General features: G+C 41.3%; 1 protein-coding gene across 2 annotated transcripts; it reads left to right on the top strand.

Moving 5' to 3' along the window:
* The first annotated feature begins 26002 nt into the window (after positions 1 to 26002).
* Positions 26003 to 142445, top strand: STAG2 (STAG2 cohesin complex component). Of its 2 annotated transcripts, XM_075184367.1 has the most exons (36): positions 26003 to 26223; positions 65657 to 65791; positions 66208 to 66264; positions 66515 to 66571; positions 68050 to 68128; positions 68251 to 68397; positions 69128 to 69224; positions 72492 to 72568; positions 73686 to 73890; positions 74093 to 74244; positions 75971 to 76044; positions 76794 to 76917; positions 81789 to 81887; positions 81983 to 82062; positions 82574 to 82681; positions 82919 to 83030; positions 84282 to 84399; positions 93680 to 93783; positions 93961 to 94053; positions 108057 to 108146; positions 108772 to 108975; positions 109662 to 109732; positions 111767 to 111854; positions 111945 to 112025; positions 112107 to 112199; positions 112438 to 112612; positions 116174 to 116313; positions 116598 to 116699; positions 117134 to 117282; positions 129214 to 129342; positions 129536 to 129741; positions 129822 to 130011; positions 130101 to 130214; positions 132372 to 132498; positions 139569 to 139646; positions 140642 to 142445. In XM_075184367.1, exons 2-36 carry the CDS (start codon positions 65748 to 65750, stop codon positions 140663 to 140665), a joined length of 3888 nt encoding a protein of 1295 aa, XP_075040468.1. In that variant the 5' UTR covers positions 26003 to 26223; positions 65657 to 65747; the 3' UTR covers positions 140666 to 142445. The 2 variants fall into 2 exon arrangements, with proteins under 2 accessions (XP_075040468.1, XP_075040469.1); XM_075184368.1 differs by lacking the exon at positions 66208 to 66264.
* Positions 142446 to 144179: the final 1734 nt, after the last annotated feature.

Below are 144179 nucleotides of genomic sequence, written 5' to 3'. Positions count from 1 at the left end.
TGAAGGTGACTCAGCGGAGAGTCACCTGTGTGTCCAAAACACCCCCAAAATACATGTGGAGGAACCTGTAGCCGGTCCAAGTGAGACCCTTGCAAGGTGAAGGTCTGAGAGACTCAGGGGCCTCAATTACTGTTCTGAGTATCTTATTGATGCTGCTGCAGTATTGCAGGATCGCACTGCCAAAGTTACCGTGACAGATAGACTAGAGAAAGAAGTGCCTGTAGCAAGGGTGTATCTAGACTGGGGAGATGGCCAGGAATTGCGAGATGTTGCCGTTATGGATGGCCTCCCAACTGATGTGATTTTCGGCAACGATGTTGGGGGTGGAATTGTGACTGCATTTCTCAACTCTATTACCCGAAGCCAAGCTGCTAAGCTACAGTCTTCAAGTCTACACCTGTACAACCCAGCCCAGAGGAAAAGACCACAGTTGCTAGAAAACAGCCATCACCAACAACCACAGCTTCAGCCAGGCCAGAGGAAAAGTCCACATCTGCTATTTCTTCAGCCAGCCCTTTGCCTCTGGGCAGAGGATGTTGTCCCTTGCCAATCTGATATTGTGGGGGTGCCTGGTGATGCTCCTGTCCCTAGCAGTATGCCAGCACCGGCAGTGAGTATAGCTGACCACAGTGACACCCCTTTGACTGACCCTAGTCACCCAAACATAGACCCCCCTGCAGCGTATCCTGACTTAGACTATAGTGAGGGCTGCATGGAAGATTTCAGGGCAGCGCAGCCCTCTGATCCCTCACTAGAAGGCATGAGACGCCAAGCTGGCGGCAACCTTCCAGTGGTGGAGGTGGGGAGTGTGACCTGGCGTAAAGGGTTGCTATACCGTGTAGCTAGGAAGTTAGATTGGGATAGAGCAGTCTGGAACAAGTTCAACTGGTGGTACCATGGGGCTTTCGCATGCAACTAATGTCAGTTACCCATGAAATCCCTATGGCGGGACACCTGGGCAGAGATCGAACACTGAAGCCCCTGACACAGAACTTTTTCTGGCCTGGAATGTCAGAGGAAGTCTGGGCCTACTGTAAGTCCTGTGATGTGTGTCAGCGTCTCGGGCGCCCCAGTGTTCGTGCTCCTCTCAGGTCCTTGCCAATAATTGCGGAACCTTTTCAGCGAGTGGCTGTGGACATAGTAGGTCCCCTGCCTGTGCCCATGTCTGATACCTACCCCTTTCCCTGTATTAACGCTTTTTTAGATGAGTTGGACAGAGCTCGGGGTTATCAATTATCCATTTTCAGTAAGATTTGGGTAAATAATCTGGAGCAAATAGGGCTGGTGTTAGGGTAGAGTGGGTGGGCATGTTTTACTGTTAGGGCAGAGAAGTGCCAGATTGGGATGTCAGAGGTACAGTACCTGGGTGATCGTGTGGGGGGAGGAAGGGTTAAGTCTGAACCAGATAAGGTAGAGACAACCTGAGACTGGCCACAGCCCACAACCCCATTACATGTGCTGGCATTAACAACTTCAGGGGACTACAGACGTTCTGTCCCAGATTTTAGCACTGTAGCGAAGTCCCTGACAGATCTCACTAAGAATAAACTCCCCAAAGTAGCTGACTGGACACCCGCTTGTGAGCTGACATTTCAGTCGTTAATGGAAGCCCTGGTTCGTGCTCCAGTACTGTTGGCGCCCAATTATGACAAGGACTTTATTGTGCAAACTGATGCGTCACAGTATGGACTGGGAGCAGTACTTAGCCAGGTGGGGCCAGATGTGCAGTACCGGGAGTTGGGGTATGCCACAATTGAGAAGGAATGTTTGGCCATTGTTTGGGCAGTGAAAAAACTTCAACCTTATTTGTATGGACAACATTTTACTATGGTGACTGATCATAAACCTTTAAAGTGGCTACAACACACCTCAGGGGAAAATGGCCGTTTGTTGCACTGGAGCCTTGCACTTCAAATTTATGACTTTGACATAATTCACAGGCAAGGAAAGGCTCACAGCAATGGCAGGAGAGGCGTATTCGGAATACGTCCCTCCTAGCGCAGCAGGGGCGTATTCGGAATAACAAAAGGGGACTGTGGCAAAGGAAGCCCAGCCAATTCCCAGCAACAACAGAAAGGGTGGCATAGGCAGTCCATCCTGTCACAGTTTTGTTACAATAAATGAATTGTTTTACTTTCTAACTGCACTTGCGTGAGTGAATAAGAACCTTAAAAGGTACTGGGTAGGCTTTCCTGGCTTAGGAAGGCACCCGTGGGTGGCCAGCCAGAGTGAAGTGAGTAGAATTGGGACAGATACACCCGGTGTCTTCACATCTACCGACTACATTTACCTATAACCATCCTTTCTTCCCATTTATCCATCTAACTACCATCACTGTTTATAGACTCCCATTTCTAATACCTGTATTGCTATTTCTCTATTCATTCTTATCTTTATCCACTCCTAATTCACCATCCCATTTCTCCTTTTCCAAAATCCTACCCCCCTTTCCCTCATCCTTCTACCTATATGGTATCATCATCCTGTACCACTAATTATATCACTCATATTGCCTTTTTCATACTCCCCTCAAATAATATCCTATGCCTGGCCCTTAAGTATACATTAGCTCCATCTTATCCTAACTAGGTGTCTGGGCCATATCCCTAATCCCCAAGACATATTCCCTCCAAATATTATAATGGTGAAAACCATCTGTTACTCACTATATCTATCCTTGCCTGCTGTCCCACCCCATATTCACCTAAACTGTCCACACACCCTTCTGTGCCCATTGCCTCTCACAAATCCCCATGTCACGAACGCCCAGCCTGTCCCAGATACAGCTGTTCGGCGCCACCTTAGTCACTTAGCAATTAATACACCTTTTCTGCCACCACAAAGGATTTATTATGGTGTCCTTACATTCACCAAAAACACTTATTATTGTTTCACACTTAAATCACATACACATGTAGCATGAGCCTCCCTGGGCTTCATAAACTCACAAAGAATCATGGAGAACACACTAGATTAAATTTGTTTAATCTGAAAAATGTTTCCAGGGCTTAGTTACAAAAAAGTTAATGACAAGACATACAATAAATTGCACAAGTAAGTTTTAGAAAATAAAATAGGAAATAAAAGGTCACTACTTACTAGTTAAGACTTGGGGCTAGATTTACTAAACTGCGGGTTTTAAAAAAAATGGATATGTTGCCTATAGCAACCAATCAGATTCTAGCTGTCATTTATTGAGTGAATTCTACAAAATGACAGCTAGAATCTGATCGGTTGCCATAGGTAACATATCCACTTTTTCAAACCGGTAGTTTAGTAAATATACCCCTTGGTGTGTTATGGAACACAATTGAGAAATATGTGACATTTCAGTCTTTGTAGACCCCCTCATGAAAATGCACGTTATTGTCTAAAGCAGAAGATTTTAAACCTTTTTCCACATAGTTCTCACCCCCCATCTTTGGAGTTTAGCTGTCAATAAGGACAGATTGATCTCCCAAATGTCACAGGTCTTTCAAAGTGAACAAGGGATGTCCTGAGATCGGGAATGTTCACAGAACGTTGAGTTTTCACCTCTGCTCATTCTGCCTGGCTAGATGGTTTACAGCTTTGGGGCTTCAAACTCCTCAGAGATGCCTATTTCTCCCTGGTCTGGCTAATTTCAACAGATTATTGACACCTGCAGTTGAGACTCATATCATCTAGCAAAGCATATGTTGGGATTACATTACAAGGTTACATACAATATACATTGTCATACATGAATTCAAAAGAAAATAACAATCAGTGATTAGATATACTACATAATCGTCACACCCCATTGTTCTTACTCACACCCTATCCACACCACCTTCCCAGACACTCTCAACTCTCACCCATCTATCCATCCCACTGCCCTACTAACATGTACTATCTGGGTATATCCCTCTACTTCCACAGAATTAGAACTCCTTACACCTACCCCTACCTGTACATCTCTATATAGACACAAAACACTTCAAAATACACACAAAAAAAACCACTCCACCACCCACTCGCACCTAACACCCCCATCCAAACCTTCTCAGCACTTACTTTCCCATCTCCCCTACCGTTCATCAATACCATCACCCTACCTTCCTGCCAGAACACACTATCAAGCAAACACACCCTTTCTACCCACATTCTCCTTACCCACCCTTGTCCCACATAACACCAAACCCTAAGCTCCCCCTCTCTCTCTTCATTACTCAACCTTCCTTCACCACAGACCCTAGTAACCTACATCGAACCATTACCCTTTCCCTCACTCATCTCACTACCTAATTATTCCCCTAGCTCGAGGACCAAAGAAAAACTCAGTTTCCAAGAACCTTGACCCAACAACAATAAAAATACAAGGACAACTGTGAAACCACACCACAGCTGCCCCCTACAGCCTGCACTGTGTCACGATCTGCCTGCAGCATACTGCTTTGCCTGGTAGCTCCTAACCTGGACTATCAGACTTTGCTATTTGTGTTAATTTTATGTGTTAGCAGCAGTACCTCTGATCACCAGAGGTGCTGCTATTGTGCCTGTTCCTAGTTCCTTAGGAGTTACACTGCCTCACTCATTATCCCATGCACCTGGGTGTGTTCCATTTATACCTGTCTCTCCCAGCATTCAGGGCTGGTTATTGTTGTTACACCCTGTGGATTCTTCCTCCTGCTTTGCTCCTGTGATTATGCTGCATTAGGATCTCAACATTCATTCTGCTGACCTGTTGTCCCATCCTGTTGTTCCTTTCCTCTGCTGTGCTTATGGTTTCATGCTGCCTGGATCTCTCCATATTACCACTTACCTTCATCAGCCTTCTACCCGGTATTTATTTCTGCATGTTCCTGTATATTCAGTATTCAGCAATAAACTTCGTGTTTTCACTTCATTCCTGGCTCCTGAGCTGCACTTTGTAATTGAACCGTGACTGTATAACCAGCCCTGAATGCTGGGAGAGACAGGCATAAATGGAACACACCCAAGTGCATGGGATAATGAGTGAGGAAGTGTAACTCCTAAGGAACTAGGAACAGGCACAATAGCAGTGTCACTCACCGGACCGTGAGTGCCTCTTCCCGGACATTTAGGAACCGTGGTCGTCCTCCATCCTGAGGGTCTGCGCATGCGCAGCCCTTTCCTATACTTCAGTGTATGTCCCTTTAACTCAATTGGCAGATCAGGCAACACTCCCTATATTAAGCACCTGTGGTCAACACCACGTTGCCTGATCTTGGAGTCTCATTCCCCATGAGCCTCTGAAGGTGTTCCTGTGTTTCCTCGTGTATTCAGCGCTGCTGATTCCTGTGGTTTCCAAACCACTTCTACCTCTGTGGTTTCCAAACCACTTCTACTACTGTGGTTCCCATACCACTTCTACCATCAACTGTATCATCCGCTGCCTCCGTGCACTACAGTCTCCTATACCACTTCAACGCTATTATATTCCATAGTGACTGTTTGCTGATTCCTATCCGCTGCCTCCGTGCACTACAGTCTTCTATACCACTTCAACGCTATTATATTCCATTGTGACTGTGAGCTGATTCCTATCCGCTGCCTCCGTGCACTACAGCCTTCTATACCACTTCAACGCTATTATATTCCATTGTGACTGTTTGCTGATTCCTATCCGCTGCCTCCGTGCACTACAGTCTCCTATACCACTTCAACGCTATTATATTCCATAGTGACTGTTTGCTGATTCCTATCCGCTGCCTCCGTGCACTACAGCCTTCTCTCCTTATCCACTCACCTGTTCATCATCAAGTCTGTGAGCTGATTCCTAGCCGCTGCCTCCGTGCTCTGCAGTCTCCAGCTTGCAACTCGCCTGTGTTCATCATCGTGACTGTGAGCTGATTCCATCCGCTGCCTCCGTTCACTACAGCCTCCAGCTGGCAACTCGCCTGTGTTCATCATCGTGACTGTGAGCTGATTCCTATCCGCTGCCTCCGTGCACTACAGCCTCCAGCTGGCAACTCGCCTGTGTTCATCATCGTGACTGTGAGCTGATTCCTATCCGCTGCCTCCGTGCACTACAGTCTCCAGCTGGCAACTCGCCTGTGTTCATCATCGTGACTACTAGCTGATTCCATCCGCTGCTTCTGTGCACGTCAGCCTCATCTCATCTCTCCCGTGGGTCCGCAGAGTCCTGCTGCCGCTGCCAGCGCTATCGTCCATCTACTGCTGATCCGCTCTCCATGCCTTCCTGTTTCCCGCTGGTCTCTACCCTCCTGTCAGCATTGGATTCGTATCTCATCAGCTACTCCTCTGCTAGATCCTCTCCATCCTCCTGGGTGCTCCATGAGTCCAGTTCCATGTGTTACTGATTCCTGTGGATTCGTGTCCCTGTTGGTCTACTTACCTGTGCGCTGCACCTACTAGACCCCTGCCTCTTACATCCAGGGACTTCTCATCCTGTCGGCCTCCTGCCGCCCAGGTATCACTGCACTCCTATCTGACTGCCTTCTGAACCACGGTATGCATACTTCTCATTGACTGTGCTGGTGTATTGCATATGTTGCTGGACTGTGTTGGTTCTCCTCTGGAGTCTGCAATCCGCTGAGTCTTTTGCCATCATTGACTGTGTTACCTTGTGCTGGATTACTTCAGAGACTTCCTACATTTGCAGACCTGTTCAGTCATTTATATATATTGTGCATATTACTGTGGATCGTGTTTAATGTGCCCGTGTACATCCTGTGTTGCAGTCTCTCCCCGTACACCTCCTCACATATATTTTCAGTGGTACAACTTGCTGAAGGCAGACCACTGATTCCTGTTCCGGTATCACCTGTTCCATTCCTCTCACATAGCAGTGGTACAACTTGCTACCGCAGACCACTGACTTCCCGGATACCTCCACTTGGATTCCATTCCTTCACTCAGACAGCGGTACCACTTGCTATCCGCAGACCGCTGACTCTCATCACCTCCTCGTTTCTGTTGGACATTCCTCCTCACTATAGCAGTGGTACAACTTGCTAACGCAGACCACTGACTACCTCCACTTGCCCTTGTCCATACAGTTCCTCGTGTATTATTACCTCCATATTACCAGTGCTGCTAGTCATAGACTTTCCTGAGCATCTCATCATCTACTATTGCCTGTTCCGTGATCACCCTGCTACCAGAGTACACTATTACCATCTACATTGCTCTGGTAAGCTTACCACCTGGTGATCCCTGGGTAAAGACTCCTAGTGCCCGTGACAGTAAGATCAGGCCATGACAGACCCAGATACGGAACCTACCGCCAAAGAGATGCTGCAGCATCTGGTCAGCCGTGTGGAGCAACAGGATGCCCGCCAACAGCTGTTACTTCAGTGTTATCAGTCATTAACCTCCCAAGGAACATCTGGACAGACTGTGACAGCTACTCCTGAGGCTTCTGTGCTTTCCTCCGTTTCCCCAGTGCCATCCCAGGTGTCTACAGCTTCCACGCTTCACCTGCCTACTCCGTCAAAGTACGATGGAGACCCCAAAACTTGTAGGGGTTTCCTTAACCAATGTTCAGTCCATTTTGAGCTCCAACCTCAAAATTTTTCTACCCATCGTTTCAGAGTGGCCTATCTTATCTCTTTGTTTTCAGGACAAGCCCTGGCTTGGGCCTCCCCTCTGTGGGAGAGAAATGATCCTATATTGCAAGATAGTGCCAAATTCATTTCTACATTTCGAAGTGTGTTCGATGAACCAGGTCGTGTGACCTCCGCTGCTTCCAGCATCCTCCGCCTACGACAAGGACCTCATACAGTAGGCCAGTACGTCATTCAATTTAGGATCTTAGCCTCTGAACTTCAGTGGAACACTGAAGCCCTAGTTGCCGCCTTCTGGCAGGGGCTCTCCGATAAAATTAAAGATGCACTGACTACTCAAGAGCTTCCTTCGTCACTTGAAGATTTGATCTCTCTTTGCCATCGTGTTCATATGAGATTTCGTGAAAGGGAGGCTGAGAAAACAACTTCTGCTAAAGCACCTCTTCGTTCTAACCCTCAATTTCGTCCAGTTTCACCCTCTGTGATTCCCATGGAGATAGGACGTTCCAAATTATCTTCCGAGGAGAGAAAACGAAGAGTAAAGAATAGACTCTGTATCTATTGTGCTGATTCCACTCATATTCTCAGCTCCTGCCCTAAGAGATCGGGAAATGCCAGGCCCTAACTAGTTCTGGAGAGGTGAAGTTAGGGTCCCTGGAGTCCTCTCCATCTTCCATGAAATCTAAAGTCTGCGCTTTTGATGTTACGATTTCCTCTGCTACCAAAACCTTTGAGTCACAGGCATTAATTGATTCCGGAGCAGCAGGAAATTTTATTTCCAAATCATTAGTAAATCAATGGTCTCTACCAGTGATTACCTTAAAAACACCCATTACTGTGACGGCTATAGATGGATCACGTCTCATCAACGGTCTCATCACTCAGAGTACGTCTCCAGTAACACTTCAGATTGGTGCCCTGCATCATGAAGTAATATCGTTTTTAATCCTTCCTGTTACGACAAGTCCGATTGTCTTAGGCCTTCCATGGCTTCAGTGTCACTCTCCCCAGATTGACTGGCGCACCCCTCAAGTCACGTCTTGGGGGCCTGAATGTCACCATCGTTGCCTTTCCCAAGTTATTCCTCTCAAAGTACAGCAATCTTCCATCTCATCTACCTCACCGGGACTCCCTCCTCAATATGCTTCATTTACCGATGTGTTTGATAAAGCTCAGTCTGAACGCCTTCCTCCTCATCGTTCTTGGGATTGTCCGATCGACCTTCTACCTGGCAAGACTCCCCCCAGGGGCCGGGTCTATCCACTCTCGTTACCTGAGACTCAAGCTACATCTGAGTATATACAGGAGAACCTCCAGCGTGGGTTTATTCGACCTTCCACCTCTTCCGCTGGAGCTGGGTTCTTCTTCGTCAAAAAGAAGGATGGATCATTACGCCCTTGCATAGATTTTCGTGGACTCAATGCCATTACTATCAAGAATCGGTATCCCATTCCGCTGATCACTGAGCTATTCGATCGCATCAAGGGAGCCCGTATTTTTACTAAGTTGGATCTTCGTGGTGCCTACAATTTAATCAGAATCCGTTCCGGTGACGAATGGAAGACAGCGTTTAACACCAGAGACGGGCATTACGAATATCTGGTAATGCCTTTCGGGCTGTGTAATGCCCCCGCTGTTTTTCAAGGCTTCATCAATGAGATCTTTCGGGACTTATTATATGTATGTGTCGTCGTCTACCTGGACGACATATTGATCTTTTCCCAGGACCTGCCTTCTCACCACCAACATGTGGCAGAAGTCCTCTCCAGGCTACGAAAAAATTCATTGTTCTGTAAATTAGAAAAATGTTCATTCGAATTGCCCCAGATTCCATTCTTGGGGTATATAGTTTCCGGAGTTGGCCTGAAGATGGATCCAGACAAGGTGAATGCTGTACTACATTGGCCCCAGCCAACTACTCTTCGTGCTATTCAGCGTTTTTTAGGTTTTGCCAATTACTATAGACGCTTCATTCAAGACTTTTCTTCCATTGCATCTCCTATTGTGGCCCTGACTCGAAAAGGGGCTAATCCTAAGCAATGGTCGCCTGAGGCTCTTCAAGCCTTTCAAACACTCAAAGAGTCCTTCTCTTCGGCTCCAATCCTTCGACAGCCTGATGTGACACTCCCCTTCTTTCTAGAAGTAGATGCCTCTAATGTGGGCTTGGGAGCTATTCTCTCCCAACGCTCTGAACGGCAAAAATTCCATCCTTGTGCCTTCTATTCTCGGGGTCTTCTGCCCGCAGAGAAGAATTATACTATCGGGGACAAGGAGTTACTGGCTATCAAAGCTGCATTAGAGGAGTGGAGATACCTATTGGAAGGAGCTCGCCATCCGGTGACGATCTTCACGGATCATAAGAACTTGTCATATCTTCAGTCTGCCCAATGCTTGAACCCTCGCCAAGCAAGATGGTCTCTTTTCTTTTCCCGTTTCGAATTAATAATAACCTTCAAACCAGCTGCCAAGAACAAAAAAGCTGACGCTTTATCTAGAGCTTTTGTGACGTCCTCTGATATAGAAGAGGTTTCCAACCATACCATTCTAGACCCCAAATGTATCTCACTGGCTGCTTCATCCACCAAAACGCTACCATTTGGGAAGACTCTCGTGCCTCCTACTCTAAGGAGGAAAATCCTTTCGTGGTTTCATGCCTCTCGTTTTTCTGGACACGCCGGTGAACACAAGACCTTTGAGATGCTCTCTCGAAGTTACTGGTGGCCTTCAATGAGGAGAGACGTCAAAGAGTTCATTGCTTCCTGTGAATTATGTTCCCAATTCAAATCTTCCCGCAGAACTCCAGCAGGGTTGCTGCGACCACTACCCATTCCGTCCAAGCCGTGGACCCATATTAGTATGGATTTCGTTACTGACTTACCACCTAGTAAGAATCATAACACTATTTGGGTGGTGGTGGACAGATTTTCGAAGATGGCTCATTTCGTCCCTCTGTCTGGTTTGCCTTCCTCGTCTATCCTGGCTGAACATTTCATTAAAGAGATCTTCCGCATCCATGGATGTCCGTCTGAGATTGTGTCAGATAGAGGAGTACAATTCGTTTCCAGATTCTGGCGAGCCCTTTGTAAAACCTTGGGCATACGATTAGCACTCTCATCTTCTTACCATCCGCAATCTAACGGACAGACTGAGCGTGTCAATCAAGATCTTGAGACTTTTATAAGGATGTTCTCTTCAGCCAATCAAGACAACTGGGTAGAGTTGCTTCCTTGGGCCGAATTCGCCCATAACAACATGTACCATGAGTCATCATCCAAAACTCCATTTTTTGTGGTCTACGGTCACCATCCGTCTTTTCCGGAATTTCCTGCCCTCCCGCCCACCCAAGTTCCAGCGGTGGAGACGGCCTGTCAGACCTTTAAAAATATCTGGTCGCAGGTCAAAACCTGTTTGAGGAAAACATCTATCAAATATAAATCTTTCGCAGATAAGAAGAGGCGGGCTATTCCACCACTAAAAATTGGAGATCGTGTCTGGTTATCTACTAAAAACATTCGTTTGAAGGTCCCATCTATGAAATTCGCCCCTCGTTTTATTGGTCCATATAGGATCATTCAAGTAATCAATCCAGTATGTGTGAAACTTCTTCTTCCTAAGAATCTTCGGATTTCTAATGCCTTCCATGTGTCCTTACTCAAGCCTCTTATTATCAACCGTTTTTCAAAACCTCCCTCAGCTCCGCAGCCAGTTCAAGTTCATCAGGAGGAGGAGTTTGAAATTACTGAGGTACTAGACGCAAAAATTTCGCGAGGAGTACTCCGTTTCCTCGTTCATTGGAAGGGCTTTAGTCCTGAGGAGCGCTCTTGGATCAAAGCTGAAGATCTTAATGCTCCTGCCCTTTTGAAGAAGTTTTATTCCAAAAATCCGGACAAGCCCGGTTCCAGGCGTTCTGTGCCCACCTTTAAAAGGGGGGGTACTGTCACTCACCGGACCGTGAGTGCCTCTTCCCGGACATTTAGGAACCGTGGTCGTTCTCCATCCTGAGGGTCTGCGCATGCGCAGCCCTTTCCTATACTTCAGTGTATGTCCCTTTAACTCAATTGGCAGATCAGGCAACACTCCCTATATTAAGCACCTGTGGTCAACACCACGTTGCCTGATCTTGGAGTCTCATTCCCCTTGAGCCTCTGAAGGTGTTCCTGTGTTTCCTCGTGTATTCAGCGCTGCTGATTCCTGTGGTTTCCAAACCACTTCTACCTCTGTGGTTTCCAAACCACTTCTACTACTGTGGTTCCCATACCACTTCTACCATCAACTGTATCATCCGCTGCCTCCGTGCACTACAGTCTCCTATACCACTTCAACGCTATTATATTCCATAGTGACTGTTTGCTGATTCCTATCCGCTGCCTCCGTGCACTACAGTCTTCTATACCACTTCAACGCTATTATATTCCATTGTGACTGTGAGCTGATTCCTATCCGCTGCCTCCGTGCACTACAGCCTTCTATACCACTTCAACGCTATTATATTCCATTGTGACTGTTTGCTGATTCCTATCCGCTGCCTCCGTGCACTACAGTCTCCTATACCACTTCAACGCTATTATATTCCATAGTGACTGTTTGCTGATTCCTATCCGCTGCCTCCGTGCACTACAGCCTTCTCTCCTTATCCACTCACCTGTTCATCATCAAGTCTGTGAGCTGATTCCTAGCCGCTGCCTCCGTGCTCTGCAGTCTCCAGCTTGCAACTCGCCTGTGTTCATCATCGTGACTGTGAGCTGATTCCATCCGCTGCCTCCGTTCACTACAGCCTCCAGCTGGCAACTCGCCTGTGTTCATCATCGTGACTGTGAGCTGATTCCTATCCGCTGCCTCCGTGCACTACAGCCTCCAGCTGGCAACTCGCCTGTGTTCATCATCGTGACTGTGAGCTGATTCCTATCCGCTGCCTCCGTGCACTACAGTCTCCAGCTGGCAACTCGCCTGTGTTCATCATCGTGACTACTAGCTGATTCCATCCGCTGCTTCTGTGCACGTCAGCCTCATCTCATCTCTCCCGTGGGTCCGCAGAGTCCTGCTGCCGCTGCCAGCGCTATCGTCCATCTACTGCTGATCCGCTCTCCATGCCTTCCTGTTTCCCGCTGGTCTCTACCCTCCTGTCAGCATTGGATTCGTATCTCATCAGCTACTCCTCTGCTAGATCCTCTCCATCCTCCTGGGTGCTCCATGAGTCCAGTTCCATGTGTTACTGATTCCTGTGGATTCGTGTCCCTGTTGGTCTACTTACCTGTGCGCTGCACCTACTAGACCCCTGCCTCTTACATCCAGGGACTTCTCATCCTGTCGGCCTCCTGCCGCCCAGGTATCACTGCACTCCTATCTGACTGCCTTCTGAACCACGGTATGCATACTTCTCATTGACTGTGCTGGTGTATTGCATATGTTGCTGGACTGTGTTGGTTCTCCTCTGGAGTCTGCAATCCGCTGAGTCTTTTGCCATCATTGACTGTGTTACCTTGTGCTGGATTACTTCAGAGACTTCCTACATTTGCAGACCTGTTCAGTCATTTATATATATTGTGCATATTACTGTGGATCGTGTTTAATGTGCCCGTGTACATCCTGTGTTGCAGTCTCTCCCCGTACACCTCCTCACATATATTTTCAGTGGTACAACTTGCTGAAGGCAGACCACTGATTCCTGTTCCGGTATCACCTGTTCCATTCCTCTCACATAGCAGTGGTACAACTTGCTACCGCAGACCACTGACTTCCCGGATACCTCCACTTGGATTCCATTCCTTCACTCAGACAGCGGTACCACTTGCTATCCGCAGACCGCTGACTCTCATCACCTCCTCGTTTCTGTTGGACATTCCTCCTCACTATAGCAGTGGTACAACTTGCTAACGCAGACCACTGACTACCTCCACTTGCCCTTGTCCATACAGTTCCTCGTGTATTATTACCTCCATATTACCAGTGCTGCTAGTCATAGACTTTCCTGAGCATCTCATCATCTACTATTGCCTGTTCCGTGATCACCCTGCTACCAGAGTACACTATTACCATCTACATTGCTCTGGTAAGCTTACCACCTGGTGATCCCTGGGTAAAGACTCCTAGTGCCCGTGACAGTAAGATCAGGCCATGACAGACCCAGATACGGAACCTACCGCCAAAGAGATGCTGCAGCATCTGGTCAGCCGTGTGGAGCAACAGGATGCCCGCCAACAGCTGTTACTTCAGTGTTATCAGTCATTAACCTCCCAAGGAACATCTGGACAGACTGTGACAGCTACTCCTGAGGCTTCTGTGCTTTCCTCCGTTTCCCCAGTGCCATCCCAGGTGTCTACAGCTTCCACGCTTCACCTGCCTACTCCGTCAAAGTACGATGGAGACCCCAAAACTTGTAGGGGTTTCCTTAACCAATGTTCAGTCCATTTTGAGCTCCAACCTCAAAATTTTTCTACCCATCGTTCCAGAGTGGCCTATCTTATCTCTTTGTTTTCAGGACAAGCCCTGGCTTGGGCCTCCCCTCTGTGGGAGAGAAATGATCCTATATTGCAAGATAGTGCCAAATTCATTTCTACATTTCAAAGTGTGTTCGATGAACCAGGTCGTGTGACCTCCGCTGCTTCCAGCATCCTCCGCCTACGACAAGGACCTCATACAGTAGGCCAGTACGTCATTCAATTTAGGATCTTAGCCTCTGAACTTCAGTGGAACACTGAAGCCCTAGTTGCCGCCTTCTGGCAGGGGCTCTCCGATAAAATTAAAGATGCACTGACTACTCAAGAGCTTCCTTCGTCACTTGAAGATTTGATCTCTCTTTGCCATCGTGTTGATATGAGATTTCGTGAAAGGGAGGCTGAGAAAACAACTTCTGCTAAAGCACCTCTTCGTTCTAACCCTCAATTTCGTCCAGTTTCACCCTCTGTGATTCCCATGGAGATAGGACGTTCCAAATTATCTTCCGAGGAGAGAAAACGAAGAGTAAAGAATAGACTCTGTATCTATTGTGCTGATTCCACTCATATTCTCAGCTCCTGCCCTAAGAGATCGGGAAATGCCAGGCCCTAACTAGTTCTGGAGAGGTGAAGTTAGGGTCCCTGGAGTCCTCTCCATCTTCCATGAAATCTAAAGTCTGCGCTTTTGATGTTACGATTTCCTCTGCTACCAAAACCTTTGAGTCACAGGCATTAATTGATTCCGGAGCAGCAGGAAATTTTATTTCCAAATCATTAGTAAATCAATGGTCTCTACCAGTGATTACCTTAAAAACACCCATTACTGTGACGGCTATAGATGGATCACGTCTCATCAACGGTCTCATCACTCAGAGTACGTCTCCAGTAACACTTCACATTGGTGCCCTGCATCATGAAGTAATATCGTTTTTAATCCTTCCTGTTACGACAAGTCCGATTGTCTTAGGCCTTCCATGGCTTCAGTGTCACTCTCCCCAGATTGACTGGCGCACCCCTCAAGTCACGTCTTGGGGGCCTGAATGTCACCATCGTTGCCTTTCCCAAGTTATTCCTCTCAAAGTACAGCAATCTTCCATCTCATCTACCTCACCGGGACTCCCTCCTCAATATGCTTCATTTACCGATGTGTTTGATAAAGCTCAGTCTGAACGCCTTCCTCCTCATCGTTCTTGGGATTGTCCGATCGACCTTCTACCTGGCAAGACTCCCCCCAGGGGCCGGGTCTATCCACTCTCGTTACCTGAGACTCAAGCTACATCTGAGTATATACAGGAGAACCTCCAGCGTGGGTTTATTCGACCTTCCACCTCTTCCGCTGGAGCTGGGTTCTTCTTCGTCAAAAAGAAGGATGGATCATTACGCCCTTGCATAGATTTTCGTGGACTCAATGCCATTACTATCAAGAATCGGTATCCCATTCCGCTGATCACTGAGCTATTCGATCGCATCAAGGGAGCCCGTATTTTTACTAAGTTGGATCTTCGTGGTGCCTACAATTTAATCAGAATCCGTTCCGGTGACGAATGGAAGACAGCGTTTAACACCAGAGACGGGCATTACGAATATCTGGTAATGCCTTTCGGGCTGTGTAATGCCCCCGCTGTTTTTCAAGGCTTCATCAATGAGATCTTTCGGGACTTATTATATGTATGTGTCGTCGTCTACCTGGACGACATATTGATCTTTTCCCAGGACCTGCCTTCTCACCACCAACATGTGGCAGAAGTCCTCTCCAGGCTACGAAAAAATTCATTGTTCTGTAAATTAGAAAAATGTTCATTCGAATTGCCCCAGATTCCATTCTTGGGGTATATAGTTTCCGGAGTTGGCCTGAAGATGGATCCAGACAAGGTGAATGCTGTACTACATTGGCCCCAGCCAACTACTCTTCGTGCTATTCAGCGTTTTTTAGGTTTTGCCAATTACTATAGACGCTTCATTCAAGACTTTTCTTCCATTGCATCTCCTATTGTGGCCCTGACTCGAAAAGGGGCTAATCCTAAGCAATGGTCGCCTGAGGCTCTTCAAGCCTTTCAAACACTCAAAGAGTCCTTCTCTTCGGCTCCAATCCTTCGACAGCCTGATGTGACACTCCCCTTCTTTCTAGAAGTAGATGCCTCTAATGTGGGCTTGGGAGCTATTCTCTCCCAACGCTCTGAACGGCAAAAATTCCATCCTTGTGCCTTCTATTCTCGGGGTCTTCTGCCCGCAGAGAAGAATTATACTATCGGGGACAAGGAGTTACTGGCTATCAAAGCTGCATTAGAGGAGTGGAGATACCTATTGGAAGGAGCTCGCCATCCGGTGACGATCTTCACGGATCATAAGAACTTGTCATATCTTCAGTCTGCCCAATGCTTGAACCCTCGCCAAGCAAGATGGTCTCTTTTCTTTTCCCGTTTCGAATTAATAATAACCTTCAAACCAGCTGCCAAGAACAAAAAAGCTGACGCTTTATCTAGAGCTTTTGTGACGTCCTCTGATATAGAAGAGGTTTCCAACCATACCATTCTAGACCCCAAATGTATCTCACTGGCTGCTTCATCCACCAAAACGCTACCATTTGGGAAGACTCTCGTGCCTCCTACTCTAAGGAGGAAAATCCTTTCGTGGTTTCATGCCTCTCGTTTTTCTGGACACGCCGGTGAACACAAGACCTTTGAGATGCTCTCTCGAAGTTACTGGTGGCCTTCAATGAGGAGAGACGTCAAAGAGTTCATTGCTTCCTGTGAATTATGTTCCCAATTCAAATCTTCCCGCAGAACTCCAGCAGGGTTGCTGCGACCACTACCCATTCCGTCCAAGCCGTGGACCCATATTAGTATGGATTTCGTTACTGACTTACCACCTAGTAAGAATCATAACACTATTTGGGTGGTGGTGGACAGATTTTCGAAGATGGCTCATTTCGTCCCTCTGTCTGGTTTGCCTTCCTCGTCTATCCTGGCTGAACATTTCATTAAAGAGATCTTCCGCATCCATGGATGTCCGTCTGAGATTGTGTCAGATAGAGGAGTACAATTCGTTTCCAGATTCTGGCGAGCCCTTTGTAAAACCTTGGGCATACGATTAGCACTCTCATCTTCTTACCATCCGCAATCTAACGGACAGACTGAGCGTGTCAATCAAGATCTTGAGACTTTTATAAGGATGTTCTCTTCAGCCAATCAAGACAACTGGGTAGAGTTGCTTCCTTGGGCCGAATTCGCCCATAACAACATGTACCATGAGTCATCATCCAAAACTCCATTTTTTGTGGTCTACGGTCACCATCCGTCTTTTCCGGAATTTCCTGCCCTCCCGCCCACCCAAGTTCCAGCGGTGGAGACGGCCTGTCTGACCTTTAAAAATATCTGGTCGCAGGTCAAAACCTGTTTGAGGAAAACATCTATCAAATATAAATCTTTCGCAGATAAGAAGAGGCGGGCTATTCCACCACTAAAAATTGGAGATCGTGTCTGGTTATCTACTAAAAACATTCGTTTGAAGGTCCCATCTATGAAATTCGCCCCTCGTTTTATTGGTCCATATAGGATCATTCAAGTAATCAATCCAGTATGTGTGAAACTTCTTCTTCCTAAGAATCTTCGGATTTCTAATGCCTTCCATGTGTCCTTACTCAAGCCTCTTATTATCAACCGTTTTTCAAAACCTCCCTCAGCTCCGCAGCCAGTTCAAGTTCATCAGGAGGAGGAGTTTGAAATTACTGAGGTACTAGACGCAAAAATTTCGCGAGGAGTACTCCGTTTCCTCGTTCATTGGAAGGGCTTTGGTCCTGAGGAGCGCTCTTGGATCAAAGCTGAAGATCTTAATGCTCCTGCCCTTTTGAAGAAGTTTTATTCCAAAAATCCGGACAAGCCCGGTTCCAGGCGTTCTGTGCCCACCTTTAAAAGGGGGGGTACTGTCACTCACCGGACCGTGAGTGCCTCTTCCCGGACATTTAGGAACCGTGGTCGTTCTCCATCCTGAGGGTCTGCGCATGCGCAGCCCTTTCCTATACTTCAGTGTATGTCCCTTTAACTCAATTGGCAGATCAGGCAACACTCCCTATATTAAGCACCTGTGGTCAACACCACGTTGCCTGATCTTGGAGTCTCATTCCCCATGAGCCTCTGAAGGTGTTCCTGTGTTTCCTCGTGTATTCAGCGCTGCTGATTCCTGTGGTTTCCAAACCACTTCTACCTCTGTGGTTTCCAAACCACTTCTACTACTGTGGTTCCCATACCACTTCTACCATCAACTGTATCATCCGCTGCCTCCGTGCACTACAGTCTCCTATACCACTTCAACGCTATTATATTCCATAGTGACTGTTTGCTGATTCCTATCCGCTGCCTCCGTGCACTACAGTCTTCTATACCACTTCAACGCTATTATATTCCATTGTGACTGTGAGCTGATTCCTATCCGCTGCCTCCGTGCACTACAGCCTTCTATACCACTTCAACGCTATTATATTCCATTGTGACTGTTTGCTGATTCCTATCCGCTGCCTCCGTGCACTACAGTCTCCTATACCACTTCAACGCTATTATATTCCATAGTGACTGTTTGCTGATTCCTATCCGCTGCCTCCGTGCACTACAGCCTTCTCTCCTTATCCACTCACCTGTTCATCATCAAGTCTGTGAGCTGATTCCTAGCCGCTGCCTCCGTGCTCTGCAGTCTCCAGCTTGCAACTCGCCTGTGTTCATCATCGTGACTGTGAGCTGATTCCATCCGCTGCCTCCGTTCACTACAGCCTCCAGCTGGCAACTCGCCTGTGTTCATCATCGTGACTGTGAGCTGATTCCTATCCGCTGCCTCCGTGCACTACAGCCTCCAGCTGGCAACTCGCCTGTGTTCATCATCGTGACTGTGAGCTGATTCCTATCCGCTGCCTCCGTGCACTACAGTCTCCAGCTGGCAACTCGCCTGTGTTCATCATCGTGACTACTAGCTGATTCCATCCGCTGCTTCTGTGCACGTCAGCCTCATCTCATCTCTCCCGTGGGTCCGCAGAGTCCTGCTGCCGCTGCCAGCGCTATCGTCCATCTACTGCTGATCCGCTCTCCATGCCTTCCTGTTTCCCGCTGGTCTCTACCCTCCTGTCAGCATTGGATTCGTATCTCATCAGCTACTCCTCTGCTAGATCCTCTCCATCCTCCTGGGTGCTCCATGAGTCCAGTTCCATGTGTTACTGATTCCTGTGGATTCGTGTCCCTGTTGGTCTACTTACCTGTGCGCTGCACCTACTAGACCCCTGCCTCTTACATCCAGGGACTTCTCATCCTGTCGGCCTCCTGCCACCCAGGTATCACTGCACTCCTATCTGACTGCCTTCTGAACCACGGTATGCATACTTCTCATTGACTGTGCTGGTGTATTGCATATGTTGCTGGACTGTGTTGGTTCTCCTCTGGAGTCTGCAATCCGCTGAGTCTTTTGCCATCATTGACTGTGTTACCTTGTGCTGGATTACTTCAGAGACTTCCTACATTTGCAGACCTGTTCAGTCATTTATATATATTGTGCATATTACTGTGGATCGTGTTTAATGTGCCCGTGTACATCTTGTGTTGCAGTCTCTCCCCGTACACCTCCTCACATATATTTTCAGTGGTACAACTTGCTGAAGGCAGACCACTGATTCCTGTTCCGGTATCACCTGTTCCATTCCTCTCACATAGCAGTGGTACAACTTGCTACCGCAGACCACTGACTTCCCGGATACCTCCACTTGGATTCCATTCCTTCACTCAGACAGCGGTACCACTTGCTATCCGCAGACCGCTGACTCTCATCACCTCCTCGTTTCTGTTGGACATTCCTCCTCACTATAGCAGTGGTACAACTTGCTAACGCAGACCACTGACTACCTCCACTTGCCCTTGTCCATACAGTTCCTCGTGTATTATTACCTCCATATTACCAGTGCTGCTAGTCATAGACTTTCCTGAGCATCTCATCATCTACTATTGCCTGTTCCGTGATCACCCTGCTACCAGAGTACACTATTACCATCTACATTGCTCTGGTAAGCTTACCACCTGGTGATCCCTGGGTAAAGACTCCTAGTGCCCGTGACAAGCAGCACCTCTGGTGATCAGAGGTACTGCTGCTAACACATAAAATTAACACAAATAGCAAAGTATGATAGTCCAGGTTAGGAGCTGCCAGGCAAAGCAGTATGCTGCAGGCAGATCGTGACACACTGCAGGACTATGCAAAGATAAATAGAAAGAAACTCGGTAGAAAAAGGTCACAATTCCAAATCCAAAAACAGTGGTCCGACTTAAAAAACAAAGAGCAAAGAAGGCTATTGAGAATCTGAAAGAACATTAAAAAAGTGAGTATTAAAAATAGTTGTTAGAAAATTATTAGCACTAGTTAGTAAACGGTTAATAATAACGGTAACAATAACGTTTAGTATGATTAGTAATAGTTTGACATCCATTTAAAGAAAGAAGAATGCACGATGACGTGTGTTGCATAGCTATACGAAAAGTTAAAATGGAAGATGCTGTAACGACTATAAAACAAGAAATCACAGAGATAGGAATTGGAGAAATAAAAGCAAACCTAAAGTGATTAAAAATTGATAAAAATTTTAGGAAAACGTAAGGTGTACCCTGTTCGATATATTAAAAAATGGCATCTATATTTCAGTTGGTATGGGCCGAACTGGCCATCTGGCAATTCTGGCATTTGCCAGAAGGGCCGAATTCCATATGGGCCGGTCTGCCTGTCCACCCTGCACTGAAGCACCGGCAATCAAGCTGTGTTTTTTTTTTTCATTCATCGTCATGGCCGCGCGATGACGTCACCCGTCGCCGCATAGAAGCTAGGGAGGAGCAGTTCCAGCAGCGCAGTTTCATTCACATGGTGACGCACTTGTAATAACAGCAGCCAGCCAGCAAGCAAGCAAGCAAGCAGGTAATTCATTAATTGACAAAATACATTAATATTACCTGGCGCTAAATGAAGGGACTAAATGCCAAAAAAGAGAGGGCACAAATAAATAATGTATAATTGTAAACATCTGAGTTAAAATATTAACACCCAAAATGTAAAAAAACATAAGACACACAATAATAAAAGTTAATATTGTCTGCAGACAAAAGTGAAAAATGAAAAATAAGAATCAACAAATCAGTCCAGAAAAAATATATATGTAAATGGATGCATATAGCATTCTCAAGAAAAAGCAACCAATGAATAAATATTCCGGAATATGAATGGCAATTGTGGCCATGAGTGGCAATTGGAATAAATATATAGAGGTGTTTTCCTATATTTGAAGAGGTCTGCGGTGTTTCATGTTCAGGAATATTTATTCAATGGTTGCTTTTTTTGAGAATGCTTAATGCTGTATGCATCCATTTACATATATATTTTTCTGGACTGATTTTTTTATTCTTATTTTTCATTTTCCACTTTTGTCTGCAGACAATATTAACTTTTATTATTGTGTGTGTCTAAGTTTTTTTACATTTTGTGTTTATGTAAAAAATTAGCGTCCCTAATTCCCCCAATCAGCTTCTTTCTGTGAGACCAAGGTTGAGAAACCTGGGTCACACCGTTCACACGGAAGGCGACCCGGGACTGACACGGGAATAACCCTGCAAAAGTCCCAGGTCATCAGAACCGGGATTTTGTACTGACCCCCTTTCATACTGAGCCACAACCCGGGTCGTCAGAGGTTGCCCCAGCAAAAAACCCGAGTTTTATTGCCAGTGAGAATGGGGTAGTAGAGACATCATTAATTTAAATATACACGGCCAGATAGGAGTGGCTGTTTGAGGAACTATGGGCAGTTGGCATAGTTGCCAATTCCGCTTATAACAAGCGGAATTGGGCTTGTTTTTTTCCCAAGTTGCGGGTTTCAATTGCTGGTCGCGGGTTGCGGGTTTTTGTGCTTTACTATACACGTGTGTCAGAACCTTAATTTTTATGCCTTTCCAACTATTTCCTCCATTCCACTTCATCCTCCTTCCTAAAAGGAAACTTCCTGTGTCAATCCCGCAAACACCCGCCTCCCCCTAATGGCTGAAGGTCATGTGAGAAGAGACGGGTTGGGCAATTTACTAAGGCAGATTTTGATTGGCTGCTGTGTTGTCAGTTAGTGGCTCACCAGGAAGACGGATCTGCAACAACCTGCTGAAATAAGTGCTGCAATTATAGCAGGTAACACTGCAATATAACACCCTCCCCTCCCATTCAGTAAATGGTGATGTCATATGACTGCTTTCAGAGCCCTACATTATACTGTTATATCATGGGGCTGTGTGGTAATAGACATTCCACTATCCTTGCATACATTATACTCAGTTCACATATGTTGTGGATCTGGCCTTTTTTACTTGCCGGGGCAATGCTGTGGTGTAATTATGGTTAATAAGAAACTGTGTGCTTGGGGATGATTATTGAACCTGCAGCCACATCGGTTTCCCCCGTTTCAAAAGGGTAATTTACTGCATTTGCTTCTTTTGCCATAGCAGTGTAGAAATCTGTCCTCTTGTGTTTATAAAGGTTTTCTAAATGGAGAATCAGTGTAGAAATTAGTGTTATAGAAAAGTCTGTCCCCTGTAAGTTAGTTTTTTGGGGGGCTTTTTCAGATTGGTTTGGGCTTGTTTTTCACTAAACGTTGCTTGTTTTTCATTTCAGAGTTGGCAACCCTGGCAGTTGGTCGAGCAATTAGTCGTGATTTTGTACACACTGCAGGATTGGAATGATGTTGGAACGAGATTTATAGTTCTGCGGAACAATCAAATGAAACAACGATAGTTTGGAATGAGTTTCGTTCATCGTTTAAGTATACACACTTGTGATATATTTGTCAGAACGGTCGTTTATCGCTCGATTGACCCAATAGTCGGCTGAAAAACCTGTAGTCTGTACCCAGCCTTAGCCATAAACCTAAAACAGCAGGGCAATTTGAATTATCAGTGGTGTGTACTTAGCTGCAATGTGTGCAGATTTGCAGAAATATACATGTTGGATTAAAATGCAGGTATAGGATCTTTCAACGAAAAAACACGTTATCCCAAATCTGTGGTTTCTTTTTACATAAATTTCACTTTAACTTAGCAATGACATGTACAGCCAGGAAATGTAAATGGTAATGTTTTTGGAGGACATTCTTGAAATCAGCAAAAAATTGTCATGATTTTAATATAGGTTAAAGTACTGTTTTTATTTTCCCTTTTTGTATTTTACCCAAAATTAAATATTTAATTTTAAGTGGCGTTATTCTTTAATTTACAGAAATGGTCATAAATAATCAAAATGGAAATAATTCCACCAGAATTATTATTAATATTCATTAATCCAGCTATATTATGTTTTATTCTCCTGGTAAAACAAGTATTGCCAGTTCTGGGACTGACCTCATAGATGAGGAATTCAATTGTAAAAAAAAAAATCAGCGCAAGGTGGGTCTGGAACAGGTGCAGTTTTTTTTTGTTTTTTTTTTCAGAAATAACGCTTATTTTTGCTCGCTCCCCATAGAGATTGAGCACAAATTAGGTTTTTTTACCGCAGTAACTGTACAAATGTACAGCCACGATGTTCTGAGGCATCACTGCCAAATAAATCTGCTTCTATGTGGATAAGTAACACTATGGGGCATATTCAATTGTTGGCGAAAACACCAAAAATCTTGCACTTTGCGCACTATTACCGTTATTACGGTACTAGTGCGCGTAAAAACCGATCTCGCTGGATTTCAGCGCGCAGCTCCCTGAGCCGCGAGCTGAAACTCAGCTATTACCGTAATAACGGTTATAATTTTAACGCAGCGGGATATTTAAAGAATTGAATATGCCCCTTTGCGGCTCATCCGTACTTGGTAATTATAGTAAAACAATTTGATAAAAAACATGTCAGTTGCTTGCTTAATATGGCAAGTTTTTTTACTTTGTTCTGAAATCAAACATTTGGAAACCCAATTTAGAAATCATGCGTTTAGCCCTGCATCTTAATGTCTCCCAAGACTACTCTGGAAACTTACATATTTGATTGTGGTTCTAAGATTTTATTAAGATAAACCATGCTTTATTATATTTTTTCATGTGTGAATATACATTTTTGTGTAAAATGACTTTGCAAAACATGTTATTAGTAGCTAATTTAAGTTGCCTTCTTGGGGAGATCTGCACTGCTGATAGATGAAAAGTGTTGGTCGAGTATAAAAATTTAATCTAAGTGCAAAGATTTATTTTCCTCAACAAATGTTATCACGTGATTTGCGTGTGTTGTTCACCCCCCCAATCTTACTTCTCCCTAATGTAGTCTTGCTAGTCACACTTTTTTTTAATTAAGTATTTTCAAAACATATATATTAGCAAATCCATAAACACAGGCGTGGCTGGAAACATGTCATATGTTTATTTTCCCCACAGCAGGCTCACTACCTGGTTGTGCAGCCCTTCTTCCTGTTTACAGTCCCTCCCTCTCCAGAGTTGCACGTAGGCAACAGGAGCAGCCGCCATGGTGGCCACTGAATAAACACATACGCCATTAGCCTGGCAGCTTAACCAGCAGCCCACAGCTGCGAGATGTGGCCCTGCCGCCATATATTGTATACTGTAATAACAGCAGCGCGCTACAGAGACCCGCCGGCCACTTGTTTTATGGTCTTTAGTGTTTATAAGTCTTCCCCCGCCTGGCACACACATCCCGGCCTCCTAGAGAGAGGACGGGGATGGCGCATGTGTGCGGGCGGCTCTGCCCCCATCTTCCTCACCAAACCGTGTTTCCGCTTAACCCCTTCACTGACAGCGGCTGCGTGTGACACGATTATGGAAACTGGTTGTATAATGGATAATAATCCGTTGACCAACTTGTTGCAGTATTGTGTGATGGGCCGAGCGGGGAGCTGCTCTCACAACATAGAATATTGGCTGCTCTTTTATGGGGAGCGTAGCTGCTGCCTCCTACCCGGGATCCAGCTGAGCTCTTCAATGGCTCCCTTTACAGACAAAAGGACTGAACAATAAGGCTCCACTTAACAAAATACAGAACAATTACTAATACCTTGTATTACAAGATTACCCACTTGCATGTAATCATTCACACCTGTCCCTATGGAGTTTAGATTTTTGGACAATATTGTATTTGGGGAAAGTAAACACTAATAGCTTTGCAATAACAAATATATACCAAAAACAAAAATACTACATAGCTCCATTTAAGATAGATGTTTAGCATGTTATTTACAAGGAAATGAATCCATGCTGGGATTAGTAGTTCCACATATATTCATACATATTATACACCAAATGCAAATATAGACATAGGTTATATTAAATGAAAAAGGAATCAGGTGCAAGCTATTTAACCATATGTATTTAGCTATAATACGAGCATACATGTTTTAATACCATATCTCATTTTACTACAAATCTGCTTTTATCATATCATCATATACCCATATATTGTATGCTTGCGAGCAGGGTTCTCTTACCTCTCTGTCTGTATGTATTACCCAGTATTGTTTTATTAATGTTTGTTCCCAATTGTAAAGCGTTACGAATTTGCTGGTGCTATATAAATAAATGATGATGATCATCCTACACACGAGTGTCATAATAAACATACAGTTGACAAATTATGTTTTACTAATGACATAGTATAGCAATAAAGCAAGTTTACAGAACTCGCTTTACACTATTCTATTTATTGTTAAATAACATGATTCTAAAGAAACAAGCAACAAACATGCCCATAGTTTACAATTTTGGAATGATGCACAAAATACGGATGTTATGAAAAAGGAATAAACAAACAGCTTTATCTGCTTTTAAGTATCCCTGGTCATAAGCAGCTTCAAGTTTCTAATAGCGAATACAATGTTAGGTTGATCCATAGCTCCAGAATATTATCCCATGCTCGTCCATTGGCAAAGTCACACTTTACAAAGAGGCTACTGAAACTTTTCCTCTTCATTCTGGCAACGCTGGGGTTAAACCGCTTAAACTAGAGGTCTTAGCGGAAGGTGGCGCTGTGTCCCAGCAAGAGTTAGCCGTCGCCGTGTGACCGCCAGGTGGCGCCTGCGCGCCTCATTCGACTTCGAGCTGCCGAGGAGCGAACAACTCGAGCCGACCCTGAGCCGTCTCCAAACCGCTTCTTATTTATTTTACGACCTCGGATCTGGGATTGGGCTTTACCGTGTACTTGCCTCCCGCCTAACAGCGTCACCAAGAGCCTTTACTGGGATTACCAGCAGCCGGCGGGACGAGGCCCTCCTCCGGGAGGCGCGCTGTGTGGGAGCCGTGGTAAGTTATAAAATGGCGGACACGTTGGTGGAAGTTTTCTCCGTGCGGCCTTGTCGGTCGGGGACTGAGTTGTTGCGAGTGTTCCCTGCGCTCCCTTCTCCCTCTGAGCAGGGATACGGGGGCAAGATGGTGTCTGGGCCTCAGCAAGAGAGCAGCGGTGGCGGGTGGGGGAGGCGGAGAGAGCGGGGGAGGAGAAGGGGGAGTGAGGAGGACGCGGCCTCTTCCTCCTGGGCTTTGCCCGGTTTCCCGCTGTCCGTGCACCCAGACAGCCCTCGCTCTCCCTCCGGGGTGTTCTGGGAGCCCATGACCTCCAGGGCGGCTGTCATGTTGTATATGATGTGTGTAGTGAGTGTTATAAGTGTTATCGGGACTCACGTAGTGTTACCCCGGGGTCTCCATGCCCCCAGCCCTGCCCGTCTCCGGCGCTGCCCGGGGTGTACACTGTGACCCTGATTTTGGCGCCAGGGCAGAGACTGAGCTGAACCAGTTAACTCTCCTCCATGAGTCTCTGTACTCACTAGTTCCCCCATAAGAACTGCATCCTATTAGCTGGTAGTGGGGGAGACAACGTCACATACTGGTTGTCAGCTTCTATGTGGAATACTGTCCCTGCCAGGGGTCTGTTGGAGTAAACAAGGTGCACTTTTATATAGGTCATAGAGCAAAGGCTAACCTGGAGGTAATGCAGAAGCAGTGAGAAGTAGACTGGGTGGAACTAAACACCTTTACCTTGTCTGATCCCTGAGTTTGTAGTGTGTGCTATATTTGGGTTGCATTGTACGTTGTCCCAGGAGTATGAGTGAGCTAGGAGTATGAGTGAGCCAGGCTTGGAGCCTTACTCTGCTGACAGGTCCCCTCACTACAAAAGATAATGTGTATGATGTACACACGTGTTGAGTATGGCCATCATCCATGCAACGTCAGGTTTCTCCATTGCCCCAGATATTCTAGGATGTAATATTTAAAAGCCGGTCACCCGTGTGCAGATTGTTTAGCGGAAATGGTTAAATAGAATCGTCCATGTAAAAGCGCATGTAGTGGTTATCATGTCTGCTTCGTGAACTTGTCATATTCTGAGCTATCAGATGGTAATATTTTGCTAAATGCTTCACAATTGTAACTATTGTTTGCTAACATGAAAAGTGTATTTATCATTGGCTCTGTGGGACACTTCAGAATGTTGATTCTTTTTAATCTTTGGAGTGTTACTTACATTGAGCTCGACTTAAATCTTTGTACAGTAAGGTCTGTTTGGTGTTGTAGATCTTCCAAAGTTCTCTCCAGCCTCCTCCCCCTTATTGGTGTCATGGGGTGCAAACCTCCTTGGTAACTCCCTTCCTGATCAGCCGCACCTTGGTGTTTACGGTCTGTAGAAGGTTCCCTCCCCATTCCTCCCTTTTGTTGTACATGTTGCCAATCGCCCAATAAACTTGAATTAAACCATAAATCATGAATATAACACTCAAATTATTATTATTTTTATATGAATTTGTTTATTGTGCCGTTCTCTAGTTGGTCCTGCTTGCAGATAGCTTTCTGTTTCCTTTTGTGTTCGTGTGTATAAATACACAAATGGTTACATGTTTATCCAAGTGTATGTTGGTATTCTAGAGGCAATTGACACAGCCCATGTTAGTATATTTATAGCTTTCATATTTTGATTGATCTTGGTTATGAATATAATTACACAGCTCCCTCCCATTCACTCTGTTGTGTTACTTGCAGCTGACCAATGTTGTCAGAGGGAGGGGGAGATCGGGTAACCTAACTGCGTCACACCACCATCAGGGCCTTCAGGGATAGTCTGCTCGGTCTCTTCCACCCTCCTTTTCTGTTGCTTCTCATTTGCTGACCGTGTGGGGTGGGTGTGATTACAAGTTGTAAACCTGTGCTGCTTCCAGTTACTGACTTGCTTTGGTCTACTGAAGCAATGCATGTTTGCTTGCTGAGTTAACACATTCGTTTTTTTACAAGTAGTTCTAAATGCAGTGAGTAATACATGACTAAGTGAAATATTGCAGGGAACATATTTATTGAAACGAACATGTTGCATACAGCTAACATTTTGTATATGAGATTGAAGGAAAAAGTTACATTTTTTTTTTCACTCATGTGGAAGTTGGGAATAGACACAATTTTCATAAAATGCAAGCCACAACATCACATTGTGCATTTTTTTAACCTATATTCATTGCTTAGTTTGTATGTGGCTTTTCCTGTCAAGCACTCTGATCTATTTTTACACTGCTGCCCTGGAAATATCCCAGGATTTGAACCCTGGGAATAATCCTGCAAAACTCCCCCGGGTCTTATTACCTGGTCATGAGACCCGGGTAGATGCAGGGTCACTCGATCACACTGAGCCATGACCCAGGTCGTCTGGGCTTGCCCCGGCAATATCCCAGGTTTTTAGGTCAGTGTGAACGTGGTGTGAGCTTAGTGTTGAGCACAAGGTAATACTAGGAGCCAAAATATTTCAGCTGTGGTAGCATATGTGCATAAGCAGAATCCCTGTTATTCCATAAAAATAGTACACCTAATCACTTCTCAGTTAGTGCTGCTCACCTTTTGAAAGGATATCATCCACCTCCTTGACCTATATGTTTTTGTAGTATAATTTATCTTGCCCCATCACCTATATGGTGTTGTAGTTGAATCCCTATTATCCTGTAAAACATTCTCAAATCCATATAAATAGAGAATACTAAATATATATTCTAGTATGGTTACTGGCTTAGTACTGTGTAGACTATACAGTCTACAAGATGTAAAAAATGATGACCTAAACCTGTCCCATCGTGTGTATATGTGTGTGTAATATATAATATATATATATATATATATATATATATATATATATATATATATATAATTACATACATACATACAGCCTATGCTTTCCTATTTTCCAGTTTATTTATAATGGAAGATGGTTGTGGATAGTGCAACTGCTACATTCTGTGATTGTTCTGATGCAGTGAATACATCATATACTGACAAAAGCACAGTAACAAAAATGTTGGGGGAAAATGTACTTTACCGGTCCATTTTAGCTATTTCAGAAAATAAAAAATAAAAATTTTGTCCCAGCTTACCCCAGTGATTTTTTTTGGCACATGATTTTGTGTAATTTAATATTGTACAGATGATGTGTTAACCCTATGTGTGATTTGTTTCACTGTAGGGAGATGGACTGTTCAGTTTACTGCAATTTAATGTTTAGGAGTCCAGCTACAAGTGATTAGTCACATCAATTCACATGAATGGAAATGTGGAAAGTCCAATGAAATCACACTAAGTAACACAAGCATAATTGAAAACAACATAAACAAAAGGCCGAAGTACGGTCTCATTGTATTAGTGAACTGGAGTGCCTTCTATCTATATACTAAGAGGACATTTTTTATATATAATATTTCCAACTTAATAACCATTGGAATTCCTATTGGGCAAAATAAGCCTTTATTGTAAGGATCACATATAGGCGAAATATTAAAAACAAAAAGCGATGAAAAGTATAGAGAAGATAAATTAAAAACTAAATGTCGCCTAAAGGCTTATTTTGCCCAATAATAGGAATCCCAATGGTTTTTAAGTTGGAAATATTATATATATATATATATATATATATATATATATATATATAAAAATACCTTTTATTGTATTAGTAAACTGTAGTGCCTTCTATCTATATACTGAGACCGTACTTCAGCCTTTTTGTTTATGTGTTTGACTTTATATTGGAAGGGCACCCCCTCTGGGCTTTTTCTAATATATGATTGTGCCACAATGAGGCTAGTTCTAATCCTAGTGCAGTAACTATCTCTTTTTGTTTGTATAATTGAAAACAGCCCAAGACCAAGAAAAGGAAAATATTTGTGACTAATTTGCATACTATGTTTTCATATGAAATTGTTATGTACAATTTAATAGCTTACCGAACCACATGGGCAATGTAGAGCAAACTTGAGATTTAAAAGATTGGGTGCATTACGTAAGGGAATGATACATAAGGACACCTTAAACATACCAGCAATATCTATACCTGTGAATATCTTGTTAAACGATCAAACAATCAAGATAATAGCTGCAGTGACTTGTAATAACTGTGCAGCCAAAATAGTGAACAGACACTCACAGATTGTATTGTGCAAACACGAGTTCCAATACCACAATGACAGTATACTAAGATGACAACTATATCAGTATATATCTATATACTATTAATGAATTCTAAAGTGTCACACATATATTGTCAACCAAAAGGATCAAAAATTGATGGATGAGATTGTAAAGTTCAAACTTTAAGATGTATCTTTGAGGCAGATATAGTGATTTGATGTCATGAATCACAAACTGTGTGGAAACATATCCTTCATGTGGCTTCTTGCTCCTCAGCCCCTTCATTAAGCATAACCTATGCAGGATGATATATGAAAGGGGAAGAGAGAGAAGGGTACAATAGTGTGATGCCGTTTGAACAATTTTATTAGAATTGGTTTAAAATCAATCGCACTCACATTTTTTCTCTGACTTCAGACACACCCTGTCATTCTGCTGTGGGAAAACACTTCCAAACCATACAATCACTAGACTCTTGAGATTTAAAAGATCGGCCACATATTGTGTTTAAACCTGGCGCTTTATGTTTGTCAAAACCCCCTGATGAAGTCACTAGGAGTGATGAAATGCGTTGGGCCAGTCAACTCACAGAACAGTATCGCTGCAACCTCTCCTGAATGCGGACGAGAGACACAGCAGCTCGGCCGTGCTGTAAGCTGCACGCCAGCTCCGCTTCATGCAACACAGTTTCAGTGAACTCCGGTAGAAAGGGACAGCCAAAGAGACCAATGATCGATAATTTCTTTAAAAATGTTAGTGTGATTGATTTTAATCCAGTTCTAATAAAATTGTTCAAACATCATTACATCATTGATTACATCAATTGACTATTTATGCCTCAAAGATACATCCTGAAGTTTGAACTTTACAATCTAATCCATCAATTTTTGATAATTTTGATTGACAATATATGTGTGACACTTTATAATTCATTAATAGTATATAGACATATACTGATATAGTTGTCATCTTAGTATACTGTCATTGTGGTATTGGAACTCGTGTTTGCACAATACAATCTGTGAGTGTCTGTCCACTATTTTGGCCGCACAGTTATTACAGGTCACTGCAGATATTATCTTGATTGTTTGATCGTTTAACAAGATATTCATGGGTATAGATATTGTTGGTATGTTTATGGTGTCCTAATGCATCATTCCCTTCCCTAATGCGCCAATCTTTTAAATCTCAAGTTTGCTCTACATTTGTTGGATGGAGACTATCGGGTGTCTCTAAAGCTAGGTACACACTACACCAGGCCTGTCCAACCTGCGGCCCTCCAGATGTTGTGAAACTACAAGTTCCAGCATGCCCTTCCAGCTATCAACAGGTTGTCTACTGGCAAAGCATGCTGGGGCTTGTAGTTTCACAACACCTGGAGGGCCGCAGGTTGGACAGGCCTGCACTACACAGTTTTCGTCCAATAATCGGCTCAATCAGCCGACATACGATCGCTTGTTCAAAAGTCCGGTCAGAGTGTGCAGTGACACAATAGTCGAAAGTCTGCCCAAATGGACGATTGTCGCCTCATTTGGTTGGTCGTACCGTTTAATATTTTCGTTCCAATCTCGTTTCCGTTGTGTAGTGTGTATAAACTTGCGACCGATCCACAACAGTGAGTACGAAATTGCAATCATTGCTCACGACAACATGGCTGTAAAAAGTCGCTAAAGGGACGTCCACTCTTCCCTTTATCGTCCTAAACAAGGCTAGTGTGTATGCAGTCCATGGACCGTATGTAAAATCGCTTGGCATAAAAAGTTGGTGGAAATTTCTGTAGTGTGTACCTAGCTCAAGAAAGGTTTGTGGCAGCATCCAACCCCTTTTGCCAACCTTGGGGAAGCGCTGGCTGACTGATTACTGTTGTCATAATTTCAATACATAAAACAGTGGTAATCAAATGACTTTCAGAGCTTGTATTGGCTCTTTATAATTATATCTGCAAATAACAAATGTTATGTATTGTGGTGTTTTGTTGCTGCAAGTTAAACTAAAAATATAAAGCAAAAAGAAAGGCCTTTCACTCCTGGCCCTTAAGCTAAGCTACACAAGCAATCTTTTAGCTGTGATGCATGTCATTACTTTGAAACTTCTTCTGTAACATGGAGTCTTATGGTGTTAACTACGCTTATGCCTGACACTTGCTTTACTTTGCAGCAGTCCATTTGTCACTGTTTGCATCTAGAGCTGGCTTATGAGATTGTTCACAAATGAATACAATCACCAAGAAATAGACAATAGAGGGGAAGCTGAGAACATTTCCAGTTGACAATGAAGTTGGTCTTCATGTTGAATTTTGTCTCCATTGACCTTAAAGGGAGATACAATTTGTTGCACTGTGGATTAGGAAGTGGTTGATAATTAAAAGAAAGTTAGAAGCAAATAAACACTTGGTTCTACAAGCAGTTGCAACAGATGAGATTTGTTGCATAAGATACTAGCAGCACAACACATAGCTATATGCTGTAATCTTAATGTTCTTGGATGCTTTCCAAATTGGGGAAGGCATGGGGGGTAGGGGTGTAAGAGTCCAGGTTTTTTTTCAAAGTCACTTGGTATGTGTCCTGCCATCTCCGGCACACAAGATTAAAAACAATGTGTGTGCTTGTTTTAAACTAAAAAAATAACTTATTATTTGGGGCATACAGGAAAAAAAAAAGCAAATCAAATCTGTTCTACATTTTGTTCTGACTCACATGTTACAGTCTCTTAAAGCTGGTGGTACTGTGCTGTATGACATACACATACAGTGTAGGTGTTAAGAGAAAAAAAAGATGATCTATGATTATAGGGAAAAATCTTTGTTCCAGGCCAGTGACTAGGAGTGTGATAAGGATAATGTTTTTAGTAGGTCTAAAATAGTTTGGGTCACCCTTCTCTACAGCTATTAATTTCTTTCTGGTTTAGTTCAACTTACATCTTGGTATTGGTCTTAATGTGTCATCCCATATAATTAATTATTGCAGATCTCTGCGGAACATTCTCATATTATCACAATATGACACCACTAGGTTGCTCACTTATCAGTGCATCCACATTTAATGAAGACCACAACCAGATTGAAACTGAATTGCACAGATTTTAGCAGTTGGTATTTAAAAAAAAAAATTCCATTCACTATCTCCATCTGTTCATTTTTCTCGATGAACTATGTGTTGGCATTTGGTTTCACCCCTCTGGAAGGGGCAAATTGAAGTAAATGAGTTCAGTAATCACTAGACACCTGCAGGTCACTTGCTGAAGAGAACACACCCACTTCCGGAGAGAGGTAGGCTGTGTTTGGAGTCCGTTGTTGATTGATATTCCATTCTTTACCCGATCCTCCCAGAATTCAGTAAATTGAGTCAGCCTGCAATTCTACATCTGGATTCTCATTTGAGTTAATTGTCAGCTCCTGCAGAATAGGCTATTTTTTAAGAGTAATTATTCTTTTTCTTTTTCTTTGTTATATGTATTTTAAGGGAGCCATGCAAGGTTCCTCTTCATGTAGGTCTCACTTGACAGCAATTCCAGTCAGGCGAGTTTCAGTACTTTTTTTTTTTTTTTTTATAATCTCCTAGAGACTACACTTTAGCGCTGTTATTTTTTTTTGTCCTGATTGTTATATGTATATACCATTTACAACCCCCCTTCCGCCACCAATCTATTTTATTTTTTTTTTTTTTTATTAAACTTTCAGTAAAGCATAATGTAACAATGACACTACAAGTGTACTGATAACAAAAAGTGAAACATATGTGAAATCCCATGCAACAATGAAGCTAACTAACAAGTGAGTCATAATACTAGTGGTAGGAAATTTTGGTTTGCTGCACCATTCTGAAACATCAGGGGTCCAACAACCCAGGAAAAGGCAGGTCATAGGGTCATCTTCCCGTACAATTACATTTTGTGACTGGGGGTCAGTCAGGTTAAAAAATAATTATGTAGCCTTTCCTACTCCTTTATTCTGGCTCATCATCATTGCTGTGAGCTTGTCATGGCTGATAGATGCCCTACTTACTATATAGACCCTCCCCTGCATGGTTATCTGACAAAAATGACTAACCCGCTGTATCTGATTGCAGTCGTTCTAGAAGTCTGAAGTAGCCGTAAGTAGAATTTTGGGAGTCATGAGCAAAGAATGTTGGTATATTAATTTGGAAATACCCATCAGCATTTTATTTTTTAAAGATCTCCATTGGCATAGTCAAATAGCTTCTCCGTCAAACTGATCCTTTGTTTGCACTAATACTTAAGCAATATATGGGAAGAAAACTTAAAGGCTCCTTAACTGGCATTCTTGCTACATATGGTGTGGGGTGGCAAGCTGGCAGCTCTTTCTATTACATCATGAAATTCAGTGAAAAACTTGGCCTGGATGGAGTAAAAATATAAGAGTTTCTTTACCACAGTATATCTAGATAGTTATAAATTCAAAATTATTATTTTAATTATTGACACTCCCAGCATTTGCTCACACAGGCATCCTTGTTGACATGGAAAGGATAAACAAGACCTTGGCTTAACACGCCAATTGTGTAAAATATTATGTATTTTAAGAAAAGTCACATTAAAAAAAACTTTATTTTTCCAGAAAGTTTTTAGGATAAATGTCCAATTTGGGCAGTGATCCTTATGCTCGACTTGTGTGTTGCTGTATTTAAGCTCAGACATAAGCAGATGTGTCCAACTTGGCCAAAGACGTGAGTGGGCAGATCACGCAGATAATCATGTGGTGGTCGTGATTGAATGACTGGATCACCAGGGGCCCAGTTAGTATTGTACGCCAATGATTGCGTTTTGATCTAGGTTACTGGTTGTTTCTGACCTGTGCATGGAATATTGTGTTAGCAAATTTCACTAAAGTTAGACTGACTAATTGAGTACATTTTAAAAGTGGATTTCACCAAGACTTGGTATCTGAGCAATGTTATGTGCTACTTATAGACACTGTTCATAGTAATACCTTATGAATAAAGCAGGGAAAAAATAACATGACTGTGACAGGATGGACGCCCTATGCCACTCTGTCTGTTGCTGGGAACCGGCTGGGCTTACTTTGCCCTCCTGTGGTAGTAGGAGGAGCCGGCTGCCACCACTGGGCTCCTTTATGGCGCCCAGAACCACGTTCCTTCTGGGTAACTGTCACTGCTAGTGTACTCCTGTGCTGGTACACTTGGGCTGGTACCCCTGACCGCTTACTATGGATCAGGGTGCTGTAGATTGATCCCCCTGACCTATCACACTGGCCAGCTGCTGGGTAGCATACTGGAGAGCTGGGTCCAACCTCAGAAACGGCTGGAGAACAGATTAGATTTAGGGTCTAATGTGCAGGTCACAGGATTGCAGCAATATTGAAGAAGTTGTCAAGCAGGGTCTTTAAGCAAAGAGTGATGTTTTATTTCGCTCAGGTGTCCTGACAAGGACCGATCCACTGATTAAAGGTATCAGTGGTCAGGTCAGATGGAACATGAGTGATACATTTCAGTGTACAAGACAGTGCTTTTTATATTGATTTGGACACAGGCTATTTTTAGAATTAGGATGCAATGAGTTTACACAAACATGGATTTACATGCATTGCAAAGCTAACAATATTTACGCTCATCTGTGATATCTTAAAGCCTTGCTGTGATATCCTGCATCTTACAGTGGACAGCAAGTCTAATTATATCTTCCTATAACCCTCACACATCAAAAGGTCTAATTAGCATGAGATTAGCATTAGTCATTTTTTCCAACATTTGCAGAATACACATTTCTTCCAAAGAAAATAATTCCCTAGGAAAAGTTGTAAACCACAAACAAGACCTTTTCTTACACAATATATACAAAAGGCTTTCAAAACAAATGCTTATTATAGTATATCACCCCTCTGTCCACAAGCTGCCAGAAAGAGAAGGGCCCAGCCTACTCTCTGTCTGGGGCGAGAGACTTATCTTTAAATCTCCAGCCCAAACTGACTTCCAGGGACCATGCCCCGGGGCAGCAGTCCGTATCCTGTCACTAGTTGAAGCTATTGGAGCTCCAACTAGGAACTTCGCTTCCTGGGACCCCCAGGGGGCGCTGCACCTCCTGGACCCATTTAGTTCCAGGACGCTCATTGATAAGTCCCTCTGGAGGCCACTGAAGCTGGTGGCTGCCGGAGGGTGAAGGGGAACCAGGGCTGCCTCTGCAGCCCCAGTACAGGCTAAGTACTTTTTATTATACACATATACATAATCACTTTATTACATTTAAATTACACATTTATACATTTAATACATATAGTTACACTCCCGGTGCCTATTGCCGGGAGTAACTCCTGCAGCGCCTACACACACACTTCCCCACTTTTAACTTTAATATACATTTAGGTGCCGGGGTTTAACCCCTAACATACTGCAGCGCCATATCTCAAGCATTTTTATTTACATTAAAAAACATTTTAATACATATATGGTTCAGGCGGCGCTTAGGCCGGTGATTTAACCCTTCCGATGCCGGGTATTAACCCTCCCGGCGCCAGGGTCCATTTCAAGATGGCCGTCACACTTGTGCGACGGCAGGTATTCGGGGACCCGGCCACACTCATTGTTTTGTAAACCGTTCCACCAAATCCTATCTTCCTGTCCTTCTGATACATACTAATGTGGGTCTAAAAAAACAGTACTTTGTCATACAGTGCAATGTGAATTTTATGTATTCAAAGAAATGTATTTGGTTATTTTCTGATATGAGAAAAGCAAAGCGGTTTTGATTTATGACTTCAATATATATATAAAACAGGTGATCTAAATTACATTTCTGGAATGTAATACATTATTATTTGCTTTTGTGTAAGAGTTTGCAGTTATGTTGCAACTGTACACATTTGTTTCTGTATAGTTTATGAACTCATGCATACAAACCTCACTTCCACACAAGCAGATTTCTTGGACTTCTCCGCGAGAATCAAATCACAGGTTCGCCTGCTGCATCTGATAAGTTTCAACTTGTAAAGTCTTTTTCAAGTGTGCCATAGCAACATCTGACTAAAAAGGTCTAAAAACAGTGAGCACCAAACTTTGTGAAAACCAATACTTGTGTCATTTCTTAAAATTTTTGGCCATGACTGTACTTTGTTCTTTTTATGGTTTCATGTATGTACTGAAAATTGATACAAACAAAGCTCTTTTGGAGATTTGACATTAGCGATCAGTGATATATCCCTATGTATATTTAAAGGAAGAATTTATGAGGAACAGGTGATTCTGTCATACAGACTTTTTTCATTTTAACACAAATGGAGCGTAAAAACCCAATTTATGCCTTTACATTTATTAGTCCATTTGCATTTCCATTAAAAGTCTGAATATGCAGAACTTTATTAGAGATCAATTTGCTCCATTGGAAGTTTTGTTTTACTTAGACAAGAAATACATGTAAACAAGATGTGAAGTAGTTGTCTACCACCACCCCAATGGCAATTCTGTTAGTTTATTTGCAGGGCAAACACCATTGCTCCATGTGTCCCACTCGTGTTTATCCCTACTACCGCTTCTTACCTTGTATTCAAGCAGTGCTTTGGGACAGGGATGGCGTTGCACACCATGCTGTGTTCAAAATACTCTGTTGACAACATCATGCTGCCTGTGTTCAGTCGTTCAATAACCAGTAGTAGTAACAAGGTGTGTGATACCAGAGACAACTCCTCCTCTGTCTGCTGCTGGCATATGATGTATGAAATGGTCGGTGAGGTGGAACAGTTCATTACAGGAGAGGGGGTTTAGGGAAAATTAAATCACATAATAGGCTGGTGGGAAATAAAACAGGAGGGGAAGATTGAAGGTGTACAGTGAATTACAAGGAAGGGTGACATTGGAGAGGAATGAGTTATACCTGCCTAATATTGTGTAGGTTACCTTGTGCTGCCAAAACAGCTCTGACCCATAGAGGTATGGACTCCACAAGAGCTCTGAAAGTGTCCTGTGGTGTCTGGCACCAAGATGTTAGCAGCAGATCCTTTTAGGTTCTGTAAGTTGCAAGTTGGGGGCCTTCATGTCTCAGACTTCCCACACCGGATTGAGATCTGGGAATTTGTAGGCATTTGGAGGATTCCCCCCCCATGTTCCTCAACCGTTCTTGATCAAGTTTTGCAGTGTGGCAGCGCAAGTTATCCTGCTGAAACAGACAACTGCCATCAGTGAATATCAATGCCATGAATGGGTGTACTTGGTCTGCAACAAAGTTTCAGTAAGTTGTACGTGTCAAAGTAATCTCCCAGCACTCTGACCGGTCTGCAGCCTCGCAGCAAGCTTAGATGCACTGTGTGTTCTGGTGCATTTCATAGCCAGCAACTTGTGATACAGTAGCTCTTCTGTGGGACTAGACCAGACAGGCTAGCTTTCTCTCCCCACTTGCATCAATGAGCCTTAGGCACCCCTGACCCTGTCGCCAGTTCACCTGTTGTCCTATCTTGGACCATTTTTGGTAGGTACTAACCACTGCATCCCATAAACCCTGCACACAAGTCCTGCCAGTTTGTAGATGCTCTGACCCAGTCGTCTAGCTATCACAATTTGTCACTCAGATCCTTACTCTTGTTCAATTTTCCTGCTTCCAACACATCAAGTTCAAGAATTGACTATTCACATACTGCTTAAAATATCGTACCTCTTGACAGGTGCCATTGTACCGAAATAATCAATTTTATTTACTTCACTTGACTGTGGCTTTAATGTTGTGGCTGGTCTGTGTATATGTTATGGCTAATGTCAGATGCAGTTGAAATGATCGGACTACTATCAACAAACCTGAAACTTTTGTTTACTGCTTGAAGTTTGTAATTAATGGTTCTGAAAGATCATCATCATTTATATAGCGCTAGCAGACTCCGTAGCACTTTACAATTGGGAACAAACAGTAATTAAACAATAGTCATACATACAGAGAGGTAAGAGTTTACATATGGGGCAATGGTTTGATACACAAGGGTAAGTGCTACATCATTGAATATTTGTCCAGCTAGAATGCAAAGGTTGCAAAGTATTGAGTCGGCTGTAGGCTCAGTCAAACAACTATGTTGGTCAGAGGGTTGTGTCTTGTGTTATCTGTGTAGAGGGTGGTAATAGGGTTTACCTAGGTAGATTAAGAGGGTGGCAGAGGAATACTATAAGCTTGTCTGAAGAGGTGGGTTTTCAGAGAACGCTTGAAGGTTAAAAGACTAGTGGAAAGTCTTGTGGTGAGAGGGAGGGAATTCCATAAAGTGGATGTAGTCCGAAAAAAGTCCTGTAACCGAGAATGGGAGGAAGTGATGGGAGTGGAAGAGACGCAGATCTTGTGCAGAACGGAGGTGTGGAGTTGGGAGATCTTTTAAGACAAGTGAGGAGATTTATGTCGGTGCAATTTTGTTGATGGCTTTGTATGTTAATAGAAGAATTATATATTGGATTAGTTGAAAAACAGGCAACCAATGTAGAGACCAACAGAGTGACTCAGCAGACGGAAAAAGATTTGCAAGGAAAATCAATCTAGCCGCTGCGTGCAAAATGGATTGTAGGGGCTTGAGTCTGATTTTAGGAAGACCATTAAGGAGGGAATTACAATAGTCAATGTGGGAGATGAGTGCATTAATTATAGTTTTTGCAGTGTCTTGTGTGAGATATGTACGTATTATGGAAATGTTTTTTAGATGTATGCAGCATGATGTAAATATAGAGTTGATGTGGGGAACAAAGGATACATGCGAGTCAAGGATTAGCTTGCGGGGTGTGATTTATGGTCATGTCAACAGAAATAGAAATGTTAGGCAGGAATTTACTATTAGTTGGGTGGGAATATTATTAATTCTGTTTTTGAAAGATTGAGCTTTGAGTTGGCGAGAGGACATTCAAGATGAAATGGCAGAAAGACAGTCCGTAACGCGAGACAACACAGATGGTGAGGAATCAGGAGAGAAATTCAAAGGAGCTTATTAGTTTTCCAAGAGAAGTGGTATAGATAGAGAATAACAGAGGACCTAGGACTGAGCCTTGTGGTACTTCAACTGATAAAGAAAGCGGAGTGGAGGTTGTTCCAGAGAAATTAAAACTAAAAGAGCAATTTAGATGGGATGAAAACCAGGATAGGCCAGTGCCTTGAAGATGGAAATACAAATCATAAAACGTTGCCTGTTTTATCTAGAATTGCTATATCTTATAACATTGTATTAATTGGAAGAGTGTGTTTGATGTTTTTATGTAAACCTATTAAAAATACTATGCAATGTAGCCATTAAGCTCAAACAAGCTGAGCCTGAGCAAACCGACATGAACATGGTGAAAGTTGTTTGCTTTGCTTGAATTTCACTCTAATTTTCATTCTATTCTAAAGTTCAATAATATTTGCGTGTATGTATGCATGAGATAGACCTATATTTACCTAATATATGAGAAAGATAAACACTCCATAAAAATATAAAGTTTACGGTTTCATTCAAATACCAGACAATTGCTTGGGAGATTGAAATGTAAACCTGCCTGACATAACTAGGAGGCCACCAAAAAATGTTCATGTTATATGGAAATTACTGCTGCACATAAACCCAATTACCTAAATTCATATATTCACTGTACACTGTTACATATGGGTTATGGTGAAATGACAAATTTGCGTTCTAATTTTGCTTGTGACTGTTTTATTTTTCTGTCTCGAGATAGGAAATGAGTGTAATACCAGTGGTCTAGCTTTATATTAGCAGCTTAAAACATAGTGGCTTTCTAGTGAGTGTTGCCTATAAGATAAAAAAATAGGGTGGGGCAAATATGTGGGCAAGGTTAACATGTCGACTATAGTAATACATCCTTGTGTATGGTGTAAGAGAGGGATATACTCTTCCTGCAAAAGGCAAACTGCTCATAGCCGGTACCATCACTTAAAACCTAATTAGCATAAGCTGGCTGAAGAAACTTGGGGCATTGTAGTTCAGGATGACGCCCCAAGGTCAGCTAGCGAGGATCATGTTTTCTTATGTGTAGAAGCTATGGGTGAGATCTATCAAAGTTTTTTTTAATTTATTTTTAAATTTATTTTTTTACATTTTATGTTAGCAATTTACATGGTGAACTGTAGTTTGCTTGGTTGCCATTCCTCTTTGCAGACACAGAAATTGATTTCTGCATTGTAAAGCGTAGAGCAGGGGTAATCTTAGGCATATTTGGAAAATCGCTGTGGAAGTATCCAAAAAGTGGCATGTTTTGTATCGGACACATTTTCTATTCATTTAAATAAGCAACAGTTTTTGAATGGGTGCAGAAAGCCCATCGAAATGAATGTGGTCTGTGCTCTGTTAGGTATATATTAATAAATAATATAAAACAAACAAGATTAAATACTATTCTGGAACTACAAGTCCTGGCAGCCAGAGTCGTCTTGGACATGCTAGGCGCAGTGTTTCCCAACTCCAGTCCCTTGGGGACCCCTAACAGTGCGGATTTTCCAGGTCACAAGTGAAATAATTAGGACCACCTGTGGATCTTTCAAAATGTGTCAGTTAGTAATGAATACACCTGTGTCTCAGCAAAGAGATATGGAAAACATGCACTGATGGTGGAGTTGGGAACCTGTGTGCTAGGGTTTCTGGAATTACAAGAGCCAGCATGCCCTTTCGTCCTGGGCATGCTGGAACCATAGTATTTCCTTCCTTTGCCACCAACCCCATTATTTCAATGTGGATAGAGGCCTGCATCTTGGCAGTGCAGGCATTTCTCATGATTGACTCAACGATTTCCCATGTATTTCTATTGGCACTGCATTCAGTGGGCTTTCTGCTCCCATTGCAACAACATTGCCTATTCAAATGACCGTGGGGGGATGTGTTTTTGTTTTTTGTCCCCCCCCCCCCTCCAGCAGCATTAACTTGTCCTCAATCATGTGATTTTAAATTAAGTCAATATTCAATAGAATGGAGAGTTGGTGGAATGAATTTATTTATGGCATTTTAGCTAATGAAGACAATCTCCAGTTTATAGATCTCCATCAAAGTGGCTGCCAGTTGCCAGATGACTGGTGTGTAGTGATTAGAGTCTGACTTCTGAGGACACTAATTTATGTGGTGGCACTAGTAAACTGTGTGACCACTAGTAAGTGGTATATAGACTGATGTATTGGTATATTATTGCAGCATTTGTGCTGGTTGAATGTTGAGCTGAAGAACTATGTAGGTTTTTAATGTTGTATGATGCACTTTGCATATTACGTTGAGTATCTTTAATCAATGCACTCTGCTTACCGCTACTTTTTCCTTGCAAAATTAATTGCTCCTATCTTTCAGATCATTTTGTCCAGGTCTGATATAAATAAATGTTAATGTACTTTAGTGCTAAGAATATATATGGCAGTGATTTATTATAAAGAGAGGAGCCCAGCTGCCTAGTAATTGTGTACTGAGATTTTTTTTTTGTTTTGTTATACTGTTGTGCCTCACAGAATATAACGATACAGAAACAGTCTGTAATGCGTAAATAGTTGATTATGTGCTGCCTTAAAAATGCTTTGCAACCAGTGACGGAACGTTTTCCACAAATGTCTCTGGAGAACTTGTAATATTGATGTCACTCTGCAAGTAATTGGGCATCATCCTGGAAGTGTTGATCATATGCCCTTGCAGCAACCAAAAAGGCTGTCTTTCCTATTGGTCTCTGCTTCATTTCAGGTTTTATACTATGTTACCTTAATATGTAGATGTGTATGTAATGTGTACAGCTCAATAAACAATAAAACAAAAGTACCTCATTATGCTTTGCTTACAATAAGAACAGTCCCACATTTTAGTTTTTCTCTCCTATTGCTTCTCAATTTAGTACAGTATATTTTGTGTATAGACACCATAGGGGAAAAGTGTGAGGCTTTTATTTTGGCTGTTTTGTAACTGCTGAACATCGCCTGCAATTTTCACCTCCGTAATGCTGGATGTATTATCCATTGGTTTTGGTGTCAAAATTGAAATCGGAGGCAATGTGTGTCAATTTCAAAACATACTCATATTGAATTATTAAAAATTACACTCACTGAAGGTTCTTTTAATTAGGATGTTAAGTACCTTTCTTAAGCATGCATCATATAGTCTCTCCCACCCCCCTAAAGTTTTTTTCTCTTTTCAAAATCTCTCTGGTGGCTGTCTGCCGCACACAAATAGATCCACTGCTGTTAGCATGCAAAGGCAGAGGAAAGTGGATAATCTTGCAGTGCACAGTTCAGACAGAACCAAGCCTCTCTGCTCAATTCATTATGTGCCATGTGACTGTGGTTGCCATGATCGTTGCATGACAATGTGCAGAATTATAAATCATTAATAGCAAGCAACCTGAAGAAACAAACCAAGGAAAATGGTAATTAGCCTGTCAGTTATTTATGTTAAATAAATAGACCTTTTTTTTTTTCATGGAATTGATGCTTTAATGTCCTGCCAATACATATCAATGGGGTTGAAGTCTGGTCATTCCAAAACTTATATTCTTTACTTTTTTTAGCCATTCATTTATAGATTTGAAATAAGGTGTACTGTTTTCACATTACACTATTAAATACTGGCCCTTTAATTGAATGGTTTCTTTTGATTTTGTTTCTAAGTATTAATTTCCAAAAAATAATCTAAATATACAATAGTTTATTTTGAGAAAAATAAGATATTACTGTGGCGTATGTATAGGTTATACGCATAACTATATTTATCAACTTTTATAAACAAATCAGCAGTGCGATATCCTTTCACTTGCTCATCGTTTTTTCCTTTCCGGACAGAAATCTAACCCGAGTACACCTGCTTACAGGTTGCTTTTGTAATAAAGTAGTTGAATATCCATGTAATTATCACAGGTTGATCAGAAGTGTTTTTTCCTGTGCTCACTACACGGTTTAAATAAGCCTTTTTCTGCTTTATAAGTATCAACTGTTTGGTTTATCTTGTTTTTTGTTATAAAAAGATTTTATTCAGTAAAACCTAAATATGAAGACATTTTTGCAAAGTAAAAAAATATCATGTGTACAAATGGGAAACCTTAATAAAAGCTATTGATTATATCGGATTAAAGCTTTGGAGAGCCACATCCTGCACGTGGGTATCCAGTTTAAACAGCCTTGATTTGTGTGATTCCATCTCCATGAGTACGCTTATTTAATAGACTTAAATATTTGTAAATGGAAACCATCCGCTAAAAACTTAAAACTACTCACAGCATGTTCTGTTGTATGCTGAGCATTGCATTTGACCCTTCCTCTAAATCCAGAAGATTCTCCTGTAGCTGCTAGTAGCACTAACCAATGAAACAAATTTAACTCTATATCTTTTGCATATAATTTATTTTCAGAAATGTGGAATTATCCCTTAAATACAAAATATTTTCATTGTCTTGCATTGTAATTTTTTTTTCTTGTGCACATGAGAAAATTTACTCTACAAAAAAGATTGTTGTTTGGACATGGCCCATGGTTTACGTTTACAGCTATTTTGCTGTTCAAACACTTCAGGACAGTCTACATAAAACACCAGTTTTGTCAGAATTTTCCACCTATCTTCATGGACCCAATCCCAGTGAAGAACACTTGCCTACACATTAAACAAATATATACTTTTTTTTTTTTAATATTAAAGCGCTTTCTACCTTCTTACAATTCAAAGTTAATTGAAGCTATGTGTTCTGGGCTAGTGTGAAGTATTGACATGCTGGTAAAGAGCCAGTACACTAACAATCATGCTCACTATGGTCCTGAATGGCTTTTTGTGACATTTCAGACTGGCTTTGGATGATCACATGACATTTAATTGAGGGAGTGGCTTAGTTTTGCAGTTTATGTTCTCTAGAATGGTGTGTGTTTGTTAATAACTACATTTTTATTGGGTTTTAATAGAAATGCTTAATTTTACTTTCAGCATCTTTTGTGGTAGGTCTATTTCATCGGTATGTAAACACCAGATAAATATGGGAACAGTGCTGTTTAACAGGGTTTTTTTTTTCCTATTAAAAATGTTTCTTATATCTGGGTATTAAAGCAGTGACAGGTGTGTACTTTATTAAGTGAAGGAGCTTTTTAAACTAATGTTTAGTATCCATGGTAACACGAAGCTTGGAAGGATTTGCCAACATTATATTTTTTCCTCTCTGGCCTCTTATTACTTTTTTTTTTTTCATAGTCTTTTCTGGAAATGTTAAAGGCATTTTTGCCTTTCTATTAATTTATATGCACAATATATTAAACTGTAAGGGCAAGTAAAAATACAAGGTGTTTTTAAGGGAGTACATGAGCACACTCTATTGTGCATTGAGCTTTAAAATCTCAAAGCAGTGTAGATTTCTTACTTCAATCAAATATAATCCATGCTGATGATGGTATACAGGGATTTTATTAAATAGTAAAATATCCATCCTGATTGATACATTTTCTAAAAATGCAATTGGATACACAAAATGCCAAGAAGTAGAATACATTTATTTTTTGTGACAGGATGGACCGCCTATGCCACCTTGTCTGTTGTTGCTGGGAACCGACTGGGCTTACTTTGCCACCGTTCCTTTTCGTTATCCCAAACGCATCCTCTTGCCGCAGTAGGGAGAGGCTTACAAGAGCTGCCACCACTGGACTCCTATACCGGCATCCAGAACCAGGTTTCTTCTGCGTAACTGACTCTGCTAGCGTGTCTCGTTGCTGGTGTACCTGGGCTGGTAACGCCGGACCTCTTACTATGGATCCGGGTTGCTGTTAATTGGATCTCCCATGGCTTATCACATTGACCAGGACAGCTGGGTAGCAGGCAGAGCGGTGTTGCTGGAAACGCTTGGGTCCAAACCTCAGACAGCCGGAGAACGGATTCGATTTTTGGTCTAATCTGCAGATCAGAGGAATACAGCAATATTGAAGATGTTTCCAAGCAGGTCTTTGAAGCAAGATGTTTGTTTTCTCACACACACTGGTTGAAGGTACTAGTGTGATCAGGTCAGATGAAAATCAGAAGAACACATTTCAGTGTACCAGTCAGTGCATTTATACATTTCAGACACATGCTACTTTTAGCATCAGGATATACTCTATTTACACAAACATGGATTTACATGAATTGCAAAGCTAACAAAATTTGCGCTTATCTATGAAATTCACTCTGGACAAAAGGCCACACAGTAACAACCCCCTGATGGGCCTTTGGCCAGAGCAGGCATGACACTTCATCACTAAACTTCGTTAGCACTTCCTGCTATCAGACTCCCTTCCACATATGCCTAATTGGAGGTTTCCACTAGCAACCTTACAAATCCCAAACAATGACACTTCCATACAAAATACAGCCCAATACACCTAAGACCTTCATCCACAAAGGCCTATTGTATCAGATATATGCATCACAAATAAGGCATATCCTTTAGTAAGGTGAAAACAGGAAAAAACTGTTTCTACCCTGGTCTCAGAAATAATGATTTCCTATCTCAGAATATATACAATACAAAAAATAAGTGCATATGCAATTATATAAATATGCACCCTGCACTATTTCCCTTAAATTGATACCATAAGTTATTTGTGAGTGATCCAGTCACATTTTTATTTTACTAAGCGATTCAATTTTCCTAAATAATATATGGTACTTGTTAAATATATGGACACCACTTTGTTAGTTCTCAAACATTCAGAGCTTCACTGAGCACAGCCTTGCTAATCCCAGTCCCCTTGCCATGTCCGAATTGCACAGACAGAGCCGCAGTGAAATATATTGAGTAGGCCTCCCCTGACGCCTCTCTCTGCGCTGTGCATACTGGTGACACTAGATATAGGCGCGTTGATTATACAAAGTTTAATGAATTGTCTGTGTCTTCCCTGAGATACCCCATTCCCCAAGCTATTTTAACTGGAGTGGAAAAGCTTTCATTCCCACTAAACATGATCTCGCAGCAGCTATGAGCTCCACTGAACTCGGCCTTACTAAACCAGAAATGCAGAGAAAACTCCTTTCTTGCTGCCTCTTCAGTAATGCTATCAACAAGGTTTAGGTGTGTTTCAGCCTCAATTGGGTTTACTATAGTCATATGTGAGAGCCTGCAAGCCAGAATTGTATGGCTGTCACAGCAGGAGATTTGAAATCCATTTGCAAAACGCTGCTGCGAGCTTCTAAAATGTACAAGCAATGCTAACAGAATGTCCCCTGTATAATTAACAAGTACCAAATATACATAGCTGTGCTATGTAGGTATAACTTTGTTTCAGTGGTGACTGCACTATGCCTTTATTAACCCACCACCTGAAACAAGCCAAAAATGTTTAAAAACACAGGCAATGTTAGAGTTTTTGTAAAGTTATGCACCAGTTCCATTTGCTATACTAATTCTATATGCAAATACAGTATGTCACTAAATAAGGTTTCTTTGCAAAATGACTCCTGTCCATTTGTTCTTAAAGACGTAATGCTTCTCTAATGAGCGATTCCTGAAATTAAGATCTGTGTTATTGGCAACACATGATAACATTATATGGTATATTAAAAGCTGGCATTTCTAGCCTTTAAACTAATATTGTGTGAGCTTCTAAGCCATCATTATATGCACAGCTATAGAAACCTTGGTTGCTATGGCACAAAGATCTCCCCTCTATCCCACCCAGATCCCTTTCAGCCTGTGTTTTATTTTTGTTTTGTTTGTTTTACTGGCAGATGACCAGTGGGTGAACACCAACTGGCTTCTGGAGTTGAGTGCAGGACAGAAAATGGTTGGAGATTTTGAAAATTTTACAATTTAATTTTTTTTAAAGGCTACTGATTTGTTATATGTCATTTGGAAGCCCATAAAACAGGTTTAAATGACACTTTGTCCAACTCTAGCTCAATTAGGTGAGCTACAAATGTGATTTTTTTTTAAAAAAAATGTTAAAAGCTAATTTTTTTCGTTTAAAAAAATTACAGCTGTAAAGGCATATAACTTAAAAACCAAAGCACATATTAGCCTAAGATTTGGGTGTTTCTTTACACCCATGGCAGCATTTTATTATACCAAATTTCATTACAATCTGAAACTGTCAGTTTGAAACCGTGTTGATTTGATGAGAAATGACCCTTCTATATATTGGCCACTAGAATTTTTAATATTTTTTTTTTTTTTGTACTAGAATGGCGTCTTGTATACTAGCCAACATACTTTATGTGGCGTTATTTACTAGTCTGTTTGCATAATTGTATACTGTTCATATGGGAGCTGCATTGTAAACTCGAAAGCACAGAGCTTTCCATCATCTGGATATATGTATTCGTGTTTCTCAAATTAACCAAATCCATGTTTTAAGATACTGAATTTTGTTAGAAAAGATTATGCTGAATTACATTCTGAATCCAAACCATGATTTATATGTCACAATTAGGTAGAAGAGGTCTACTTTGTGATTTATTTATTTTGCGTAAGCAATTTTTTTTAACAATTCCAGATATTGCTAAAAACACTTAACATTTAATCCAGTTCCTGAACTGAATTTTGTAACGGGTGCATCCTTATTGTGTATGTACTTTTAAATGATGAAGTAGGACGCCAAATATATTTAATGACCTATAAAATTATGAACTTCATGCGATCACTGTGGAAAATGATCCTAGCCTCAGCATCCTGGATGGATTGAAGGTGGGAGTCAGGGCGGCCAGTGAGAAGTAGGATGCACTCAAGACGAGAAATTATAAGCAACTGGACCAGGTTTTTGGTTAATTCCTGAGAGCAAGGTGGGGATTTTATTGATGTTATGAAAGAGGAAGCAGCAGGGACTGGTTATAAGGAGTAAAGCTGAGTGCAAACCTGTAATTTCAAATGATGAATCGACAATCACCATCAACATTTATATAGTGCCAGCAAATTCCGTAGTGTTTTACAATTGGGAACAAACATTAATAAAAGAATACTGGTTAATACAGATATTCCATTACTGATTTTTTTCTTTTTTTTTTTCTTTTGTTCACACATTGCTTTGTTGTGTTGACTTGAAGAAGTAAGTACACCCTTACTGCTTCCTTGTCAATAAAGAAGGTACTTTTTGGGGGGGGGGGATGATTGTGTGTGTATATAATATATATATATATATATATATATATATATATATATATATATATATATATATATATATATATTATAATGTGTGACTGGGTCCCCCAAGTGCGGTGGCCATCTTGAAATGGTCTTCGGGGCTGGGAGGGTTAATACCTGACGCCAGAGGGGTTAAAGTCCCGTGCTAGTCGCTGCGGGCATAAGCAAGTGTGTAAAATGTTTTAAAATGTAAATAATGTTTTATATGTGTGCTCTGCAGCGCTGGCTGAGTGGCACCCAGCGCTGCAGCATGTAAGGTGTTAAACCAAGTGTAAAAAATGTATTTTAAGTGGAAAGGTGTATGTGTAGGCGCTGCAGTGTCGGTAAAGAACCGGCGCTTAGCTAGCGCCGGGAGTGTAACTATGTGTATGAAATGTAGATATGTGGGTTGTAAAATGTGCAATGTATATATGTATAGTAAAAAATGAGTGCTTACCCTGTGCTGGGGCTTCAGAGGCAGCCCTGGATCCCCTTCACCCTCCAGCAGCCAGCTTCAATGGCTGTCCGAGGGACTTTTCAACCAGCCTCCTGGAATCAAGTAGGTGTAGCGCCTCCCAGAAAGTCCCTAGTTAAAGCTCAAAGAGCTTCAATTGGCGACAGGGTAGGGTCTGCTGCCCCGGGATCTGGCTGCTCTCCCCTGGTACTATTTTCGGGCAGGGAGCAGAGCCATACCCCGGCGCCCAGTCCCTGGTAGTCAGTTTGGGCAGGAGATTTATCTTTTAAATCAGATAGAGAGGCACCAGGGGATGAGAGTGTGCTGAGCCCCTCTCTCCCTGACAGCTCGTGGACAAGGGGGATGTATACGTTCCCCTTGCCATTAGCAGCAAGGTTAAAGGCGTTAAACCTCTCTGGGTTGATCACGTGCAGGCTGCATGAATCAACCCAGATTGGTTAAAGGGACAGGGGGATGGATTACCTCCTGCTAAGACTAGTCTCCAGATGTGTATAATAAACAGCACTGTTTTGTATTAAAAGTTGTTCTTCTTGTTTAATCTCACCTGATCACTGGTACCTTCAACCTGTATGCGCAAATAACATAATTTGCTTAAAAGACCTGCTTGGAAACTTCTCTATGCTGATTCCTGTGACCTACAGATTAGAGCCAATGCTAATCCGTTCCCGGCTGTTCTGAGATTTGGACCCAGCATCCAGTACCACCGCACTGCCGGCTACCAAGCAGCTCTAGCCTGTGTGATAGGCCAGGGGGGATCCATCCACAGCAACCCTGATCCATTAGAAGAGCTCAGGTGCACCAATAATGTGGTTCACTAGCAGTGTCTGTTACCCAGAAGAAACCCGGTTCAGGATGCTGGTAAGGAGTCCAGTGGTGGCAGCATTTGTAAGCCCCTCCTACTGTGGTTAGAGGGCACATTTGAAATACTGAAAGGGAACAGAGGCAAAGTAAGCCCAGCCAGCTCCCAGTAACAACAGACTGGGTGGCACAGGCAGTCCATCCTGCCACAATATCTGAGTACGTATATGTGTGTGTGTATATACATTTTTTTTTTTTTTTTGCTAAATTTGTAAGTGCTTGGGTATGTTTTTTTTTTTTTTTTTTTTTTTAAAGAGATGGTTTCAGTCTTGCCTCCCCACCATATAGCCCAGGCGTGTAGAATACATGAGATTTTCACATGCAGGGAGTGATCACTTATTGACAGAATTTCCTGTCTATTTGTTTTTCGCTTGTCAAATTGCAAAAAAGCCTGACTTTATTGATCTTGATTTCAGGCTTTACGTCACAAACTCCTGCAATTTCAATATAGATGTGTAAACTTTTTATAACCACTGTACATATGGCATTTCATGCCAATGCACATGTTTTGGTTTCTAACTTTTGCAGTTGGCTTTTGCATTTTGGACATACACTTTCAAAATGTGGTCATGATACAATCAGTTAATCTGGTTGAGTATACAGTTGGGTTAGATGGTGAAAATATTCTGGTCACAATATGTTTGTGCTCATTGTTCAACCCATAAGTGTATGCTGCATATGAGAAGCACTTCTTGTTTATTCATGCATGAAACAATGCTTCTGCGTGTGTGACGCAATTGTTCCGTAATAACGCTGATTGGCCACGTGTGGATGTCTTGGCAACATACTTTCCAATTCTTGAGGTGAAATTTGTTTTAACATTATTTTGTTAAATGAAGCGAAACCATCTCCAAAAGAGCTTTGCTAGTATCAATTTTCAGTACATACATGAAACCATAAAAATAACAAAGTACAGTAATTGGCAAAAGTTTTGAGAATGACACAAGTATTGATTTTCACAAAATTAGCTGCTTCAGTGTTTTTAGACCTTTTTGTCAAATGTTGCTATGGCACACCTTGAAAAAGACTTTACAAGTTGAAACGCATCAGATGCAGCAGAGGTACCTGTGATTTGACTCTCGCGGAGAAGTCCAGTAGGACGGCAGCATTCTGGGTGCTAACTGTTTAAATATAAACGCTCTTTTTACCTTTTATCATCTGGTACAAGTTTATCATCTCACAGTTTTGTTTTTTATTTGTTTTATATGAGTTAATAAAATGTGAGCTTGATTGGATTCCTTATAAATAACTTATGGTATAAATTTGTTTAGAGGAAATAACGCAGGACGATTATTTATATAATTGCAAATGTACTTATTTTTCATATTGTGTGTATTTTGGTAAAGGAGATAACTTTATTTCTGAGACCAGGGGAAGAAATTTGTTTGTTTTAACTTTGCCAGAGGAAATGCATTATATATCTGATACAATAAGCCTTTGTTGAGGAAGTCTTTTGTGTATCTTGGAGTAGGGAAAGGACTTGTTTGGGGATTTGTGACTTTTTTTTGGAAATGTGTATTGTGTCTGAAGAAAGGACCCATGTTAATCTCATGTTAATTAGACCTTTTGATGTGTGAGGGTCCAGCACCTGAAGGAATCGGGAGGTTTAATTAGGATTTGCTACTAGATTTCCTGCGTCTAAAAACAGGATGCAGGAAATAGCAAGTTTTAGGATATCACAGTTAAGTGTACTTATTGTTAGCTTTGCATTGTATGTAAATCCATGTTTGGGTAAACAACCATCTTGATTCTAAAAATGGCTCCGTGCTCAGGGGGCTAGCTTACCATGTGAGGCTGTGTTTTTAAATCTGTATAAAAAGCATGGTCTTGTATTGTAAGTTGATCTTCTTGTTTCTGACCTGCTCCATGGTACCTTCAACCAGGTGAGCAAATAAATATCACTTGCTACAAAGACCTGCTTGGAAACTTCTTTTATCCTTGTGACCTACAGATTAGACCCAAAATCTAATCCGTTCCCGGCTGTCTCTGAGGTTTGTAGCCAGCTTTCTGATACTACCGCTCTGCCCGCTACCCAGCAGCTCTGGCTAGAGTGATAGGCCAGGGGGGATCCATCCACAGCAGCCCTGATCCATAGGAAGATGTTAGGAGTACCTGCCCAGGTACACAAGTAACTAGGTACACTCACAGCATCAGTTACCAGGAAGAAACCCGCTACTGGATGCCAGTGAGGAGTCCAGGGGTGGCAGCATTTGTACGCGCCTTACTGCGGTTAGAGCCATAGGATAGGAGAAGCATATATATTCAAACTAAATAGCAGGACAGTGATTCAGATTCACACTAACCCCCTGACCGCCTCGTTCTCCACCACATCTGCCTACTAACTACCAGGAAGTCCAGTTGACAGCGTGAAAGAAATAAGAATCAAGCAAAGGTCAATGCAGACAGAAGTGGATCATGGTTAAAAAAAGTAGTCAATAAGTGGGTAAACCAAGAAGAAGTGTAGGTAATTACAAGCAGGTTATAGTAGAAGTAGCAAAGAATAAGTCGTAGATATAAACCACAATAATCAGGCAAGGGTATCACAAAGTGGCTGGGTTTAAATATGTGGTTCCTGTGATTGGCCACTTATTAGGAGCAAAATAACAAGTAATCACAGATTCAAGGTTGCAGCCCATCTTCCTCAGTGCGCTTACAATTAAAATACACAATATTAGCAGAAAATAGAAAACTAGAGGGTGAGGTCACGTGCTTCCTTTAAATATGCATAGAGATATATCACTGATGGCTAATGACAAAAGACAATATCGAAAATAGCTTTGCTAGTATTAATTTTCAGTACACACATGAAAACATAAAAAGAACAAAGTAGTCACTGAACAGTAAGATAATTTTCTCGTAAAACGTCCTGTAAGTTGGCCACATAGTATGGTCTTCCTTTCAATCAAACCTCCAGAAGCAATTATGTGTTCGTAGAGTAGACACCTGATCTCCGTTATCGAGGACGTTTGATTATTAGGAATTTTAATCTCATTCAAAGCAATTGCGAACTCTAATCAATATGTTTATATGAACATGCAAAAAAGAGACAAAAAACAGTCTAATCCCGTCTTAATGAAATGGATAATGTGATATTTTTTTAAATAGACTCACTGTGACAGGATGGACCGCCTATGCAACCCTGTCTGTTGCTGCTGGGAACCGGCTGGGCTTTGCCACCGTTCCCTTTCGTTATCCAAAATGCGGCCTCTAACCGCAGTAGGAGGGGCTTACAATGCTGCCACCTCTGGACTTCTTAACCGGCATCCAGTTCCGTGTTTCTTCTGGGTAACTGACGCTGCGAGTGTACCCCCTTACTGATCTACTTGGGCTGGTACTCGTGACCTCTTACTATGGATCAGGGTTGCTGTGGATGGAACCTCCTTGGCCTATCACACTGACCAGAGCTGCAGGCTGGCGGGCAGAGTGGTGGTACTGGAAAAGCTGGAAAAGGTTAAAAGAAGAAGAACAATGATTTCAAGCACCACCCTCCTTTTAAAGCTTTCAATCTTTTATTCTAACTCAATCAGCATGACAGAGTGATCTCCAGCCTTGTCCTCGTCAACACTCACCTGTGTTAGCGAGCGAATCACTGACCTGATGTCAGCTGGTCCTTTTGTGGCAAGGCTGAAATGCAGTGGAAATGTTGTTTTGGGGGTAAATATAATTGTCGTGGCAAAGAGGGACTAAATTAATTGCAATTCATCTCATTACTCTTCATGACATTCTGGAATATGCAAATTGACATCATAAAAACTGAGGCAGCAGACTTTGTGAAAAATAATATTTGTGGCATTCTCAAAACTTTTGGCCATGACTGTACACCTTTTTATTGTCACTAAGCATTTAGGTTTGCAACTTAGGAAAGTGACATTTTCTTGACATGGAATGAACTCTGGCTTAATGCCTGTTGTTAACTACATCCTATTTTCATTATGGTAGAAACCATCAGTCAGCACTGCGCATTTCATAATGTGTATATATGTGTGTGACCTCATTCAGGTGGGTACCTGTACTAACGATTTCTATAACATGGTTATGTAGGTACCTATTTGATGACGTTACAGTAGATAGAGTATAATGCACAAATGTTTGTTGTAATTATTATATCTTTAGTGACTAAAGTGTGCTGCTGCCTTCTTGTATATTCTTTAAATATACATATACACATACACTCCCTATGACCTGACAAAGTACAGTTGTTTGAAGCTCATATTGTTTGTTTCAATGAATCAAATAACATAAGCAGAAGATTGAACAAACTCTTCATGATACAAAGTTAAACATATCCCTGCATATTATAATGGAAAATTGCTGATAACAGAATTCAACACCTTTTTAAAAAGGAAGTATAGTTTGAAAATGGTTGTGGACAGCCTTATAGTTGCATCATAAACTACTGTTTATTTTAAAGTAGAAGTAACGTTAAATGGTGCATGGTAGATTAATACAGGAACTTTAATGGTGGTGCTTATTCATCTCAACTTTGACTTACAGAAATGGTTGACGACTCGGAACTGGTGATTATACGAGTGTATAAACTAGTTAATGGTCTCCATTAGCTTTATTCTTTTGTGTCCGTATTTTAAAAAGTATGGTTGGATCACATAGAAATAATTTATTGTAGAAATTTATTTCAATTAGTGGCACAGGCACCGATTTATATCATTGCAGATTTTTGATGCTGTGTATTAGAATTTTACTGATTTCTGAGGTATTGATTATTGAGTTATTAGACATTTGCAGGAGGAAATCTGATTTGTATCTTCGAGAGGAAATCCTAAATTATGTTAATTTTTTTCATGTGAAGTTACCAACATGTCTCTTTAACCTAAAAGCACAGGAGGGGGTAATTAGAAATGCTATCTTTCTAAGATTAGATGCAAGTAATATAGGAAACTTAACACTAAGGTTTAGGAAATCAAGAGATTGATGTAAATTTTGTTAAAGTTTAAATTGCGTTCGATCCAAGGTGTGACAATATTGCATTCTAATGGTAATTATTGAATGTGATTTATTGGATGTTTCGGTGCCAGCTAAAACAGGGGCTGGGTTGCCTCGTGCCAAGTTAGGGCTGCAAAACTGTGTATAAAATGAGCTCTGTTTTACCATGTAATGCATTATTTCTATCTGTAATTTCTGGATGATCACCAGTACCGCAAACTGATGTAAAAAGTTCTTGTTTTTTGAGCGGTAAACCATCACTGCTTGAAGATTCTGCCTGCGACTTTTGCCTGCTGTATCCTGGGAACAAAAGAGAAGAGTTTGCACTCTAATCTGGTCCCTGGATGTCCTGTGTTGAACCTTGAACCCAGCATCTCTGTGTCAACACTTGGCCCGCCAGGTCAGGAGGTACCAGCCAGCCCACAGCAAAGACACATTACAGCACCTATACCAGTTACCCCAGAAGTATGCAATTCTGGGTGTCACAAAGGATCCCAGTAGTGGCAGCCAAATTCTTCTACAACTACTGTAGAGCTTGCATTCACAGTCGGCAAGTGTCTGGTGGCAAATGGTCAGTAACAGTATGTTACTGATGGTGAGAAGGAATCCAGGTTAAACAGTGCAAAAAGAACATCTCTCTGCCCCCCCATTTTTTTTATTATTTTGATAGTACATACATCACATTTAATATTGCATGAAAGAAAAATATCTTTGCAGCCCCATTTATTGTCTTAAATCATGAAAGGAATTCCTATGTTGGTAGCTGCCTACTGACAGTAAGATGTTTTTTTTTTTCAAAGTTGCCACCATTACATATGCATTAGCTGTTTATGCTCTGCATGTTCTTAATGAGTCTGGATACTATTTAAAGTGTTTACTTCAAGATTCATCTAAGAATTTGTTTGAAAAGGCAAGTTTATGTATAGTAGTTTACAGATTGCTTTAATTGTCCTGCCCGTGACAAAAAACATACAGAAAGTTTTATGTAGTGAGATAATGGTTTTGAGGTTAGGTGTACAGTTGGTTAGAAGTAAGCATTTGCTTAACTTCATCACCACTAAAAAAAAATATCATTAATTGAATTACACAGTTGCATTGTTGGGATTTTAACCTTTTTTAAAATGTCACACTCGTGACAAATTGAAAACCAAGACGGGCGATCTTGCAGTCAAACTTTCCAAGTTCAATGAGTTGCAACCCATACATGTTATGCTTACATGTGAAATGCCACAAGATGTTTGTGATCATGCAAACTTTGTGTACACTGCCGAAGCAATCAGCAAGCAAGATATGAACTTTCCCAGAGAAACAAGTCAACTGCTTGAATTTGTTGTGATCCAAAAACTGAAGAATTCATGACAGGTAAATGTAAAGACTGTAATACAGATCTCGGAACATGAATTTCTGATGATGAATTTCACTTATAGTAATACTAGCTGGAGGCAATGGAAAGAAATTGATTGTCGCCCCAAACTAGTTGAGACTGAAGGCTCACTTGACAATGGTATCGCTGAGTTAAGTTCACAGTTACTTTGATTCAAAAATCATGTTTATGTTAAATTAATTCAGCCTCAAACATTCACTGACATGATTGACAACTTAAAGGAAAGCGAGGCTGTACTCCCAAATTATTTTGCGGAAAATTTTTCTGTAGTGACCCAAGATGAAATAGAGTGAGTGCATTGGAACCACAATCAGGTCACTATATTTACTGCTTGTGCATTTCTTACAAGGGAAGAAAAACGTTCCTTTGCAATGGGAGGGTCAGTGGTACTACTTTGCCAAATCCCATGGCAAGGGGACGGTTGTTAAGATAGGGGCTATAGTAAAACGTGCTGTTTGGAGCAGAGTAAACCAGTTCAGCTTTCAAGTTGAGCATCCTAAAGACTTTGTTTCAGCAGCACACTCGCCACTGAAAAATGTTGAAATCATATGTATCGTCACCTCTGAATAAATTGAAGAAAACAAGGAAATGTTTGATCAAAGATGGAAAGCTATTTCCTCACACTTACATAACATTAAAAACAATAAATCAAATATGCATTACATATAGAAATTAATAATCAATATCAATTATAAAAAAATACCAATAAAAAACATATAAAAAAACCTTAAAAAATAAATCAATTGGGGGAAAAAAAAAATCTGTCTAGTTGCTACTTGCTTCATTATTGAAATCTTTTTCAGTGTGTATGTTTCTATGTGATTTTATGTATGTATTTTTGTGATTTAATAAATGTTTTATACTTTGAAGAACTTCTCCATCATCCCAAAGTCATTTGAGAGCTACTCAAGTAGTTAATATTTAATTTTTATTTGTCACTATTCCACAGTGCAGCCGTCTTTTTTTTTTTTTTTTTTTTTGTGTTATCTGTCTGGTATTTGGGCTTTGCAGTTGGCCCTTTACTTGCTTCAGTGGATGGTGTTACCTGTCCTTCATTACTTGCAGAAAATATATATTATATATATGCATGTAAAACAAATTCCAACTTTTTTGTTTATGTGAATTTCAAAGTTTAATTTTGGCACACGGTAAAAAGTTAGTGAGGAGTTGCCAAACTATATGGTGCTGTTTGTGGCTTAATTGCATCACCAAAAAAATATGAACATTTGACCAGTCACTGTCAGGATAAGATATTAAATATTCATTGTTATGAAGGACTGAAAAGCATTTATTTTAATTAAGAAATTTGTAAATTTAGGGTACATACAGGTGAACTGTAGTATGATTTTTACAAAAAGCTCAGTGTCATTATATACCCTAAAATTGAATTTTTAAAACTATGTGAATGAGTGGAAAATGACTTTTGCCTCACTTTTCCACATTCTTGGATGCATTGTGTAGGCAGAATTTAATTTTTGCGGTTTTTAAAAAGAGGGGGGAAAGCTATCTTGATATGGCCATTAGACTCAAATGTGACATATGCTTCTGCTGCTGAGATTCCAGATCTCTTGTAGAAAAGTTAAACTGAAAGGATTTCCTCTGTTGTCTTTTTTTTTTCTTCTTAAAGAAGAGGTCATGACTAGATAATTTCACTTGGTGAATGCTGAATTGTTCTAATATATTTGCAAAAGAAAACTGCAAATAAGGTGTTGATTCTCCTTTTGGTTTTATTGTGTGATTTATGTATGTATATATATATATATATATATATATATATATATATATATATATATATATATATATATATATATATAATCTGTTTTTCATTATTTGGATAATCAGCCATAAAGTAGAGCTTTCACATTAGAGAGGTAAGCCATCTGTATTGTGTTAGGTTGAATAAATTGTTGCCAGCAATGAATATTACTTGCAAATAGTAAAAGTGCTTGTCAGAAAAAGTCGTAGCATGTGCATATATTACTTGCAAGACTTCTATGGTTTTATTCTTAAGTTTATTTACGTTTTATGACGATGAGAACATACCAATGATACACCAAATAGCATTAAGATGAGATGCTGCCTAAGAGATGTACTTGTTGAGACTTTAAAGGGTTACATCATGTACTAATTAAAAAAAATAGTTATTGTGTTATTCCATGTCAAGTGATTTAGTGCATATTACATTACCATTTTCTTTTATGTGCGCACATTTAGTATTATGAGAAAAGGATTTCAAATCAATTTTTTTTTCTTATGTAGTTTTTGAATTATAAGGCTTTTAAAATGTCAAAAATACATGTTTTGGGGCGTGTACGAAAAAACTAGTTTTCTATTACCAGGAGTCAGATACTTTTATTAATTTTTTTTTTAAAAATACCACAAAACAAACATTTTGTTTTGAATTTATTTAACCTGATATACCACATGACTGACTTTGTTGACTTAAAATTTGAAAACAATTTTTTATTGCTTGACGTTTTAAGATTGTCCATACGAAATGTAAAGTTGCGATCTCAATGGCATCATATCTTTAGTAATTTCCATTTATTGTAACATCTGAAAATGTTCATATCTGTGATTATAATGTACTTGATGTACTGTGTCTTAGCAGGTGGAAGTGGTATACTCTTTTTGTGTGCACCACTCATCAGAATGATAAAGGGATCCAAGCTAAAAGATGTGTTTGATGATTTATCAAGTATAGCTATCAAAATATATTGTGTACATGTGCAACTTCAGAGTGCCATTTAGATAAATACAGCTGTCTAGGTACTTATCAGTTAAAAAACGGATTGGAACAGGAGCTGATTGAAAATGCTAGGTATAAACAGTGAGTGAGAGTTAACAGGTGCAGTTGTGAAACTAAAAGCATAACGGCGTGTATTATATATGGTACCTTACACATGATATGTCCCTATACTGTTCCTGGATGTTCTCTAATCGCCAACAACCTTTTTGTCCTCATAAGCCACACCTTAAACCAGTTTTTTTTTTTTAGAATCCTTTAAATAACATTTAAATAAATAACGATCCTTGTACAGTAGCTACTGTATCAAGGTGGTATAAAACCCACAATCACAATGCAGATATATATGTGTGAAATAGTATCTTAACACAATGTTTTAACATATCTTCAATATCATTTTTCTTTTACACAATGGACATGTAATAGTTCAACATAGATGATGTAATATCTGTGTGTAGTAAGTACATTAACTTCTATTAATAATATCTTCAGAAATGTGTATTGGCACATGCCTCATGTATGTGTATTTATGCTTGATTTCATTATAATTCCATCAATATCAATCATTCAGCATCGTAATCCACTACAATCCTTTCCATATATTTATATCCGTGTCTACAGTATTATTTAATATTCAGACTTGTACATCTCTGAACTGGAATCCAATACTCATCGTTTAAATCCATGAGGTCTGTGAGAGCAGCCCTGTGCATGACATTGCTAAGTAATTTGAGAGGGAATGTGTCCAAATCTGGTCATTACAAGCAGAAGCAATATGGAGAATCCTAAACAGAAACATTTTACCTAAAGTGCTAAAAAAATTCTGTTAACTGCTAACATTGAAAACACATTTTTTATAGCTCAACAGCTATTGGTGTAATGTAACTAACTGTAGATCCCTTCACAGTCTATTACTGAGATCCAGATGAAATAACATGCAACATTTTTTTTTTAATCACTGGCCTGGGAAAATTAGGTTTCTGTATATTAACAACATTTGCAGAGTCCTCACATTTTCAAACCCTTCTAAAAAAATAATAATAAAATGAATTCAAGATTTATACTCTGATTTGATGAACCATTAAGTATACTGAATAATACTATAAATTGAGAATTCTAAGGTAAATAAATTCAGTAGAAAATTGGATCCGTTCATATGGAATGACCCTATTGTGATGTTTGGGCCAAAATATTGTGTTTTAATGTACCTCTTTAACGCCATGGGAAAAAGTGTACGTAATGTACGTCACTTATTGTGTTCTCTCTACTCCTTCATTATTTGCCAGCAACCTGATTACCATTCTGATACTCCACAGTCAAATCTACATTAGAGCTGTCAGTCATGCTCTGATTTGGTCAAGAATACCTCCTCTTCCCTTACTGCTATGGTCACAGAGAACCTCTCCTTCCTTTACATTGAAGGGAATCTCTCAACCAATCATAAACCTTTCTACCCTCTTCTAATTCTGCTACAAACTAGTAAGGTTTAAGGAGTACAGAGGTTGATAGTGGAGGCTCCTTTGTTGTAATGGAGGGGAAGTTGTTTGAGCATACTCTCTGTTCTGTTATCATGCAGTGTGGAATTGGAGCATGTTTGACAGATCTATCAAAAAACCTGCTATAATATATGGATCTGTGTAGTGTCCAGTTGCTAAAGATGAAGCTGACGGTCTCGAAGAAAAAGTGAACAGTCTCCTGAAAAGAGGCTGAGGAACACAGAAAGTGACACACATTTTAGACACACAAGATTCCGGTGGACGCCAGACATGGCAACATACCATAGACGCTACCACTTTGTCTTCTAGCGTCCAGTTTTGTATTATTATTGTGCTTGTTCCTGATTGTAATGCACTGTGCATTATGCTGGTGCTATATAAGTCAAGGTTAGTAAATAATATGAATGCACAGCCTTCCTAAGTACAAACCCTAATGCTGCTTATCAATTCCAATATGTTTATAGAAAAGGAGTTGCTTGATTGCACATTTGCTAATTCCTAAGAGCACTGCGACAGGATTATGCTGAAGACTGTCTGTATATATTTAGGGAAAAATATAAACATGCTCATTTAGAGATTATATATTAAACAATGTTATGCAGAAAATAAAAATTGACAGCAACTTGAAAGCATCTGGTTATAGCCATGATGGGCAAAAGGCTGCCCTCCGATCGTTCAGCTGCAGCCCCCAGCTTTCCTGCTGTATTGTCACATTTGTGTTGCAGCTTGTATCGCCTGTTTTTAAAATGCCTGCTGATATGTTATTACATATTGGTGTGTGTCTCTTTGATTACATTTATTATTTTAACTTATTACTGAGATTAAGGGTAATGTGCTGCCATTTTAAAGGTTAGAGGATCATACCATGCTGCCTGTAGTGAATCAAGTTGTCCATCCTGGAGCACTATGGGAACCGCAATATCTGTATAAGCTGACATCTGTATCATAATTTGCTGACCAGGTCTGAGTGCTAATTATAGTCTTATTTTGCTCCGGCTTATGCTTGAAACAAATGTGGGTGTACACTGACACTGTGTTTCCCACAGAGATCTGTGATCCCTATAATCCGATCCTTTCCAGATGAGGTCATCAAATGATAAAAGTAACCGTTTTACGTCTGGTACAGCATTCAGCAAAATTTTTAATGGTTTCCTACTAAATTGTCAGGGAAGGTTGTGATGGCAGATTCAATAGATATGTTTAAGAAAGGGTTAGACAAATTTTTAGCGGAAAGGTGTATCCAGGGATACGACCGTTAATTTAAAATGAAGGATAGTAGTGGCTATATGGTAAAAATAGGACTCCAATATTGAGTCTGGGGGGATTTTTAAAATTGAAACAGATTGGCGGTTGCTTACTCTGGATTAATTTCAAATATAAGTGCAGGATCGCAGGAGATCCAAAATAGGTTGAACTTGATGGACTGGTGTCTTTTTTCAACCTCATCAACTATGTTACTATAAGGTAATTGGAAGCAATATTCGGCCATTGGAAGAGGTGCTGGGAAATCGCAGCTTATTGAAAAAGTTAGTGACTTTGCTGCCATCAACCATGCAACAGATGAATGCTAACTTTTTCAGTGTGACCAGAGGAAGTCCAAATAGAAACTATAGGGGAAAATATTTCTGATGTAAAAAAAAATGGCAATTAGATAAATTTCCTGGGTCTGTCACTAACCCTCCCCCCCTTCCCCATAATGCCCATCTAATTATATATTTAGATATTATTTCCTGTTGGTAGCAAATTCACTAAAAGTGATTGGATGCTTTCTATCACCTCATGTGGTAATGTGCTTTACAGCTTGACTACCCTTACATTCAAGCACCCCTTGCCTTATTCATGGTGAAACTGTCTTCCTTTGAGAATTGATAATCACGTGTCCTCTGTATGGTCCTTGGTATAAAAATGAGCGTACTTCACCACACAGAACTGTTTGAGAAAATGCTATTGGTTTTCCTACTGACTAATTTTTAGTCCTTCATATGATAAGTGCTGTCTCTGGTGCTTGACACAACATGCAGTGGTGAAAATGGTTAGACATGCATTTTAATGTTATTACATGAACCTGCTAAGACTGAATATAAAAGCCATGTGCATTTTATTCAGTTGAATAAGTAAATTATCCATATTTAAATTGTTGCATTCTTTTCAATGCTATAATGCTATAAAACTTAAGTCATTCAGTTTATTGATGTGAATGAACATATTAAGAATAATGAAAACTGTCTCACAAGCAGCTGTTCAAGAAAGTTAAAAATTACACTGTTTTTTAATTTATGTTTTCTAAGTTGTAAAATTAAATGACAAAATGTGATTGTATGATCTGGGCAACTCAACCTTTTCAGGACTTACCCGATGAACTATTTATAAATCATCCCCTAATGTGATACCAAATTTCAGTTACGTGTGTATACACACACAACACAGATACTACTTGGCGCTCAACCCAATATTAGATTGTTTATATGTACGAATGCACCTTAATACACTTCCTTGTATAAAGGTGACTGCCAACCTTCTGGATGCCAAGTGGGAAGTCCGTAAAAATGTCTAAAAAGAAGGAAAGGGGTGCCTAATGGTGAAGTATTTAGGAGATGATGCCCAATACATATAGGTGATAATGTGTGTGTATAGATATATGTATGTAATATATAATAATACACTGTGTGTTTTATCAATGTTAATAATTTGCTATGAAAAGAATTGGGTCAACCTCTGAATGACCTGTGTTCAGCTTCTTAACTTTGCCTTGGGCTAGAGCTCCACCTTGTGATCTTCAAGTGTGACAGTACCTTGCAAACAAGAGCGTGGCTGATACACAGCTGTTTCAATGGGGTTTTTTTTTTTTGTTTTTTTTTTTGTAATGAATTTGACTGTGATCTGATATTATATGAATAGCTAGAAATCATGTTTTGCTGTTTTTGTTCGGAATTTGTTTTGTTTTACAACTTGTTTAAATGTCACTGCTGGAGTTGCTGTGCATGGATTTGCAGTTTGATCATGCTGATCACTTGCATAGCACGCTGAAATTAGAGCACCAGCACCATCAATCAAATTTTATATATTTGCTGCAGATTAAGTTTGTTTTCATGAGAAGAACGCAATATGTTCACTCTAGATCTGTAAGTCTTGAAACAATTTTAGAAAAAATTTTGGCATCACATATTAACCCAGTCATAACGGGAGGTAATCTGCACTTTAATAACAAAGCAATGTTATGTTTTTGTGGGGAATAACATTTTAAGTCTGACTACATTAATTTTAGACTAGATCAGAGACCTAGTTTAAACACCATTATAATACACTCGCTTTTAAATGAAGAAAACGTTTTTGAGGCATTGGTTTCAACATAAATAATTTTATTGGTCTAAACAACATCTTTATTACAGATAAGGCTTTAATTAATGTGTGCATATACAGTATATTTATTTATAATGTTCTTTGCTTAGGGGAAAACTACCCAATTAGTACAATTCCAAAAAGTTTTACTCTTCTGAACCAAATGATAAAAATAATGCATAGTAAAGTAATGCGTAAAGGGGTAAAAAAAATAAAGTTGTGCATTTCTATGTAAAGTGTTGGCTGTGTTTGTTTCAGTGCAAATAATAAATTGTGGAATAATGTAGTAAGTGTAGATTGTGAACACAGAAGACATATGCTCTGCGTTTGCACAGGTTTAGCTACCAACCCTCATCTGAGTGCTTTCATACAAGACACTGAGGTGACTTAAAATATCATTTTAGTCTACAGTTAAGGTTATATTGTTGCCTAATATACACACATGCTCCTAATAAATAATTGATTCCTCCTTATTTATACATATGTGAGACATTTGATTTAAAAGTATTTAATAACTTGTGTCCATATGTCATGGAGGTATGACATTTGAGTCTTCTGTGTTTCTACATACCACAATGCTATTTTTCTTCAGAGCACTTATGAATGCACTCTCATATGAAGCTACGGTATTCATACAGCCACTAAATAACATGATTGATAAATGATTGTATAAATAAAATGCATTGTTTTCTAATCTGTAACATTCATATCTTTGCATCATTAGTAGTTGTAAATATTGTTTTTATAGGTTTGAATATGGTTCTGCATAATTAAGTGTTTTGAATGCTTAGCACTTGCATAAAGGAACATTTTTGTATTGTTTTTAAGAGGGGAAGACAAACTAAGGCTTGTACATATGGTCATTGAAATCAGGCTTTCAGATAACATTCCTAAAGCTCATGTAAGGCATTGTTATGCTAACAGTCCAAACAAAGCAAGTAAATGGACCTTTATGCATAGACACTTGACAGAGTTTTTTTCATGGAAGATTTATTAGATGATAATTCTACATATAAAATGGTATACGTTTTACAAGTTTTTAATATTTTATATTGCTTTGTTTCTTTGCAGATTCCACTGGGATTGCTGTCCAGTCGTTCAGTATATAGGTCTATGAACCAAATATTCCAGGGGCATTGGTTTTTCAGAAGATGATAAAGAAATGATAGCCGCTCCAGAAATCCAAACTGACTTCAATCTCCTCCAGTAAGTTTCAAATGTTGATATTCAGAGAAGAGGTTCGGCTTGGTTTGCAACGCAAAATATGACATTATTACTGTAGTTGTGTTTGTTCCTTTTGGTATGTGTCTTGTAAGTATATTATTCATAGAATTGCTGATTATTTTTGTGATATCTCCCATGTAGTTTTTCTTTTCTACTTTTATTGTCCTTCATCGATATGTCAGCGTTGTTTTACTTTGAGAATACTGATATCACAGTGAATCCCAAGCTGTGTCCCCAGACATGTTGTGTGTCACAGTGCTAGAAGTTATGCAGTATTTTAAGTCTGATAGGTGGTAATATATATTCATTTGAATGTTAAACTTAGGAAAATATTAGATATTTCTTTTATCAAATTTTTTCATGATTCCAGTGTTATTTATTACTATCTTTTAACATAGGTACTTCAGACAAAATAATTGTGAGGGAGTTTTGTCGGCAGGTGTCACAACAAAAAGGTTGGGAACCTCTGTGCTATACATTTGTGTGGTAACAGTGAAGATGGACTGGTTTGCTTTTATGAGCAACTTCTGTGTTTTTTGTTTTATTTTGTTTTTATTTTGTTTGTTTTTTTTAATATTGTTTTTAAACCACTATCCACAGTTACAAATTTGCTTTGCATTTTCATCTTTTTTTTTCTTTTTTTTTAGTTTTGTTTTTGTTTTTTTAATTTTTAATAATGTATCAATTTTTTTTGTCTCTCTAAAGACCCCTGGATCATTCCCTCCATGATATGGGCCCACTTTCCTGCAATGCAGGACCCAGGTATGTTCTTTGATAAAACTTGTTCACAACACTATATTGAGAAACAGATTACACAGTATTACATTAATAGGACACTTCAGTTCTATTTAATTTTATAAAATATGTTTTCAGTTTTTCCACTTTAAGGAGTGTAGTTAATTCAGTAATTATTAAATCCTATTAATTATATACCATAGTAAGTGGTGCACATTCTAGCTGTATCTGTAAAGCGACAAACTTTATATAATGCTTTAAAACCACTTTATATGTTCTGGATGCAGATCTACACATGTTTATATTCAAAAGTAGCTTACACTTGAACAGTACTGATGCATATGTCTGTGGACAAATACTTTGCAAGTTAATATGTAATTTCCAATGTCTCCTGTAGGGTTATTTTAGAGATTTGGAGATTACTGTAGACGTAGTTCAACAAGAGTTGGGCTCACACTAATGCCTTTTACTTTGTATGTCAGTATTTTTGACATGTTGTAGGTTGGTATTTGTTTCTAAAATGGTGTATACATTATATTTAGTATCGGTTTTACATGGAAGGGCAGATTTTAATTGGTCTTGTACTTTATTCATTTATTTTACTGTGTATTAGCTGTGATTGCAATTAAGAAATCTGTTTGATTGCAGTACATGTTGAAGAGGCAATATCACTGCAGTTATTACTAAAATAATCTGTTTTAGTATCCCCACCTAATCACATGGAGACAGCAAGTGCAACTGCTAGTATATATGGAGTAATTGGGACCAATGGATTTCCTTCCCATACTCTTATTAATGCTGGTAAAAACATGCATGTTAACACCAGCAGATAAGAGGCCTTACTATTTAAAATTTTAAAGTATATTTTACAAATGGATCATCGAATTGCTTTTTAAATTCATGTAATGGCTTTTAAAAAAATAAATATATATTTTTTTTAAATTTAATGATGACATTTATAATTTGTTTTCGTATATGAATGGAGTTTACATTTTTTCTTCTCTGATTTTCCTCCTGTTTTGGTGCATGGCTGTCAAGATAGCTTTCATTCACAGGCTAAACTAATTCTGTGCAGTAGCAACAGAGACATCTACAGGTTTTAAAAGCAGACTAAGTAAAATACTAAATAGTATATGTACAGCATGAAATAAAGTGTTCAGTATTTTGTGTTATTTCTCTAGACTTGCATAAACAGATATGAGCTATTTTTTCTAGAAACTATAACCGCTGTTGCCCAATGAGTGTGTCACTCACTGCACACCTGTGATCCCTGGTTATAGCGTACTGATAAAGAATTTAATGACAAGGGAAATATCAGATGCACTGCGTGGGAAAGACTGGAATAATTTTAATGTAAAGTAATACTCTTTCATGCAAAGAAAAAAAAACCCTGGTCAGGAAAGGAATAACTCCAAAGCTTCCCAGATGTAAAATTCCAAAGTTGTATTATAAGTTCCTCTGTGTAAAAGCATGCTGCCTTAGATTTATTTATTTTTGAATGCTAGGGAGACAGAAACCCACTTCTCATCAGATACAGACTTTGATGACACTGAAGGAAAAATCCCGAAGCAAGGCAAAGGAAAGGTATATCACTTTGTTTAAAATACCATATGCTGTATTACTTACCATATTTTGTCAAGTTACTCACAATACTTGATAGGTATTAAAAAAAAAAAATACTATTTGTATTCATTTTATCAAAATAGAAAGGAAAAAAAGGTGCAGCGGAGAAAGGCAAAGGTGGTACTTTGAAAGCTGGTGGCCCGAATTGGATGAATGGACACCACCCACAAAATGGAGTAGAGAATATGATGCTGTTTGAAGTGGTTAAGATGGGCAAAAGTGCAATGCAGGTAGCCCTTCTTTTTTTCTTTTTCTTTTTTAACAGGCGTCTATTAAAATCCATTAATCTCAGCAATAACAACCATTTTAGTTCTGTGCTGAGCCAGCATCTCTAACAAATACACACACCCAGTAGCATAAAGCTGTACGTCTTCGCACCACATGTGACTAGTTTTGTATTAAGATTGTTTTCTTAAAGCACACTACTGTTCAAATGGCACATTTCTCACATTCAGTCAAGAGTACTGTGTTGAAGGGTTTGGCATTAATATATATTACAATGCTATAAATCTAAGGTAGATAATAAACTGAAATGTTTAGGAGTTTTAGAACCCAGGTCTTTCAAATCTAGTATTTAAGGATGCAGAGAAGATGTGAGCCAAAAGATCAATAAACTTTTTACCATTGAGAGATATTCTATAAAGTGGATAATAGGAACACCCTGGTATGATACATATTTCTAAAGAACACTCAGTCAAGCTGCTGCTTAACTGTTATTTTAGTATACGCATAAGGAATGCATTACGGGAAGGGATGGGTGTAAAAAGAAAATCCTGTCTCTTTTGCTACTTAACATTTTATTGTTGCTGTTTTTTTTTAGGAAAGACCAAATATAACAAGTGCTTTACAATGACAGAAATCTATTAGTTTCATGATAGTGCCCCAAGACGTTCATTATAATTTTGCTATGAAAAATAACATCTTTTTGATTCTGCGCTTTATTTTTTTTGTCTCTTTTAGTCTGTTGTTGATGATTGGATAGAGGCATATAAACACAACAAAGATGTAGCACTTCTTGATCTCATAAACTTTTTTATTCAGTGTTCAGGATGTAAAGGTATGTGGTCACTATCCATTTTATAAATGTTCTACTTTACAGCTAGTTACTTGCATAACTTTATATTTTAACCATAATATCAGCTTTTCTTGACAAAGAAAAATAAATATTTCCTCGTTATTAACTGAATGAACCATCATACAGATATTAAGATATTAGTATATCAGATATGTTTATTGAAGGACTTTATTGAATTGTATTAAGTCAAATTGGAATTTATATTAGAATATCTTTTTGGTCATTGCATTGAGAACATATTGAGATTTATATTTGATCGTTTCGTCTTTGAGCGCCAATCTTATGTTACAATTTGTATATGTATGACCTTCATTTCTTTATTCTGTGGTGGATCAGGGGAGTAACGTAAGGGCAGCTGGAGATTTGTATCTGCGCTGTTGTGTTTCACTCTATTATTTCATTTATATTTCTAGTTTATTTTAGTGTCTGCGCTACAGTACCATAGGCTTTAAATTAGGATATAAAATTTCCAGCGATGCACCTATGTGCAAAATGTCATAATGCATAATAAAAATCGTTTTTTTTATTTACCCTAGTCATCCAGTGGGCATCATGGTGCTTCCAGCAGTGTTATCCTACTACATTGGTGCTGGTATTACGGACCCCCCCCTTTCCCCAGGGCACATTGCCATTTCTGGTGATTTAGTTTGGGTGTGGCTGGTCTTTGCACCGTTGGGGCAGCTCATTTGTGTGCTGGTGATATTTAGTGAGTGTCTGGTAGTGGAGTGATACAAATTAGAGTTGTCAGTAGATGCATATTACTGACTGTAAGAGGAACCCAAACAGAAATATGTAAAACCCCTTTCACAGACAGGATAGGTTTACTATGCCACCCTATCATGGATGTAATGGATAATCCCCAGCTGCTTTTTGAAGGACCGGCTAAGGAAAGCATGCATTTCGTAACAGCATTAACAGGGACACACAGGATACCCAACTTAAGTTTAACATGAAGAAGTAGTGGCTCAAGGTCAAGTGCTGATAAATAGCCATTAACATCTTCTCTTCAACATCGATTAAAAAGATGAGGGAGGTGGACAGAATATAACATGTTACACGAACCAAGCTACTGCAGCAATCCACTTCCCAGACCCAGCACAAGCTAATCGTTTTAATGTGCTATTAAAATTTTCAACACTATTTCGTAAAGGAGGTGAAGGAATGGCTGCTGGACCAGTAACCACCTACTTTGGAACCAGCTGCCTGAATGGCAAAACAACATGTGGTGATTCGGCTATATTGACAGAAGCACCAGTCCATCAACTGGCCCTAAAGGACTTTATGAACAGTGGAAACCACTTTTCTGCTTCCCACTTCACCAAGCAGACAAACACAGTACAGAGAATTGCTCCTGGAAACTATCAGAGACCACTCTAGCCCTGACTGGAGAGAAAGTGAAAGTGTTCCCACTCAGACAGCTCAATGGAATGTGGCAGGGAAATAAGGGACTTGGCAGAGAGTCACATATATAGCAAAAAAGCCAATGCCAAATATTTGTAGGCACCTGCAGCCAGTCTACGTGGGACCCCTGCGATGAAAAAACTGATAGACGTGGAACGAAGCGTCAACCGCTGTGGTTAGCCCCCCTTCCTTGTATATCAACCCTGTTACTATATTACAGGATTGCACTGCCAAAGTCACAATGGCAAATGACTCGAAGTGCCCATGGCAAGACTGTGTTTTGATTGGACTGTTGGCAAAAAGTTCCAGTAGTTATGGATGGCCTCCCAACAGGTGTTTTCTGGGAAAACACCTTTCTGCTGCCAGACTACAGTCTTCAGGCATCACCAAGCCTAGAGGAAAAGAATCAAGCTGCCAGCAAGCTGGTTGACTCTAAAGAAGCAGTGTTCCCTTGCAACGCCTGGTCCTATTGGACTGCCCAGTGATGCTCTAGTTCCTAGTGGAAAGTCCGCTCCAGTAGTGAATAGCGACAACCACTATGATCTCCATGTGGCTGACCCCATCTTGAGAGACCTTTTAGAAGTTTCAACCTAGACTCAAGTAGAGGACCCATGCTTACTGATGGAGGGACCAGGTGACGGTGGGGAGAGGAAGTGTTCTAAGACAAGCAACTCGCTGGTGATTAGTGAGCAGCTAGTGTCAGTGCTGAGGCACAGTTCTCTTTCAAAACAGGCCGGAAACTGAAGAATGGTGATTGTTTTTCACCAAGTCAACCCATCCAGGAGTGTGTCTGGTGGTAGAAAAACAGTATGGGCAATCTGTAAGAGCAGGCTACTGACTAAGAGGAATTCCCAGACATCTGTAAAAGTCCTCCCCCAGACAGGGCGGCAGAGTCGGCCCATCCTGTCACATGTAGCTTTTATGATTCGATTTGGCTGAAACCATTTCTGAGTACTCAGGATTTGTCAAGGTCCTTAAAAATGTACTTCGTACATCCCCCTAACTTAGTAATCCAATTTCTATAGACTTGCTCACACTAAAGCTATACAGTTACTGTTGACCATTTAGTGTCTGCATAGCTTACATATTGTTCTCTAGCAGTGGCTGAAAACAACATAATGTAATAAACAATTTTAAACCTTTACTCACAAGGCTTGCCCACGCAAGCTATTTCTTCAGCTGCCTTCCGTATTGAATGGCGCAGGTAGTTGTGATATATGTGTCTGAGGTTGCAGAACTAAATTAATAACCATGCCATTTTCCCTCGATATGCTCCCAGCTGTGTATCACTGCTTTGTCTGTGTGGCATAATAATAAATCTCTATGCTGTATGATTTCTCTGTCTAGTTGCATTTCATTGGGATCTCTGCTTGAGAAACTAATTTGGTGGTTGAGTCCTAACAATAAAATAAGCGATAATGGCTTACTAACTAAAAGCCATATGCAAAAAACAGAAACAAAGCAGATGATTGATCATAATTATGTTTAGACATTTGGCTGTTTATCCCCCAAAATTTTTTTTGAAGCAGATATTTATTTGGAAATTTGCTTCTTTTTCAAAGCTGACAATTGCATATGTATAATATGGTATATGTATATGCATGAAAAGACACTCATAAATTGACACAAGTAGGGTTTGTAGTAGGACTTGAGTAAGAATGATTAAATTAAATATGATTATTAAACTAAAATAGTAAATCTCTACTGCAATTAAAGCTTGCATATACTTTATTTTTTTGTAGTATGAATATTAGAAGTTGATATTTTAATATTTACAACTTGAAAAAATAAGTAGCTGTCCTTTTAGATATTGAGACTATCCTAATTAAACAGCTTTTTGACCAACAGGTGTTGTCACTGGTGACATGTTCCGGCATATGCAAAATTCTGAAATAATTAGAAGAATGACCGAAGAGTTTGATGAGGTATGTGTTATCATTTGTTTAGTCTGTATACAAAGATCTATTTACATGTTCACATGCAAATGAAAAAGTAAAGAGGTTATATAGTACAGGGTATTTTTGACTCTATAACTTTTCCTTATCCTACCTCAACATATGGAAATGTGTAAAGGATCAGTAAATGACATCCTAACTTGCCCCTTAGCTTTTCATGTGCAAACTTCTGCACATTGAAAAGCAATGGCTGCACATAAGTCTATTGCATGGATAACATTCTCTCCTGAATTGGCTTGCAGTACTGAGTCTGAGATCAGGGACAGTAGGATTCATGCATCTATTTGTATATTCAAGTGAGATTCCCACTCGAATATACACATAGATGCATAGGCATACTTGCCTACTTTTTGGACCTTGTGATAAGGTGATTTGTGTCATCGTGGCCTCACATCCACTGTATAATGGCACTGTTCAGAAGAAAGTGATGCAGGATTTGGGAGGTTGCTGGGAGAGCATCTCCGGGGTGGTTTAGGAACACAGCCAGCATTACAGAACAGACATGCAACATTCTGCCTTCCAGCCTGCTGCCACCAATGATTGTTTTACTAGAAGAAAAGGCAGCAACTCTTGCCTCGTTGTATAGTTGCATATGAAGTTTTTTGCTCGACAAGCCCTGCACTTTTTGGCACAAGCAGGCAAGTTTTTTGTGTTTTGAAGATCTTTATTTCTTTATTACTGTACATTTAATGGTTAAAGGTTTTCATAACACATGGGGTATAGCTTGTATTAAGGAAAATAAACATAAATGGAAAACAGACTTTCATTTTATTTAAGTGTTTTATTTTTTGTTTTGTTTTAGTAATCTCTAAACAGAAAAACTATTTTGAAGATATTAACTAGGGACAATATTCTAAACCAAGAATTGGCTTCTTGGTAATATCGTTTTAGCATGCTTTAAAAATCCAATTTAGTGAAAAATGTTGGCTATGGGATAGCATTTAAATGGCATTGCCTAAAAGTCTCTCTTGCAATGTTTTGTTTGTGCAAATCTTTAATAAAAATTAGTTTCATATTTTACTTTTTTTGTTGTCATTTTGAAATGTGTAGTAATGTTTGCAGTATTTTTATATAATTTGTTTTGTAGGATAGTGGAGACTACCCATTAACAATGGCAGGCCCACAGTGGAAGAAATTTAAATACAGCTTCTGTGAGTTTATTGGTGTTTTGGTCCGCCAATGTCAGTACAGCATTATATATGATGAGTATATGATGGACACAGTAATCTCTCTGCTCACTGGACTTTCTGACTCACAAGTTCGAGCATTTCGACATACAAGTACATTAGCAGGTCTGTATTTAATTCCTTATTTCCTTTTGCTCCCCCTTTTTCTGTTTATACGTATATCTTACTATTTTTCTTTGAGGGCATTAATTATTTTAATTATGTTTCTAGTATCTGTTGTTTTCTCCACCTGCATAATCACCAGTGAGCTTTGCTTTTTTTTTATTTGTTTGATTGTTGTATAATTAACTTACATTCCTGTTCATAGCTATGAAGTTGATGACAGCTTTGGTTAATGTGGCTCTTAACCTGAGCATCAACATGGACAATACACAAAGGCAGTATGAGACAGAAAGGAACAAAATAATTGGGAAACGAGCCAATGACAGACTGGAACTTTTACTGCAGAAGCGAAAGGAGGTCAGTAAAAAAAAAATTATAACTAATTTTTCTATAGTATATTTTGTTGATTAAGTAGCACAACACTACTTTCCGTTTTTCTTTATTCTTGGCCATTTAGATATTTGCATGCTGTCATAAACTAAAAAACAATAGTTGTGTGAAGTTGATAAAAAAAAGAAAAAGGCATACTTGCTTTAGTTGCCCCTTTCAGTGCCTCAACTCACTCCTATATAAGCTTAGCACTCTGCCTGTTATAAGAAGCATTGGCTTCTTTCAAGCCCCTCCCACATTAACTTGCAATCAGCATTAATATTTAGTTTATAGGGAAGGGGAGGGGGGCATCAACATCCATTCAACTATTTGAAAGAGACCATGGGGTAAATGTATCAAAGTGCGAGTTTGCCAGCGTGTTAAAATCGCGACAAATCGCGGGGGTTTACCCGCGAGTTTAGTAAAAAGAAAACAGAAATGTATCAAGCTGCGATTTTGACACTGATGATCAAAATCGCTGGTCATCTCTGGCGATTTTGTGCGATGTAAACACTCCCGAGATTAGCTAACTCTCCTGTGTTGTATCAGTGAGTTGTAAAAACATCACTGTTACACTGACCTGTCATACAGCTGCCGGAGCTCCGGCAGCTGTCAAAATGTAAAAGAATAGATCAAAGTGAAGAAAAAAAAAGCGTGGGGTCCCCCCGCTATTCCAGCTTAACCCTAGTGCTGCCTGACTACAACTGGTCCCGTGAAAATCGGGGAAATTTTTTTTTTTTTTCACTTTGATCTGTTCTTTACAGTTTTAACACTGCCAGGGCAGTGTAACAGTGATGTGTTTGTACAACACGCTGCTTTTAAGCAGCATGTTGTATCTGGCGTGTTTTGAAGCAAACTCTCCTGAGTTTGCTAACTCGCAGCTTCATACATTTGAGAGCTGTATAGCTGCAGTGGCAAACAGTCGGGAGTTTGATCACTGGCGATTTTGCAAACGGCGATTTTGACAGAAGCACAACTCTGGCGATTTTGCATGAAATCTCGGCTTCATACATTCGCGAGTTTCAACTCTTCCGAGAAAATCGCTGGAGTTGCAAAATCGCACTTTGATACATTTACCCCATGTGTGAATTTAGAGATAATCGCAGTGTAGGACTGCTGGTCATCTGGCACCCCATCAGATCATGCATACTGTTTATCCACGGGAACCCTGTCTGGTCATTTTCTATATTATAGCAGCAGTCCCATGAAAATATGAGATGTTCTTTTTTTAAACATAAATCAGTGTAGCAGGTTATAATTAGAATCTTGGTATTTACCGTTTTCCTTGTGTATTTTTTTTCTTTTCTTGCCATCCAGATAAATATTAATAAAGATAATTATTTGTGGAAGGACAGCTTAGCAAAATGCATGCTTTAAAAGGTTTTTAACTTGCTAATTAAAGAAAAACGGGATTGCTTCTTCAACTCATTAAACTTCATCAAAACAAATTTTAGTTTTGATGGGATTCTTTAACAGATGTAACCTGCGAAACATGTAATGCATTGCCTTTTTCTGATTATGTAACATAGTTAATTCATGCATTTCCTCAGGCTTTCATCTCACATTAGTTATTGTGACTAGATATATGGTTTTGTTTCTGTACTCTCTTTTGAACGCCTGTTTGCTCTTTGGTTCTGTTATATTACTTGGCGTGCTGTGTAAGAAAGTAATGATTTGATACATTGTCATTAGTTCCTCTGTTTTCCTCATATAGTTACAAGAAAATCAGGATGAAATAGAAAACATGATGAATGCAATATTTAAAGGAGTTTTTGTACACAGATACAGGTATGTCATTTAACCAAGACCAGGGAAACATAGACAAAACTAGGAGGACGGGGCATAGTACTTTTCCGAGATTTCACCAAATGTTGGCGTTCATGACAATTGGCCTATTTACCTATTTTTTTTAATTAGCTAGTCTGTAGAGATATGCCACATATATTGTTGTTTTATTAAATATTTGATTCATTGCTATCGGGAGAATTTTTTTTTTTTACATTTTTAATTCTTATTTTAACCTGGGGCACATTCCGAAATCACAAGAAACACTTATTCACCCCCTATTGCTTGCACTTGAATATGGAATAAATACTGCATCTAATAGTAACTTGCGAAACGACTACTATTCTATACAGTTTGCCTGAGTCTATAATGCAGTCTGCCAGAATAGACCTGATTCACCTCTTTTTTTTTTTTTTTGCTGTTACCTAACTTGCCTAAGAAGATATCTTAATGTTGTCCAATGTTTACATTTGTAATGCAGAAGTGCCATATTATCCATATTAGAAACATACAATTCTATTTGAACACCCACTACCCCGGGTGTGCATTGAAAGTGAGGTCCGTCAATGGTTGGCATGCTTGGTAGAAAACGTCAGTTACCTTTTGAGCATTTGTAAACAGCCATTTGGGAATATTGTCTCTCCATTTATAAATTACCCACAGGTTAAAGGGGGTTAAATGTAGTTAAATTGATATTCTTACTTTGTTTTGTAATGTGGTGTTTTTGTTTGTTTTTTTTTTTTTACTTCCAGAGATGCTATTGCTGAAATCCGAGCAATATGCATAGAGGAGATTGGTGTTTGGATGAAAATGTATAGTGACGCTTTCTTAAATGATAGTTATTTAAAATATGTTGGTTGGACCATGCATGATAAGGTAAGTAAGTTATAAATATATAGGCCTTTTCTCTCGCGGTCTATCTTCCTGTCTCGCTCTCACTGCCTTTCTATCTCTTTCCTGCTCTTGCTCTTTGTCTTGCTCTCGTCTGCGTTTGCTCGGGCCTTACCTTCCCTGTCCCGCCTCTCCAAACACATGCAGGCTTAAGTGCCAGAATTGCACATATCTACATTGGTGCGTATGCATGCAACAATGTTCTAGGCATACACAGAGCGATTTCACATAAGATACACTAAGTAAACTGGCATATGTGGAAGTTCACCATGCATATGTGGAAGTTCACCTCACCATGCCTCCCTGTTCACTTGCCATACCCATACTCTCACCTTGCCCAACTTCACGCTCCTGTCCCCGCACTCCCCCGCGCACCGCTAACCTTGCCAACCTTATCCCCATCTCCCCTCTCCCCTCCCTTTCTCCTGTGCCCTCTGGAATGCTAGATCCGTCCGCAACAAACTCCCCTCTATCCATGACCTCTTCTTATCTAACTCTCTTAACCTTCTTGCCATTACCGAAACCTGGCTCACCGATTCCGACACTGCCTCCCCTGCTGCTCTCTCCTATGGCGGCCTCTCCCTCACCCACTCCGCCAGACCTGGAGACCGCCCAGGCGGAGGAGTGGGCATTCTCCTATCCTCCACCTGTACTTTCAGACTCATTCCTCCTGAACCTTCCCTCTCCTTCTCCTCTTCTGAAGTCCACTCTATCCGTCTCTTCTACCCCATCCATCTCCGCGTCTCTGTCATATACCGCCCCCCTGGGCCTTCCTCCCTTTTCCTTGACAACTTTGCTGCCTGGCTCCCACACCACCTCTCCTCTGACATCCCCTCCATTATCCTTGGCGACTTCAATATCCCTATTCACAACCCCACCGACCCTGCTTCCGTCAAACTCCTTGCCCTTTCTTCCTCCCTTGGCCTCTCCCAATGGACCTCCTCTTCTACCCACTGCCTTGGTCACTCCCTTGACCTTGTCTTCTCACACCGTTGCAGTCTGTCCGACTTCTCTATATCCCCCTTTCCACTCTCGGACCACCATCTCCTCTCATTCTCTCTCTCCTCTACTCCTGCACCCCTCCCCCCACCCAAATCTACCCGGTCCAGGCGCGATCTCGACACCCTTGATCCTGCTATTCTATCCTCTTCTCTCGAAACTCTCCTCTCTCCCCTTTCCACCCTGTCCTGCCCTAATCAGGTGGCCTCCCTCTATAACCAAACTCTCTCCTCCGCCCTTGATGCGGTTGCCCCTGCCCAGCCCATCCACCTTCGCTGCTCCAATCCCCAACCCTGGCACTCCAAACTTACCCGTTTCCTCCAAAAATGCTCTCGTACGACCGAACGCCACTGGAGAAAATCTCGCTCCCTGGCTGATTTCCTCCACTTCAAGTTTATCCTCTCCTCCTACAGCTCTGCCCTATCGCTCGCTAAGCAATCCTTCTTTAAATCCCTCATCTCCTCCCAGTCCTCCAACACCCGCCGCCTCTTCGCTACCTTTAACACTCTCCTGTCTCCCCCACCTCCCCCCCTCCCTTCCTCCTTATCTGCCACTGACTTCACCTCCTTTTTCTCATCTAAAATCGCGGCCATCAGACTTGAAATCTCCTCCTCCACCCACTCTTCCGCCACCCCCCCTCTCGCCCTTCCTCCCCCCTCTCCCCTCTCCCCCCAGCCACCAACTCCTTCTCTCCTTCCGCCCCACCTCGGGTGAGGAAGTCCACTCTCTCATTTCTTCTTCCCCCCCCTTCTACCTGCCCCCAGGACCCCATCCCTTCTCACCTTCTTCGCTCCCTTTCCACCTCCACCTGCTCCCACCTCGCTCACCTCTTTAATCTGTCCCTCTCCACCGGCATCTTCCCCTCCGCCTTTAAACATGCTCTCATCTCACCCATTCTCAAGAAACCCAATCTTGACCCCACCTCACTCTCTAATTACCGCCCCATTTCCCTTCTCCCATTTGCCTCCAAAATACTCGAGAGACTTGTCTGCAACCGTCTCTCCACCTACCTCTCTGAACACTCCCTCCTTGACCCTCTCCAATCAGGCTTCCGTCCCCTCCATTCCACTGAAACTGCCCTGGCTCAAGTTACGAACGATCTCCCCTCGGCTAAAGCCATGGGCCACTACTGATTCTCCTCGACCTCTCAGCGGCCTTTGACACCGTTGACCACCCCCTCCTGCTTCACACCTTTCAGTCCATTGGCCTCTCCGGTACCGTCCTCTCCTGGTTCACCTCTTACCTTGCCGACCGTTCCTTCTCTGTTTCCACCTCTGATTCTCTCTCCCCTTCTTCCTCCCTTCCAGTCGGGGTCCCTCAGGGCTTCTTTCCTTGGACCCTTACTATTATCACTATACACCTCTTCTCTGGGTGCACTTATCAGCTCCTTCGGCCTCAAGTACCACCTTTATGCTGATGACACTCAACTCTACCTTTCCTCTCCTGATCTCTCTCCCTCCCTTCTTTCCAGGGTATCCGCATGCCTCTCTGCCATCTCCTCCTGGATGTCCTCTAGATTTCTTAAACTCAATCTTGCTAAAACTGAACTCATTGTCTTTCATCCCTCTCGTACCTCCTTCCCCTCTGACCTCTCCATTACTGTTGACAACTCATCTATCTCCCCTGTTCCCCAACTCCGCTGCCTAGGTGTCATCCTCGACTCCTCTCTCTCCTTTGCCCCTCACATTCACTCTCTCGCCAAATCCTGCCGTTTCCAGCTTCGCAACATTGCCCGCATTCGGCCCTTCCTCTCCCAGGATGCCACCAAATCTCTCGTCCACTCTCTGATTATCTCCCGCTTGGACTACTGCAACCTTCTCCTTATCGGCCTCCCCCTCTCTCATCTCGCTCCCCTTAGATCTGTACTTAACGCCGCTGCTAGGCTTATTTTCCTCTCTCGCCGTTCCACCTCTGTATCCCCACTCTACCAAGCCCTTCACTGGCTCCCCTTCCCCTACAGAATCCTTTTCAAGCTCCTCACTTTGACTTACAAGGCCCTCGCCAACTCCACTGCTCCCTACATCTCTAACCTTATCTCTATTCACACTCCCTCCCGCTCACTGCGATCGTCCAACGATCGTCGCCTCTCTTCCCCTCTGATTACCTCCTCTCACGCACGTATCCAAGACTTCTCCCGCGCCGCTCCCCTCCATTGGAACAAGCTCCCCCGCTCCATCAGAACTTCCCCTAATCTGTCCTCTTTCAAACGAACATTAAAAACCCACCTTTTCCTTAAAGCCTTCCAGTCTCATGCCTAAACTCCCACCGGTCGGCTACCTCTCTTTCTCATCCCTTCTTCCCTTCTCCCCCTTCCTCCCGTCTCTCCGTCTCATCCATGTGTCTGTCTGTCTTCCCCTCCCCTTAGATTGTTCGCTCCTTTGAGCAGGGCTCTCCTACCTTCTGTTTCCATCACTTTTAACTGCGCTCTCCAGCTACTCATATCACCTCCTCTCAGTCCCTCTGCCCTCTGTCTCCTCTCGCTTCTCTCCGCTCCCCTCAGTGACTCTCAACCTGTCATCCGTGCCCACCCTCTTGGGCCATAGTTACCTGCCTGTACTCACTTTTCCCCTCCCTCCCTCTCTTTCATGCTGTGCCTGAGCCCCAAGAGTTATAGTGCTTACTGTTACTTGTACTGTGCTGTTTCACCTTGTACTGTGCCACTGTTTGTCCTTGTACAGCGCTACGCATACTTTGTGGCGCCCTATAAATAAAAATTAATAATAATAAAAGTTGTAAACATGGACATTAATAACATCATCCTGTGATATTGATTGTAGAAACAAGATCGAGGTACTGTGTACACAACACTCTGGACATATTAAATGGATAGTACCAGCACAGTAGTTTAGCCTTACTCATTTCTTCCCCTAGAATGAAATTCCTGTGACATCACATGATTGTTTTGTTGTGTGAAATGTCTACAATAAAAAGTTGTTCTACCTGCATTATCATGAATGGAGGAAATTGAGTGCTGAATGGAGAAAGGATGTTTTGGTAGGATCCAGGGAAATTAGTTGTTTTTTTTTGAGACACACAGTTGACTATTAAAAGCACACAACAAAAAGAAAACAAAGCTTGCACCAAAGTATTCCAGTTGGGAGTCAAGTTTGCCAATCGACATTCTGGAATTGAAGGCATTCTTACAGGCCCTTCGAAATTGGCGCCTGATTTTATAGCAGATATGTTTGAATACAGTAGGAAATGCTGCCGATATGTTGATAAAAATAAATTTAGGACTTGACCATTCAAATAGTGTTCTTTGATCTTGCACACACATGTAAATCTGTAGTCCAACCTTGAAAGGAAAGTTTTTGTAATGGTTAAAGCCGTGGAAAATAATGCTGTAACCAAGTCTCGATAGTATAGAATAAATTTGCACACTGAAACTATAATCAAAAGATTTGTAATAGTGATGAATAAAAAGAAAATGTAATGAAAATGCAAGACTAAGAAAGCAAACACAAAGATAATAAAACAATGAACAGGACTTGCGCAGTATGGCAATAGACTATGAGGAAATATGCAGTACAATGCTGTGAAATTTAAATCCAAAGCAAACTGGGTACTGGCAGATAGTAGGGGTTATAGCCAGGTTTAAAGGACAGAATAAAATGTGATGTCAGAAACTAGGGACAAACAAGATCTAAGGAACTGAATGCCTATGCAATCTGGAGCTGACAAATTGTGATGTGCATTTGGAACAGGGTTTATTTATGTAAAGGGATATTGTTACCACAACCCACATATTTATTTATTTTTTTAGAATTTCAGCCAGACTTGCGTAATTGAATAAAACTATTCTATCTAATCATCTTGCAATTGTGATTTGTTTACATCCCTCCTCCCTCTGTTTTTAGCAAGGAGAGGTACGACTGAAATGTCTAACAGCTTTGCAAGGTCTGTATTACAACAGAGAGTTGAACTCCAAATTAGAGTTATTCACAAGTCGTTTCAAGGTATGTTATTCCATTTTTAAAGATATTAATGAAATATTTATTTTTGAAGCATCTTTTGTATGTATCTAATGAAAGAAGTTCTCTTTTTTTCACAGGATAGAATTGTGTCCATGACTCTTGACAAGGAGTATGATGTGGCAGTACAGGCAATCAAGCTTCTAACTCTGGTTTTACAGTGAGTTATCATTTTTAATCTGCATTTGATATTTTATAGTGTGGAAAGAAAATGCATTCTCAGCAAAAATGTGCATTTAGACGTAACTGTATAAGTTATTCTGGCAATCCATATTGCTACAAAGCAATCAAAACGGCTATGGGGGATGAAATCAGAAATAGGCAAGCTGATCTAATTTATTCTTAGCCAAATGCTCATGATAGTAAGACAGTTCTTGGATAACACCAAGATATTACTCAGAGCTTTACAGAAAAAGTTTAATAATTCATATTCATCCCGGTCGCAGTGCTTAGTCTAAATTCTCCTGCAGAACTCACTATGAGAAGTATAAATGTACTAAATAAAGCCTGTTGAAAGTGGTAACACCATACTAATCTTAAATCTCAACATTATTTCCTTTTTGTAAAATTTTTGATTAACCCCACAGTAGTTTTGAAAATATTTGAACTTTTATAAGTGATGTTTTCTACTAGTTTAAAATGCATGTGTTGCTTTTGTCTTTTTCTTATAGAAGTAGTGATGAAGTTCTTACTGCTGAGGACTGTGAAAATGTTTACCATCTGGTATATTCTGCCCATCGGCCGGTAGCTGTTGCAGCTGGGGAGTTTTTGTACAAAAAGTAAGATAATTGATATCCCTACTGACTGAAAACACAGATTGTTGATGCAAATAAATTGTACATGCCCGCAATAATGGAGTCAGTCATGTATTTAAAGTATGGCCTGGTTCTAATACGGTTATACGCAGCCATTTTTCTTTGCACTCTAGTTGAAACTGTTTGCCTTTAACGTGCATGTATGATTTATGTGAACAGAAATTGATTTTGTCTCAAAAACAAAAAAATTTATATTTGCAGACTCTTCAGCTGTCGAGATCCTGAAGATGATGGCATTATGAAGCGAAGAGGGAGGCTTAGCCCAAATGCCAACCTAGTGAAGACTTTGGTGTTTTTCTTTTTGGAGAGTGAGGTACCGTATTCTCAATTTGTAACATTTTGTTAAATATTTAGTATAACCACACTAAAAAATTTGAAAAGCATACAATTTCATAATCACCTCCAATTTGTATTTTGCTGTTACACTGCTCTCTCCTTATGTTTAAGAACTCCAGTTTCTTAGAAACCCATCCCTTTCAGCATCAATAAGAGGAACTTCTCTAAAGTGGCACTAATGGTGACCTTGTGCAGTGTGTCAATAAAATAGTCTGGTCGAGCCATGGCATACCTCTTTGTTGCAAAACAAAATTAGATCTAGGGCACCCCAACAGCCGCAGCAGCCTTGAACAAACGGAATGGAATACCACTAAATCAATTCGAACATACAATGGTTTTGTACAATGGTGCTCAGTAACTTGTCATACAAGGTGCAAACTAAGTGTCAGAAAACCATATAGGAAAATTCCCAATAGACACATGTAACATATATAATGAAGTGAATCAAAAAAGTTCCATAAAATCTTTAAAACACTCCCGTGTCATATATCCTGAAAGTCTGTCTGATGATCCCCCCTAGGTGTTATGCTTACATCAACAGGCAAGCGACAATCAACTACAATAAAGGGTTTTTACGTTCTTTCTTCATATATTGATAAATCAAGCACATCTCTACATCATACTTCCAGATGGTCTCCCATCCAAGTATTGACCAGACTGAATCCTGCTTAGGTTCCAAGATCAGCCAAGATTAGGCTTATTCAGGGTAATGTGGCTAACTTCAGTGAAGGGTCTTTACATTCTTTTTTTTCTCTTGTATCCTCATTCTTCTTACTCCCAAATATTCATTCATGGAATGGGAGACAAAAGAGAACAAAGGCCGAATCTAGGCGGATTACCCTTTTAAAAACTTAATTGCAAAATATTTGAAAACTTTAAAAAACGTTTTAAAAAAATTAAATTCATCCCATACAAGGTACTGTTGATAACAGCCAATCTTCCACCAGAATCTCTCCTTTCTCCTTTCAGCCGTATATTACAAAAGAATCCTATATTTTCTAGATCCAATCTTGCTTGTATACCTCATTATTGACAAATTGAAATGAGCAGTTTATGCATCTGTTAAAAAGCAGTTTATGCAACCTAATAAAGGTTTTCGGTTGTCTTTTCTGAAGATTTGATTATATGTTGAATGTTAAAGTATGCTTTACAAGGCCGAACAAACATTTTTCTTTTTGTGCAAATCCTCTTTTTAAACCATAAATACATGTATATATTTTGTCTGCAGTTGCATGAACATGCCGCATATCTTGTAGACAGTATGTGGGACTGTGCCACAGAGTTGCTGAAGGATTGGGAGTGTATGAATAGCTTGCTGTTGGATGATCCTCTGAATGGCGAGGAGGGTAAGTATTTTTTAAATGATCACCATTAATGGTACAATAATTTTCAAAACCCTTAACTCCTGTTTTAAGGAACACTGCAGTCCTATCTTGTATACGTAGTTTATGTACCACTTGTTGTATATGTCTTTGCAGTAAGTTGGGCATTTACATGGTTTTGTATCAATATCAAAAGTTGCGTTTAATGGGCCTGATTCATTAAGGAAAATTAAGCAAAAAATTGAGTAAATTTTTTTTACTCAAGTTTTCTGGATAAAACCATGTTGCAATGCAAGTGGTGCAAATTAGTTTATTATTTTGCACATAAGGAAAATACTGTCTGGTTTTTTTTTCATGTAGCACACAAATACTTGATAGCTTATTTGCACACTGAAATGTAAAGTTGATCTAGGACATAGCCTACCCCAAATATAAATCTTACCATCATCACATTTTAAATCCCCCCCCCCCCCCAATGCAACATGGTTTTGCCTTACTCACTATTGCTTAACTTTTCTTAATGAATTAGGTCCAGTGTGTGTGTGTGTGTGTGTGTGTGTATAATATATATATATATATATATGTGTATGTATTTATTAACAAAAAATTAGTAGGTGATAGAAGAAACATAAAAGGACAATTCTCTTGCACAGCCATTTGTGGGACACTGCTTTCCATGGGGTATAGGGCACTGTGCCTGGGAGTAAGGCATTACATTTTAATAGCTTGTCTGGCCTTCTCCCTCCCTTCTTATTAGAGATGAGCGGGCTCGGATTCCGCTAAATATCCGAACAGTGCGGACCCGAACGGGATCCGAGCACTGTTCGGATATTTCCGGCGGGCAAAATAAACTGTCGTCCAAGTCTAGCGTCGAATCTCGCGAGGGGTGGGAGGGAGCGCCCAGAACAATTCCATCTTGTACCTCTTTTTTTGCCATTATGTGCTCAAGCTACCTCGGTGCAATCTTTTGGCCTAAAAACAATATTGTGAGGTGTTCAGAATAGACTGGAAATTAGTGGAAATGATTGTTATTGAATGTTATTGAGGTTAATAATAGCGTAGGAGTGGAAAAAAAACACAAAACTGTTTTTTAGCACTTTTTATGTTTTTTTCAAAATAAATCTGAATCCAAAACCTTAAATCCGAACCAAAACCTTTTCGTCAGGTGTTTTGCGAAACAAATCCGAGCCCAAAACCTCAAGCAAATCCGAATCCAAAACACGAGACACCAAAAGTGGCCGGTGCACATCCCTACTTCCTATGTCCCCTGGACAGAGGAGAATCCATTTTTTTTTTATAGTATCTACGGAGTGGGGCACTTTGGAGTTATTTTATTTTCAATTAATTTCAACGTATTTTCTCTTACATCCTATCTGGGGGACACTGCTACCATGGGGTTGTGTGAGGGGAGCGGAGTTTGGCACTTAACTAATTAACTTTTTGTTAATGTATCATGCTGACAAACCCCTCCCCTCTTCAACCCCCTTGTAGCCTCTTCAGTTTTAGTTGAGTGCCCAAGGGAGTTGGGCTTACTTATGCTAGGCAGTATATTTTTTACTAAGAATACTTTATTTAACTTAAATTTTATTTTTTATTTTATCCCCTACAGAACAACCTCGTTCAGGAAATGGAGCAGCTGCCAGACGGAGAGCCGAACGGCTCTCACTGACAGCAGAGAGATTTTTTCATCTCCTTAGTGCTGACGGGCGGCTTATATAAGCTTCTGTCACACTGATCGTTACCCAATTACCTGCACTGCCACGAGTGGTAGAGAGCGCCGGTAATCAATAGCGTCTAAGGCTGCCTGGACTATACCAAACCCCCTCCTCAGAAAAGGAGGGGGGAGGGGTACTTGGGGACTTGGTCTTTACTTTTTAGGGCCCACACTAATAAGAATCGGAGATTACTGCTTAGGAAGAAGCAGTAAATCGCCATTGCTGCCAATTCTATTTAAAGAGCAGCAAGTGCAGGACGGGGAGAGCTAAGGATAATAGAGCTCCCCCGCGTACAGAGAATCTTTGGACTCTCCCAGTGCGCCAAGATCTGTCCGGAAAAAAGACATCAGCTACTTCTGAGGAGATTAAGCAGAGCTGCTGACAGACCTCTCCTGCTCTAGGCAACATAGCCTTTTGGAAGGTTAAGTACCACTGAAATAATTATACCCACTATAATATAGATGTATTAGAAAAATTATTGATGCAAATAGTATAATTTATAGTATTCTACTTGCATAGATATTTCTTTTGCCTGACACACATAGTCTAACAGGGATACTGTCTTTTGACTTCTGTCATAGATTAGTTAGTGTCTTCTGCATATTCTTGTGTGATTGCCTGTATTACATTTTATTGCTGTGACTCTGTTCCTTATAAAATATCAGAACAAGTATAATATTTTGCAGAAGGTGCTTTACCCTTGTCAAAGTGTAAAGTTAAATTACCCGTTGAACAACAGGACCAGGGGGCGCTTTGTACTGACTGTGGTGGGGTTCTCATAGTAGCGCAGGGACAAACTAATGCACCACCAATAACGAACACACCAGCATGAGCGGCTGCCCTGACACAGGGAGTTGCAACATTGCTACAACTGCTTTCTAATTCTGGCGATTACTGTGGTACTCACTTCAACCACTGGAACAATAGACCCACTTATTTCAGGCGGGACCACGGGGATGACAGAGTCCGTTGTCTTGGGACAGGCGGGGGATCCATCCTTACTTACGGGAGAACCGGCTTGCTTTACATCCTTTGCCAGAGGCCTAGATAGGTTAAACCGTTTCTTGGATGCGCCAAGACCCTTACCCAAGAAAAAGCGACACAGACCCGCTAACCCCCTTGTGTCCCTCTCTGACTCAGAAAGATCCTCAGAAGAGGAGGGCGAGCCTATAGATGATTCTGATTCCACACATGTTATGGACCCAGAGGAATCTTCCAGATATCAGGGGATTAACGACCTGGTGGTAGCTGTTCTGGCTGGCATTAGATCTTCAAGACCTAGAAGAGACTAGGGCTACAGGTCAAAGTCTCTTTAAAAAGGTCAGGAAACGGGCAATCCGATTTCCTCCATCTGTGGAGCTGAAAGAAATTGCAGAAGCATCTTGGAAACAACTTGATCCCAGGTTCATTATTCCACGAAGGTACCTGGCTCTATTCTCCTTACAGGAAGATGACCTAAACCATTGGGAACAGGTCCAAAAAGTTGATACACCAGTGGCAAGCTTAGCTCGCTACACCACACTACCTGTTCCAGGGACAGCCACCCTGCGAGATCCCACTGACCGTAAGGTAGAGGCTTTCTTAAAGTCCATCTATATTGCAGCAGGCACTTCATTTAGACCCATGTTTTCATCTGCATGGGTTGCCAGGGCTATGGAAACATGGGCTGATCAGTTGGCAACGAGTCTGCAAGATTCAGACTTGCTTCCCCTTGCCCTACATCTCAAGGAGGATTCAGGATACTTATGTGAGGCTGCCCAAAATGCAGCCTCCATCTCCTCCTCGGTCTTCGCAACGGCAGTCGCGGCCAGGAGGACCCTGTGGCTGAAGTCCTGGGACACAGAAACTGGCTTAAAGCAATCTCTCCCTTACTCAGGTGGAGTACTATTTGGGCCTGGATAGGACAGTATAATTTGCCATGCCAGAGGAGGCAAAAGTACCTTCCTCCCGGTCAATGTCCCAAAGCCTAGGGCACCAAGTTTTGGCTCATTTAGACAGCCTTTTTGGGCTGTCTAAATGAGCCAGAGAATGACCTTTCTGGGACTAATAATGGATACCAACAAACAAAAGGTATTCCTTCCAGAGGACAAATCCCGATCGTTGCGGGACGCTACAATACGAGTTCTGACCTGCCGCAGACCGTCGATCCTTTTATGTATGCGCCTTCTAGGAAAGATGGTGTCGACTTTCAAGACTCTTCCTTATGGTCTACTTTACTCTCGCTGCTTCCAATGGGACTTCTTAAAAAAATGGTCAGGATCCCATCAAAAATTGATGCGCTTGTCACAAGAGGCGAGACAATCCCTCAGATGGTGGATGGTCCAGGACAATCTGGTAGTCGGCAGATCCTTTTGCCCCATGGTCCTGGATCTTAGTATCCACAGATGCCAGCCTTCGGGGATGGAGGGCTGTGGTCCTTCATTTACGACTTCAGGGTCTGCTCGGGAGACCTCTCTCCCCATCAACATACTGGAACTAAAATTCATGCAAATGCCCTTACAGGTTGCCCAGACCATCCTTCTTGGCCACCTGGTCCGTCTGCAGTCAGACTACGCCACGGCAGTGTCTTATGTCAACAGACAGGAAGGCACCAGTAATGCAGGAGCAATGGAGATGGAGGCTTGACCTTGGACGAAAACCACATTCCCTCCATCTCTGCAGTCTTTATTCCAGGCATCCAGAACTGGGAAGCAGACTATCTAAGCCGGCATGCAATTCTGTTGGGGGAATGGTCTCTTCATCTGGAGGTCTTCCAATCTCTAGTCGTTCGATGGTGGACCTAGACCTAATGGCATCTCATTACAACCGAAAGGTCCAGCACTTTTGCTGAAGAGCATGGGACCACCTTGGAGGTGGCTATCGATGTAATGATAATGCCCTGGGACTTCAAGTTAGTGTACCTGTTCCCTCCCATTTCCATGATTCCCCGCATTGGGCGGCCACCCAGTTCTACTTGTGGCTCCAGCTTAGTCTGGTATGCAAAAATCCTGTTAATGGCGGTAGGTCCAGGTCTTCGGTAACCACATCGAGAATACCTTCTTTTATAAGGACCATTCCAACATCAAGACTTACCTCGACTGAATTTAACAGCATGGCTGTTGAAGCCAACCTTTGGTGGTCTAGATGCTTTTCTCCAAGAGTAGTGGGCACCCTCCTTCGGGCTAGAAAACCAGTATATGCTTATATTTACCACCGCATCTGGCGTACCTACATTAGATAATGTGACAGCCGACTCTGCCATACGGCTTCGTTCCACCTCTTAATGGTTCTTGCTTTTCTCCAGGATGGCCTGGGTGGGGGCCTTTGCCTGGGTTTATTAAAAGTGCAGATCTCGACACTGTTGGTGACTTTATACCTTCGCCTGGCAGACATTCCAGACGTCAGGACCTTCCAACAGGGAGTACTGCATATCCAACCTTCATATATTCCGCCCACGGCACCCTGGGACCTTTAACCTGGTCCTTTAAAATGCTTCAAGAAGCTCCCTCTGAACCGTTACGTACTGCGGAATTACGGTTCTTAACATGGAAGATTGCGTTCCTTCTAGCCATTGTGTCAGCTCGTAGAGTTTCCGAGCTGGGTGCTCTCTTGTGTCGTGAACCATATCTCGTCTTTCACGATGATAGGGCGGTTCTCAGAACAGTTCTTACTTTCCTGACAAAAGTGGTGTCCAATTTTCATGTTAACCAAAAAATGGTGGTCCCAGTGTTCACAGGGGAGCCACAGTCTTCAGGAGCATGCTCTATGGTGTTTTTGGTTGATGGTCAGAGCTCTCCGAATCTATGTCCATAGGACAACAAGGATTCGCCGCACGGATTCTTTATTTATTTTATTTGACTCCTTGAAACAAGGTTGGCCGGCCTCTAAGCAATCAATTGCTTATGGCGACTATTAAGCAGGTTTAAATCAATGATAACAGACCTGTGTCAGATCGTATTGTTGCCCATTCTACCCATTCGGTGGGGGCGTCGTGGGCTGCGCAAAATGGGGCCTCAGTGGACCAGTTATGCAGAGCAGCCACTTGGTCCTCGGTCCATACTTATACAACATTTTATCAATCCAATGTATTTGCGTCGGCAGAGGCCATATTTTGGCTGTTGTGCTCTACGTGCTGGGCTGTCAGTGCAGTCCCTCTCTTAAGGGGGCTGCTTTAGAACGTCCCCATGATAGCAGTGTCCCCCAGATAGGATGAAAGAGAAAAGAGGATTTTTATACTTCTGATAAATCTGTTTCTCTGATTCATCTGGGACACTGCGCCCCCTCCCTTCTGCTCTTCTGCTGTTTGGTCTCTGGTTGGTTGGCTCTCCTTCCTTGGGGCTTTATACTTAAACTGAAGAGACTTCAGGGGGGAGGGGTTTGTCAGCATGATACATTAACAAAGTTTACTAGTTAGGTGCCAAACTCCATTCCCCTCACACAATCCCATGGTAGCAGTGTCCCCAAGATGGAATCAGAGAAACGGATTTATCGTAAGTATGAAAATCCTCTCTTCAATTGATTTCGATTTATTTTCAATTGATTTCAACTTATTTCTTCAGTTTGATCCATAGTGGTTGCTGTCTGGGTGATCAAAGCGGTAGAAAAATGGGCTACACTCGGTGGCGGCATACGGTGGGGGATGACTAGATCTGAATTTTCTGTTGGTCAAACACATTAAGGAAACATCCGAATATTTGGGTGGCACAGTCTTGGATGCACGCCATGGTCTGTCCAGGACTACGTCCTTGGCGGCCAGTTGTACTCTGGCTCACATCTTGGGAAGCGGGTGCTGAATCCAAGAAAGTCTTGGAGGCATTGCCCTGAATGGATCGGTACTGTTTGGTATTACTCAGACCTCTTCTTTGTCCAAAAAACAGATTTGTTCTTTTGCCCCTTTCTGAACTTGAAATCCCTCAACTTACATTTGAGGGTAGCAAGCTTCTGGATGGAGTCTATTCGCCCTGTTATCAACGCGCTGGAGCGGAACAAATTTCTTGCATCCTTGGATGTCAAGTATGAATATCTTCACATACCAATATGGGAAGGCCACCAGAATCTTCTCAGGTTTGCAGTGGACGCGTCCCATTACCAATTCAGGGCCCTACCCTTTGGTCTGGCAACAGCACCAAGGGTATTTATGAAGGTGGTGGCGATCATGTCAGCACTTTTACAACAGAAAGGGTTGACTCTAATACCATACTTGGACAATCTCCTGATAAATGCTAATTCTTCCCCTCTTCTTCTGTCCTGACTGTGCTTGACGGCGGAAACGATACAATCGCACGGATGGATCAGAATTTTCAGAACCATGGACCCATAGGCGTTGATACCACAACATTTCCTTGAACTTACTGTGTGGTGTATATCTTTCCTCTAATTTCTATGTTGCCTCAGGTGTTAAAAAAGGCCAAGAGGGAGGTAGTGCCGGTAATTCTGCTGACACCAGACTGGGTGAGAAGATCCTGGCATGTCGACCTTCTAGGCATGGCGATAAAACCACCCAGGTGACTTACTGTCAGGGAAGATCTTTTGAGCCAGTGCCCGTTTTTCCATGAGGATTTAGTATGGCTGGCTTTGACAGCCTGACAGCTGAAGCCTTGATCTTTCGCAGGAATGGTCTCTTGGAAAACGTCATCCAGACAATGATTAAGGACTGTAAACCAACGTCTTCCAACAATTATCACCCAATTTGTAAGTCCTACGTAGGCTGGTGTGAAAGGAGAGCTCCCACCTTTTCTTTCTGTCTAGCTCATTTTTTTTGTCCTTCCTCCAGGATGGTCTGGACAAGGGCCTGGGTTTGACTTCTCTTAAGATTCTGGTTTTGCCATGTCTGTCTTTTTTTTTTTTTCAAAGGTGACTGGCTGGGCCTGAGGTTCACACCTTTCTTCAGGGGGTCCTTCATGTCCAACCACATTTTGTTCTGCCGTTGGAGCTGTGGGAACTGAATTTAGTTCTTTAAACCTTGCAGAAGTCTCCTTTCGAACTGTTGAATTCTTGTCACCCTAGAGATTCTAACCTGGAACGTTTCTGATTTGGCGGCTCTGTCCTTCAGGTCACCCTTTTTTTGTTTTTCACGATTAAAGAGCTGTTTTTCACACAAAGGCAAGGTTGTGTCAAAATTTCATATCAACCAGGATGTTGTTAAACCTTCATTGCCCCAGGATTTTCCGATTGTCAAGGTCCACTCCTTTTGCTGGATGTGGTTCGGGCTTTGCGGATCTATGTGGGCCTCCTTACGTAAGACAGATCGCCTTCTGGTGTTATACAACCCTCACAAGTGTGGGTGGCCGCTGCAAAAGAAACGGTTGCCAGATGGATAAAGACTACTAGTAGTCAGGCGGAGCGATCTTCTGTTCAAGATGGGATTATGGCTCATTTCAGTCGGTCTCCTGGCAATTGCGAAGTGGAGTCTTTGTTGAACAAGTGTGTAGGGCAGCTATCTGGTCTTCGATCCACACATTTACCAAATTGTATCACTTCAACGTCTTTTTTTTCTAAAGACGCTAGCTTTGGCCAAAAAGTATTGCGCGCAGCACAATCAGTGTTCCCACCCATAGGGGCAGCTTTGGAACATCCCCAATCCCCATGGTAAGCAGTGGCCCCTAAAATGGCCTTGCAAGAGAGAAGAGGATTTTTTACTCACCGTAAAATCTGTTTTTCTTAACCCTTAATCCATTTGGGGGAAACTCCACTCCCATGCCTTTGTTTTGACAAATCTTCAGTTGCATGTTTCTTGTTTGATTGTGGCTTTTAGTCCTTACTTTAGGCCTTTGTTAGTTAGATAAACTGATTCTCATCCTTCCAGGGGACATAGAGGGGAGAGGGCAGACCAAACAAGTTGTTAGAATTTTGTCCCTTACTCCCAACACGGCGCCCTCTATACCCCATGGAAAAGTGGTGCCCCCCCAAATGGATTAAGACAGTGGTTCCCAAACTTTCTCAGTTTGAGGCACCCCTAAATCAAAATAATTACTGACAGTCCATTTTTTTTATAAGTAGTTTGGTTAAAATAGCGTAATAAGTTTTCAGGTCAGGATAGAAATACTTATTAAGTTGTCTGCAAAAATAATACACAAATCCAAAGATGTTCCCCTTGTCACTTTTTGTTCCTCCGTCATCACACTATGCCCTTTAATTGCCTCTTTTGTCCTTCCATCTTCACTCTATGCCCCTTCACATAAACACTGTACCCCTTCATTGTCACTTTTGTTCCTCCATCATCACACTGTACCTCTTCATCCGTTTCTCTTGTTTTACACTGCCCCTTTAATCCTCCGTTCATTTTGTTACCTTTTACTTGCCCTTCTTTCTTCTGTTTTCTTCTATTTCTCTTCTGCTTTCTTTTCTTCTGGTTCTTCACTGCACCGCTCTTCACTAAAAAAGTACTGCCTGGAAAACCCCACAAAGAGAAGAATTACCAAGGCAGGGTAATTTTATCTTACCGTGGATACTATGCAGAATTTGTGTGTAACATGCTTTTTCTAGATTTAAATATTGCAGAATTATACTTTTGTCATCTATGTGTAATACTTATTCTAGCTCAGCAAAAACTAATACATTTCATAAGTCATTCTTCTACAGTAACATTGTATTTTTGCATTGCTTTGCAGCACTAACAGACCGGCAGGAAAGTGCACTAATTGAAATTATGCTCTGTACAATCCGACAAGCTGCTGAATGCCACCCTCCTGTTGGGAGAGGAACAGGAAAAAGGGTAAGCCTTAACTTTCGAATACAGTACTAGGGTTTGGGGGTTTTTTCCACCATTTTTCTTGTTAATTTGACTTTCACTTTTCTCTTTTGGCAGTTTTACAATTATTACTGCAATGGAAATGCATTGTACAGTTATTTGCATCATATCCAATAGTTTTATATTCTTGTTTCGTTTTAGGTACTGACTGCTAAAGAAAAGAAAACCCAGCTGGATGACAAAACTCGAATTACAGAGCTCTTCGCAGTATCTCTCCCTCAGCTGTTAGCGAAAGTGTGTACTGTCATATTTATTCTATATATGCTCATGAATTAGTATATAACACCATTGTAGTACATATCAAATTTATAACCCATAAGACATGAAGTAGTTATCTATGCAACTATAGGTTTCTGTCACATGATTCATGCCTTTTGACTTATTTGTGTTTGAGGGGAAAACCCTTTATAGTGCTGCAAAGAGTGTTAACCCCTTTTGTCATTTTTTTCACATTTTACTTAAATCAGGGAATCAAGTTTTATTTGGGTACTCTTATCACTAATCAACAGAAAATACCCAATTGATGAAAACTACTCAAAAACTTTTCAGAAATATCAGACATACTTGGTACAAGCACATATAGCTGCAATGTATGTATTTTATGATTTGGGTAATTGTATATGCATTTTGCAAATCTGGACAATTTTCATCCATTCTTTGCAGTGTTGTTAAAACTAACTCTGGGCGGGAATAATTCCACAGGTTTTTGATGTGATTAAGGCCTGATCTTCAATTAGGTTTGCCACTGACCTTGGTCTCCTGCTAACATTTGCAGACTATTTTCCCATGGAAACTTTCTCTGGTTTCTTCCTTGAAACACTAAGTGTCATTGTTGCCATAAGTCACATGTTGGATTCCCTAACAAGTGCTCTTGCATCTATGCTTAATTTTGAAAGAATACCTTTCTATACAGATTCACAGTTGTCCCATGTTCTCTACATTTCTCTATCATCCTCTTGGGGGACACTGGAACCATAGGGTATAGAAAAGAAGATTTTTGTACTTAAATCTCTTTCTCAGATTCCATTTGGGGACACTGCTACCATGGGATGGTGTGATGGTGCATGGAGTTGGCACTTAAATAGTTAACAACATTTGCTGCTGTTGACTACTTACCTCTGCAACCCCATAGACCTCAGTAATACTAAAGTCCCAAGAAAAGGGTAGGACAATACAAACTAAACCGTAGAACAGCAAAACAGAGGGAATGCAGTGTCCCCCAGAGGGAATCGGAGAAAGAGGTGTAACGCAAGTACAAAAATCTTCTTTTCTCCTTCATCCACTCTGGGGGACACTGCTACCATGGGGACCTTCCACAGTAGCCCCGAAGGGGAAGGGGGGGGAGTGCTCTGATCTATCAGTCCGCAAAAGAAATCAACCTAAACTGGTGTGCGAAGGCGCAAAAATGTTGAACTTGTAAAAACGAGTAAAGGTATGGACAGAGGACCAGGTCGCTGCCCTACACAGTTGATCTACCGAATCACAGTTGCGAGCAGCACAGGACGCCCCCACCCTCCGGTTAGAGTGCACCATGAGAATGGTTTGCTTTCGCAGCTGGCCAACCTTTCTTATGAGAATCCTAAAGTACAAAAAGAGAGTAGATCCTCCGACAAGAAGTCGTCCAGTCCACATGAACCTTCAAGGCACGGTCAACGTCCAGGCAGACAGAAGGAGGACCAGAGGAAGAAATACCTTCCCGAAAAGTCGAAACCAATCTCTCCTGGTTAATATGAAAACCAGAAACTACCTTTGTCAATGAAAGTAGGCACAGTTATGAGTAACGCCATATCCTCATGGAACACCAGATAGGCAACCCTACAGGACAAAGTCCCTAGCTCTGACACCAGTCGAGCAGAAGCCATGGCCAACAAAATTGCCACCTTCCACGTAAATAAAACCACAGATTTACAGACTCCAGTGGTTCGGCTGGAGGGCACCAAGGACCAAAATCAGGTCCCACGAGACCAGAGGAGGAATGCAAGGAGGCTGATCATGTAGCACTCCTCGAAGAAAAGTACAAACATAGGGAAGACAAGCCAAATGGCGCTGTAAAACGATAGAAAGCGCTGAGACATGAACCTTCAGAAAACTCAGCCTAAGGCCCATCTCCAGCCCGTCTTGAAGAAAAGCCAGAAACCGGGCTAGGCTGAAAGATGCAGGGTTATGACGCCTTCTCTCGCACCATTGTACATAAATCATCCACACCCTGTGATACATCTTGGCCGACATCGGCTTTCGAGCCTTCATGAGAGTTTCCAGTACCCCAGAAGAGAAACTCTTAGTTCTTCAGAGGCCGGCTTCAACAGCCATGCCATTAAAGCCAACTGAGTTAAGTTCGGGTGCTGGAAGGGTCCATGACTGAGAAGTTCGGGTCTGAGGGAAAGAGCCCAACCCATGCCCTTCGGGCATGAACAATATGTTGGCAAAACAAACCTGCCTTGGCCAATTTGGTGCCACCATAATGACCGGAAGACCTCCCAACCTTACTCACTGTAGAACCTCCAGAATCATTGGAATTGGTGGAAAGCGCTATCCCATCTGCCTCCAGAGGATCTCTGGTTCTTGCACAAAATCTTGGCACTTGATGGTTGTCTGGACACCATCGGATCCAGATCTGGAAGACCCCATCTGTTGACCAGTTGTTGGAAAACCTGAGGGTGCAGGGACCACTCTTCCGGATAGATTGCGTGCCTGCTGAGGTAATCCGCTTCCCAATTGTCTATCCCGGGAATGAAAATTGCGGATATCGCTGGAGCACAGGCTTCTGCCCAAGCCACAATCTATCCTGCCACCTGTATGGCTCCTGAGCTCTTTGTCCCTCCGTGGCGTTGTGTAATTGAAGCCGAACCGGCTTTCCCTGAAGGAAAGCTTGTGTACCCTGAAGGGCTAACAGCATTGCTCGTAATTCGGGAACGTTGATCGGTAGCAGAGCCTCCTTGTCGATCCATAGACCCTAAGGATGAAAATGGAGAACCACCGCTATGCAGGCTGGCATCAGTTGTTGCTATGATCCAAGCCCCTGGAGCAAAGGACCTGCCAGTCAGATGCTCCTGTGGAAGCCACCATGACAGTGCCAGACGGGCCCTTTCGGAGAGTCAAATCCACTGGGTCTCCAGATGAAGAGATCCCGACCACTGTCTCAGCAGAGCTCTCTGGAAAACATGCGAATGGAACTATTCGTAAGGAAGGGTCTCGAATGTGGAAACCATTAATCCCAGGACCCGCATGCCCAATCGCATGGAAGGCTGAGGATGATCCAGGAATATCCAGACCGAGCTCTGAACTGCGCAAATCTTCTGCTCTGGTAAGTAAAGTCGCTAGAGAGAGGTGTCCATCAGAAGTTCCAATGCTGATATCCTCTGGGAGGATTCCAACTGGTAACAGATAAATGATTATCCACCCTTGCTGTTCCAGAAAACGAAGAGTCAGGGACATTCTGGGACAGGAGAGTGCCAGAAGAGGTCTTGAGGAGTAAATCGTCCAGATATGGAACTATGTTCACCATCTGGGCACGCAGACCTGCCGCCATTGCTGCCATAATCTTGAAAACTCTCTGGCAGCAGTGGACAGACCAAAGGGAAGCACCCGAAACTGAAAGTGGCAGCTGCCTATGGTGAAGTGAAGAAGGGAGTGATGTCCCTCCCAAATGGGAATGTGAAAGGAAGTGTCCCAGATATCTATGGACGCAAGGAACTCCTAATATTCCAATCCCTGGATCACAGAGCGGACCGATTCCATCAGAAACCTGTCCACCTAAAAATGTAAATTGAGGCTCTTAAGGTTTAAGATAGCTTGAAACGATCCGTCCTGCTTGGGCACCAAGAACAGATTTGAATAAAATCCCTTGCGTTATTGAGCGTTTGGGACCCGGCAAGTGACCCCAGCGGCCAGAAGAGAAGCGTCCGACTGGAGCATCGCACACCTCTTGATCAAATCGCGAGGCAGTGGAGCCTGGAAGAATCTCTGAAGACCATACCTGCAACCACGAGGAGGGGGGGGGAACCCTTGGTGCTGGGACACCTCTTGGAGAAGGAACCTCTGCTTCACTGAGACTGCCTCTTTGCTGCAAATGGTCTACCTCTAACGGAAGACTGACCCCCTCTGGCCCATGCTTCCACGTAAGGACTGCCAAAATGAACTGAACATAGGAATCCCAGGCTTACGAGAGTTTACCGGCAGAAAGGTGCTCTTGCCTCCAGTCGACTGACTGATCATGTTGTTTAATTCGGGCCCAAAATGGACTGAGCAAGAAGAAGGTAAGGCCTCTAAAGCTTTCTTGGATTCCCCATCAGCATCCCAGGAATGAAGACAAAGCTGATATGGAAGCCACATTCTGAGCCGCCTCATAAAGGTAACTCGAAGCCTCCGTGTGGTGAAGAGCCAAAGGAGGGAGCTCGGAATCCTGCAGCCCTGCCGCCAATTGGTCGACCCAAAAACTCCATAGCTCTGGCCACCCGAACAAGGGTCTAAAAGACGTACCGGCCACAAGGAAGATGTTCTTAAGAAACCCCTCTATCTTGCAGTCTGTCGGATCCTGAAGGCCTGCCAAATTGGCACTTGCAAGGTAGTATGCTGGATTAACCTGGCAACCAGAGTATCCACTCTTGGTAAGTGCTCCCAACGAGCTACCTCCTGCTCCTGAAGCGAAAACTTTTTGGCCGACTGCTTCCAGGCGGACTCCGTGAGCTCCGCTGATGATGAAAAACAAACTATTTTGAACTTACTACGCTTAAAAATCCCATGCTCAGGAAGACCCAAGTCTTCCTCAACTTGTTGTTTTGCGCACTACCATAGCCAAATCCTGAATGCCCTGGGTTCTGGCATTGTCATTCCAGTCACTTAAGTGTGTGGAATCTGAATCCTCCACTTACTCGCCTTCCTATTCAGATGAACTCTCTGATTCTGAAAACAACAGAGAGAGAGAAAGGCGGGAGCACTTGGCCCTAGGCACACTGCGTAGGAGAGTCTAAAAATATTTTAAGACTGTCCAAACACTTTCCCAGAGGGGATGACCACGCAGGCTTAGCCTGAGTAACCTGGGACGGAGATGGGAGGGCCTGTAGGACTTCACTCTCTGAACCCTCAGAAGCTACGGGATTAACCACCTCAACGGAGACTGCTGAAGAGCATCCCGCATTAACATTCACAGACGCGACAGTAACTTCTGCTAGACGATTGATAAGCTGTGCCAGCATAGAAACTGATTGTGCCAAAGAGGACACCTAGGCAGGCTCCTTCGCAACAGTCATTTTTTTTTCCGTTTCATTCTCATTATACTTGTGTTTGTGTAGAATAGTATCACAGCCTGCTTCAGTGTGCGATTAGAATCAGCACACTATATTTAAAAAAACAAACCCTAAAAACCAGACTGTGTACGAGCTATCTCCGGGTGAGAGCCGTCAGGCGGCTTCGTAAGCCGTTGTCACACTTGGTGGTACCTGATGACCAGCGCTACCTTCGGGTATAGAGTGCCGCGATTCAGCACAATGGTGGCCACCATCTTATGGCCTCTACCTAGTTCCCCCTTCGGGGGGGGGGGGGTAAGTTTTATACATTGATTAAAACAATTGATATTGACGGCAAGACCCGAAGGTGCACTTATAAAATAGAAGCTGCACGTATTTGGGGGCTAAGAGAGACAACGCTGAAGAACAGAGAGGAGGAGCTGGATACAAGAGCCCACCCCACAGAAGAGGGTATGATGGTATCTCCTAGGGCGCCAAGATCTACCCGGGTAAAGTACACAGTACACTTCCCAGCCTTCTGCTTGACTGCTGACCGAGACTCCTCTCCTGCTGCAGATCTGTACTAGTCTGTTGTACAGTATTGCAAAATGGTATTGTTACTCTCTGGATAGCAGAGCATATTCAGGGGAATCACTGCATCACAAATTTTTGCTGGGGTACAGTATTTAGCAAACAACATATAGTAAGATACATCTTTTGACTGATAGTCAGAGATTTGATAGTATATTTTACAGTCTCTTTGCTTTTGTTGTGTAATTGCTAAACTGTCTCTGTATATTTTGCTCTGTAATTGCTATTCCTCTCATAATGTCTGATAAAGGAAAAGCACCTAAAGCAAAATACCTGTTCAAAATGCAAAGTAAATTGTCAAATGTAAAGTAGGACCTGGGGGCGCTCTGCGTAGATTGTGATGCACGGCCAGGGTAGTATTTTGCTGTTAACGAAAGAACCGGTGTGGACTGTACCGCTGGCACAGTCGATGGGTCCCATGGTGCAGCTACTCACCCGTTAGGCACAGACTACAGCGCTATCGGCGGTTTCTCCTACCTCGGCAGCAGGGTCATCCCTTTCAGCGGTACTTCAACAACCGGTCAATGAAGAAGCTGATTTATGACTGGCTGGCCCTTTATCTGCATAGTCCACATCAATGGTTAGGGCCATTGACAGACTGAACAGAATTTTAGACTCTGCCAAGATCTTCTTAGTCCATAATCAAACGGAAAAGGACTAATCATCCTCTTCTTTCGGTCTCAGATTCAGAGATATCATCTGAACAGGGCAGGGAAATCCTTTGAGACAGACGGCCCTCAGGTCACGGATCTTGATGATTCTTGCAGAAATCGGGGCATTGAGGATTTGGTCCTGGCATTTAGAAGGACCTTAGACATAGATGAGCCTACATCTGCAGATCAGGGTCTTTTTTTTAAAAAAACAAATAAAGCACGGTCTGCTTTCCTCCTACTGTGTTCAGGAAAATTGTGGAAGCAGGTTGGTCACAGCCAGACTGCAAGGTAGTAGTTCCTAAAAGTCTTATGACATTGTACGCCCTACAGTTAGATGCTGTTAACCGTTGGGAGCAGGTACCGAGGGTGGACACTCCGATGGCACGGCTTGCTCGTCACACAACACAGTTTCGGCCACAGCCTCCCTTCAGGATGCTACATGAGCTTCATTTAGACCAATGTTATCTTGAGCATGGGTTGCATGGCCATGGAATTATGGGCTGACCAACTCGCTACCGGATTCGGACCTGCTTCCCCTTGCTATTCACCTTAAAAAGGCGTCAGACTATTTATATGAAGCTGCTCAGAATGCCGCCTCAATGTCTTCCTCTGCGCATGCCTCAGCGGCGACAGCAAGGCGGACTCTCCGGCTTAGATCCTGGGAAGCCGATGCAGAGTCAAATGCTTCCTTGAGGCCCATCCATATTCAGGATCAGTACTTTTCGGGGCCTGAGCCGGATAATATAATTTTGTTAGCGACTATGGGGGAAAAGAAAGTTCCTTCCAGTCAATGTTCCAGAGTTGTGGATACCAAGGTTCAGTTCGTTTCGCCAGCCCTTTCGATGGAGCTCCTCCAATCGAGGTCAGGCGAGCAGTGGAAGACCTTTCGGCTCCAGAGGACATTCTTACAGATGAAGGTCTTTTTCCTCTTCCTCAACAAGACGTGCCGTCTTTATCCTGCAGCCTGACTCGCATCCTTATCTCCTCGTGGCCGTGGGAGTTGGGGTCGGGGGGGGGAAGGGGGGCTCTGTGGTTTTTCTGGTAACAGTAGATGGCTTCTCTCCCAGATCGATGGATTGAGGGAATCATGACGAGGGGCTACATGACCCGGCTTGTGGGTCTAGCACCTCGTTGGTTGTTTCCCACTTCTTTACCGCTAGATTCCCTAAGAAGACAAGCGATGTTGGACTGCATCGCTACTCTTCTTTCCGCAGGGGTCATTTGTGTAGTTCCGGAATTGCAGAGACGCCAGGGATTATACTGAAACCTGTTCTTGGTCACAAAACCAGATGGTTCATTCCGCCCCATTCTAAAGTCCCTAAATTTACACCTATGGGTGGAAAGACTTTGCATGAAATCTCTTCGGTCAGTGATAAATGGCTTGGAAGCTGAAGAATTCCTGGCTTCCATGTATATTCGGGATGCCTACTTGCACATCCCAATATGGGAGGGATATCCGTCTCTACTCCGCTTCACAATAGGAGCCTCCCACTATCAGTTCAGGGCGCTCCCATTTGGTCTCTCATTAACGCCCAGAGTGTTCACAAAAGTTGTGTCGGTGATGGCCAGTTTTCTTCGTTCCAGGGTGGTCAAAATAGTGCCCTACCTGAACGACCCTCTCATCAAGGCTGCGTCCGAACAACTGTTATGTTAGCATCTGGACCTCACTATCGGTTTTGGTGTCCCACCGCTGGATCTTAAATCTAAACAAGTCTCAGTCCCTTGCCAAAGGATGACATTCTTGGGTCTCATCATGGACACCAGAGAACAGAAAGTTTTCCTTCCCGAGGACAAAGCCTGATTCATACGAAACTTGACGGCCCAGGTCTTGTCAGAACGCATTTCCTCAATGCTCCTCTGCATGGGAAGGTGGTCTCGACGTTCAATACTATTCCTTAAGGAAGATTCCACTCCAGACGTTTTCAGTGGGATCTTTTAACAAAGTGGCCTCACCTAAGGTTGGACTCCGAGCCTGTCCGTCTATCTCAGAAGGCTCGGTCGCCCTTTCACTTTGGTAGCAGGCAAGTCATTTGCACCAGGCTGGGGGGCTGTGGCCCTTCATCTTTGTCTCCAGGCCTTTGGACGAAAAGGGAAGCGTCCCTTCCAATAAACATCCTGACGTTGAAGGCCCTGTTAAAGGTTCCTCTTCAGGGATTCCCAGTTCGCCTTCAATCTGACAATGTCACGGCAGTGGCATATGTCAACAAGGGGGGGGGGGGCTCGGGTCAAGAGTGCCAAGACAATGCAGGTGGCAACTCAGATCCTGGAATGGGCAGAACTATTTGTTCCCTCGCTTTCGGCAGTATTCATCCCAGGCGTGCTAAACTAGGAAGCAGACTATTTAAGTGGACACACAATAATGCCAGGGGGGGAATGATCTCTCCACCCGTAAGTCTTCCAGATGCTAGTTCGCAGGTGGGGTATTCCAGATCTGGACCTCGAGACGTCTAGGCACAACTGTCAGGTTCCCAGGTTCTGCACAAGGGCCAGAGGGAGCCGCTATCGGTGGGCGTCAATGTCATGACAGTGCACTGGGAATTCAGGTTTGGTTACTTATTTCCGCCAATCTTTGTTATTTCACATGTTCCCTGGCGGGTTAGGCAGGGAGAACTGCCAGTAATACTGGTGGTGCCCGCATCGCCGCGCCGGGTCTGGTTCGCAGACATTCTGTCCATGGTGTTCAGTCAGAAGTTTCGTTTACCCCTTCGTGACGACCTCCTCCTTCAAGGACTTTGAACCCTTTTGCGGGCTCGAAAACCTGTTTCTACTCGTATTTATCACAGGATTTGGCAAACCTACATTCAGTGATGTGAGAGTAGAGAACACCATACTGCGACTTTTAATCCACCTCGTTAAATGGCTTTTCTACAACATGTTCTTGCAATATGGGTTCCCTGAAAGTTCAGGTCTCGTCCCTATCAGTCTATTTTCAGTCACGGTTGGCGGACATGCCAGACTTAAGGACCACCCAACTGGGGTGTTGTACAATCAGCCCTCTGCGTGCCTCCCACTGCTCCATGGGATCTAAAGTTGGTACTTCCAATGCTCCTTTTTGAGCCTTTACAGTCAACAGACCTTAAGTTTTTGACGTGGAAGGTGGTTTTTCTGTTAGCAATTGAATCAGCTCGCAGAGTGTTGGAACTTGGGACTCTTTCATGCAGGGAACCATACCTTATTTTCCATGATGATAGTGTGGCCCTCCACACTGTTGCGTCCTTTCAACCCAAGGTAGTATCGGGGTTTCACTTAAACCAAGAAATTGTAGTTGCAGTTTTTCAAGAAACTGCTACCCCGATAACCAGACTGCGGTCAGTGCATTACGCATATATGTTCATCGGACCGCACACATTAGGTGTTCAGATTCTCCTTTTGTGTTGTATAATCCCCATAAACGGAGTTGGCCTGCTTCCAAGCAGAGCATTTCTAGATGACTTTCATCAACAATTAAGTTACATCAGTGTGAACCGACCTGTACCGAGTCGCATTACTGCCCATTCCACCCGATCAGTGGGGAGCTTCTTGGGCCGTGCAGAATGGGGTCTCAGCGAAACAGCTATGCCGGGTGACCACTTGGTCCTAGGTGCACACATTTACCAAATTCTACCAGTTCAATGTTTTTGTGTCTTCTGACGCTAGCTTTGACCATAGTGTTTTACAGGCCGGGCAGTCAGAGTGGTCCCTCCTGCTTTTGTAAGTCCCCATGGTAGTGTCCCCCAGAAGGATGATAGGATTTTTTATACTCGCGATAAATCCATTTCTCTGATTCCATCTGGGGCACACTGCGTTTCCTCCCTTCTGCTGTTTGGTCTTTTATTGGTTTTTCTACCCTTCCTTGGGGCTTTAGAATTACACTGAGGAGCTACAGGGGGTTGGAGAGAGGAGGGGTGTGTCAGCAGGTTACAATTAACAAGTTAACTAGTTAAGTGCCAACTCCCACGCTCCTAACCTACAACTCATGGTAGCAGTGTCCCCCAGATAGAATCAGAGAAAAGGATTTATCGTGAGTATAAAAAATCCTATAGTTTTTTTTTTTATTTTTTTTTTTCAAAACCAGAAAATGCAGAATCTGCAAGCACCACAGATAAACACAGTAAGACAGTTACTTGTTCTGACCCTGGCCTATGGTCCCCAAAACAGTAAAGGCAGTGCCTGTGTTAAGAATGCATGTATGGAAATAAGTGCCAAGACAGAACCCTAGGTGCAGACTGAGTATATAGAGACTCAATATGCCCTACTTTCAATATGGTATGCTGCCCAGAATAATACAGTTGTCCCCCACAGGTCAACCTTTGCTCAGCCTTCTTCCTGCCAGGAGAGTCAGGGATAGGGAGCTGGCAGCAGACATTGCACTCTGGAGACCGTGAGGAGTCCGTCTAAGAAGCCAATTTTGGCGCAAAAGTCTGGCATACAAACAGGTTAGGGGGGGTCTCACACACTCCCCTCCCTCGATGGTTCTGCATCTCTGGGGAAGATCCCCCCCCTTACTCTGCCTGCTGAGATACCTGCTTTCTGGTGCTCACAATCCATTGTGCAGCCTCCGATTACATGGCTCATGTTTGCGATGCTGTTCCTCTTGTGGCCGAAAGAGATCCAAGTGCCCCCTCCGCCTCAGCGGAGGACTTGGTATCTCCCAACATGACTGCTTTACTGACCGATGCCGGCGTCTCTGCCAAAGGCAGTGCTGGACCCGCCGGGACACTGCACTGTTGAACTATTTCACTTAACTTTCTTTCCTTTCTTTTCATTCAAACAATCAGGAACAGTGTAAATAATTACACACATCCTCTCCTATCCTAGATAACAACTCTAATAAAGAGAATAAAACACTAAGCTACCAACAATACTGCAGAGCAGTATCTACACAGCCCAACTTTTTGACCACTTAAACAAAACTGAGGTCTATGGAGTTGCAGAGGGGAGGAGTCGGGGCAGCAAATTTACTTGTTAACTATTTAAGTGCCAACTCCATGCACGCTCATACAACCCCATGGTAGCAGTGTCCCCAGAGTGGATGAAGGGGGTGTTTTGAGTCGTGGTCAGCTCCCTGCAATCGTGGCTTGCACAGAGGAATACTGCAGTTCCTTCATTGCTGGTATAATATTGGATGGGTGGGGCTATCCTCTAGGATGTTGGCTAATGTGAGTACTGGCCTAGGTGGGGTCGAGGGCTTGGGGGCTAAGCCTGTCAGCTTTCACCTCATTTTTGACAGGCTTTTTCCATAAGGTTCCGCGGCTGCTGCTCAGTTTCTCTATCTGTCCCTGCAGGGAACTTATAGAGTGGGGATTTGTTATTTTTGTGGTTTGTTCCCCCGGGGTCTAGGTCTGTCTTTGTACTCTCTTGATTATGTACTACAGATGTTCTCCTTCCTCATATTTTTCTGTCATGTTTGATAAAGGGAGTTGTTTCAGTGTTAAATCTGATGGGACATCTTCATTTATGTTTGTGTTGAAAGTGTAAGGCAAAATTGCCTAGTAGACAGTTAGTGACAGACACCCTACATGCCGCATGTAAGGCTGGAAGCTAGTGGTGCTGCAACCCATTTCAGCCTATTACAGAACTCGCACAGCTGGCAATACATGCCAAAGGGGTGAGTGAAGATGTTAATCCTTCAATCTCCCTCTTACAATCCTAGTAAAATAAGTTCAGGGCTTAGTGAAGGTTTCCTCATCCTTGGAGAGGATTTTAGAGTCTACATCTACAGCTGGGCCCCAGATGCACCAATCCAGTCCTGGAAAGGATCAAACTGAGTTTTCCCTCTAGGGAGGAAGTTGAAGTAAGTGATTATTTGGCCTTAAAGTCTGACTTGTTAACATTGCTTGACTATTTCGGGGAGGCATCAAAGTATCTGGTCGATACAGCTCTTGTTGCTGGTCTCATTGGAGCTTCAATTTCTGCCTCAGTTGTCGTCTGCTCTGTGCACTCTGACATAAAGCCTGTGAACAGATGCAGAGTCTTTACTTTTTGCAGGTAATATTTCATTTGTTTCTGAACTGGACAGGATTATTAACCAGGCCACATGCTTTGTTTCTAAGGTAAAGCTAAGGAAATCTGCCCACTCAAGAGCACCTGTGGTCGGAGCCCGTCTACTTTTCCTTCGGGATCAGTGGTTCAGTTCCACTTTAGATGCCTGGGTGAGAGGAATTGTAGATCTGGGTTACAGCATATATCTCCTGATGTCCCCACACAGGCAGTAGAGACAAATCAAAAAGACTTGCTCTGTGGAGACCCTTCAGTCTTTAGTCACCTTAGGGGTAGTCCCAGAAGAGCAGAAGTGTGTTTTCATGCTATTAAAATATTTTTTGTCCAAAAGCCCAACTGGTCTCTTTGGTCCATTTTGAACTTGAAATTCTTAAACGTCCAGCTTTGGAAGAACAAGTTCAAGATAAAGTCTAAGGTCTGTCATTAACAGCATGGATCGGAACAAGATCATGATTTCCATGGGATGCTTGTATTTACAAATCTGTGGAAGATCATCAATGCCTTCTCAGTTTCTCAGTTCTATCTCATAATTATCAATTTCAGTCTCTATCGTTCGGCAAGGTGACAACGCTCAAGAGTGTTCGCGAAGAGTGTGGTAGTTATGGCTGCTCTTCTGAGATACAGGGAGTATTCATTCTTTATCTCAGCAACCTGTTAATCAAGACAGGACCCTTTACCATTTGCGAGTGACAGCTCAGAACTTGGAGTCCCATAACTGGATAAGCCAATGTCAAAAAATCCAAACTAATACCTGCTCAGCTAGTTATTTTTCTAGGGCTGCTGTCTGGACCTCCGCTACAGAAGGTGTCTTGCCTTTTAGAAGAAATCCTTTAATTACTCATAAATATCCAGTTGTTTTTCAGATGGGTAGAGTGTAATCCAGTCACCCTGTCCCTTGAATCAATTCAGGCTGATTTCCTTATTGTTCTCTTGAAACAGTCAGGCCCATGCTTTACATGTTCTCAGTGGCAGGAAAGTGTGTTCTCCCCCTGTACATGGACTGTCAGGATGAGGGATTTTAGCCCCCCTTCACCATTTGGCTGTCACTAAGCTGCATTATGGCTCCAGGAGGATGGTACCTAGATCTCAAGGCAGCTGTTGCTGGCAGAATCCTTTGAGTTCAGCTTTAGTGCTTTGTTGCCTGGGGCTCCCAGAGGCCATAGCACCTTCTGGATTCATTTGAATACTTTTGGAGCTACTTGAAAGAGGTCTAGTTCTGCTGCTCTCCAGCCCTCACATGGTGATTCATCTTGTAGTTGTCTGAATACCACCTTTCCAATTCTCTCACACTCAATCCTGCAGGTTTCATGTGATATACTATGGTTTTCTCAGCCCTGCCTCCTCCCATTACCAGTCCTCGAGATCGTGTTAGGCAGCCTATAAACGGCAAGGACCCTTAAACCCAGTAGGCCGTCATCCAGACTGAGTAATCTTTTCATTCTACTTGTAACTTTACCATGATTTATATATTTAATACATTTGTGCAAGGCATTTAATGCACTGAACATTGCGTTGTACATTTTGCAGTACACACTAGCACATTTCACCAGTAGCACAAGTAACATTCCCTGAAGCATGTGCAGGTAAAATTCAAGGGGACCTGACAATCGAGTTATTGCTTTTTTCACATTGAATATTTCGTGTTGATAAAATTCCCAAATCTATTTTGATTGTATGAGCACATGTGTAAAACTTGCATTGCGTGATTTACATTTTATATTTGCTATGTGACAAATATTGCTAAAAGTGTACTGGTAATTTACATGTTATATTTTTATACTTTTTTTAGTATTCTGTTGATGCAGAGAAGGTGACAAACCTTCTGCAGTTGCCACAATATTTTGACTTGGAAATCTACACAACTGGGCGTCTAGAAAAGGTAACATTGTACCGGGGATTATAAAGAACTTTTTCTTGTGGTTTTTAAGATTGGTATAGTTTTTATGGTTACTTGCTAGTACGGTGTATGTCAAGTAAACATAATTTCCTTTTCAACAAAATTAGCTATTGTCGTCAAATATGGCCTCACCAAGTTCTAGTATTAGAAGTAGACTAAAAGTTCATCTTTTTTATAATTTTTATACACTGAGCTGTTTATTTTTTTTTTCTTTCTTCTGAACACTCTCTAAGGCGGTCAACTAATTAGTCTACTAAAAGCTTGAAATCAGCACTTTATTGTTTTAGCTCTATGGGGGGAATTCAGTCCGTCCCCCCCACCCCCCCCCCGAATTTCCGCGGCGTTAAAACTATTACCGTTATTACGGTAGTTTTAACCTGGCTTTCTGGTCGCAGCTCAGGGAGCTGCAAGCAAAAAGTCGGCGTTGAAACTACCGTAATAACGGCAATACAGTGCATAATTAGCGTAATAACGCGCAGGCCACGTTGCATTACTCGTAACTTGCCCAATTGAATTCCCCCTATGTATTAATATTAATATTAATTTGAACAGAAACCAACAATTGATGTCTCGCTAAACTGTTTTTCTTTTTTTCTTTTAAATTAAGCATTTAGAAGCATTACTTCGTCAGATCCGTAACATTGTGGAAAAACATACAGACACGGACGTCTTGGAAGCATGTTCCAAAACTTATCATGCACTCTGCAATGAGGAGTTCACAATATTTAATAGAGTGGACATTGCAAAGAGTCAGTTAATTGATGAACTAGCAGATAAGTTCAATCGTCTTCTTGAAGACTTTCTGCAGGAGGTTTGTTGGATTTTTGTGTTTCTACAGTTGAAATCTGTAACTTCTAAGCTAAATTATAATCCATTTTTATTCTCATGTATATTTTATTTTATTCCATGCAAACAAATTTTCTTATACATCTATTGCAGCAATTATTAATTTGGGACTCATTTGCTCTATAAATGTTAGTATTGTAAGAAATGTTTGAATGAAAAGAGGAGTCAATATAATTAAAAAGATGGGCAAAGCCTATGGCAAATGTGGCTTATTATAATGGTTGCTCCCAGTAGCAATAACTGCACAGAAGGATGAAGTTTGATTTGTTAAATTTGTGTAGAGAGAGTATGATAAACCATGTCAACTATAAGAGTTGGAAAGTATACAGATCACAAGGCATGTCTGTTTGTTATGGCAATTTACTGAATCTGTATAAGGAAATTGCATGAGAGCTGTAGAGGGGAAAAGTCACTTTTTATTGACTTCAAGCTCATATACTCAATTAACTACAACTAAATGCATTCTCATACTATGTTGCTTATAGGAAAGTTAACCAACCATATTCATGTGATTGAGAATGACATTGTGGCAATAGTTTAGTTTTAAAAAATATTACTTTAAACAAAGTTTTCCTGAAACATTCTTTACAACTTCATGTAATTTTTATACTGCATACTCTTATTGGTCACCTCTCTGATGATCTTTTTCAGGAAGAAGAACCAGATGAGGATGATGCTTACCAAGTTCTTTCGACACTAAAGAGAATAACTGCTTTCCACAAGTAAGTTTCTTATTCATTTTATGAAGGTTCTTTGTTTTATATCCTTTTCTGTATATTGATACTAATACACAGATGTAGGTCTATTTATTTTCATGTTTGGTTTAAGTTAAGTTTGAGTTAAGCTCCACCCACAGGGCAAAACCAAAAAATTCTCGTGTGTTGGCACAACTGCCTTCAGCAAAAGCAGTTGGAGTGTTTTTTTATTTTTATTTTTTAGTCTGAAATATTGATATTCATTGGAACATCACCTGAATCTTGCAGACCGGAGAGTTTCTTCCCTAATTGACCAGATAAAATTTACTTTTCAATGATTCTTCCCATATTCAGCACCAGAAATCGCTAGTTTTCAGAATATAGTGTTGACAAAGTGTACTTTATTCAGGGTCAGTCACAGTTTTAGTGACTGTGACAAGATGGGCTTACTCTACCATCCTATCAGAGGGAAGAAGTTTTGTCATGGGCTTTCTCTTACTGTCAGTAATCTGCCTTTACTCACTACTTCTACTGGTGCTACTTGGCCACCAGACACTCAGTGACTTTAGTTGTTTATAGTGCACCACAGTGCTGCCCTTAGTTGTAAGACAATAGTCCCTGCCACCATCAGGCTCCTTCATAAGCACCTGCTTCTTGTTGTTTTGTGTAGATACTGGGTTCAATACTGGACAGCCGAAGGATGGATGACTGCGCTACCTCTTATCTGTGTTTCATGTTAAGGCTGTAGGTATAGATGGCTTGCAGGAATAGAGCAGAATCTTTAGGCATAGTAGTGTTTATTGCTCATCAATAACCCTTAAAATAGCCGTTACACACAAAAACCTTTTTAGATGTATTCACACTTTACATGGGGCTTTGCTGCTCTTTATGTACTGTTTCAACACACAATTCACTTGGTGCAACTAAGTGAGGGTTGGTAGAGTTATTTTTAAATCTCCCACCTAAACGTGCCTTTCAGGATCAGTGTCTCCTCCAAGGGCCAAATTGACTTCAGAGGGATAGTAGCCAGACCACAGGGCAGTACACTCCCTGATCATCTTCTAGTAGAGACCACATAATTCATTAGGGGCCCCAGGAAGCATGGTCTACAGATAAGAGCTTAACACACTCATCTGTTCTGTGTTGATCCCAGCGACATAAGTCAATGCTCTGCCTGGTACCCTGAACTCCTTATACTTAATGGGCAGCACTGTGGCTAAGTGGTTAGCACTTCTGCCTCACAGTACTAGGGTCATGAGGTAAATTTCCGACCATGGCCTTATCTGTGTGGAGTTTGTATGTTCTCCCTTTGTTTGCGTGAGTTTCCTCCGGGTGCTCCGGTTTCCTCCCACACTCCAAAAACATACTGGTAGGTTAATTGGCTGCTATCAAAATTGACCCTAGTCTCTCCATCTCTGTCTGTCTCTCTGTCTGTGTGTGTGAGTGTGTGTCTATATTAGGGAATTTAGACTGTAAGCTCCAATGGGGCAGGGACTGATGTGAATGAGTTCTCTGTACAGCGCTGCGGAATTAGTGGCGCTATATAAATGATGATGATGATCTTTAAGCTTGAATTGTTGCATTGTTCTTTGTGCTTTGCTGGCACACCAGCAATCTGGTTCCCATTTCTCAGAACCAGAACGCCTGCATAACACTACCAGATGTGCCTCAATTCCCACTGGACCACAGGTGTAAGTGTTAAATCAATTTTCAAAAACATTTTAAAACATATATTAAACTTTTACATTCTTTTTAACAAAATGCACACCTACACATTTAACCCACAAGCTGCAATAGTGCCAGGGTTTCAAGTTTAACATTTTTATTCTGTTATAAAAATTCCACAGCAAGTGCAATGGGTGAGAGAAAAGGGGACCTGGCTATAGTTGTCTTGGTTGACTCGTATACAGTATCCTAGTGTTCATAATAGTGGCTGTGGTCACATGTTTGACACAACAAAATCTGATGTTAATGGATGTATTTAGTGTAAAATGGTAAACATCTATTCTAAGAAATGAAATAACTCCTAGGAATTGATAGATGCTGTTGTATGTTTTTCAGTGCACATGATCTCTCAAGGTGGGACTTATTCAGTAGCAATTATAAGCTATTGAAAACTGGTATTGAAAATGGTGACATGCCAGAACAGGTTAGTGTTACAGCAAGCTATATGTACATTATCTATTTATATAGTGAATTAATATCAGAATTCCTAATGTTTTATAATGTTCTATTTCAGATTGTCATTCACGCTTTACAGTGTACCCATTATGTTATTCTATGGCAGCTGGCAAAGATATCAGAGGCTGGCTCAACTAAGGTATTTCCTTACTTATATATCTCTATATCTACTTTATTTGCAAGATACTCATTTTCTGATACAATTTGCTTTTATTTTTAGGAAGAATTGATAACATTAAAGAGACAAATGAGGGTGTTTTGCCAAATATGTCAGCATTACCTTACCAATGTGCACACTGCTGTAAAAGAACAGGTTGGTAATCATTGGGTGGAGCATGTAGATTGAAACAAATTATGTTAGTATTAATAAAAAAATCGGTGGCTTAGATAGCCATCTTGATTAGTTAAAGCTGTGCTTTCCAACTTCTTTTGGTATGTAGGGCCATACTTTTAGTACTTTAATGCCTTAATGTTGTAGTCCATTGTAAATGTATTATTACGGTGTTTAACAGCGCACATCATTACTTTTCTCCCACAATATTTATTTTTAGGCATTCACTATTCTCTGTGATGTGCTAATGATCTTTAGCCATCAGATTGTAGTTGGGGGTCGTGAAGTATTGGAACCACTTGTGTATTCCCCAGACTCCTCGTTGCAGTCAGAGCTGCTAAGCTTTATTTTGGATCACGTGTTCATTGACCAGGATGATGATAACAGTAGTTCAGGTAAATAAATAATGTGTTACATTGCACCACAAACCAAACACTCAGGTTTAAGACTAGTTAGCTATCTTAAATCAAGACAGTGTTGCAGAAATGTAGACAATTTGCAATTTGTGTCGTAAAAGACGAATATGCTCTTTTATGAGCCTATAATTTTAGTGCTCCAGATTTTTCCTGAAATCTCTCTGTACTTCTAAGTATTATGATTGTCACTGGATCTGTTTGGAAATTATAGCTTATTTTGATTCCTACAAAACCTGTCCATGTTTGGCTCGATTCTAGTCCCATCAACATTAATTCTAATTTTAAGAAAGGCTGTCTCATCAGGGGCGAGAGGAGTCCCCATGTATTTAATGCTCCTGAGATTTTCTTTCCTCCTGTCAAGGCAGTCTTCTTTTTGTGTTACTGGAATCGTATGTCCATTAACACGCTCTTGGCCAGGGCAAGTTTCAATTGGGTTGGGTTGATCACCCGGATGGAGGTAAGAAGTTTGAGGACACTGGACCTTGAGGATATAGGGGCTCAACCAGAAGATTGGACTTAAAAAAAAAAAAAAAAAAAAAAAAAAAAGAATTGACCTGCGGTGGCGAATTTCACATATAGTTCCAATTTATTTAAGTTGCCCACGAGAGTAGGGTGCTTTGCAGTAAACTGCCAGTATTTTGATCTGTCCTTTCTGGTAAATCTGGAGAGATGGCATCCTTGAGGTTTTTTTTTACTTGTTCAAAATTTCGCTACAAATTTCCAAATGGACAGTAAGGTGCGGACACCTTGTACTCATTGTGCACAGGCTTATGTGTGGGAGACAGCAAAGACATTAGAATCTCATGGGTGGATCATCAGTTATCAGAAGTCCAATTTAGTTCCGACTCAGAAGCTTGTCTTTTTGGGCTTGCTGTTTGGCGCCTGACAGCAGTGGGCGTTCTTCCTGGAAGACAAAATAGTCTTGCTACGCAGACTAGTAGTCTCTATTAATTCTCAGGTTTTCAGCTGTTTTGCATTAAAGGCTTGTACCAGATCGAATTCGTATCAAATGGAAGAAGTCAAACTATCTTTTGGCTAATCAATTCATCAGAGATTGTCCAAGGACGAATCAGTCTCTACTATGGTGTATGGGTGTTGACAACCTCGACAAGGGAAATCTCTTTAACATATGAGACTGGACATTCAGAACAACAGATGCCAGCCTTCGAGACTTGAGGCCTGCCATTGTTCATTGACAGTATTACCCTTTGGAAGCCGTTCTTCAATTAAATGTGCTAGAATTTAAAATGTTAAACGCTGTAGTTCGAGGACATCTTATATAGTGGGAAAAGGCCAAAACTATTCAGTCAGACAAAGCCTCAGCAGGAGTCACCATAAGGGATGCACCAAGAGCTTCCTTGCAATGAAGGAAACAAAAAAAATTAGGTGCAACTAAATGTTCCAGCAATACCAGCTGTGCTCATCCCAGGTTGGAAAACTGGGAGGTAGATTTTTTTTTTATGCATGCACTGTATCTCAGAATAGGCTCTAAATTCAGACGTTTTTCAGCAAAGTGGAGAGATGGGGTGAGCCAGATGTCGACATGATGGTATCTCTAATAAACCACAAGGTGGAGCTATTCTGCTCGAGAACAAGGGACTCGCAGGCATATTTGGTAGAGGCAATTTTGGTTCTGTGAAAATTTCAATGGATTTATCTGTCCCCTCCAGTGGCAATGCTTCCACGCATTCTCAAGAATGTCAAAAGAGAAGGGGACAGGGTGCTATTGGTAGCACCAGACTAGCCACGACCATCATAGTACATGGGTATTGTCAGAATGTTGGTAGGTCCATTATGGTGACATTTTCTAAGACAGAACCTATTAAGGGACAGCTTTATCATCAGGAATTAAAGCAACTGGCTTGAAAGGTGTGGCTGTTGAAGCCATGATTTTTAAGGCAAAGGGATTTTTAAATAATTTCATCAGGATCACTCTCATGGCTGCAAAGTCTGTCAATTGAAAAATGATGATAGGGTTTGTAAGATTTCTGCTTCTTAGTGTCAGAAGTAGTAGTTTACATCCACTTTTCATTTTGTGTCTATTTTTGTAGGAGGGTTTGGATAATAGATTGAGATTTAGTTCCTAGAAGGTTCAGGTCTTTGCGCTTTCTGTCTTTCTCTCTCCCACCCCACCTCCCCAGAAGTGTATTATTTTTCACAGTGAGTAATGCATGTGGAACCTCAATACAATGCTCAAATAGCTTAAATGTGACATTGTGATCCTGACATCACACTGAGAAGGAAGGATGATCTCTTCATTCCTTAGATGATACTAGGACTCTAAGAATATATGTTAAAAGGACTCTTGCATTTAGCAAAATTGATGGTCTTTTAGTTCTCTATCGTGCCCACGAGAGAATGGTCTGTGTCGAAGCAAACAGCTGCTAAATTGATTTACCTCTGTAATTTGATAAGCCTACATTGGGGAGAACGTCTTTTTCCTGTCAATGTGAATGCACATTCTACCATTGAGTGCCTCTTTTGTGGCCTAACTGAGCAACTGTGTTGGAACAGCCAACGTATCCTTGGTGCAAGGTTTTAATAGTTCAATATTTTTACATACAAATATACTAGTTTTGGACAAAAGGTGCTGTGCACCAAAACTTCTTAGCATACCCACCAATATGGGCAGTTTTATGACATACCAAAGGTCCAGTGTCCCAAATAGGATGAAATAGAAAAATGGAATTTTGTACTTTTAAATCCTTTTCCCTGTGTTTATTGGGGGACAATGCACACCCACCCTTTAGTTCATCTTAATGAAAAAATGAAGTTAATTGTTTTCATAGGATGATCTCTCCCTCGCTCACTCTGTTCTGTTCTGTTCTGTTCTGTCCTGTGGTCTTTGTTAGCTCCTTGTAAAGAGAGGGAGGAATTTCAAACCTAGTCATTTTAAAGTGAAAGTCTCCTATCTGAGCCTTTCTGTTCACATGTCCAATGCCCCCCAATGGACTCTTGAGAAAATATTTTAAATTTAAGTACAAATATCTCATTATTCCTTAGAGACTATTCAAAGCTTTGTTTTTGACATTGCGCAATATAATGTAATATATCCTCTATAAATGACAGGTTTTTTCACTGTGCTGGTCTGTCTGAGGCACTGTGTGAAAACCACTTTCTTTCAATAGCATTAGATGTTGACATAATATAAAATTAACATTTTTGTTTTGATGCTCATACTAATGCAACCATGTATGTTCCTCTGTTAATATAATGAATATTTAACATTTGTATAGTCAGCTGTTAGTATTTTTAATTTCTAAAGCGGCACAAAGTGTCTGGAGAAATACTTTTTGCTAATCTGCCGTAACACATACATTCACAGATGATCATGCAACTTAGTCCGTCAGTCTTTGGAAGGAAATGTTAGCTTAAAGTAATAGGACTTCTGCATTGCGCAAGCTCCAATATTATAAAATGTGAAATTTTGTCAAGTGGGATCCAGTCACTATCCATCGGTTTTTGTTTATTTTTTTTAAATTTACATTTATTTTTATGTTGATTCGTTTTTAAGTGACTTTCTGCTTCTTTTTCTTTTAGATGGTCAGCAAGATGATGAAGCCAGTAAAATTGAAGCTTTGCACAAAAGAAGAAACTTACTTGCAGCTTTCTGCAAGCTCATAGTATATAATGTGGTTGAAATGAATACGGCTGCAGACATTTTCAAACAGTATATGAGGGTATGTACAAAATGAGTTTTGCCAAATGTAGCTCTAGCCATTAACTTTTTACTATTTCCTGTACTTGATCATCAAAACATGTAGGAAATATATAGTAGGTAAGAAGAGCCATATACGTTAGAAATGACAAATAAAAACACTTAGTTCTAGCATTCAAACTAGTATAAAGTGTTTTGATAGAGAGTATCACATTTGCTTTTAGAAGCCTCTTAACTTATCATTGTGCTTTTGTTTAGTTGGTCTTTTGTAATCTGTGTTTTTTTTTTCTTCCTTCCTGTTTGTAGTATTACAATGATTATGGGGATATCATCAAAGAAACCATGAGTAAAACCCGGGCGATTGACAAAATTCAATGTGCAAAGACGCTCATCCTTAGTTTACAACAAGTAAGCAGTTTTTTTGTGTGCTCTGGTTAATTGGGTGTTAATATAAATGTATTATTTGATACAATCAAGTGACTTTGCTTTACAAAAATTACACTATTTGACTAGTTTGTGCCCACTACTGTTGCTTCAAAATCACACATGCATGAACAATAGTAGGGGGGATCTTGTTTTACTCCCAGTGTTTCCATAGTTAATACAAGTAAATGATGAAGGAAAAAGCAAAATTGCATTCACTAGCCAATGTGTTTGGTGTTTTTTATAGCTTAATAGTTTAGGGAACTAAGTCTACTACATTTTTGCACATTTTACTTTTTATGTGTTTTTTAAAATGCATAATGTTATCAAATGCCAATTTAAAATGTCAGTGAAAATAGTTAAAACTGTGCAAAACTGATAAATTCAGACTAGACTAAAATGTGTTTTGTTCTGCACAGCTTTTCAATGAGATGATCCAGGAACATAGCTATAACTTTGACCGATCGTCACCAACTTTCAGCGGCATAAAAGAACTTGCAAGGCGCTTTGCCTTAACGTTTGGACTTGATCAACTGAAAACCAGAGAAGCCATTGCAATGTTACACAAGTAAATGCATCTTTATTGTACTCCATGTAAATATTTTTTGTTTTTAGCACTCAATGTAAAAGGGGGAAAAAAACATTGATAAATTAGTTTTTTTTTAATTCAACCTCTATTCCAGTAGACCAGTTGTATTGAAAGGAACTCCAAAGCAGATTTTTGTGGACTGACTCACAGGTTCCACTTTTTCCATTATACTACATTTGAGTGGAAAGCATATTTCTCTAAGAAAAAATTCTGTGCAGCTTTGTTTTGTTTTTCCCCAGTAATATCTCTTGCTATATTCATACAGTGTGTGCATGTGTGGCTTGTGCTGATATAGGTAAAAATGGGATTTTTACTCACTGTAAAATCTGTTTCTCTGACTCCATTGGGGGACACTGCAAGACATTGTGGTATAGTAGGTGAACTAGGAGTTTAGGCACTTATAACTTGTTTAGAATATACTTCTCCTATACTATGCCTCTCCTCTCTGGAAACAGATTCAGTTTTGTATAACCAAGCATAGAAGAGACAGCCAACAGGCATAACCAGAACTAGGTATCTTAACAACAACAGAATCTCAGTCAGGACAAAGGGAGGATGCGCAGTGGAGTCAGAGATACAGCTTTTACAGTGAGTAAAAATCCCAATAATAAGCTAAACAAATGGTAGATGTTATCCAGCAAGCAATGGACTGATTGTGTGCAGGCCATTCCTGTTTCTGAGTGTCATAAAGAATGAAGAGGTCATATGTCTTGGAGACCGAAGTCGTGCGAGTGATACAGCATTGGAGGGCCCGGACCACATCCAACAGAGGTAAAGTTTCACTCAAAGATCTGGACAAAGGACAGAACGCTGTCACCACAATTTCCTGATTCAGATGCAATCTGGAGACCACCTTTGGTACAAAGGATGGTTTAGTGCAGGGCACCGCTCTATTCGAGTGAAACACCAAAAAGGGAGGATTGCAGCACAGCGCTCCAAACTCTGAGACACTCAGAGCAGAGGCTATGGCTAACAGGAACACCACCCTCCAAGTCGCATACTGTAAATCCACCAGAACCCTGGTGAGCGAATGTAGCACTAGATTGAGGTCCAATGGTTCCACTGAGTGGACAAAGGGGGGCTGAATGTGTAACACTCACTGCAAAAACATTTGAACATCCCTGAATAGTGAAAGTCGTGGTGAAAAAGAGAGAGCAGGCACCTCCTGAAGTTTCAGAGATGCAAGCCACAGTCCCTTATCTAGGCCTGCCTGCAGAAAGGAGAGCAAATGGGATAGATTGAACAAGGAAGTGTGGAATCCCTAAGGCTCACACCAGAGAATGTAAACCTTTCAGACCTTATAATAAATGATCAAGGAAGAAGGTCCTGAGCACCCCTGGCGAGACCCCTCTTGCCCTGAGCAGCTGGGTTTCAACAACCATGTTGTCAAAGTCAGACTAAGGAATGGCAATGAAGAGGATCCTGAACCCAGAAGGTCTGGACGAGGAGGCAGTCAGAAGGGAGAGCCTATCGCCATTTCCTGAATGTCTGAGTACCAGGCTTGGGGCCGCCAAACTAGAGCCACCAGAATGGTGGGAATCAGCATTCCATTTTCAGCTTTTTGAGCACCCACTGGAGGATTGGGAAGGGGGGGGACCGGTACACCAGCCTGAAGCGCCACAAAATCGTCATGGCATCCGTGTATCCTGCTCCCGGATCCCTGGACTTCGAGCAGTGTATAGGGACTCGGAAGTTCAGTCTGGGCACCATGAGGTCAATCTCTGGCCGTTCCCAACACTGTACCAGAAACGCAAAGACCTCTCCTTGTGGAGGGACCATTCCCCGGGGTGGACCCAGTTTTTTACTCCTGGGACGAAAATGGCTGAGATCATTGGAATGTGGCGTTCCACCCAAGACACGATCTTCCCTGTCTCCCGCATCGCCATACAGCTGCGTATTCCCCCCTTATGGTTTAAGTAAGCAATGACCGTGGCATTGTCTGATTGGATACTCAGAGGTCTCCCGGTCAGGAACCGCCGCCCCTTAACCAGGGTTCTGTTGTCCGTCCTGAGTTCCAGTACATTGATTGGCAGTGTCACCTCCTGAGGAGTCCAGAGGCCCTGAAACCTAAGAGGACAGACAACTCCGCCCCAGTAATCTAGGCTAGCGTATGTGGTGACCAGAGTCCATACCCATGCACAAAAGGACTGGCTTTTTTTCAAATTGGTTCTGGTGAGCCACCATGAAAGGGAAAGGCATGTGGCCCTAGGCAGGATGATGATCTGTTTGTTCTAATGTTGGGGTGATCCGGACCATTTCTGGAGGGTCTCCCTCTGAAGAGGTCATTGGTGGAGCTGCGCAAAGAACACCACCTTGAATACCGATACCATGGACCCCAGCAGCTTCAAGCAGCTGAGAAGAGAGACCTGTCTCCGTGCCCGAAAAGACCTGGTCTTGTGTAACAGTGACAGAATCTTGTCACCTGGGAGGTACACACTCTGGGTGACTGTGTTTAAGGTGAGACCCAGGAAGCACATCTGTTGTGCTGGATTAAGAGAGGACTTGGATAAGTTTAGTACCCAGCCATGAGCTTTCAGAAAGGGACATGTTAGCTGAATGTGTTGCAAAGCAGCGATGCAGACAGAGCTTTCAGTAACAGATCGTCCAGGTAGGGTAAGATCGTGACCCCTGGTAGCGCAGTATACCCGCCATGACTGCCATCATCTTGCACACCCGTGGGGCTGTTTCCAGGCTGTAGAATAGGACCCTGAACTGAAAATGGCGGTCTCTTTCTGCAAAACGGAGGAGGCACTTGTGCCCCTCCCAAATGGGCACGTGTAAGTGAGCATCCTTGATGTCGATGGATGCAAGGAATTCTGCTTGCTCCATGCCTGCAATCACTTCTGAAATCAGAGTACGCAGACCTGTCTGAAGGTCTGCAAGTTCAAGATTGGCCGGAAGGAACTGTCTGTTTGGGAACCAGGCTGAGGTTGGAGTAAAACCCCAAACCTCTCTGGATGCGGAACCTGAACAATGACCTCCAAGGAGAGAATGTTTCTGATGGCTACCTGAAGTGGCTGGCGCTCGAAAGCACAAGAGGGCAGGGCTCTGGTGAAGAATTGATGGTCGGGAAACTGCATTAAGTCGATGACAACACCGAGTCACAGTTACAGCACATAGGCATCTGTTGTTGAGGCCCACCACTGGTGCTGGAAGTGGAACAGACAGGCCCCCACCATGGCGAAGGGGTGAGAGATCCTGTCACGCCGAGGTCTTGTCACAGAGTTGGGGAGGCCCACGTCTAACTGTGCCCCGGCCCCTGTGGTGTACCCCCCGTGAAGTGGAGAACTGTCCCCTGGAGGGAGCCCCCCAAGATTTTTCTAATGTGTGAAAGGACAAATGCATGCCTGTCTAGGCTTGGTGAAGCAGATGGTAAAGAAGCTGCTCTTACCCCCAGTGGCCACCTGCATGACATGTTGTAGCTCAGAGCCAAACAAAGTGAGGCCATTAAACGGTAGGGATTCTAACATGCGTTTGGAGTCTGTGTCTGCCGACAAAGTGAGCAGCCATAAGGCGCGGCAGGCCGTAATGACATGGCCCGAAAGTTTGGAAGTGACCAAAAACGCATCCAAGGATAGCTGACCCACATATTCTGGGGCCTCCGGAATATGTTCTGCTACTATCAGTAAATCAGCTCTGGGCCCTTGGCCAATTGCTTTACCCCCAGGCTGTTGGCAAGTTGGGACTTAAACTACCAGCTGCCACAAACGCAGAGTGCAGCAGAAAGTCACATTTCTTACCGGTACGGTCACAGGGAATGCATGCTCTGTGCCAAAATAGCGATGCGGTGGTAAGCCGAGTTACTGACTTAGATTTTTGTGGCCAGAAGGACAGTTCCTGAAAGAAGGCTGGTGGTGACTCCGATCAAAGTACTTTAGGAGAGGTACTCTGAGCACCGTGATAGAGACCTGGAGGAGCTTACTAACTTTGTGCAGGGAGCAAGTTTACTAGAGGCTCCCTCCATACTCATGCTTCCCATAACGGGAAACTTACGTGCCAGTACTCAACAGTGCACAGTGAAGTCCTGGCAGAGACTGTGGGCACTCCGTTGGCAATCTTTTCAGCTGTTAATGACTACTGCCCTCTGCAATTGTTGACCATCCTTCAATTTAGTCCCCTGAGGGTTTTTTTATTGTTTAACTTCCCTCATATACTACATATAGGAATTGTTTTTCACTGATCGGACATTTTGAGTGTCCAAACACTGAGTTTTATCATAGAATTCTCTTAGCATTTAGTCAGACCTCACTTCTTCATATAGTGATATATAAAACAGAGTTATTTTACTGTTTTGGGGCATTAGCCAGGGACAAGACAAGTGTATTTCCTTTCACTCTGTAGTGTGACTGTGTTTTCTAAATAAAAAATAAATAACTTGTGTCATTATGTCTGACAAAGGTAACAGTGCAAGAGTGAAGTTTGACGCTTGCTCTAAATGTGTTGTCAAACTTCCTGTGGGTCAGCAGGACCAGAGGGGGGTGTGTGTGAAGTGGGGACTGGTGGAGCGCAGGAGGCTGCCGCAGTGACGGTGGAGAGAGAGGAGTGTTTCCCTACCAGTGAATGCTCCTAGAGGACGAGCCCCTAGGTTTGATTCATTTTGGCAGTTCTTTTGGGGAAACCTGGTTTCCAGAGATCAGTCTACAAGTATAGTCAGCACCCAAGGATCCCGGGGATAAGCTGTCAGAGGCAGGGGGTCGTCTTGTAAGAGAAGCCCAGTTTTCAAGAATTCGGAAAAACCCTCAGCATGAGGGGTTTCTCCCTCCCCTCGTGCGGGGGTTGGGGGCCGCCTACATTTATATATACAAAAAATGAGTACATACATTTGTTTCAGGATCAGTGAGCGGCAACATCACGAGGCAATTGGGTCTTAGAAGTTATATCCAGAAGCTACATCTTGGATTGTTTAGGACCTGCTCGTCATCGATTTTTTTTTTTTTTTTTTTTTTTTTTTTTTTTTTAATTATTATTTATTTATTTATTATTATTTTTTTGGAGACTCCTGCATTATTCTTGCCCATCCATTTTTTTAGCCATGAAGTTCCTGGGGTATATGGTGTCCACATTCAAGACCCTTCCACACGGTCTGTTCCACTCTCGCAGATTCCAATGGGACCTCTGCGGCAGTGGTCAGGGTCTCCTCTTCATCTCGACACTCAACAAAGGGATCTTTCATCTTCCTTCGAGTCCTCTTTCCCTGCATCCTTGGATGTCATTAGGGCCTTGCAATTTTATGTAGATAGAACATCGTCTTGCAGAAAGACAAATTCCCTCTTTGTTCTGTATGATTCCCAATAGAGGGGTTGGCTGGCCACCAAGCAAACCATTTGTCATTGGATTAAGTCCATGATTAAGCATGCTTATGTGAGCTCACACAGACCTGAGCCAGCGAGGATCACTGCTCACCCCACTCGTTCTGTGGGGGGTGTTTTGGGCCATGCGCCATGGGGCTTCTGTGGATAAACTATGTGAGGCGGCCACCTGGTCCTCTGTGCATATCTTCATGAAGATGTATCAGTTTAATGTGTTTGCGCCTGCTGACGCAGGGTTTGGCCACAATGTTTTGCGGAGCGGGCTATCGGAGCGTTCCCTCCCTTAGGAGGCAGCTGTAGTATGTCCCCAATGTAGCAGTGTCCGCCAGAGTGCATGAATGAGAAAAGAGGATTTATGTACTTGCGTTAAATTTCTTTTTCTGAATCCATCTGGGGCAAACTGCCTTCGCTCCCTTTGCTCTTCTGATGTGTGGTCTTGGTTGGTTGCTCTCTTCCTTAGGGCTTTTGTAGTAAACTAAACTTGCTGCAGACTCTGCAACCCCTACTAGCCTCAGTGTAACTGTTAAGTGCCATCTCCTGTGCCCTCATACAAGCTCATTGTAGCAGTGTCCCCCAGAAAGATTCAGAGAAAGATTTAACGTAAATACATAAATCCTGTTTTCTCTTGCACAGCAATTTGCAGGGCACTGCTGACCATGGGCACTTTCCACAGCTGCCCCTATGGCTGTGTATGATCAGACCATGCTGCACGCAAAACTTTTCACCAATTCGGAAACGGATGTTCAAGCGAAAGAATTTGCTGAGCCTGTGAACGGAAGACCAGATTGTCAGCGGCCTGAAAGTCACAAACCGCCCTGGTGGAGTGAGCCGTAATCTGCTCTGGAACTGGAAAACCCGAGAGATGTTCGAGAGATGAGCCTGATGAATGGTTGTCTTAATCCATTTGGCAACTATCTGTTTCGTTGCCGGCCATCCTCTCTTGTGAGCGTCGTATAACAAAGGACTATCAGTTTTACGCACAGATGCTGTGTGATCTACAGAGATCTGCAAAACACTAACCACATCCAACAGAAGGAAATAATTCTGAGAACCTGACTGCAAGTCCAGTGACAACACAGGTAAAACAATGTCCTGGTTGATGGGAAATTTGGACACCACTTGGGGTTGGAAAGAGGTCTTGGTGTGTAAAATCGCTCTGTCCTCATGAAAGGTAAGAAAGGGCGACCTGCAGGACAAAGCCGCCAACTCGGAGACCCTCCTCGCAGATGATATGGCGAGTAAAAATGAGACCTTTCAGGTCAGAAGTTTCAAGGGAACAGATTCTAAAGGTGGTTCTGCAACCCTGAAAGAACCAAATTCAGATTCCATGGCCAACTGGCGGAACAATAGGTGTTTGGATGTGAAGGAGCCCCTGAAGAAATGAGTGGACCTTAAGAGAAGCCAAACATAGTTCTTTCTCCAGGTCATTCCTAGAAGAAAGACAAGTACCGAGCCCAAAGAACGAAGAGGTGGGTGCACCTCACTGTTCACACCAGCATCATCATAAGCTATTTATAAAGCGCCACTAATTCCGTAGCGCTGTACAGAAAACTCTCACATCAGTCCCTGTCGCATCGGAGCTTCCAGTCTAAATTCCCTAACACTCAGAGAGAGAGAATGAGACTAGGGTCAATTTGATAGCAGCCAGTTAACCTAGCAATATGTCTTTGGAGTGTGGGAGGAAACCCGGAGCACCCGGAGGAAACCCACACAAACACTGGGACAACATACAAACTCTGTAGGACTTCCAGACCTGGTGATAATTCTTAAGACACCAGTTTCCTGGTTATAATCTTTGTTTGAATGACCCCGTCAGAGAAACAGGGCCTCTGCTTACAGCCCATTAAAGCCAGCATTACCAAGTCCTAATGAAGAAACGGACCTTGGCTCAGAAGATCCTCCCGGAGAGCAAGTCTCTAGGGCAGTACTTTTGTCGGTTCTTCTCAGCCAGTCTGGTGCCAGCATAATTACCTGCACCCCTTTCATCTTGGCCTTCTTGTGTACCCGAAGTACAATAGGAATCAGAGTAAAGTTATATATATCAGCCGGTAACTCCACGGAAACTTCATGGCATCCACTAGGAATGCCTGTGGATCCTTGGTCCTGGCACAATACCGGTCCATTTTGTGGTTCGGCCAGAGTCCATCATGTCTATCTCCGACTGACACGACCTGTCTACAATTTGTGAGAACACCTCCAGGTGTTGGGACCATTCACTGGGATGAATGGCATGGTTACTTAATTTGTCAGCTTTCCAACTGTCTACCCAGGGTATAAATTCCGCTGATATGGCTGGGTCATGATGTTTCACCCAGCGCATGATCCTGGTCGTCTCCTTCATTGCCAGGGAACTTCTGGTCCCCCCTTGGTAGTTGATATAAGCCACTGCCGTGGCGTTGTCGGACTGAACTCGAATAGATCTGATCTTCAGAAAGAACTTGTACATGTAACAGAGCGTTAAAAACTGCCAGTAGCTCAGGAACATTGATGGGCTGCCTTGAATTCTCTTTTTACCAAAGTTCCTGAAGGAGGTTCAGTGTCACTGCACCCCAACCTTGTAGGCTGGCATTTGTGGTTTTTCAGTCCCACACTGAAAATGGGCGCCCCTGATAGAGATTCCTCATCTTCAGCCACCACAAAAGAGACTTGATGGGTCACAGGTGTAGACAGAAGAACTGTGTCGCCAAGTGAGGATTGCACCTTGACCATTTTGCTAGAAACTCGTTTTGGAAGGGCTGTGAATGGAAATGAGCAAACTAAACCGTTTTGAAACAAGACAACATCCGTCCCTTAAGTTTCATGCACTGAAGAATGGAAGCGTGCTTGAGTGATAGCAAGGTTTTCACCTGCTTTTGAACCGTCAGAATCTTGTACTTGGTCAAAAATACCCTCTGACACCTGGTGTCGAACAAGAGGCCCAGGAAAACTATGCACTTGGACGGGACTCGGCTGAAATTTCTGACCAACTGTGCGACCACAACGTTTCCGCTGTCAAGCGCTAGTGGAACAGAAGAAGAGGAGCCAAAATCGCTTCGATCAGGCGATCATCAAGTTACAGCAGAACGTTGCCATGACTGCTATTACCTTTATAAATATGTTTGGGGCTGTTGCCAAACCAAAGGGTAGTGCTTGGAACTTGTATTGGGACGCGTCCACCGCAATCCGGAGAAGGTTTTGATGGCTGTCCCAAGGTATGCATCCTTGTTATCGAAGGATGCAAGAAACTTGTCCCATGGAATTGATCACAGAGTGAACCAACTCCATCCTAAAACTGGCTACACTGAGGGACTTCATGTTAAGGTTGGGTCGGAGGGACAAATCTAGCTTCTGTACCGGAATCTCAGACCCCTAGTCCTAGGGGCATTAACTAGAAGGAGAGAACTCTTCCCTCCAGTGGCCTGAGAATTAATCTTGTCCAATTGTGGACCCATCATCATCATCATCAACATTTATTTATATAGCGCCAGCAAATTCCGTAGCGCTTTACAATTGGGAACAAACATTGATAAGACAATACTGGGTAATACATACAGCAGAGAGGTAAGAGAACCCTGCTCGAATGCTTACAATCTATGGGACAATGGGAGTTAGAAACACCCGCTCATGCTGGTGTTTCCGTTATTGGTGGTGCATTAGTTTGTCCCTGCGCTACTATGAGGGCATGTGCTACATCATATTGCACAATGGACCAGCTAGACTGCAAAGGTAAAAGTATTGAGTGTGCTGTGTGTGTGGCAATGTTGGTCAGATGGTTGTTATCTTGCATTAGCAGTGTAGAGGATGGTAATAGGGTAATCTAGAGAAATTAAGATGATTGTTGAGGAATATCATAACCTTGTCTGAAGAGGTGGGTTTTCAGTGAACGCTTGAAGGTTTGAAGACTAGAGGAAAGTCTTACTGTGCGTGGGAGGGAATTCCACAAAGTGGGTGCAGCCCAGAAAAAATTCCTGTAACCGAGAATGGGGGGATGTGATGAGAGTGGAGGAGAGACGTAGATCTTGTGCAGAACGGAGGTGTCGAGTACCAATGAGTACCTTGCCATCATAAAGTGCATCCTAGACTGTATGCCATCACTGAGTGTGCTTGCCCACTTTTCTTCCTCTTTGATCACCCAGGCGGCTGCCACAATGGCTAAATGGATTTCAAAATCGCTTCACACTTACTATTTGTGCTGTCTTTTAATGCAGCAGCTCCAGGCATAGGAATAGTAGTGGACCTCGCCAGATGTGCAATGGGGACATCCACACTTGGCTGCGTCTCCCATGATGCAATATCTACGTCCGAGCAGGAGTATGAGAACCAGAACGGTCTCGGAACCTGAAATCTGCTATCAGGTTTAAGCCTCGTCTCCCCCCACATTTCAGATAACTGGGGCAGAAGGAAAAGAAACGGGCAGTTTTGTCTTCCGTTTAAACCGGGAAACCTATTGAACCACTGTTTCCAACTCAGAAATATTAAGGGTTTGTCGGACCACTAAAATAAGGTCCTCCACCCTTTGCTGATGCATTCATCCTCCCAGGTCCTTCTAGTCAGAATCTCAACCTCCTCCTACAGGGAGTGTTTTGAATCGGATTCAGCTAACCGCTGGACCCGGGAATGAGCCTGACACTTGCGCAATCTGTTAGAAGACGACGTCTCCAGCATCTTCTCTAGAGAGGAAAACTTCCTAACCAGACCCTGAACTGACCTTTTTAGGTTTTGCATCCAGGGGACTTCTTGTGATACCTACAAGGCGACAGGGCCCCGCTGAGACACCTCTCTTGGAGGAAGGGTATCAATAGACAGAACCCCAAAGGAAGGAGTAAGTAAAGTATTGTCACCTTCCGTTCCTGGTCGCACATTTTCCTGTCTGCGCTCAGCAATGGATCTAGCCAGTTCTTTAGCCCAGGTTGGGTGCATTCCCGGCAGTTGTATACAGACCTATATCCTCGGACTGACAAGCCGCGCGTTAGACATCCGTATCCGACCGTCCAGTAGGTAGCTTCACTTTACACCTAGAACAGGTAAAGTACACTATTTATATGGAACTGGACCTGGAACTGTTCCCTTTTTCTGACATTTTGTATTAACGTAAGAAAAATAAAGAGGGAGAACAAACCGTAGGTCACTCTTTCATTGTTTTCTAAAAGTTTTACTCGCACAGTAGAGAAACTTAATATCTATATACACACATATGTATATAACTACCACAAATTTCTGTCAGCAAGTGCTAATATGTAATAAATAAGTGAGTACTCCATATACAGAGAAAGTACTGTAACTTGGGAAAGAGGCAGTACGACATATATAATAGAGAGACTACAGTGACACTACTAAGAAAAAAGATATTCCGATGTAAAGATAAAGAGTACAATAGTAATAGTGACACGGAGCAAACCACACAGCAGTAGAAACAAACTTTCCCCCAGGTACAATGTGACCAGGCACAACAGAGGCAAAGTGACAGTTTGAAACGGAAGGCTCAGCTTGACTGAAAACCCTGCACGAGAGGAGGTGCCACTCATAGTGAATGACACATCTCCTTCTCAACTGTTATCCCTAACATGCCAGTTATTTCTTTTCTTCTCAGATCCTGATGGGAGTTGTTAATATTACAGCCCCTGCCAGGCTTTAACACCTAAGGCTCCAAGGCTGTTTAAGTCCTTTGTAGAAGTTGAGGACTGCCAGCACCCCCGTTTCAGCCACACTGAGGTGGGGAGACTGAGGCTGAATGCCGTGGCTCTCGGCGCAGGCCATTGTTACTCCTGTGTAGATTCTGGTTCCCCTGTAGTTTTTTTTTTTTTTCTGCGACTGGGTGACCCTTCTGTAGCTAGAGTTGGAGGGGCGGCGGCATGGGATCATCATCGGCATCCTCCACGCTCCTAGGGCCTGATTCATGAAGGATCTTAACTTGAGAAACTTCTTATTTCAGTCTCCTGGACAAAACCATGTTACAATGCAAGGGGTGCAAATTAGCATTCTGTTTTGCACATAAGTTAAATACTGACTCTTTCTTTTTTTCATGTAGCACACAAATATTAACTTTAAATTTCAGTGTACAAATAAGCTATCAAGTATTTGTGTGCTACATGAGAAAACAGTCCAGGAGACTGAAATAAGAAGTTTCTCAAGTTAAGATCCTTAATGAATCAGGCCCCTAGTTGTTTGTTAAAATAAATTGAAAGAGATAGAACTAAACTAAAAAGTACCCTACTCTGTAGGATCTTTGAAATAACTAGATGGATGGAAAGACAAAGTGGCATTGATGGTAGGCAGCAGGCCAGTCAGGTTGTTACAAGTTAATGCCTTACTCCCAGCACAGTGCCCTCTATACCCCATGGTCAACAGTGTCCCCCAAAGAGCTGTGCAAGAGAAAGTATAACGGTATTATTAAAAAGATGCAAACAGGCTATTATGCAAAATTCATATTTTTCAAAATTCATTGCATGCTGTATCATTTTGATTGTCCTTTTTTGCAAGTTCAAAGTTTCAGATGTAATATATTAAGATTTGTATTAAATTGTGACTGTGAATTTATTTTATTTGTTAAAGTGTTTTTAATGCTTTTATGTCAATATATTTTTTTCTTCAAACCCAAAAACTTGTTACATATATCTTACAGAGATGGTATAGAATTCGCCTTTAAAGAGCCAAGCCCACAAGGAGAAGTCCATCCGCCTTTAAATATGGCTTTCCTTGATATCCTGAGTGAGTTCTCTTCTAAACTGCTAAGACAGGACAAAAAAACAGTGTAAGTACTTTCAATAATTGTTCGTATGTTGCTTTTTATTTTTTGTTATTACTGTATAGTTTTTTGTGTACTGATGATCATAACTACTATAGGACACAGTATGTATGCATATAACCTAATCTATGTGAAACTTGTTAGGTTTTATATGTATTTAAATTATAATACAGGATATTCAATCTCACTCTATTTCTAGGTATGCATACCTTGAAAAGTTCATGACATTTCAAATGTCTCTCCGAAGAGAAGATGTCTGGCTACCACTCATGTCTTACAGAAATTCTTTATTAGCTGGAGGGGATGACGATACTATGTCTGTTATGAGTGGAATGAGTGGTCGAGGGTCTTCTGTGAGGAGTAAAAAAACAAAACCAGCAACAGGAAAGCGGAAACTACCAGAAGGTATTAAATTAGCATGTCTGAGGGTGTTCCCTTTTATTGCAGCTTTGTGCTTTTGTTTATTCTAAATTCTTATCTTTTAGCTGAAGAGAGCAGTAGCAGTGACAGCATGTGGCTGAACCGTGAGCAAACAATGAATACTCCAGTCATGATGCAAACACCTCAGTTAACATCCACCATAATGAGGGAACCGAAGAGATTGCGGCCGGAAGATAGTTACATGCCGGTCTACCCAATGCAGCCTGAACACCACCAACCTCCCCTTGTTTATAAGTAGGTGTTAATGCTCCTTTTTTGGTGTTTTTTCTGTGTACAAAGTGTAGGCAACAAAGGTAATAACAGAGAAAACAAATTGTGTTCAGTACGCAGGTAACGTGGATGCTTGCTCAGCGACAGCAAGAAGAAGTAGCAAGGCAACAGCAAGAGAGAGCCGCTATGAATTATGTGAAGCTGAGGACTAATCTGCAACAAACCATGTAAGAAATGAAATATGTAATGTTTCTAGAGGTATCGTCATTTGAACCTAAATGAACACTAAACATAGAAATCATTTGTCATTTAAAAGTTACTAGTGACATTCAAAAAAATATGTGGCTATTTCAAATTCTGCTTTATTTATAAACAAGGCCACCTTGTTAACGAGCACATTGATTAACATTCCTCAACCACAATCTTAACCTTACTTACTACATTACCCTATTACCATCTGTTACACAATTTCGCACAAGACAACTACCCTATGACCAACATTGTTGTGTGACAGGATCATTTAGCTTATGAGTCACTTTTACCTTTGAAGTCTTGCTGGACCGAAATGCAAAATGCAGATTTAACCTCATGTATCAAACTCCCATTGTCCCATAGATTGTAAGTTTGCGAGCAGGGCCTTCTCACCTCTTTGTCTGTTTTACCCAGTTTGTTTATTAGTTTACTGTGTTTGTCCCCAATTGTAAAGCGCTACAGAATATGTTGGCGCTATATAAATAAATGATGATGATTAACACTTTTTTGAGTGCCTTCTAAAAGACAGTCTTCCAGCGAGATAGATAGCAACATAGAAAACCAACATATTAATGGAACATTTTACATGTAAATGTGTCTATTACATGATGCATTTTGATATTGGATCAAAGTGTCCTATTTAAAGGAGTGTCCCAACTCAATATGATTTTCAATGTGTTGGCTTGTACATGCACTAGATGCATATTGTTTTATGTATCAATATATTGTATATACTGACCTGTCAAGCACACAACCTGACAGAAAATGTCCTGTATAGAAAATAGCTTCACACACCTGTGTATAAATAATGTGTAAATAAATAATAAATGCCCTTAATTTTATGTACAATCAATAGTTTTGTATATAAATAATCAGAGGAAGACATGAGAAAAAATACTGCCGTCTCCTGGCTAGCGGAAAAGGTGCACATTTATTGTTAAGTTGATCTGAAAGACTGAAGTGTAGCTGTGCATGTCTTCATTTTATGTATGGTACACCTGCTCTACAGATTTATATCAACATGTTGTTTTTATTTCACATGAGACAAGCAGTTATAACACCCAGAGCATCAGGTGCTTTTATAAATGTCATTTCATCTCTGCTCATAAATGGATTAAAAAGGAAGATGTAAAGATTTTGTTATTGAAGTTCTTGTTGGGGGTCTAAAATGCAATAATAAATAAAACGCTTGTTTGAGGCACATATAGCCATATGTTGTGGTTCCCCTTTTAATTCCCCTCTGTTTACTCTTGCTTTCCCGGTTTCCCTTGAAAATTGTAAATTCTAGGTATTTTTTTACTTCATAGAACTGACCTTTAGGGTTAATGCCTTTTTTAAAAAATATATTTTTTGGTATTTGTCTTCAAATTTGTTTGTTTTTGTTTTGATATGTTTAGAAATGCCAATTTCCACTTTGATCTGAAGCGATCCGAAGAAAGCCCCACTCAGCTGAAGTTGCTATTTCAGTTCACTATATTATGTGTTTAGTTTCTTATGGAAGTGCATAAAATACAGAAATGCAGCTGTTTCTTTTAAAGGAGAATTATGGCGCAGAAAATCGGAATTTATAGAGCCAGTAATAGAATACAAGCTTGTGTATGACTCTAACTTAATAGTACGGAAATACCTTTTGCGTTGCAGGCATATTTACATGTTGCTGCAAATTTTGACTTAATGCTTATGGTTTTTTTTTTATTTGAATTAGCATATCATCAAACTCTGTGATATAATGGGCCATATTATACTTGGCCAGTGTTAATGTGAGGCTAATCAGTTGAAAGTGTGTATTTAGTGAGGAAGTTTAAATTCTCATTCTATAGTCAGTGAAAAGGTAGACATAAAATACTGAGAATATTGGCAAAGACCTGTCAGTGGGCTTGAGCAGGGGCTAGGGAACAAGTGCAGCATGCATAAAAATGTATTAGTGAAAATATTTTTCACAGGAATTAAAAACACGGAAAATACAGTTAACTCTTAAAGGTTTGAGACACAATAAATTGCAGCATATTAGCTGTCTTACTACTTATTTGCTTTAGGTTAATTTTATATTGAATAATGCAAATATGTTTGTCTATAAATAATGGTTTTGTTACCTATAGCATATTTTACTTTACTTTTTTTTCCCTCACAAGACGGCGTAACCCTGGGCTGATGGAAGATGATGAGGAGCCAATTGTTGAAGATGTAATGATGTCATCGGAGGGACGAATTGAAGATCTTAATGAGGGCATGGATTTTGACACAATGGATATAGACTTAGTAAGTTACATTTGCTTTGCTTTTAGTTTAACACTGGCAGTTTTAAGTTGCCAAATATAAGGATAGGCGTAAGCCCAACATTCTTGTCTTACGCTTTAATAGAAGATCTCCACCTCCACTTATATTTTAGATCTGTTTTTTATTTTCTTGCATTTAAAATGTTTACTTAAATTCAACCTAGTCATGTTACTTTACTGTTTAAATCCTGACCTTTAGATTGTAAAGATGCTGCGAGTTGAGGCTTGCCAAATTAATGGCAGTAGACCTTGTTTTTGTGATATATAGATGTAATTCTCTCCTGTCCACTACAGTAGTCTTCCCAGTGATACCTAAGGAAATTCCTCCTACAATCTCCCACAAATTAAAACCATTTTGTTGTATTTTTATTTCTCTTTCATCCAATCTGGGGGACGCTGCTACCATGGGTTGTATGAGAGGGCTCAGGAGTTGACACCTAATATTTAATTAAACTGTTAATGTAATTGTTGACAGAAGCGCCTCCCCTCTGCAACCCCTATAAGCTCCTCAGTATTCTTTAAGTGCCCATGAGAGTTGGGCTAAATTTTAGCTCCTCTGCAGCTGTTTCTTTAGGTTAGGTTGTATTTTATTTTGTTTTTTTAATTTATTGGTTGGTTTTTTTTTTTGCGTTTTTTAAACTTCACAGTGCTGACAGGCACGGTCCACTGAGAGAAACATATTCCCTCAGACAGACGTAACTATTATAAACTATTGTTATTAAGCTGTCTCACCGGCGCTGCTATTGGGGGCATAGAGTACCGCAATGTCAAGGTGGCTCTGCTGGCTGTACCATGTCCCACCCTCCTAGAGGAGATGGGGGTGGAGCTTGGTTTGTGGTAGAGTCATAGTTACATACTTTTTCTAATTTCTTCATGTAGTTACTATTATCGAAATATGTATGTGCGTATTTGTGTGTGTGTGTAATATATATATATATATATATATATATATATATATATATATATATATATATATAATGTATGTGTGTATATATATATATACATACACACACACACACACACACACACACACACACACACACACACACACACACGTTAACCCGTGCATGATACTCATGCATTCTAGTCAAATCAAGCTACTTAAGGTCTTAAAAAGGTTCTTGTCATGCATTTGGGCCTAGCCCAGGCCTCCTCAGGGGAAGAGCGTTACTTCCCGACGCAAGCGCCCTTTTTAATGTGTGTTCATGAGGTAAAATTACCTCGCGAAAATGAGTTTGACCCCTCAACTCGTAAATTTAGCACTTACTACCCCTCCCACGGGGGGAAGGGGGGATGATGGAAGTTAACTGACTTCACTATTCTAATTTTTTCGTCAAATAATGTCAGTATACCAAATTTCAGGTCAATTGGATGAGCCCTTTCTGAGAAAATCGTTTTTTACACACACACACTAACACACGCCGCTAGGCTTTTACTTTTATTTATTAGATAATGCTAAGAATTTAGTAGGTCAGTGTATAACTCCGCCCAGCAGGTGGCGCTGCAGCTTGTTTGTTTTTTTCCACACACAGACTAACACACGCCGCTAGGCTTTTATAATATGGGTATATATATATATATATATATATATATCTATATATATCTATAATATAAATGCTTAGTGGCGTGTGTTAGTCTGTCTGTGTGTGTGTGTGTGGAAAAAATAAAACCAAGCTGCAGCGCCACCTGCTGGGCGGAGTTATACACTGACCTACTAAATTCTTAGTGTGTGTGGGGGAAAAAATTCAGAAAGGGCTGAAATTTGGTATACGAAGATGTTTTTAATTTGTTAATTTAATTTGTTAATTGTTAAAAGTGTTTATAAAGATTTAAAAAAATATATATATATTTCTTGAAGGAGAAGTGACAGTTGGGAGTGGGTGGTGGTTGCCGGGGGTGACAGTGGGGAGTGGTTGGTGGTTGCTGGGGCTGACAGAGTGAGAGGAGTGTGTGATACTCAGGACCGCTGAGAGAGATCCCTGTGTCTGGATAGACATCTGGATAGATGTGGCGATGAAAATGAAGGATGAGGTGATGGAGAAGAATGATGAGGTGGTGACATGTGGACAAAACCACGTTAAAAATGGGCGCTTACGTCGGGGAGTAACGCTCTTCCCCTGAGGAGGCCTGGGCTATGGCCCAAATGCATGACAAGAACCTTTTTAACACCTTAAGTAGCTTGATTTGACTAGAATGCATGAGTATCATGCACGGGTTAACTTGTGTGTGTGTATGTGTATATATATATATATATATATATATATATATATATATATATATATATATATATATATATATATATATATATATATATATATATATATATATATATATATATATATATATATATATATATATATATATATATATATATATATTGGGAAACCTGAATACTCCAGTAAGCTATGGGTGACGTGGTCTATCTTTTACGGTATGTGCCAAACTTGGGCGCCATCTAGAAATCGGCCCAATTCCTGTAGAGTTTTTGAAATAAAAGGGTGTACTGCGACTTTTGAATCACCCTGTGTGTGTGTGTATGTATGTATGTATGTGTATATATATATATATATATATATATATATATATATATATATATATATATATATATATATATATTGTACTTACACACATCATAATATAAAGCGTTGTGTTGCTGCGACTATTGATATGTTGAGTTACAGGTTACCTATTTCTGTTGCATCCTAAGTATTGCGAAACATGTTTGAGACAGATAAAACACCCAATGTAAAGTTTTTTACCTGTGCAAAATGTAAAGGCAAAGTGGACAGCAGGATCCGGGAGTGGTTTCTGTGGACGGTGATGCAGATAGCCGTGGTGCGTGCACCACAGTGGGCTCCCCCTCAGATGGGGAAACCAGCTTGGGCGACTGCATTGGAACAGTTGGTGGTGGCACTTGTTCAGTTGCTCACCCATCCTGCAGTGATACCCGTAGTGTAAACGATTATCACTCTGGCTCCAAATGTATCAGTACACCCTTTTACGGCTGTCAACCTTACAACATCTTCAGAGGATATAGGGGATGGTTCTTCAGTCCTCCCAGCTCCTCTTCGTTCTCCAAGTCAAATCCAGACAGAACCTTTTTAGTCCACTTCATTTGTACATGGCCTTGTAAAATTTAAGAAACTTCTTGAGTCCACGAGATCTTAGACTTCCTGTAAAAGACATAGATATGCTCATCCTCTCTTGGCAGTCTCTGATTCAAAGGAAGTCTGTGAAGTATTTGAAGACTGACTCCCCTCAGACCGTGGTCTCAGGAGACTCTTCCAGGGGTTAGGGAGTGTAGGATTTGGTCCTGACGGTTCGTCAGGCCTTGGACTTATTACGTTTTGACAACACAAGATTATCTGGATTGTTCAAGTGGCAGAAAAGTCTGTTTCCCTCCTTCTGAAGAGATCTCATTAAGCTGGCATGGAAACAATCAGACAGAAAATTCATTGGACCACGTAGGTTTCCTAGCCTCTATCCACTTCATCCGGATGAGATGGCCAAGTGGGAACAGGTACCTTCAGTGGATACACCTGTAACACGGTTGGTGCGCCATACCACTCTACCTGTGCCTGGCTCAGAACACGGACAATAAAGTGAAAAGGTTTTTGAATACCATTTAAGTGGTGACGAGAACTTCGCTTTTGCCTGTTTCTTCCTCCATTTCGGTGGCTAGAGTGATGGGGAACTGGGCAGATCAGAATGCTGATGGTCTTCAGGATTCTGATTTGCTTCCTCTGGCACTACATCGGAAAGAAGTCTAAGGATATCTAAATAACACAGTTCAGAATGCAGTCTCTGTGTCTTCTTCCATCTCTGCATCAACAGTTGCAGCTAGGAGATCTAATCTTTGTGGTAGCTTTCTTGGAATGCAGATAACAAATCTTGGAATCTCTTCCTTATGTCGGCTCTGTTCTTTTTTGGTCCAGAGCTGGACAACATGATATATCGGGCTACAAAAGGAAAAGTAAAATTTTCCCTGTTAATGCCCACAGGGCATGGGGACCTTGTTTTGGTTCCTTTTGTCAATCTTTTCCTTGGCCAGTCTTACAGAGGTAAGCCTATCACGTCCAGGGGTCAGTCCCAGAGGTGCAGGTTGTCCTATTCTAGCAGACGTCCAAGGCCTAAAACGCATGCAACCTGATGGGATTCCTTTCTAACTCACAGGTCTGGGGTGACGCCTCTTGTGGGAATATATGATTTATGGGGATCATGCAATGTGGCTACATGATTGCCCTCCAAAGTTGGCCACCTCATGTTTTTTTTTCCTTTTTCACCTTCCGCGAGACAAAGGAAAGAGATTGGCTATGCAACAGTCGTTCGCTCCGCTTCTTGCCGTAGGTGGCGTTATGTACCAGGTCTTTGGAGGGGCAAAGGTACAGAGGTTTTTATTCAAAACTTTTCCTGATTCCCCAGCCAGTTGGCTCCTTTTGCCCTATTATCAATCTAAATACCGTAGGTCTTCATCTCCGGGTGGACAGGTTTCATATGGAGTCAGTGATCAACATGTGGGAACCAAACAAGTTCTTGGCCTCCATTGACATCCGAGATCCTAATCTTCATGTGCCAATTTGGGAGGCGCATTAGTCACTTTTGAGATTGCAATGGAGGACTCCCACTTTCAACTCGGGGGGCCATTTCGTTCGGCCTTTCCACGGCACCACAAGTCTTTACAAAGATCATGGCAGCACGGTTGCGTAGCCTGAAAGTTTGCATCATCCCATACCTGGACGATTTGCTAATAAAGACGGACTCTGGACAGTGAAAGATGGAGCTAGAGGGTCTGAACAAACAAGTGCTGGAACAGCACGGCTGGATCCTAAACTTACAGCTCGGGAAGCGTCACTTCCGATAAACATTTTGAAACCCTGAGCCATGCTGCTGGCACTATGGGGAGCTCAGTCACTCCTTCAGGACACTCCAGTCCACCTCTAGTTGCAGAACGCCACAGCCGTGGCGTACATCAATCGACAAGGCAGCACCAGGAGTGCCGGAGCGGTGAATGGGCCAGGCCGGATATTGTTTTGGGTAAAAATGTATGTTCCGACAAGTTCTGTGGTGTTCATCTCTGCTGTAGAAAATTGGGAGGCCGACTACAGAAGCAGACACGTCGTGTTACCAGGGGAGTGGTCCTTACACCTGAATGTGTTTCAATGTTTGGTCCAAACATTGAAACCATGAGGTCCAGATGTGGGCCTCATGGTTTCTCACCACAATCACCAGCTGCCCTGATTCTGCTTCAGGACCAGTGACCCCTTGGTGTGCTTGCTGGATGTCATGACATGGGAGTTCAAATTAAGTTATCGATTTCTCCCAATCCCGATTCTACCTCGGGCCCTACTTGCACCTGATTTGAGCTGAGTCTGCTACCCGTACTTACGATGCATGGCGGTCTGTCAAGGGCAGGGCAGAGAGGTTACCCCCAGGGTAGTTGATACCATGTTGAAAGCAGGGAAACCGGTTTCTGATCAAAATTATCATAGAGTGTGATGTCAGCTTCTGCGAATGCAGGATTTGCCATATGGCTGCCTTTCTGCTTTCCAGGTTAACTATTTTGCAGAATGGTTTGGAGGTGGGCCTTTGCATTAGTTCCCTGAAGTTGCCAGTATCAAATTCATCTTTATTGCGTGTATACACGGATGTCTAGTTCATACAGGAATAGACATACACATAGGAGTGTACCGTCGTCGTCATCATCATCATTTTTATAGCGCCACTTCTGCAGTTGGCACATATCCAAGCTTTATTCGTTATAATCAGTTTCTACAGTGAACAAAGTATGCATTGGTACAGTATTATGGGTTTGTGCCCGTGAACACACAAATCCTGCGATAACAAATGCTTTGACTTTTGCCTTTTCAGAAATACATATCCCCGGACACAAAACAACTGTTGACTATTCTAAACATTATATTTAGAGCCCTATCCATAGATTAAATAGATATAACCGTGAACTTCCTATAATGCTAACTTACTCAAACTAATATGGCTTATACATAGAGCATCTTTGTGGTAAATAAGTGGTTCATTGTTCAGGCCCTTCATAGCCAGAGTTCTTCCCCTCAAGCATGAATTACATCACAATACATACAGTCATTACATAGGAAAAAGCATGTGACTGACAGTTTTTAACTCCAAGAAGCGATATTATCGGCCATAAGTTAATTGTGTGTACAGCACATTTGAATAAGAGTATGATATAAAATAAATTATCTTAGCCTCAGGTATTTTATCTTTTTTTTTTTTTATTATTATTATTATTATTTTTATTATTATGCACTTTTCTCTCACAACACCTTTGCCCGGTTTTACTGATTTCATATTTTTGCGTCTCCTGGCGCAAGTTTTGTGAGCTGAATTGTCAGAGTGTTCCATCCCTCAAGGGGCTACTGTAGAACGTAATAATAAGAGCACTATCCCGTAGATTAGATGAGAGAGAAAGGAGGATTGTTGTACTTGCGTTTAAATCCTTTTCTCTGATTCCATTCGGGGGACACTGCATTTCCGCCCTTCGCTCTTCTGCTGTTTTTGCTGGTTGTGCCTTATGATCAGTTTTACTTCCTTAGGGCTTTTCAATTACACTGTGGAGCTACAGGGGTTGCAAAGGGGAGGAGCTCTGTTAAGTTACATTAGTAGTTTAACCGTTTAAGTGTCAATTCCTGGGTCCCCTCATACAACCCAGGGTAGCAGTGTAGCCCAAATGGAGTCAGAGAAAAGGATTTTACATAAGTATAAAAATCCTCTTTTTTTTGTCTTGTTTAAATGGAAATGAGACTGTGCTCCATATTCAGTGGGCCTGGTGTATGGAGTCTTCTGTCCGCATTCGGATCCAGAGCTGCATAATGTGGCTGATGTCTGTTTGAACAGAGTAGCATGTAAAGCTGTTTCATACTACTTTGTTCAATACGCTGATGTTTGGCTTGAGGTGTTAGAAAAGATATTTATTACATTTATGATGTAGTGTGATATACTTTATATTTTACACAATGTATATATGTTTGTATGCACATTGCTCATCTTACTTGACACCTGCTTTCCTTTCTTTAGCCTCCATCTAAAAACAGGCGAGAGAGAACAGAGCTTAAACCTGATTTCTTCGATCCTGCTTCAATCATGGATGAATCTGTAAGCTTAAAATACATAATACCTGCCATTTTAAAAATAATGAAATAAAACGTCTTAAACTTATTGAAGTGAGTTAAGGTTTTGCATACCCATTTGATCCATGAGCAGAACTGGAAAATGAAATGGACTAACCTTAATAATATGTTCCAGATCTGAGATGTAATGATAATCATTGTCGATACTTTTATGAATTATCTAAATTCTGAAACTTCCTAGTATATTTTTTATTAGTCATTGTTAGCCAGATAACTTTGTTCTGTAGTGCAGATTTATTTTTTTAGGTTGTGACTATTACATGTTAGTTTTACTGGTGACTTTGCCAAACAAAAGGATTGAGTTTTAAAATGTGATTAAGTTGTTAAGGCCTTAAAATGACTGACATTACTCTGGGAGAACCTTAGGAAAATGTCAGATGATATTTGCTTAGTGCTCCTGGTTAAACAGTCATGTTTTTCAAGCAGATGGTGTGACCTTTTATAACGTATTATAGAACTATCTTCATACTATTAAAAACAGATCTATTCCTAAAGTATTAATCAGTTTATGGACTTCATTAAATTGATGTCGCTTTCATGTTAAAATATATTGAATTTCTGTATAATTTCAACATGTATGTATTTTAATACAAGTACCATATCAAATTGGTTAAGTGGTTACTGTGCCAAATTAACACAGAAAAAGAACACAAGAAAAGTTTGTTTTATTAAAGCACATTCATTTTACATAGAAAAATGCATGTTCTTCCATTCAGAAACTCTTCAACTTCCCATTAAAGATATTTGTAATGCACTACAATTTACACTTGATTACAGCAAAGCACATATTCATTGGATATATCTTTTTCCATAGCCATTCATTTTCTCTAATTGTTTATTATTATTTTCCACATTTCAACTTACATTCTAAGTCTTTATTTTAGTTTTCCATTTCTATCTCTCTGCATCTTTTACATACTCCTAACTTCCATTTTGTGTTTTTGTTTTTTTTCTCTCTAGGTTCTTGGGGTATCAATGTTTTAATACCAGTTCATCTATCAACTCTGTGGTGAAGTTTTTTTTAAATGGAAGAGGAAGTTTATAATGACAAATTTGTGGTAGATACAATGAAATTCTGTACAGAATTTTCTCTTAAGGAGAGTTTGATATGCTTACCAAGATTAAGTGCATTGAGGGGCAGTTTTGAATGCCTGAAAAAAAAACTATAAAGGACAAGTAAACCATTTTGAAAATAAGCTACATTGTATTATTTTTGGAAAATCTTTTTATTTATGTCTTTTAGTTTGTCCAATGACCGTAAAGATTTTTCTCTTACTTTAACAATTTTTCCATCTGTGAATAGTGTTGGCTTTGTTAACACTAGGGGATTATTGTGTTTTACATTTTTGATCTGGTATGGTTATGTATTAGTTTCCTATATTTTCCAACATTTGTTAAATCGCCCCCCCCCTTTTTTTTTTTTTTTTTTTATAAAATGAATTATAATATAATCGGTCTCCAAAAGTTACAACCAGCTTTTAAGGTTTTTTGTTTTTTTTGTTTTTTTTATAAATACAGTTGTCGTTCAAAGGAGCCTTTTTCAGATACCTCTTCTGAAGGTTAACTGCCCGAAGGTATCCCAACATAACCATTCTTGTTCATTAATCACCCTATAAGTTTGCTTGTCCTTTAAGAAACATGTAATGTCGTGGAATTCCTTCCAGTAGTGCCACTGTATTTTGTCTCCAAATAAAAAGAAGCTTATTGTAGTATGTTTGCAGAATAAAATTTAAACAGAATTATACAGCTTATTAGAGTGTGGGAATAGGGTTCTAAATTTTAAATAAAATTATATATATATATAAATTGGTGCTGATTTTATAATTGCGCAGTTTGTTTAGTTTTTTTCTTACTTTTAAATTCCAAGTTAAAATGAGGTTTCAGAAATATATTGAAAGTTTTAACAATGTTTAAAAATAGTTGAAGCGTGAATACTCGCTTTAAAATAATTTTTAAATTTGTATTTTATATTGTTTTATCTATTTGTCTTTGCAAGCAGTCTTCAGGTTAAGTATACTTCCAGCAGGTTACATTACATTTCCTCTATTTTTAAATTAGTTGAAAAACTAGGTATCTCATAAGCACTGGCTTTATTGTAGAAAAGCTTTGATCCACTCTTCATACTTAGTTCACAGCTAACAGTCAAAAATCGCCATCTGACATCAATTCATTTCCCCCAGCTTAGGCAGCTAGACATTAAAGTAAAATTAACTTATATTTCATGTGTATATTTTTTTTGTCAGTTGTCTTTCATTTTTCTGAGGATTAAAGTCATTCCATGCCTTATGCTTGCAATACACAAACTTCTCTTGTTTAAAAACAAAAAGTGCTGTTTAAAAAAAAAAAAAGAAAAAAAAAAAGTATGTAACAATCACCTTTAGGCTGAGGTAGCCAAAAACCATAAATTAACCAGAGAATTATAAAATATAATTTTTTGAACCTCATAGTCCTAATACAGTTCATGTTGCATACAACTCATGTCTGAAATGACTGCCTACCCTTCTTTCACACCACTGCATTTATTAGAACTGCTGAAAGGACTGTGTATATATCATTTGAAACTTGTCGATTTCTTTCTTACTCTAGACAGAGTATATCTTTGTGAAAGCAGTTCTTACAGCTTTGTTTTCAACCAGCTAAAATGTTTTATATATTTACCTAACCTGTTGTCCTCCACATTCTATTGTCCTCTGTACTGTTTTCTGATTTGTATTTATGTCTTGAGACAGTAACTTTTTGAATAAAATAAACCTACAGTATATGATATGTTTAATTCTATTTAATTTATATGTTGTGAATGTTTTGTGGATTGCTGGATTTAAAAAAAAAAAAAAAAAAGTGAACTGCTTATGTTGGTTTTAAAGTATTGTATGATAGTTTTAAATGAAAATATATGCCCCTCCCATCAGTTGCTGGGTTACTGAAGTGGAAACAGTGATACTCTAACAAAATACTCTTCACTAGACAACAGATAGCTGTTGGTTATTTGTACTTGAAGTGCTCTATCTTGCTTAATTTTACAATTGTGCTGATATATAAGACCTAGATTATACTTGTTTCATTGTCTATATGTGATTTGTCCTCCAACCTCTCTTCCTCTATACAGATATAATGTTCTATAATTTGGTTTAAAAAAACAACAAAAAAAAAAACATACACGCTTTTCTTCAAACATTCCGTGTTTCTTTTCTTTCTGCATCCCCAACCCAATTGTTTGTTTGTGTTCACTTTGTCCATTCTGTTGTTTTTGTAAAACATGCAGATATAAAAGCATAAATTTTTTAGATGTATATCTCCCTCTTTTTCAGCACTGTAGCACTTGTCTAAAACAAAAAAAAGGCCTGCTTCTAGATGCTGTTTATTCTGGTTCTGTCGGTGCTATGTATTGACAAAGACCTAGATTCAGTTAGGAATATGTTTGATAGATGAACATAACGCAGAATTCTGTGACAGTTGGGTGGACTGGAACCAAATTAATAGATTGGGTCCAGGATTTCCCTTACATATCTGGCATTTATATAGATGCAAGTTATACTTACCGATAATTTATTTTCCTCGAGATACTCCACGGTAGCCATTACAATACCTTAGTCCAGTGGTTCCCAAACTGTGTGCCTAGGCTCCCTGAGGTGCCTCGGAGATCTCACAGGGGTGCCTCGGCCAGGGCCAGTGGTAAGCAAGGCAGATGACTACTTGGTAATTATTTTGGCTTAGGGGTGCCTTGAACTGAAAAAGTTTGGGATCCACTGCCTTAGTCCCTTATAGATTTGGTTAGAAACGTGACATTAGAAACACCTTAGTGGTACATAGTGCAACTCCTTTTTTTCCCACTGTGTCTTTGAGGGATTTCTCAAGCTGATCCTGAAATAGTTGAGCATAAAATATCGAACAACATGGCTGGTAAATTTGTGCTGCCATGGAGTATAAAGAAAAGTAAGTATAATTCCATGGCAGCCACTTCAATAGTACTTGCTAAATTAATAATAGGCAGGGCAAACAAATACCAGGTTAGTCATATATGCTGCATAAAGACATTTTTATTAAGTAGCTGTGTGTAGCATGTCTCCCAAACTGATTACATGACATCCTGAAGATAATGTCTGGTAGAGTTATGAATAGCTGATCATCCAGCTGCTTTGTAGAGATGTTGAGTCCAGAGCCCTGTGTGTCTAAGAGGTTGCCATGGCTTTTGCTGAGTGAGCATTTAGGATTTCTGGCACGTTACATCCATTTATTTTGTATGTCTATCCAATGACTCCTATAATCTATCTCAAGATGGTCTGATTGGATTGGGCACATCCTTTCTTAGGTCTATTCGGGATCACGAACAGTTGTTTTGCATTCCTAAATTCCTCCGTTCTAGATAAGTACAGAGATTGCTCTTACCTGATCCAATGTGTGTAGCATTCTTTCTCTGTCATCAGCAAGTTGATTTCTTCATAGCCTTGATTGATTTCTTTAGGTAAGAAGGCTGACTTAGTCCTTAATACTAGTTTTT

The sequence above is a fragment of the Mixophyes fleayi genome, chromosome 9, assembly GCF_038048845.1.
Source record: "Mixophyes fleayi isolate aMixFle1 chromosome 9, aMixFle1.hap1, whole genome shotgun sequence".
NCBI lineage: Eukaryota > Metazoa > Chordata > Amphibia > Anura > Limnodynastidae > Mixophyes > Mixophyes fleayi.
This window is presented reverse-complemented; position numbering and strand designations above follow the sequence as displayed.

What these genes read in the sequence shown, in the direction of transcription:
- STAG2 (XM_075184367.1), top strand. Translation starts at nt 65,748, where the DNA reads ATGATAGCCGCTCCAGAAATCCAAACTGACTTCAATCTCCTCCA. An exon ending in TCCCTCAGCTGTTAGCGAAA is followed by an intron (nt 94,054 to 108,056) that starts GTGTGTACTGTC and finishes TACTTTTTTTAG; the next exon opens with TATTCTGTTGATGCAGAGAA. An exon ending in AGAATAACTGCTTTCCACAA is followed by an intron (nt 109,733 to 111,766) that starts GTAAGTTTCTTA and finishes TATGTTTTTCAG; the next exon opens with TGCACATGATCTCTCAAGGT.